The sequence below is a fragment of the Canis aureus genome, chromosome 7 (genome assembly GCF_053574225.1).
Source record: "Canis aureus isolate CA01 chromosome 7, VMU_Caureus_v.1.0, whole genome shotgun sequence".
Lineage (NCBI taxonomy): Eukaryota > Metazoa > Chordata > Mammalia > Carnivora > Canidae > Canis > Canis aureus.
The window spans coordinates 60768882-60890777 of NC_135617.1; the positions used below are offsets into that span (position 1 = coordinate 60768882).

The 121896-nt window shown below is 48.0% G+C and overlaps 4 protein-coding genes and 3 long non-coding RNA genes across 38 annotated transcripts; 3 read left to right on the forward strand and 4 right to left on the reverse strand.

Annotated features, from left to right (window-relative positions):
* Positions 1-4095: 4095 nt before the first annotated feature.
* LOC144317489 (uncharacterized) lies at positions 4096-7377 on the reverse strand. Of its 2 annotated transcripts, none has more exons than XR_013383508.1 (3): positions 7039-7377; positions 5515-5573; positions 4096-4686 (listed from the first exon to the last, which is right to left on the reverse strand). It is a non-coding gene; the product is annotated as an uncharacterized LOC144317489 (long non-coding RNA). The 2 variants fall into 2 exon arrangements; XR_013383509.1 differs by lacking the exon at positions 7039-7377 and adding an exon at positions 5828-6186.
* On the forward strand, positions 6381-36384 carry ZNF318 (zinc finger protein 318). The gene is made up of 10 exons (XM_077903919.1): positions 6381-6869; positions 9497-9648; positions 16104-16743; positions 17730-19172; positions 22077-22176; positions 24546-24850; positions 30566-30769; positions 31225-31324; positions 32332-32450; positions 32743-36384. The coding sequence occupies exons 1-10, from the start codon at positions 6414-6416 to the stop codon at positions 36073-36075; spliced, it is 6852 nt and encodes a 2283-aa protein (XP_077760045.1). The 5' UTR covers positions 6381-6413; the 3' UTR covers positions 36076-36384.
* LOC144317488 (uncharacterized) lies at positions 8557-58974 on the reverse strand. 20 transcript variants are annotated; one of them, XR_013383498.1, is made up of 11 exons: positions 58782-58926; positions 56337-56458; positions 40479-40600; positions 40304-40389; positions 36234-36300; positions 32289-32403; positions 31579-31686; positions 31070-31143; positions 14468-14555; positions 12125-12253; positions 8557-9887 (listed from the first exon to the last, which is right to left on the reverse strand). It is a non-coding gene; the product is annotated as an uncharacterized LOC144317488 (long non-coding RNA). The 20 variants fall into 20 exon arrangements; XR_013383504.1 differs by lacking the exons at positions 8557-9887; positions 12125-12253; positions 14468-14555 and adding exons at positions 23408-23475; positions 28578-28645 and having other exon boundaries at positions 36234-38350; positions 58782-58974; XR_013383490.1 differs by lacking the exons at positions 8557-9887; positions 12125-12253; positions 14468-14555 and adding exons at positions 23408-23475; positions 28578-28645 and having other exon boundaries at positions 31579-31683.
* Positions 37322-61126, forward strand: CRIP3 (cysteine rich protein 3). 7 transcript variants are annotated; one of them, XM_077903920.1, is made up of 9 exons: positions 37322-38084; positions 41573-41685; positions 58569-58663; positions 59082-59139; positions 59230-59361; positions 60120-60191; positions 60319-60413; positions 60514-60571; positions 60745-61126. In XM_077903920.1, exons 1-9 carry the CDS (start codon positions 38017-38019, stop codon positions 60804-60806), a joined length of 753 nt encoding a protein of 250 aa, XP_077760046.1. In that variant the 5' UTR covers positions 37322-38016; the 3' UTR covers positions 60807-61126. The 7 variants fall into 7 exon arrangements, with proteins under 7 accessions (XP_077760046.1, XP_077760049.1, XP_077760050.1 ...); XM_077903925.1 differs by lacking the exons at positions 37322-38084; positions 41573-41685 and adding exons at positions 51813-51933; positions 54277-58311; XM_077903923.1 differs by lacking the exon at positions 60514-60571.
* Positions 61127-61625: 499 nt separating this feature from the next.
* SLC22A7 (solute carrier family 22 member 7) lies at positions 61626-67968 on the reverse strand. Its single transcript, XM_077903929.1, is given in 16 exon segments — positions 61626-61917; positions 62337-62410; positions 62412-62465; positions 62467-62542; positions 63467-63575; positions 63706-63923; positions 64406-64515; positions 64854-64918; positions 64921-65045; positions 66201-66238; positions 66240-66319; positions 66436-66615; positions 66725-66770; positions 66772-66846; positions 67437-67627; positions 67630-67968. Coding segments are annotated over 16 exon segments (1686 nt in total). The 5' UTR covers positions 67820-67968; the 3' UTR covers positions 61626-61862.
* A 4062-nt stretch (positions 67969-72030) lies between these two features.
* On the reverse strand, positions 72031-114338 carry TTBK1 (tau tubulin kinase 1). Of its 6 annotated transcripts, none has more exons than XM_077903935.1 (16): positions 114107-114338; positions 110879-111036; positions 105589-105736; positions 105271-105344; positions 104958-105098; positions 104064-104168; positions 103573-103638; positions 103044-103136; positions 102833-102958; positions 101366-101520; positions 100204-100459; positions 99824-100002; positions 96477-97038; positions 91742-92011; positions 76097-77682; positions 72031-75424 (listed from the first exon to the last, which is right to left on the reverse strand). In XM_077903935.1, exons 2-16 carry the CDS (start codon positions 110984-110986, stop codon positions 75034-75036), a joined length of 4260 nt encoding a protein of 1419 aa, XP_077760061.1. In that variant the 5' UTR covers positions 110987-111036; positions 114107-114338; the 3' UTR covers positions 72031-75033. The 6 variants fall into 6 exon arrangements, with proteins under 6 accessions (XP_077760061.1, XP_077760060.1, XP_077760062.1 ...); XM_077903934.1 differs by having other exon boundaries at positions 110879-111040; XM_077903936.1 differs by having other exon boundaries at positions 100228-100459; positions 110879-111040; positions 114107-114336.
* On the forward strand, positions 110433-113351 carry LOC144317493 (uncharacterized). The gene is made up of 3 exons (XR_013383510.1): positions 110433-110823; positions 112034-112078; positions 113189-113351. It is a non-coding gene; the product is annotated as an uncharacterized LOC144317493 (long non-coding RNA).
* Positions 114339-121896: the final 7558 nt, after the last annotated feature.

Genomic DNA, 121896 nt, shown 5'->3' on the forward strand with positions numbered 1-121896 from the left:
CAACATCACCCATCCATCATCAGGGAACTACAAATCAAAGCTATAATAAAATATCACCTCACACCTGTCAGAATGGCTAAAATCAACAACACAAGAAACAACAGGTGTTGGCGAGGATGTGGAGGAAGGGGAACCCTCCTGCACTGTTAGTAGGAACGCAAACTGATACAGCCACTGTGGAAAACAGTATGAAGTTTCCTCAAAAAGTTAAAAATAGAACTACCCTATGATCCAGCAATTGCACTACTAGATATTTACTCAATTAATACAAAAATACTAATTCAAAGGGATATATCACCTCAATGTTTATAGCAGCATTATTTACAACAGCCAAATTATGGAAACAGCCCAAATGTCCATCGACCAATGAATGGATAAAGAAGATGTGGTATATAGATATATGGACTAACATTCAGCCATAAAAAGAATGAAATCTAGCCATTTGCAACAATGTGGATGGAGTTAGAGAATATTACTCTAAGCAAAATAACTTGGTCAAAGAAAGACAAATACCACATGATTTCACTCACATGTGGAATTTAAAAAATGAAACAGACAAGAATAGGGGAAAAAAAGAGGCAAACCAAGAAACAGTCTCTTAACTATAGAAAACAAACTGATGGTTAACCAGAGGGGAGGTGGGTGGTGTGATGCGTGAAATAAGGTGTTGGGGATTAAGGAGGGCATGTGATGAGCACCAGGTGTTGTTTGTAAAGGGTCATCACTGAATTGTACACCTGAAACTAATATTACACTGTATGTTAATAAACTGAAATTTAAATAAAACTTAAAATTGATCCATCAATCAATCCTTTCTATGATGTGTGCCAGAAAGGGACGCCAGGAGAGTGAGTTTGTTTATTTATTTATTTATTTATTTATTTATAAAGATTTTATTTATTTTACAAGGAGAGAGAGCACAAGCAGGTGGAGCAGCAGAAGGAGAGAGAGAAGCAGGCTCCCCACTAAGCAGGGAGCCCAAAGCCGGGCTCCATCCCAGGACACTGGGATCCTGACTGGAGCTGAAGGCAGACTGAACCACCCAGGTGCCAGGGAGAGTGAGTTTTATGTGGGATGAATCTCTGTAAAGCCAGGGGCTGGAGGTGGGGAGGAAGTAATAGGCAGTCAACCAGAGAAGAGGTATTACCTAGCTCTCAGCAGGAGAGTCATTAAAAAAGTCCACAAAGGTGACATAAGAGAGAAAGAGCCAACATTTGTGAATACTCCATGCCCACAGGGAACCAGCTTTCCAAGATGACAGTATCCTGCACAACCCAGGAAAGACTGCAGTTTCCCCCTAATCCCTTCTCCTGCACCAAATGCTGGGGGAGGGCAGTTCAGAAAGAGCAGCTAGTCAGGGAGAGAGGAAAAATATACACTGAGAGTAAAGGCAGGGATGTGGAAAAGCCTGGCATACCTTCCTTCATCACAGTAAGTTTCACATCTGTCTAAGGCAAGAGCTAGAGAAGGGGAGAACCTTTAGCTTGAATGAATTTTAGAGCTGTACTTGTTATCTTGGACAACATATTTTTACTACTGCAGTAAGACTACTCTTGTGACTGAAAAATACTTAACAAGGGAAGGGATCTGCAAGAGGTTTCATGCAGGGCATGGAGAGAACTATGCAGAAGGCAGATGTGAAGGGGAAGCAGAAGAGTTTTCCAATTTTATCCCATGGAGACCAAATCTCTTGGTAAAAATATTCAGTATTAGAGAAGGATTGAAGAGGAGAGTTTGATAACAGAGTATAACTAACCCTAATTTAAAATGTATTGACTCTGGGGGGCACCTGGCTGGCTCAGTTGGAAGAGCATGCAACTCTTGATCTTGGAGTTTGAGTCCCACATTGGATATAGAGATGACTAAAAAATAAATAAACTTTAAAAATTTTTTTAAAATGTAGTGACTCCAAGTATCTGGACCTATTAACAGTTCTTCAGTGTGGGTAATCAACATTCACATATTGGCTAATAAAGACAGGGCATACCCCTCTGGCAGATTTTTTATTTTTATTTTTGAGTAATCCCTATACCCAGTGTGGGACTTGAACTCACGACCCTGTAATCAAGACTTGCATGCTTTACCTGAGTCAGCCAGATGCCCCATATTTTAAATTATTTTTTCATCAAAATAATTTTATAGGGTTTTTATTGTCTGTAAATTATATAAAAACCCAAAAGTCAGAAAATGCAGATGAGAAAAAAACCCAAAACAACCAAAAAACAACTTCATAATAGTCACATTTGGGGAGGTTATACTGTGGTAGGAAATTATCCTTCAAAATCTCAGTGTTGGGGATCCCTGGGTGGCGCAGCAGTTTAGCGCCTGCCTTTGGCCCAGGGTGCAGTCCTGGAGACCCAGGATCGAATCCCACATCAGGCTCCCGGTGCATGGAGCCTGCTTCTCCCTCTGCCTGTGTCTCTGCCTCTCTCTCTCTCTCTCTGTGCGACTATCATAAAAAAAAAAAAAAAATCTCAGTGTTGGGGCACCTAGGTGGCTCAGTGGTTGAGCATCTGCCTTTGGCTCAGGTCGTGATCCTGGGGTCCTGGGATCCATTCGCACATCGGGCTCCCTGAAGGGAGCTTGCTTCTCCCTCTGCCTATGTCTCTGCCTCTCTGTGTCTCTCAGATTTATTTATTTATAAATAAATAAAATATTTTTTAAAAATCTCAGTGTTTTACACAACAAAACTTTATTTCATGCTCATGGTATATGTTCAGCTAAGGGTAGGGTGTGGTACTCTGCTCTACACAGTCAGAACCCAGGCTGACAGGCAGTACCATCTGGAATACGTATCTTCCTTGGTTGCCACAGCAAGGGAGGACAGAGCGTGGAATCTTATAACTATTCTTTCCTGATAGGGCCTGGAAGTGCTTCCATTCAGTCTGTCGTGGATAAAAATAATCACACGGCCCCCTTTCTGAAAGAGGGAAGGGAGTATCCTTTTTTGTGCCCCAAATGAGTGGAAAGACAGATACCAGTGAGCTCTGCCAAGGTCTGCCAGATTCCCAGATCTCCTAATCTCACCAAGCCAGAGATGATGAAAATCATCTTCTCTGGACTATTTTATTTTTTAGGATTTACTTTTTTGAGAGCAAGAGAGCAGGGGGAGGGGCAGAGGAAGAGGGAGAGAGTCTTCGGCAGATTCTGTGCTGAGCAGAGAGCCCCAGGCAGGGCTCCATCTCACAATCCTGAGATCGTGACCTGAGCTACAACCCAAAAGTCAGATGCTCAACTGACTGTGCCACCCAGGTGCCCCTGGACTATCTTACATGGCAGGTCAACTTACATACCTAATCAAGTTCAGTTTGCCCCAAGTGCAGCAAGCCAATCACTAAGACTTGCAGATATGTGGCAGAGAAAGGAATTTATTTGCAAGGCAGCCAAGCATGGAGATGGGAGAACAAGTCTCAAAGCTCCCTTCCTGTAAGAAGGGGTCTTGAGAATTTATGAGATTTTAGGGAGAGCACAGGTAGATGTGACTGGAAGCTAGAAAGGGTGACTAAAGTTCAAGGAATTGCTGATCTATGCAGGCGCAATCCATCATCATGTTTCTTCATATGTGGCCTATTTGAAGGTACAGTATTGACATGATCAGGGGGTGAAGAGTTCAGGCTCTTCCATGTCAAAGGTCACCTGAGGACATTTGTGCAAGCCCAGGAAGAATTTCTTGACCCATCTGAACCAGATGGCAGTGGCCTCTTAGCTCCTGGAAAACAACTGAAGCAAGTATCATGGGACTTGTACCTCAGAGAGCTTTCATCTGGAGAAGTGGTTATCTGTCCTTACAGTGTGTCATGTGGGCTGCCTGCTGTTTGGAAGTAGACAGTTAGAAAGTTTATTGTTACAAAAACGGGACTTAGGTTATAGTTTGAGGAGGAGTTTTTCCCATTTTCACTCTGACAGGCCTTTTATGCTATTTAGCTGGTATAATCCAATCTCTGAGTGGAGGTCTCTGTTGCACAGGATACATTATGAAATATGTTCTAAACTGTATAGAAACTTTATAATTCATCCGTTCTGGTTAAAAGCCGTCACTTTCCCATATTGCTTTACTTTCTTTTATTTCTTTTTTTTTTTTTTTTTTTTTTTACTTTCTTTTATTTCTATCATTAATACTGGTATTTTCTTTTCACAAAGAAATCTTATTAATAAATTCTCTTTATTGATAAATTACAGAACTAAAAGAAAACAGAATTGGAATGAGATGTAGATGATAAGCATTTGGCAAGTTTCACTCATTCCCTCACTATTGCTTCCCACTATACAGGTAATCCCAATTCATGTTTGAACAAAATTGCCTGTCCATCTGTGAAAAGTAATTTTAGATTTTAATAGATTATGTAAGGATTCACACATAAAATTCCAGATAAACTAAATATGGAAAACAAAATCATTCAAGTGTGAAAAAAATATGTGGAATATATTAATAACCTTGACATGATGAAGACCTTAAGCCATGAAACTCAAGTCAGGAATCAAAAATTCAAATGCCCAGGGGAGCAAGCAGGTAATGTTAAGAGGTGAAGTAAGTTCAGTGCAAGAAAAACCACCTACTGGGGCACCTTGGTGGCTCAGTGGTTGAGTGACTGCCTTCTGCTCAGGTCCTGATCCTGGGGTCTTGGGGTTGAGTCCTGCCTCTCCCTCTGCCTATGTCTCTGCCTCTCATGGATGAATAAATAAAATCTAAAAAAAAACAAAACAAAAAACTAAAGAAATAAACTACCTACTAAAAAAATTTATTTTTACTGAGCTATAAGTAAATGGCCTTATACAAACGCGTGGAATTAGATATATTTAAAATCTAACATGGAAACATATACATTAGAGAGTGGAAATCCTTTATGGTTAAAAAAAACTTTTTCAGGGGGGTAAATCCCTGGGTGGCTCAGGGTTTAGCTCCTGCCTTCGGCCCAGGGTGTGATCCCAGATGCTCAGGATCGAGTCCCACATCTGGCTCCCTGCATGGAGCCTGCTTCTCTCTGTGTGTGTCTATCATGAATAAATAAAATCTTTAAAAAAAAAAAAAAAGTTTTTTTGTTCTGCCTTTGCTTTGGAATCAGAAACCTGATTTCCATACCGATTTCAGGTTTTGTGTTCCTAGTTCATTTATGAAAAACCGTCAATGAATTGTTTTGTTTGGAAGAGTTCGGTTAGGGTCAACTTTTTTTCATGTTTGGACCACTGTTTTTCTCCTTTCCTGTGTTGACATTTTTCTTTAGTTTGCAGGCCGGGGCTGGGGGCCTACTGCCTGGCGTCCAGGAAAACCCCGCTCATCGACCCGGGGTTCTTTTTTTTTTTTTTTTTTTTTAATTTTTATTTATTTATGATAGTCACAGAGAGAGAAAGAGAGAGAGGCAGAGACATAGGCAGAGGGAGAAACAGGCTCCATGCACCGGGAGCCTGATGTGGGATTCGATCCCGGGTCTCCAGGATCGCGCCCTGGGCCAAAGGCAGGCGCCAAACCGCTGCGCCACCCAGGGATCCCTAGACCCGGGGTTCTGAATTGCTCACCAAATCCTCTCCAGGCCTCCTGTCAGGATATGGACCCTTGGGCCACGACCACAAGCATTCTGGTTGAGAGAGCAAACAAACTTACTCTGATGTCTGCTTTGGGTTGGACTCTCACCCGCCTCCCCTACTCCAACTCGTCCCCATTCCTCACTTTCCCACCCCCAATTGCCAGCGCCAGAGATCAGGCAAAACGGAAAGTAAAACGAAGGCCATGGCGCGGCTTCCGTGGGGGCCGGGGCGTCGGTGGTCGTTCCTGCCATACCTGGGCCAGACCTAACGTTTTGGGGTTACTTATATTCCCGTAGCTTCTCACCACTCCTTGTCCCCACGTAAATGAACAGGCCTGGGGGTCAGGGCAAGGGCGAGGACGCTCCTGCCACGTCCCAAGGCCTCGAGCATCCCCGGAGAAGCCCGCTCAGCGGCCGCGAATCCCTTCCCTTCCGCCAGGGGCTCCCCGCTCGGAGGCCCCCGGGGTCACGTGGCCGCCGGGGGAGGGGAAGTGGGCGGCTCACCCGCCGCCATCTTGCGGGCTCGGGGCGGAGCGTGCGGGGCCCAGGTCGCGCGCTCCGCTTCCCCTCCCCTCGCGGTGCCTCGCCCGGGCTGCTGCGCTCCTCCCCGCTTCGGGCTTCAGTGGCCGCTCCCTGAGTGGAGGAGCGGGGAGCCCCGGAGGGCGGGGGGTGTGTCGGACGCGTGCTCGCGCGTCCAACCGCCAGCGGCGGCCGCGCGCCAGGCCGGGCCCCAGGGGCGGCGCGGGGCCGCGGGGAGGGGGCGGCTCCGGCTGCGGGGGCGGCGCGTGGCGGCCGCGGCGGCCGGGGCTGCAGCTGCGGCGGCGCGCTGGGGCCCCGCGTCCGGGGCGCCCCCGGGTCGGAGCCGCAGCCGTGGCCGCTGCTGCCGGAGCCATGTACCGCAGCGGCGCCCGCTCCTCCGTCTCTTCGCACCGGCCTAAGGAGAGCGGCGGGGGCGGCCCGCGCGCCGGCCGCAGCTCCGGCTCCTCCTCAGGCCCGGCTCGCCGCGCCTCGCCGCCGCCCTCCGGCTCCTCCTCGTCGCGGAACCCCGCTCGCCGGCCCCGCTCGCCCTCGGGGCACCGCGGCCGCCGGGCCTCGCCGTCCCCGCCGCGGGGTCGCCGCGGCTCCCCGTCCCCGCCCCGCGGCCGCCGGGCCTCGCCGTCCCCGCCGCGGGGTCGTCGCGTTTCCCCGTCCCCGCCGCGGGCCCGTCGCGGCTCCCCGTCGCCGCCGCGGGGCCGCCGACTCTTCCCGCCGGGCTCGGCCGGTTTCCGAGGCAGCAGCCGGGGGGAGTCCCGCGCCGACTTCTCCCGGGACGGCCGCGGAGACCATCCAGGCGACAGCGGCAGCCGGGTAATCCCACCCCTCCACCGAGACCCCCTCTTCCACCCCAGCCCCCTCGCTCGGGCTTCCCGCTTCCAGGAACGCCCGCATCCCCGGCGCCCGGAGGCCTCCAGGCCGGAGTCCCGGGATCAAAGGCCCGCCAGCCACCCCCCAGGGGCTCCCTCGGCGACGCCCGAACCTGGAGGTGCCCTGTCAGCCCCGGGATCCTCTTTTGCACAGTAACGGACTCGGGACCCAGACGGGCGCCTGGTCGGGAGGCGGTGCGCCGTTTCAGCAGTAGGCTGTTCCTCTCACTGGAGGTGAAATGCGGAAAAGTTTGCCAGGGTGAGGAGAAGGTCCTCCAAAAACCCTGTGCCTGGTACTTGCTCAGTAGTCGATATTTTCTCGGAGTTGCGTGATTTGGTATCCCCTTAGACCTGAGCTGCCCCGTGCATCTTAGACAGAAGGCTGAAGTGTCTTTGTGGCCAGTTAGGGTTTGCCTACATCCCCTCAGCACAGACGCCTAGAGTGTAAACTGCTAGCAAATAGGAGCTGTGCGTGCCCGCATTGTGACAACTACCACCACTTGCTGCGTTTGGTGGCAGGATTAATGCTCAGCCCTTCACTTTACACATTCCTTTTGAACACTCAAAACCTACAGCCTTTTGAGGTGAGGCAGTGAAAATTGTTCCTTATTGAGTAGCTGAGGTATCCAGAGAGGTGACAGTGTCACACAGCTAAGAAGTGGCATAGCTGTGATTCAGTCCGGAACTGCCTGGTTCCTGACACCCATGAGTTTAACAGTTATAAAGGGACAGAGCATGAGGTTAAGAAGTTTAGTTTAGGGGCACCTGCCTGGCTCGCCTGGCTCGCTTGGTAGAGCGTGTGCCTCTTGATCTCAGGGTTGCGAGTTCAAGCCCCACGTTGGGTGGAGAGATTACTTAAAACATAAAATCTGTATGTATTTTTTTACAAGTAGGCTCCAAGCCCAGTGTGGGGTTTGAACTCGTGACCCAGAAATCAAGAGTCCCACTCTCTAGCCAGCCAGGTGCCCCACAAAACAAAATCTTAAAAATTTTAGTTGTAAAATTGACCTCTCACCAAACCATCTCTGGCCTGCGACTGGTGTTTTGGAATTTGTTTTGGTTTTCAGTTCACCATTCTTTTTTAAACCCCATGACAAAGTCTTGTTTTCTTGGGTGGTCCTCCAAAAGCATCAAAGTACATCTAGTACTCAAAGTACCAAAGTACTCTGGTCATAGATGAATGGACTTGTCACTATATTAAGATTTTCATAGTTGAGCAACTATAGTTTGAGAAAGCAAGCGGTTCTACAGAAGAAGCAAAGAAAGTTGAATACTGGTTTCCATAACCTCCCTTTTCTCCAATGCTCCAGGCTTTTCTGTCTCAGTAAATGACATCACCCATTGCCCAGCCAGAAACAGTGATCATCTCCCTTCTCCCAAGTCCATGCTGTCAGTCCCCTCATCTAACTTCTCAGCTCTACCTCCAAGATACATCCCCCAAACTGTCCTGCCACCTCCCTAGTCTAAGTCCTTTTGCCTGGATTATTGCATTAGGATCCTTTATACTCTTGTTACCACCCAGTTTATTCTGTACCCAGCAATCAAAATAATTTTTTTAAAAATCTTCCATTTTATACATTTGAGAAGTATTTATTAGACATCTACCATGTGTTAGGCACTGTTCTGGGCACTGGGGATACAGCGTGTGAAGTCAAAAACCCCTACTCTTCATAGAGCTTATATTCTCTATGGGGAGGTTAGATAATAAGAGAGAGAAGTGAAATATGTTGCCATGTTTAATGGGATTAAGTACTAAGAAAAAACAAAAACAGAGAAAGGAGTTAATATTCTTTTTTTAGTAGAGTAGCCAGGGAAGGCCTGGGAAGGTGACTTTAATAGAGACCTAAATGAGATGAGAGTATGAGCAATGCAAGCATCTGGAGGAAAAATGTAGTCAGATCATGTCACTCTTGTGCTAGAAATCTTTCTGGGGCTTCTACTACATTGATAATAAAATCCAGATTTCCTAACTCGCTGCTTCGTCTCTCCTGTCACTTCACTGCAGTCACACTGGCTACCTTTCTGTTTCCCAAAACATGCTAAGCTCACTACAGAGCTTGTTCCTTTTTGCCTGAAATATTTATTCATTTGTTTGCGAGGCTGACATCTCATCATTCAAGCATCAGGTTTAATAGTATCACCTCAGAAAAGCCTTCTTTAATGATCCTATGTAAACTAGCTCCTTTTCCCTAATCTCTTTTTTGTTACCATGTTTTAATGATTTTATAGCACTTAACCACTGTCAGAAGAACTTGAAAAACACCTGTTTTTTGCCTGCTTGCTTCGCTAGAAATGTATAGATTCTGAGAACAGACTAAATTTACTCTTGTAGTCCCATGCCCAGTACTAGTAAATGAAAGAATGAAAGTTCATTGATGGGGGGAGAGTTGGAAGTATGGTCTTTCGTCTAAGAAAAAGATTTTTTTTAATGTGCTTTTTTTTTGGAGTAGTATCTTACCATAGCCATTTCTTTCCTTGTTGAGCAACAACTTTATGACTAAGGAGGAGTGCATTTTGGGTATAAGGATGTTTTGATCCCATAGACTATTGCATTATTTTTTACTTTTGTAGAGACGCTCTCCTGGTCTGCGTTCTGACTCTTCTTTGGAACAGAGCTTAAGGATCACTGTTGGCAATGACCATTTCTGTGTTGGCATACCAGAACGGCGGCGGCTTAGTGATCGACTGGGGTCACCAGTGGATAATCTGGAGGATGTGGACAGGTAGGCTTCATTTGAGGCAGGGCACATTATAATAGTGCTGGAAGGTGGAAAAGTTGCTCTTTTCTGAATAATGTGTTTGAAAGAGTGGTGCCAGCATTGAAGTTACGCCCTGTGTCTGGTACAAAGTGTAGCATTGGAAAAGGCTTTCTGAGTGGGGAGAGTATACTGATGATTCTGTTGCTGAAAGAATGACGTAGAAGAAAAGACTTTAGAATGTTCATCCTGGTCCAACTGGAAAGCTGAGGGGACAGAGTTCTCCAGATGGAAAACAGTTGAGATGATAAGGATTCTAAAATACTGGAACTAGGATCCTTTCTACAAAGAAAAGTTCTGGACAAAATAGGAAATCTTATTTTATTTTATTTTATTTTTTTAAATTTTTATTTATTTATGATAGTCACACAGAGAGAGAGAGAGAAGCAGAGACATAGGCAGAGGGAGAAGCTATGATAGTCACACAGAGAGAGAGAGAGAAGCAGAGACATAGGCAGAGGGAGAAGCAGGCTCCATGCACCGGGAGCCCGACGTGGGATTCGATCCCAGGTCTCCAGGATCACGCCCCCGGCCAAAGGCAGGCGCTAAACCGCTGCGCCACCCAGGGATCCCGGAAATCTTATTTTAATGGTGTTATTTTAAGTTTGATCAGGTTGAAATATAGGTTCAGAAAGAGTTTAGTTAAATTTATGTCTAACATGTATCAATATTAAATATATAAGCATTGGGACACCTGGATGGCTCAGCGGTTGAGCGTCTGTCTTCAGCTCAGGGCGTGATCCCAGAATCTGGGATGGAGTCCCACATCGGGCTCCCTGCGAGGAGCCCACTTCTCTGTGTGTGTCTCTCATGAATAAATAAATAAAATCTTTAAAAAAAAAAAAAGCATTAATAGAAAGTTAAAGCTCTTTAAAAATGTTTAATTTCAGTTATTAGTTTATAGTTGTTGAGTGCTAAGGAAGGACAGATACACTCCACGGATTATTAAATATAGGTCCCCAGGCATTAGGAACTTAACTATATATGGGAAGTAATTAATCCTATTAGGTATGTCTCACCTCATAAAAGTCAGTAAATAAGAATGGGAATATAGGGAAAGCACTCAGAGCTGGGAACCATGTCTGTTATGGTCTCTGCCCAGCATACTAGGAGTTTTCGCAAATAATTAGCAGTAGCAACAAATCAATGTAACATTCCTTAAAGCTGAGACTGTCCATGCATTGGTACACTGAACATAGACAGGTGGGGGACAGCTGGGCAGGAAGTCTGAAGACTGGTGCTACCCTTTGGTAATATTAACTTCAAAGCTGCAGTGGCAATTTGATGTGGCAAAGCAAGGCAGGACAGTTCTAGGTCATATAACATAGCTTCTGAAGATAGGGCTCTAAGGTATGTGACTATATCCCTTAATTGAGGCAAAAGCCCTTGCCCTTCTGGCTGCTTCTATTTTGGGAGATGATTGAGTAGGTGGTGCATGATGTGACTTCCTTCCTTCCTTGTTAAGGTTTTGAGGTAACTTTAGAATTTCCTCTGGTTAGGTGTAGGTTGTCACCTCCCCTTTCCATAAGCTTTGTTATGCACATGTGCTTCAGAGAGCCACTTGTCTTTTTTTAAGTTGTAAAAATTAAGATTTTCCTTTTAGGGAGTTTGGGACCCAGAATCATGTGTTTCAGAGAGACAAGTCTATTTTAGAGAAAATGAGATTAAGGTTCTAAAAGGAGCTACCCATGGGGCACATGGCTGGCACAGTCCGTAGAGCATGCCACTCTTGATCTCAGGGTTGTAAGTTTGAGCCCCATGTTGGACATAGAGATTACTTAAAAAAAAAAAAAAAAAGAAAGAAAGAGGGATCCCTGGGTGGCGCAGCGGTTTAGCGCCTGCCTTTGGCTCAGGGCATGATCCTGGAGACCCTGGATCGAATCCCACATCGGGCTCCCGGTGCATGGAGCCTGCTTCTCCCTCTGCCTGTGTCTCTGCCTCTCTCTCTCTCTCTCTCTCTCTCTCTATCTCTCTATGTGTATGACTATCATAAATAAATAAAAATTTTAAAAAAAAGAAAGAAAGAAGAAAGAAAGAAAGAAAGAAAGAAAGAAAGAAAGAAAGAAAGAAAGAAAGAAAGAAAAAGAGAAAGAAAAAGAAAAGAACCAGTCCATTATTTAGATTTTTTGTTCCCTGTACTTTTGTTCAGTATGGTTTGGTGGATAATTACTGTCTACTAAAACCAGGTCATAGGACCATTGGTGTTTTCAGGATACCTTCTGACTGTGTGTCCTATCTTCAGCTAATGAAACAGGCCATTTCCATCTTTTGTATGTAGGTATTTCACACTTTTTCCTGGGGGCACCTGGCTGGCTCCCTGGGTAGGGCATTCTACAGTTCTCAAGGTTGGAAGTTCAAGCCCCATGTTAGTTGTAGACATAACTTAAAAATAAAATCTTTAAAAAAAAATAAAATCTTTAAAAATAAATAAATAAATACCTACCTGGGACCCTGGTATTCTTTCTCTGCCCTTGTTGAATATATTAAATTTGATATCCATTTTGGATTACAGCCAGATTACCAGGGTTGTCCATGTTCTCACCTTGGCAGCTCTGTGTATATTACTCTTATTCTGGAAAGGGAACATGTTGTATGAAGGCAGTCAGCTTGTGATTTGTGAATGTGAGGTCAATTTCCCCTGTTAACAGCCAAGTACTCTGCACATTGTATGTTCCATTCATGGAATTCTCAACTCTTCCTTGCCCTGACAGAGGTTGAAGGAGCAGGATTTTCCCCCTCCGATTTGCCTTAGGGAAGAGACAGAAGCACACAGTTTTCTTCTAGCATTTTGGGGAATCAGCAGAGAAAGATTGGGAAGTTTGGGCTCTGGAGGATCTTTTTTTCTTATTTTTTTTTTATCATATACATTTTTAACAGCTTTATTGAGCTATAATTCATATACCATAAAATTCACCCTTTTAAAGTGTACAGTTCAGTGACTTTTACTATATTCATAGAGTTGTGAATCCACTACTACGATCAATTTTAGAACAGTTTTATTACCTGTACTCTTAATTATTTATTAGTTAACTCTACCACCTGTTCTAGCTTATCATCAATCTACTTTCTTTATAGATTTGCCTATTCTGGATATTTCATATAAATAGAATCATACAGTATATGGTCCTATGTGACTAGCATCTTTTACTTAGCATCATGTTTTTCAAGACCCCTTCATGGTTTTTTTCTTTTTTTTTTTTTTTAGATCCCTTCATGTTGTAGCATATAATAGTACTTCATTCCTTTTTACTTTCAGTAATATTTAATTATATGTGTTTTGTTTATCCATTCATCAGTGATGAATGAATGGATAAATTTGGGTTGTTTCCACTATTTGGCTATTGTGAATAATGTTGCTATGAACAATTGGTATACAAACTTTTATGTGGATATGTTATCATATGTGTTTTTTTAACTTATTTAATATAATTCATAAATACAAAAGTACAAAGAGGGAGTTCTCCTCTACTTGCTAGATGAAATGCTACCCAATTCATGAATAGCTTAATAAAGCTAATTAAATCTTTAAAAAAACAAAAAGTAGATTAGGGACACCTGGGTGGCTCAGCAGTTGAGCGCTTGCCTTGGGCCAAGGGTGTGATCCAGGAGTCCCAGGATTGAGTCCCATATCAGGCTCCCCACAGGGAGCCTGCTTCTCTTTCTGCCTATGTCTCTGCCTCTCTCTCTCTCTGTCTCTTATGAATAAATAAAATATTTTTTTAAAAAAGTAGTTTAGTACAGTGAGCCCCCATGTACCCATCACCCACATCTAACAATTTTTTAAATAAATAGACCTTATATTAGAAAAGAGTTGGACTTAACTAAAGATTTCAAAGAGAGTGTGTCCCCAGACTGTTCTGAGCTGCAGGGTTATGGAGCCTTTTGTAGGGCTTACTTTTACTGTAGCCAGTTCTTTTTCTTATCCTTTGGGAGACTTGAGGAAGGAGGACATGAGCTTCTAATAAGCCTATGTTTACATGATAGTTCATTTTTTTTTAACTGTTGATGTGTCTTTTTTCATTTTTTTTTTCTTTTCTTTTCCTTTTTTTTTTTTTTTTGCCTCCTTTTGCTGGAGATTACAAGTCTGGACTGAGACTTTCTGGGAGTCATCTTGTTATTTCTAGCTTCTTGATATTTAGAACTGTATTAGATCTTGAGCTAGTATGTCATTTAGTGGTAATATATAATAGTTCTAGTGCAGAGCTGAACACAGAAGTATGGATGAATTTGCCACTACCTGTGGAGCCTGTTTTTTCCCCCCCTTACACTAATACAATCAGAGACTTTTTTTTTTTTTTAAGATTTTATTTTATTTATTCATGAGAGACACACAGACTGAGAGAGAGAGGCAGAGACACAGGCAGAGGGAGAAGCAGGCTCCTCAAAGAGAGCCTGATAGGGGACTGGATCCCAGATTCCAGGATCATAACCTGAGCCCAAGGCAGGCACCCGCCCACTGAGCCCCAATCAGAGGTGTCCCAATCAGAGACTTTTTTATGGTAGATGGTGGTATAGCAATGGAATAACTCACACATGTTCCTCCCTGGAAATAGGTATGTTCATGGCTAACAAACCTATAGAGTAAAATGTTTTACTCTAGTTAGGTTTGCTTTTCAGAGATCATCCTTGGTTCAATCCCATTTTTTACTATTTTATACTCTATGGAAACCTCAAAATTCCCTAGATTCTTGGGGAGGAGGTGAGTTATAAGAACCTGAATCCTCATGGGTGGCATTCTTTTAGAGGAGGTGTTAAAGTCTTTCATAAAGTTATTTGTAGGTCTTACCTGGGTCTGAAACTGAACAAAGGCAAGACTGGTGAATGAGAAAAGGCAACCCTTTGATGTTCTGCTAACTCAGTCCCAGAGAAAGCAACTAAAAAACAAAATGAAAGAAAAGTTAAGATATCTTAGAAACTTGAAAAAAAAATAAAGGCAAGTACTAGAAACTGCAGAAAACTGTGAGTGGAATGTGAGTGACGTGTAAAATTTTTTAATTCAGATTACTTAAAAGTTGTATGCTCAGAGTACTGGAGGATCTTTATTTCTCTGTGATTAAATCAGAAACTTTTTTGGGGGGCAGTAGAAGCTCTATGACCACAGTACCCAAAAAGATTAGGACTATTGTGTATGGTATAGAGCTCTGAACTGAAGGGACAGTTCTATTCTATATTTTTATCTTCATGTAACAAAGGTCCAAGACCATTTTATTTCTGTGAAATAAAAATATATTGTGAGCCAAACCATCACATGCTCTTTCCCAGATCCAGGATTAGCAGAGTGCTTGTGGGAATAGAGGCAAAGTAGAAAAGAGGGAATAAGACAGTCTGTGAAGGTATTTTATGGTTTTTAATATATGAACTAGCAAAATATAGCATTGGAGAACCTTCTAAAACATGTGAGAAAATCATGCCAATTGTATAGCTCAGTAGTTAAAAAAAAAATGTTTCCCAGAGTGAAATACTTCTTTTCCAAATGATATATAGAACTTTACCTCATAAACAGATAAAATTGTGGCTAGTACAGTTTCACTGCTGTGGAAGGCTCAGAGCTATGCAGACTGTGCTTGCTTGCTTCCTTTCTGGATTTTATTTATTTATTAAGAGCATGAGTGGAGGGAAGGGAAGAAGGCCAGAAGCAGACTCCCTGCTGAGCAAGAAGCCCAACATAGGGCCCAATACCAGGACCCTGAGCCAAAGTCAGATGTTTAACTGACTAAGCCACCCAGGTGTCCCCTGCTTTCTTAGCATGTCCTTCCTTTAGCAGCTCCTGAACAGTCTTCAGAATCTCTGTAGAACATAGCTTGAAAATCATTGATCTGGCCTGGTGTTTCTCAAATTTTAAAGTATATACAAATCCCCTGAAGAGCCTATTAAAATGCATATTCTGATTCAGTAGGCCTGAATGGAGCCTGAGAATCGACATTTCCAAAAAGTTCCCAGGTAATACTGATGGTGCTAACTCAGATCACACTCTTGGTAACGAAGAGCTAGAATTTAAGCTAGTGCAGAGTTGTGTTGTGTTGCTTTTTGTAGTCTGGTAGTGGTATTTTCACATCTCCCAAACTCGTGTGATATTTTTCATCCCCAAAGCCTAGTCAAAGAGCTCTAGGCTAAGAGCTCTGTCTAGACAGACTAGTAATATCTCCCGTTGGTTAGAGGCTGATGCTACTTGTGCCCTGGGGAAAGGGAGAAGAAATGTGCCATAGGTTTGTTCTTAGACTTCATGATTATCGTGTTTTGTCCTAAGTATTCTGTAGCCCTCTGCGGAATGTCAGGCTCTTAATGTCTGGTCTTGCTCTTTCCAAGTCTACTGTATTCAGTGATGCTTGTCTCTTTCTTCAGGGATGAATGTCAGGCTCTTAATGTCTGGTCTTGCTCTTTCCAAGTCTACTGTATTCAGTGATGCTTGTCTCTTTCTTCAGGGATGACCTGACTGATGATTCTGTCTTCACTCGAAGTTCCCAATGCTCTCGAGGTCTTGAAAGATATATTTCCCGGGAGGAGGGACCTCTTAGTCCCTTCTTAGGACAACTTGATGAGGACTACCGGACAAGAGAAACTTTCCTGCATCGTTCTGATTATAGTCCCCATGTCAGTTGTCATGATGAGCTGTTGCGGGGAACAGAACGGAATAGAGATAAACTCAAAGGCTCCTACGCCATACGACCAGAGGAAAGGAGCCGGGAAGCCAAACGACCCCGTTATGATGACACAGAGAAGATACATAGCATGGGAGGTGATCACACAACTTTTACATCAGGGACCCGCAACTATCGACAACGTAGAAGAAGCCCAAGCCCTAGGTTTCTAGATCCGGAGTTTCGAGAGCTGGACCTTGCCAGGCGAAAACGAGAGGAAGAGGAGGAACGGAGTAGGAGCCTGAGTCAGGAGCTGGTTGGAGTTGATGGTGGTGACACTACCTGTCCCATTCCTGGACTGTCAGGGGTTCTAACAGCATCGGAGCCAGGGTATTCTTTACATCGGCCTGAGGAAGTATCTGTGATGCCCAAGAAGTCAATTCTGAAGAAACGGATTGAGGTGGACATGGAGCCTTCTATTCAGGTCTCTGCTGCCTTTCTTCTAGGGTCTCTTGCTAGTCCCCCTAATATCTTAAAACTTGGTTACTTTCCTGGGGTGGGGGGGTGCCCGTAATGGAATCTTTGTGATATATTCTGGACCAACTTTGTTATGCCTATGAGCTATATCTTCCAGGATTCTCCAAAGGAAACTGTAGGCCTTGTAAATACATCAGTAGACGGCTTCTATTGTCATATATTAGGCTTTCTAAATAAACATTTTTGAGTATTTATTATAAGTTTTTTTCTTTAAATTGGATAGTCCTGTAGGAATCTGAATATGGATGTCTTGGAAATGACGTTTGAAGGGCAAAAGGAGGAGATTATCTGAATTTTCCTAATTTCTCTTTAGAGAAAAGATCTATGAGTGGCAAGATACTAGATCAGAAATCATGTGATTCTGATTCTGGTCCCACTGCCACCAACTTGCTGTGCGATTTTTAGGCAAGTCACCTGACCATTTCGGGCTTTGATATTTTTTTCCTTGTCTATGAAAAGATGAGCATGATCACTAGTTTTTAGCTATTCTCTTAGGAGCCAAAGGTTTCTGAAGGCACATAAGGAAGCAAGGGGAGGCCTGATCAAGGGTTTCACAGTTTCTGATCCTACTTCTGCCAGAGCAGCTTCAATTTTATATGTTGTTTTTTTTCCCTCCTTTGAGGGACCCATGGAAAAGAAACTAGCTAGAGCATTCTAAAGTCCTTTTGAATTCATATTTCTTGGTAAAGTTTACAACAGATGGGCAAAAGTGAGGATTCATGCCAATCTGCCTTATTTCCTGTTCTCCTTGCTTATCTGAAGCATTTGGAGAGGTGGAGACCTGAATCTTCAACCTGACTAAGGGTACTGTACCTCCCTTTCATTCATACTTATCATTCCTCTATTAGTTCAAGAAGAACCAAATATTTACCTCAATTACTAGTTTTCTGAGATTCTGCATAAAGGCTAAATCAGTTGTGCTTGTCTTTGCAGCTTGAGAGTTTTTCCAGCAGTACCAGCTCCAGCCAGGATCACCCTGTGTACTCTGGTCACCCATCTCTTCCACTAAGTGGTGCTATTGCTGCTTTTGCCTCAGAGATTGAAAATAAGGGGACTATGGTAGAGACTACCCTGAAGGAACCTCAGGGCAACCTCTACCAATGGGGTCCCCTCCCTGGGATGCCCAAAGACAACAGTCCTCTCAGAGAGAAGTTTGGAAATTTTCTGTGCCACAAGGAGAAATTGAATATGAAGGCTGAGGGGCCTGAGCGACACACAGACTTCTTGCTGCCCCATGAGAGGGCTAGCCAGGATGGCAGTGGTTTTTCCCGCATTTTGAGCATGTTGGCAGACTCTACCAGTACACAGGAAAAAAGGCGCCGTAGTTTCCCTGACATTGAGGATGAGGAGAAATTTCTCTATGGGGATGAAGAAGAGGATTTAAAGGCAGAATCGCCACCAAAGCCCCTTGGGGGTTCTGATGGTGAAGTCTTGAGACAGAAGGCAAGCCCCTTGCCCTCTTCAGCTCCAGCTGTAAAACTAGAATCAATAGAAGAGACCAATCCAGAATATGCCAAGATTCATGACTTGCTCAAGACCATAGGGCTGGATATTGGGGTAGCAGAGATTAGTAAACTGGCCGCCCGTACCCAGGAACGACTTCATGGCAAAAAACCATCACGTTCCTCTGCTGACCACCGTTCATCAGTTGACCGGCACTTTTCAGCAGACCGCTGTTCCTCAGTTGACCATCGTTTCTCAGCTGATCGGCACTCCTCAGATTCTCACAGACTGGAGAGCAGAGAAGCACACCATAGCAATACACACTCCCCAGAGGTGTCCCATCCACATCCAGTCTCCCCTGTAGATCCTTACCTGCTCACAAAAAACAGCCCCCCATTCCTGAAGTCTGACCAATCAGTGGGTCATATTGCAGGGCCAGAGGTAGTTGGCAGTGGGTTTCAGTCATCTGTGGCTGTCAGATGCATGTTACCATCAGCGCCATCTGCCCCCATCAGACTTCCACATCCTGCTTCATTATCTCAGTTTCACATGCCGAGGGCCTCTCAGTTTGCTGCAGCTCGGATACCTCCAAACTACCAGGGACCTGCCATTCCCCCTGCTTCCTTTGATGCCTATAGACACTATATGGCATATGCAGCCTCGAGGTGGCCCATGTACCCTGCTTCTCAACCATCAAACCACTCTCTACCTGAACCACACAGGGTAATGCCCGTTACCAAACAAGCTACTCGTAGCCGTCCCAATCTCCGTGTGATCCCCACAGTGACTCCTGATGAGCCCAAGCAGGAGGAGTCATTGCTAGGCTCAATTCCTACTGCTCAGGTGCCTGTCCAGGTGTCTATCCCATCACTCATAAGATACAATCCGGAGAAGATCTCTGATGAGAAAAACCGTGCTTCCCAGAAGCAAAAGGTGAATATTAGTTTTGGGCATTGTGTGCCTGAGCCTTCCTATTTTGACATAAATTGATATTTGTCTTTTATAGGGACTAAGGCTCTTTTACTTAAAGTTTTTGGAGGCTGCTGTCCTCACTCTTAAGTAATGTACATATCTTCTCTTTTTTTTCATGTTTTTTCATTAGTACTAAACTAAATCCAGGCCCTGGGTCCCACTGCGATTTCTTTTTTCTTTCTTTTCTTTTCTTTTCTTTTTTTTTCTTTTCTTTCTTTTCTTTTTCTTTCTTTCAGATTTTATTGATTGATTGATTGATTGATTTATGAGAGACACAGAGAAAGGCAGAGACACAGGTCAAGGGAGAAGCAGGCTCCCCACGGGGAGCCTGATACGGGGCTTCATCCAGGACCCCAGGATCACACCCTGAGCTCAACGACTGAGCCAACCAGGCATCCCCCACTGTGATTTATTGACTTTTTTTAACTTTCTGGACTTAAACACTATGGGTAGGAGTTGAAAACTCTGAAGTTTTCAATATGACCTTGTTAGGGAGTGAGGAACCAAAATTGGATTGGCTGAAGGAGAATCCGTAAATCTGTTCTCTCAGTGAATTTCAGATCTTTTTCCTATAGTGATTATGTGGGTTGAAAGCTAATACCTGGTTGTTGCTTGGAATTTAACCCAAGAAATAAGCTTTGCTTGTTCTGGCTTATTAGAGTCTAGGAATAACAACATTTTTTTATGACATTTAAAAAAATAGTTTTTTTTTTATTTTTTTATTTTTTTTATTTTTTTTATTTATGATAGGCACACAGTGAGAGAGACAGAGGCAGAGACACAGGCAGAGGGAGAAGCAGGCTCCATGCACCGGGAGCCCGATGTGGGATTCGATCCCGGGTCTCCAGGATCGCGCCCTGGGCCAAAGGCAGGCGCCAAACTGCTGCGCCACCCAGGGATCCCAAAAAAATAGTTTTTATGCTACAAAGCTCATTGTGTTCTCAGGTATAGAAAGGGAGCAGTGACTGGGGTAAAGATAGAATAATTCTAGATGTTTTAAAACAGCAGGTAGGGGCGCCTGGGTGGCTCAGTCAGTTGAGCGTCTACTTTCAGCTCAGGTCATGATCCGGAGAAGGTCATGATCAAGTGCTGTGTTGGGCTCCCTGCTCAGGTGGAAGCCTGCTTCTCGCTCTCCCTCTGCCCCCTCCCCCCCCCCCATTTTGTGCTTTCTCCCTCTCTCTCAAATAAATAAAAAATTTAAAGAAAAACCAACAGATAAAAATTATGTAGGTATGAGAATACAGAATAGATTTCAAATAGAAAAACTAATGCAGGGGATCCCTGGGTGGCGCAGCGGTTTGGCGCCTGCTTTTGCCCCAGGGCGTGATCCTGGAGACCCGGGATCGAATCCCACATCGGGCTCCCGGTGCATGGAGCCTGCTTCTCCCTCTGCCTGTGTCTCTGCCTCTCTCTCTCTCTGTATCTGTCATAAATAAATAAAATATTAAAAAAAAAAAAAAAAGAAAAAAAAAAGAAAATATCTTTAAAAAAAAAAAAAAGAAAAAGAAAAAAAAGAAAAACTAATGCATACTCTTAATTTTAAAGGTCCTTAGTAACAACTCACTTTGTTTAGGAACAAAAAAATAATATGTATAAATTTGGTTTACTAATAAAATAAGGAAAACCTAAGGAGAAAAAAAAGGAAAAATTGAAGGGCCAATCATTTTTTTCAGTTTAAAAGAAATTTAGCTAATTCTTGAGAAGATAAAAATCATTTCTTCTTAATGTTTCATTGTACTTGGACACTCTGAACTTCAGTCTTTTGGGAAGGAGGAGGACTGTTTCAATACAGACAAAACCAAAACCCGAGACTGCACAGACACCGTTTGGAGACTGAGTACTTTCCTTTTACTTCCTCTTCAAGAACCTAGCAGTTAATTCAGGGTTGATAATAAACAGGTTTTCCACACTAGTCCATTATAGACAAGCTATATATTTTTTTTCCATCAAATAGTAGTAATACAGTTGAAACTGTGGGCTTTTGGCTATATGTGACCTGGATTTTATTTTATTTTATTTATATATCTGGATTTTAAATTTTCTTAATAGTATGACCTTGGATATGTTACTTGATCTTTCACAACTTCTGTTTTCTTACTATAAAATTGTCATGAGAATTAAATAAGATGATACATGTAATGCAACTAACACAGTGTGTCCCCTATAACACTTACTAGTTTCCTTCTTGTTGGCTCCCTTTGAGCTCAGAATCACTGTCTAATAGTTGCTGTCAGTAACTTTAGGTTAATATTAATAGTGTAATGCTTCCTGGGGCTCTTGGAGGGTTCAGTCGGTTAAGCATCTGATGCTTAATGTTGGCTCAGATCATGATCTCAGGGTCATGGGATTGAGCCTCACATTGGGCTCCATGTTGGGTGTGGATCCTGCTTGAGATTCTCTATCTCTCTCTGCCCCTCCTAGCCCCCCACCCTGAAAAAAATAGTATAGTGTTTCCCTACATAAAAATAATGCTTTCTGAGCAATGTAGCTCAGAAAAAGATAATTTTATTCTGGATAATTTTATTCAGAATGAAATACCACCTTTGCTATAAAGTCAGAACTTTTGTGTGCAGACATTGGGATCCTTGGGTTCTGAAATCATCTACCATAAAGGCTTATGGAAGAGAGCAATAGAAAAGGGAGGATGGGGGATCCCTGGGTGGCTCAGCAGTTTAGCGCCTGCCTTTGGCCCAGGGCGTGATCCTGGAGTCCCGGGATTGAATCCTACATCGGGCTCCCTGCATGGAGCCTGCTTCTCTGCCTTTCTCTCTGTGTCTCTCATGAATAAATAAAAAAAATCTTTAAAAAAAAAAAAAAAAAAGAAAAGGGAGGATGTTGGAGGCTGAAGGATGTTGTATTTTGCAGGTTATTGAAGAGAGGGAAAAGCTAAAGAGTGACCGGGAAGCTCGCCAGAAGAAGATGTACTACCTCAGGACCGAATTGGAGAGGCTTCACAAACAACAAGGTATCAGACACTCCTGTGCATGACTGCCTTTTTGCAGTAACTTGAGTAGGAGATCCAAATGGAGAGCTGTGAGGACTCTTAGACAGGTTCAGTGACCTAAAGCCTTATACTTTAAAAAAATTTTTGACTTAATTAGACAGAAAAAAGTTACAATAAAAAGTTACAATAATAGTGTAAAGAATTCTCAGATGTTCTCTATGATTATTAGCATTTTATCGTATTCTATCCTTTTTCTCCCCTCTCAGTCTTTGTGTGTGTGTGTGTTTCCTGAATTCTTTGTTTTAGATATTATTATAGAATTCTATAAGTTTTAGATATTTATTTATTTATTTTACTCCTAAAAACTTAATTGTGAAGGTGAACATTCTCCTAACAACAAAGAATTCACTTGCATAACCATAGTACACTTACCAAAATTAGGAAGTTAACCATAATGTAATGGTAATCTACTGGTCTTATTTCTATTTCATTGATTGTCCTAATCCCTAAAGCAAAAGAGAATGCAAGATTATGCATTGCATTCAGTTGTCATGTTCTTTTACTCTCCTTTTTCTGTAACGGTTCCTGAATCTTTGTATTTCATGACATTGACATTTTAGAAGAAAAGTCACATATTTGTAGAATGTCCTTTAATTTTGGTTGGTGTGATGCTTCCTTATAATTATATTTAGGTTATACATTTTTGACAGGAACATCACAGAAGTGATGCTGAGTTCTTATCAGATGTTGATTTCAGTCCTGTTACTGGTGATGTCAACTTTGATCATTTGGTTAAGGTGCTGTCTTCAATGGTTTCTTCACTGGAAAGTTATTATTTTATCCTTTATAATTAGTAAATAACTTATAGGAAAGATGCTTATAGGAATAAATATTCAGTTACTCCTCATATTTCCTCTCACTAGTTTTAGCATTCATTGGTGATTCTTGACTGAATCAGTTATTAAAGTGGTCGTTAAATAGTGATTTTTTTAATCTCATCATTTCTTCTGCCTTTATTAGTTGGCTTTCTACTGTGATAAAGAGCTTCCTGTCCATCCCTCTTCTTCCATTCATTAATCCATTTTTGTCAGTATGAACTCATGGACTCTTCATTTAACAAGTTACAATAATTTACTGTCATTTATTTTCATGGCCGAAGTATCCCAGATTTGGCCAGGGGAGTCCCTTTTAAGTTGATTACTGTGTCCTTTAATATGTTCCCATCATTTTTGGAGTACTTCTTTTTGGCACAAAAAGATGTTCCATAATGCGTCTCTGATTCCATTTCTTCATCTGTGCTTTTAGGAATTAACATCCACACTGAGGAAAGAACATAACAAGGCTTCTAAATATTACAGCTTGATGAGAGTCTGGAAGAACAGAGTGGGAGGAGATACAATTTCTTCTGTTTGGGTTTAGATTGTTTAGGGATGAAAAATTTAGATATTAATCCTGAGAGGATTATTTCATCAGGACCATGAGTTTGGAATAGGAGGTAACATTAGGTGAACCTGAGGCAAAACCTTACACTCAATGTAGGTACTGGTGAAGGGTCCTTAAATCAGATAAAGTCAAATATGTGGCTGAATGTTTTTTGCCCCATGAACAATACTGTGGTTTTCTGAAGAAGACTACCACAGAATTCATTGTTTGATTTTTAAAGATTTATTTATATGAGAGAGAGAGCGAGAGAGAAAGCAAGGGCATGGCAGGGTGGGAGAGGGAGAGAGAAATGTAAGCAGACTTCAGGCTGAGCATGGAGCCCAGTGTGGGGCTCGATCCCAGGACCTTGAGATTATGACCTGGCCAAAACCAAGAGCTGGATGCTTAACTGACTGAGCCACCCAGGTGTACCTGGATTCATAGTTAACAACACAAGGACAAACGCATACAAACATATATACCATTTTGGGGATTCATGGAGTTCCTGAAGCTGCCTGTAACTCCTTAGCTAGTAACTCCTCCATAAGAGATAATGTTATCACTCATCCTTTATCCTCCATAGAAACTTTACCTAGGGGGTGCCTGAGTTGGTTAAGCATCTGCCTTCAGCTCAGGTCATGATCCTGGAGTCCCGGAGCAAAGCCCTGTATCAGGCTTCCGGCTCAGTGGAGAGTCTGCTTCTCCCTCTCCCTCTGCCTCTTCCCCTTATCCACCCCCCCCCCCCACTTTTATAAATAAAAACAAAATCTTTAAAAAAAAAAAAGGAAAGAAACTTCACCTAAACTAGCCCAGGTGGAAGGAGAGTCTGTCTTGCTTTTAGGAAGAAATGTTTTAAGGGAAAAGATTTTGTGACCATAAACTTGGGAGATTACTACTTATGACAGAAAAATGGCTTGTCTTAACCTATTTTCCTTGTGTTTCTTCTTTTTTGACATTTGACTACTCAGGAGAAATGCTACGCAAGAAACGAAGGGAGAAGGATGGCCACAAAGACCCACTCCTGGTGGAAGTGAGTCGGCTTCAGGATAACATTATGAAGGACATTGCAGAACTTCGACAAGAGGCAGAAGAGGCAGAAAAGAAGCAGTCTGAACTGGACAAAGTGGCTCAGATTTTGGGAATTAACATTTTGGATAAATCCCAAAAGTCTTCACATGACAGTAAAGAGACCATAGAGAAGCCTGGGAAAGCAGACAAATCTAAGAGCCCAGAAAAAGTATCATCATCCTCAAACTCCTCTTCTAACAGCAAGGTAACAACTCAGCTTTTCCATTTCTATTCCGTCTTTTATTTCATGGACTCCTAAAGAAGCCTTCTAACTGAGCATTTCTTAGTTTCCTTTTACAGCCTGTTCTTACTCTTATTAGAGTTATTTTTGTTTTTTTTTTTATTTTTTTTATTTTCTTTTTATTTTTTTTTAAAATTTTTTTATTTATTTATGATAGTCACACAGGGAGAGAGAGAGAGAGGCAGAGACACAGGCAGAGGGAGAAGCAGGCTCCATGCACCGGGAGCCCGACGTGGGATTCGATCCTGGGTCCCCAGGATCACGCCCTGGGCCAAAGGAAGGCGCCAAACCGCTGCGCCACCCAGGGATCCCTAGAGTTATTTTTGTAAAGCACAGTTAGATCATGGGACTCTACTTCAGAATTTTAATAGTTGTCATTGCCCACAGAGTAGAATCCAAATCCTTAGCATTCAAGGCCCTTCATGTTTCTGTTCTAGCCTTTACTCCTTAACCCACTCAAGCCTTGTCTCTAATCTTCTTGTAATTTACACATACACCATTTTGTGCGTTCACAGTTAGCAACAGGGTCATCACCATGCTGCATGGCCAGTGAGTATATTTCAGTTCTCAAATCAATATTTGATACAGGGAGCCACTGTCTCCTAAAAATGCTTTCTTCCCTTGGCTTCTCTCACATTTCTTTTCCTCCTAGTATGCTGGCTGCTGCTCCTTATTAGTGTCTTTTGCTGCCTGTTGTCTTAATACCTGATCTTTAAATATTTTAGTTCTACAGGACTCCGTTGTAGCTTAGTTCTCCAGAGTTCTGCTCTCTCCCTGGGTCATTTCATCCAGGTCTATGCTAAAATACCATGCTGTCAACATCTGGTTTTGTATTCTAGCTCAAATGAGTCTGATGCGGCCCAAATCTGAGTGTCCAACAGCCTTAGTCACCATTTCCGCTTCATTGTTTCATAGACACTTTGAAATCAACATATCCTAAACTAATGATGTGTTTATCCTTCCTCTTTTCTGCCTTCAGTGTTACCCATCTCAGTGGCCCTACTGTCCAACAAGGTTTTTTTGGTTTGTTTTTCGTTTGTTTTTAAAGATTTTTAATAATTTGAGAGAGAATATGGGAGAGAGCACAAGCGGGGGAGCAGCAGAGGGAGAGGGAGAAGCAGGCTCCTTACCTAGCAGAGAGTCCCATGTGGGGCTCTATCCCAGGACCCCAGGATCATGACCTGAGCCAAAGGCAGATATTTAACCGACTGAGCCACCCAGGCACCCCTGTCCTACAGTTTTCATGCCAACAACCTACAAAGCTTTCTGTGTTTCCCTCTCCCTAACTGCTGCATGCTGAGTCAATGACAGATTCTTCCAATTCTCCCTCCAAAGTAAATCTCAATTTCATCCATTTCACTATCTTTATTGCCTCCAAGTTCAAGCCACCTGTAAAATTTGCTTCTTTGACTACACTCTTAATCCTTTCTCCACATACAGCCAGTGATTGCAATACTCTTTTGCCTACCTCTTCAGCTTTGTTTCATGCTCCTTTTCCCCCTTGCTCATTATAATTTCATTACTGGCCTTTTCTTCTTCTTCTTCCTTTTCTTCCTCTCCTCCTCCTCCTCCCCCTCCTCCTCCTCCCCCTCCCCCTCCTCCTCCCATTTTTCTTCTCTTTTTCTCCTAGTTTTTTTTTTTTTTTTTTTTTTAAAGTAAACTCTAACCCCACCTTGGGCTCTACTTCACAACTCTGAGATTAAGAGTCACATGTTCTACCAACTAAGTCAGCCAGGTGCCCCTCATTACGGGCCTTTTCATTTCCTTAAATACATCATCCCCTGTAATGTCTTTGCATTTTCTCTTCTTTCTGGTTACCGTGTAGATTTCAATCTTTCCATATCACCTAGATAACTCATATTCATCCTTTTTTTTTTAAGATTTTATTTGTTTATTCATGAGAGACAGAGAGAGAGAGGCAGATACATAAGCAGAGGGAGAAGCAGGCTCCCTGTGGGGAGCCTGATACAGACTCGATTCCAGGACCCTGGGATCACAACCTGAGCCAAAGGCAGATGTTCAGCCACTGAGCCACCCAGGTGCCCCACTCATATTCATCTTTCAGAGCAAAGCTTAGATTATTACCCTCTCTTCCTTAATTTCCCAGCCTCTTATATTTGCCTGATAGACACTCTTATAATACCATGTCATTTTCCTTCTTAGCATTTCTGACAGTTGTAATTATATAATTACATGGGTTCCCTCATTTGGATTTTAAGGTTCAAGGGATTAAGGACAATTATGTCTCATTCTCCAGTATAGTCCCCAATTCATAGTTCAGTGCCTAACACATAGTAAATGAGTAATGCCTAAGAAATATTACACTACGTCTTACACTCCTTCCACCTCAAAACGCACTTTTCCAGATGTGCAATATGATGTTATACCTCTCTAATTTTGCATTAATAATCCTCTTAACCTAGAATTACCTTTCTTCCACTAAGGCCCAATTTGATTTTTTTAAATTAACATATAATGTATTACTGGTTTCAGAGGTAGAGTTCAGTGATTCAGCAGTCTTATATAATACCCATTGCTCATTACATCATGAGTCCTCCTTAATGTCCATCACCCAATTACCCCCCTCTCCCCTCTAAGGCCCAATTTGAATATTACCTACTCCACGAAAAATTCCTGAATTCTACCCCAATTTAGTCTACCCTAATTTAACCAGTCCTTTTTTATTTTTATTTATTTATTTTTTAATTTAATTTGTTTATGATAGTCACAGAGAGAGAGAGAGAGAGAGGGGGGCAGAGACACAGGCAGAGGGAGAAGCAGGCTCCATGCACCGGGAGCCCGACATGGGATTCGATCCCGGGTCTCCAGGATCGCGCCCTGGGCCAAAGGCAGGCGCCAAACCGCTGCGCCACCCAGGGATCCCTAACCAGTCCTTTTTTAGTATATTAAATAATATATTAATATATAGTCAGCTCTCCCATAATATATTTTCTTTGTAAGGTTTATTTCATTTTTTATTATCTAGAACTTGATTAAGATCATGTCTGTTCTCATGCCTGTCTCCTCCACTAAGTAAGAACTCCCTGAGAATAAATATCTTTGTGTTTCCTATGGCATCCACTTTGTCTAGTATATTACACATGCTCAATTCATGTTAGGGAAGTAGAGAAGAGGATATTCTGTATCCTGTATCAACCAATCTGTAATTTTTCCATGTTGGGGATCCCTGGGTGGTGCAGTGGTTTAGCATCTGCCTTTGGCCCAGGGCGTGATCCTGGAGACCCAGGATTGAATCCCACATCGGGCTCCCTGTATGGAGCCTGCTTCTCCCTCTGCCTGTGTCTCTGCTTCCTCTCTCTGTGTCTCTCATGAATAAATAAATAAAATTAAAAAAAAAAAAGTTTTCATTTTTCCATGTCTTCCTGGGAGAGTTCTCATTTTTAACCAGGTAGAACTATACTCTTTTTATACCAGGGTCATTGAGTTCAGGGCTTTTGATGGGAGAAGGGTTTGAAAGTTCTGGCCATTCATTCATTTATTTATTTATTAAGTTCTGAGCCTTTATAGTTGAAATATATATTGTTTGGGGTCCATTTGTACACTAGCCCCATAATGACCTATCTTCTTGATTTGAATGAGGCTTCATGTTCTCTGAGGCCAGTATGGATATGTTATAATTCAGTATTCATTTCAGTAGAAAGGAATGTTGATTCTACAACCTCTTTCCTACCTGGTTGGTATTCTTTCTATGCCTCTCTTTAAAATGCAGAGTTGGTTTGAAATTTTCTTTCTCTTTCTCTTCATTTCATGAAAATAAACACATATACATACAATTACACAATTCATTTACCTAGAGACAGCCATCAGTAATATCTTGGTATATATTATTTCAACTGTTCATCTTCTGTTTATTAATTCATTAAACAAATATTTACCAATCTCTAAGAAAGCGACAGGTACTATTTTAGATAGGGGGAAGTATAGCAGGGAACTATACAGACAAGGTTCTAATTTTCATGAAATAGGAGAAGATAATAAATAAACAAGTATGGGTTAGGTAATGACAAGTGCCTAAAAAAAGAAAACAGGATAAGGGATATAGAGTAGTTATAGAAAATTATTCGTATAAAATGACACTTGACAGTCTATGTCTATTTACATATTTTATTGATTATTCAAATGTATTTAGTTTCTTGCTTCTTTCAGTATATCATGAACATCTTTTCCACATTAATAAAAGATTTCTATGGTATAATTTTTTTTTGGTATAGTTTTTAATGACTTTATTTTTTCATTGTTGCACAAAAATACCAACATTTATTTAACCAATCAGATCACCTTCCATTTGACTTAATAATTTACTTTGGATAAATGTCAAGGAGTGGAATTGCTAGGTCAAAGGGTATAAAGAATTTTGAAGTGTATAATATATATTCTTAGATTATCTTTCAGAAAGATGATGCCATTTAATATTTACCAGCAATGTATACACGTTCCCATCCCTTACCTGCTGGATATGATTTATTGAGTGACTTTTGAATAAGACTCTAGTAGTAATTCAAAGATTACTCTTTGAAGTCTGTTTCCCTTTCTCTAGCCTGTCTTCCTCTTCTCACCAGCCTTAGTTCCTTGATCTTCTCTCCTCATTCATACTTCCTCCCTCCTCCTCCCTCCCTCCCTCCCTCCTCCTTCTTCCAAATTATTTTTTTCTGTGCCTCTTTCCCCAACATTAATCAAAATTCTCATTTCCTGAGTACCTTGTTCTTAGCTTGCTGACACATGAATTCATATTAAGGTATTTATTATTGACAATCTGGGGAGTCTATGTGTTTCAAAAAGGATTCATGTTAACTCAGAGGTGTTAAATTCTAATAATGGTGTTTTAGGCAGTTTGAAATATTTTATCCAGATTCTTTTAAGTCATCCCATGTAGATGACTGTCTGCTTTATCTGTGCACAACATCAGCCCTACTCTCCAGTTTTGCATACCAGGGTGTGTCTGTGATAAGTGGGTTCACTATTATGTGTTTTCTGCATTTTCTTTTTTGTTTTTTGTTTTTTTAATTTTTTTTAATTTATGATAGTCACACACAGAGAGAGAGAGAGAGGCAGAGACACAGGCAGAGGGAAAAGCAGGCTCCATGCACCGGGAGCCCGACGTGGGATTTGATCCCGGGTCTCCAGAATCGCGCCCTGGGCCAAAGGCAGGCGCCAAACCGCTGTGCCACCCAGGGATCCCTTTTCTGCATTTTCTTAACCTGTTAGTTACCTCTTCCATGTTGCTTTTTCTTTTCTTTTTAGTTATCATTATGATTTTTAAATTTAACTAATGTATTTTATTGCATAGGGAACAGATTCAATATCTATCGAAGGTTATATAGTAAAAAGACTCCTGTCCATCCTTGTCCTGTACTTCCCCTCTCCAGAGGCAGCCAGTGTTTCCATAATCTTGAGTATTTTCCTAAATATCTTAGGATGTATAAGTAAACATATTGCCATTACGATATATTCTCCATGATAAGGTAGTACTATGGAATCTAGTTCTGTTTGAGCCTTGTAGACAGATTTCTCATGAGATTTTCTCCCATATTATTTATAGCTTTAGGCACTAGAAATATGTCATATGGCCCTATATCTGCTATTGCAGTAAGCTACCTGCTTTTTCTGAGAGAAGACAGATCTAGAATTCCTTCTGAGTGCAGGTGTTTTCCCCTCTAGGAATCAAAGGTAAACAGTGAGAATTCCCATACTAAGAGCCCCAAGCCTGCTGAGAGTCCCCAGCCAGCTGCTAAGCAGTCTGATCAGCCTATTGCTGCCTATGAGTATTACGATGCTGGCAATCACTGGTGCAAAGACTGCAACACCATCTGTGGGACCATGTTTGACTTCTTCACTCATATGCACAATAAGAAGCACACACAGGTAGGTATCTTGCCCACTGTTATTTCCATTCTTGCCCTCCTTCTCCTCAAACTTCTACACCCCTATCTGCATTACAAAGCTGGAAAATGAAACATTCTCCAATGGGCAGGAGCCCCAATCTGAAGAACCAAGAGATACCAACAAAGGAGACACCATCCCCAGGGCTCAGTCCAGGGGACCTGCCTGTAACTAAACACCATGACAAGTGTAAGTGAGGCTTCTGCCTCTTTTGATTCCTTGAGTACCTGATTATTTCTTTAATTTTATCCATTGCTAGTACTTGCTCTAACATTTGTTTACCTTTTCCACAGGTGATTTCCGTTTAACAGTTGGCAGAGAGGGTGGGGGTGGGTAGCTGGGGGCTTCTGGTCCTCCTGGTGTGGGGGAAAAAAAGAAAAAAGTGGGTCATTGAATTTTAGTGCTGTTGTGTGAGCGCCTCTGCCTCTCGCAAATAGACACTGGATCCTTACAACAGACCTTGGGCTTCAAAGACCCAGAGTGAGGCCAAGCAAGATGCTGTAAAGCGTACTGACAAGATAACTGTTCCTGCAAAAGGTATGTCCATCCCCCCATCCCCCACCTCCTTTGTAGTTTCCTTACATTTAGCCAAAGAAGAGGTGCCCTTGAACTAAGGTGCTAGGAAGTAGCATAGGGCGAGATATAACCATTTTGTTAACAAAGGTGTAAGAATGCCTTCTATGTGGAAAAATAGTGTATTAGATCCTGAAGAAATAAAGCGAGATCTATAAAACAAAAATGATCTTTACCTATATGGCCAAAATTCTGACAGATGTTAAACTTATACATACCTACTTTAAAAATAGAACTGAGGGATAGCTGGCTGGCCCAGCCAGTAGAATATTCAACTCTTGATCTTGAGGTCATGAGTTCAAGCCCCAAATTGGGTGTGGAGCCTACTTTATCAACAAAAGAAAATTTAAATACACCAAAATCTTATTCATTTGAAATCCAGGTTAAAAAAGAACAGTAAAAAAAAAAAAAAAAGAACAGTAAAAGATACAGAAATTTAACTACCTTTTCAACTAAGAACTCTAAAACATTTTTGAACAGTTGTTATTGGGGGTGAGTTGAGAAGTAGGAAGTTTCTTTGTCTTTATACTTCTCAATTTCTTACCTTCGTAAGTCATCAGTGCTGCTCCTTTAGATCTATAGAAGGTAGATTCCTGAGTAAGTAGTACCAACACAATAGATCCTCATACAAATGGTACTGAGCTAGCTATTTGGGAGTATAGTTTTTAAATTTCTTATGCTTAGTGGTAGTTGGAGTTTGAGGAGTATCAACAACAGAAATGAGTCTGGCACAGGAAATTCCTGAATTAACTAGTTAGTGTTCCCAAGAGGGAGAAGGGCCAGAGGTCCTAAGTACAAGCTTTAAATTAGAAGACTATGCCATTTGGATTCATCTAAATGCTACTTCTGACTTGACAGTGTGAGTAAGGTCCTATATACCATTAACTTTTTTACTGCAAAGGGGAAGTGGGATTTCCTTTACTTATACCTGGGTGGAAATGACTTATTTTCTTGACTTCTGCTGCTTTCAGGTTCTGAGTTTCTGATTCCCATCACTGGATATTACTGCCAGCTCTGTGAGGAGTTTTTGGGGGATCCAATCTCTGGAGAGCAACATGTGAAGGGTCACCAGCACAATGAGAAATATAAGGTTGGTCTTTGTAGTAGTTGTAGAGTTTTCCACTTTCTATAGTAATCCTTTTGACTTTGTCAAACAACTTCAGAGTCAGAAAAAGTCACTCATACTTTAAATTCCATGTAATCACTAGGAAGGTGTCTTCAATCCTATTAAAAGATGCTGACCTGGTAGAACCATCTGTATCTTTGAAGATGACTCTACGTTAGGGGTTTCTACCAATTGAATTCTAACAGTAACAGGGCCAAGATTTTCTTTCTTATTGTATTCTGACCAGTTGTTGAGCCTGTATCTTTTCTCTTCCCAGAAATATGTGGTTGAAAACCCATTGTATGAGGAGCGGCGGAATCTGGACCGCCAAGCTGGCTTGGCTGTGGTCCTAGAGACAGAACGGCGACGGCAGAGTGAGCTAAAGCGCAAACTTAGTGAGAAACCAAAGGAAGAGAAGAAAGAAAAAAAGGCAAAGGTCATGAAGGAAATAAAAGAGGATGACAAAGTCTCTGAGGAATTAGAGGACCAACTCTCTGAGGGTGGGCACTCCCCTGAAAAGACTGAAAATAAAAGGAAGGCTAGCATCAAACTCCAGTTAAAGGAAGAGGTAAAGAAAGAATCACCAACATCTTCCTCTTTTGGGAAATTCAGCTGGAAGAAGCCAGAGAAAGAGGAGGAAAAAAGTTCAATGGCCCCAAGTATTTCTAAGGAAGAGGTTGTAGAAAACAGTAAGGACAAAGAGGATGGCAGAGCTGAGGCTGGGAAGGCAAAGCCCATAAAAATCAAGCTCTCTGGGAAGACAGTTGTTGCACATACGAGCCCTTGGATGCCTGTTGTCACAACTTCAACCCAGACAAAGATCCGACCCAACCTGCCTATCCCATCCACGGTACTCCGCAAGTCCGGTTCAGCCACGGTGAGCAAGCCAGCTCCTCTTAACACCTTTCTATCCATCAAGTCTTCTGGAACTACTGCTAAGCCTCTGCCAGTGGTTAAAGAGTCTTCAGCTGATCTCCTCTTGCCTCCCGACATTATTTCCAAAGCATTTGGAGGGGAAGAGGTGATTCTGAAAGGGTCTCCAGAGGAAAAAATGGTACTGGCTGAAAAGAATGAGCCATCCCATATACCTGAGCAAATGCTGCCACCTCCTCCACCGCCCCCTCCACCACCCCCTCCACCACCCCCCGTCATACCCCATCTAGCTTCCCCATCTCCTGCTCAAGCAAATGCTGTCTTAGCGCCGGTCAAATCAAACCCAGCAGTATCTCCCACTCTCAGCCCTGGCTTCCTGGGTCCTAACATTTTGAATCCTGTGTTGCCAGTAGCCATCATGGCCTCAGCACAACCAGCTGTCATTCCTTCGGATGAGACGGCTCCTGGGGTGAGTGAGAGTGACAGGGACCAGACCCTTTTCTCTGTGTTAGTGCGCCCTCCACCTCCCCTCTCAAGTGTGTTCAGTGAACAAGCCAAAAAATTGGAAAAGCGAAATTCATGCTTAGCTACAGCCAATGCTAAGGACCTATATGATATATTCTACAGTAGTGGTGGAAAGGGGGCCCCTGAGACTAAGCTGAGTGGTGGTCTTTTGGCCAATGGGGAAAATAGCACTGTTTCTAGAGTCGAAAGTTCAGACACCTCTTCCACTTCTACATTGAACAACAGTGCATCCCAAGAGGAGTTGCCTCCAGATAGAAATTTGATCTCTGCTCCTTTAGTCAGCAACCCTGAAAAGCCCATTGCAAAAACTGTGGTGTCTCTAGGGAAATGGTCAGTTGTGGAATGCACAGACTCAAAAAGCAGAGGCAGTAGCTATGGCTTCCTACAGCCTCTGACAAGGTTGTGCCAAAGCAGGCCTTATGAAACTGTTACCCCAAAGACAGACACTTTGGCCATGTGGACTTGTAGCTCCTTACAAAGTGATGCTAATAGGGATATATCTCCAGGAGGAAAAATTGAACTTGACCTGGGAGAGCCAGGGCCACCAGGTGTAGATCCAGACCCTCTGCTGTCAGATATACATGGCCATATCATGGAATCTCAGAATTTGGTAGAAGCCCACCTTATGGAAGCTGGTAATCAGGATGAGGAAAACCAAGAGCTCCACAAATCAAAGGATTGTGGGGAAAGTATGGCAGAGGCAAATATTGAACTAAAAGAAAAGAGACCAAAGCTTTCTGAGGAGATTGTAGGAGAGAGGACAGGTATCAGTGTTGAGCCCAATAGCATAGAGGATTCTAAATTGAACAGTGGGAACAGATGTGCATGGGAGGAAGAAATAGAACAGCCCAAGTTGCAGATGACTGACAAAAAGGCTGAACAGTCCAAGAAATTGATGACAGGAAGTGAAACTCAAAGTAAAGTAGTGATTGACTTGAGTGCACAGGCTCTCTCTTCCACTAAGGCAAAAATAGACTCATTTCCTTCAGAAGCTAGATCTTTACTCCAGAACCCACAAGATGTACCTGTGAAAATTTCTGCCCCAGAATTGCTTCTCCAGTCCCCAGCCAGATCAGATACATGTTTAACAGATAGTGCAGAGGAGCAAGGAGTCTCAACTGGTAATGAAGAGTGGCTAGAAAATTCAGCTCCAGAATCAGCTTCCAGAACTAGTTACAGAAGGCTCAAACTCAAGAGAGAAAGATCAAAAGACGTTCAGGGTAAAATGATTTATGAACTGGCTGTTTGGGAAGAGAATAAGAAGTCAGAGACCTGGGAGAGCCCAGAGAAACCAGAAGCAGAAGCCTTGGAGCTACGAGATGTCCATCCAGAATTAACTGTGACAATAGAAAGCAAGGCCTTGGAAGACTTTGAAGTTACAGACTTAAAAGTAGAAGAGCTTGCTGCCCTCAGGAACCTGGGGGATATGAGTGTTGATTTCTGCAACACTCGAGTAGACCAAGCACATAGATCTCCAACTGCCCTGTCTCAGAACGTATGTGAAGAAAATTCTATGTCACCTGTAGGATGTAATCCCTCCACTCTCACTGACTTGGAATCAATCCCATCCTTTTCTGAGTTTCCATTAGATTCTCCCAAAACCCTGGTGCTTAACTTTGAAGCAGAGGGTGAACAAAACTCATCTAATCCCAGAAGTGGAAGGATCACTCCTAACATATTGAAAAGTAGACTTCCTATAGAAAATGTTGACTTTGGTTTGGGGAGCCTAGAAGGAACACACCAAGCACTTGACCTATTAGCAGGAGGAGGAATGATGCCTGAGGAAGTAGAAGAAACTTCTCAATTAGAGAAACAAGATTCACTCAGATTAGAATCAGAAACAATTAACCCTGCTGGCGTCGGGCCATCTCCTTGCCTTCCAGACCTTGTTGAATTTGTTACTCGGACATCTGGAGTTCAAAAAGAGAAGTTATGTTCTCCTCTCTCTGAGCAAGGTGACCCTCCTGGGTGTAGTTCCCTGGAGATGGGACCACTACAGCTAGAAATACCGAAAGTATCCATTACACAGGTAGCAATTCCTCAAGTAGATGAGGATAGTGACCACCCTTTGAATTTGGTAAAATCTCTGGCCTCAGGGTCCCCTACAAGGGAGCAAGTAGTTGGAGGCAATATGGTCCCTCAGGAAATACCTGTACAAGAAGCACCAGTTGCTGCCACCCAGGACCACACAGCATCCTGTGTTCATGACTAAGAATACACATCCAGAGCTACTTATGGATGAATCAGATTGGCTTCTAGAAATCAGGTGCCCAGATGATCCAGGACTAGTTGGCTATCTCATCTGGAACCTACACCAAGCGATGTCGTCAGCATCTTACAGTAAATGTTCGTGGAAGCCAAAAAATTTACCTCTTTTCCTTTTTTCCCTCTTTTTCCGTAAGATACCAGACAAATCAATCATAACTTCTATACATATCTGTAAAAAAAAGTATTTTCTGTTAATTTTTTTTTTCCAATTTACTTTCTCTTTGTCATTAAAATCAAATGTCTGTCTGGCTCACCACATAGTGTGCTTTGATTGTATTTTGGCTTTGACTCTGCCATTTCTGGAATGTGGGGGAGGAGGGAGACAAAGCTGACTTCTCCAATTGCTGTGTTGTATTCCAACCCAATTTCCTGGGCAGCTGATGGATCTCTAGGAGAAACACCAGAAAGCCTGCTCAAGTGTGAAATAGAAAACTACTAATGAAGGAAGGATTGTTCATCTCTTAGGCTTCCATTTGGATGGGCCTGCCTTAACATTGTTTGAAATGCAGCGTGAGTAGCTCTTTTGTTTACTGTTTACTTCCTTGTGCCATGTCAATCCCATACTTCCTTTATTCTGTTGCCTTTGCTTGAGATGGTCCTGCTAACTCACAAACCTGTTTGGAAATGGCCTCAATAAACGTGGAAGAAAATCTAGCAGGTTCACTTTTGGAAGACGACAAATCGGTAAGGCTAATTCATGGCTGAATGCTAGGAGCAGATATGCTTTTTGGGTCACTTTTATTTTTGAAATGGCCTTTGTTCATTGTATTGTGATCCAGTAATACTTTGTTATATTGTTTAGCAGCCATTTCTGTTCTGAAGAGATAGAAGAGCTGAAACTTGTTTTGGGATTGGACTCATTCTCTGTTCCACAATCCATATGTATTCCTTCCTCTACCTCTCCCTTTCCCAAGTTATTATCTCCACCATAGTGTGATGTTTTGGGTTGTACATTTTGTTTAAAAGATTAAAGAATTTTTGAGTTGGCTTGGACAAGTTTAATTTTATTTTTAATGTGTTAATTAATTGGAATAAATGCATTAACCTCATGTTTCTTTCCGGATTTTTGTTTTGAAACCACACACATTTGAACTCCACAGGAAAACTAGAAATATGAACTCCTGCTGTCCTGTTGTCTATCTCCTCCCTCCTAGTTGTTTTCTCCCAACTTGTTAGGGCTACTTCTTTCATGTCAGATTCTGAAGTTATGTAGTCTATGCCTCAGTGCTGCCTGGTTGGGTACTGAGTAGGTGACAGTGGTCTGGTTTTGGCATCTTCCTATTGGGAAGCTTTTCATATATCCTTATGTTGGCTCTCCTTATGTTACTCTGGAAGCTGAGCTCCCCCTAGAACATTCATATTCTTGCTGAGGGCACTCTTAGGGATCAGAGAGCTTAGTCCTCAGATTCCCTAATCTCTGTTCCGGTTTCCTTTTGACATCCTTGTTAGAAATTTGTAACCTGGCTGAACAGAGGCGTCAGAGTCTTGTCTTCTACCCACTCAAAAACAATGCAAAGCTGACCTATTTTCCTAAGAATTCATTTTTCACGGTTAACTTGTGTGCAGAGCTGCAGAATCCTATGTTGAATTTGGGGAGGCTATTTAGTTTTTCTAGAGCCTTGGTAATGTCTATTTAGAAGATGTCCTGACCAGTTTTTCATTGTGTTGTGGAAAGAATATATATTTGGGAGTTAGGTCCGTGAGTGTTCTTCAGCCATTTGCCTTGCTGTGATTTTGGACAAGTTCATTTCACTGTGCCACGGATATTTTTTTTTCCTTCTTTAAGATGATAATCATTGTCTCCACCTCAGCCCAGATGTGTCCAGGGTCATGCCATCCAGAGTAGCCCTCCTAGGTCTGCTTTTTAGGCTGAAGCCTGAGTTTAATGCACCTTTCTGGCCTGGAAACCATAGACTGCCTCAGAAGGTGTCCTTTAGATGAACATAAACCCAGGTGAGCATCAGAAATATATTTGTTTTTCCAGAGAACCACTCCTTCCCTATTCTAGCAGCCTATCTGCAGGAATTCAGAGAACCTACAAGTTTAAAATGCCAGTTAATAGGGATCCCTGGGTGGCGCAGCGGTTTGGCGCCTGCCTTTGGCCCAGGGCGCGATCCTGGAGACCCGGGATCGAATCCCACGTCGGGCTCCCGGTGCATGGAGCCTGCTTCTCCCTCTGCCTGTGTCTCTGCCTCTCTCTCTCTCTCTCTGTGACTATCCTAAATAAATAAATAAAATATTTAAAAAAAATAAATAAATAAAATGCCAGTTAATATTTTCAGGCCTATTCACTTAGTAAATCCACCTCCCTTTGGGGAGATATGAATGGGTTTAGAGTAGGGAGGGGTTAATCTTATCCAGATCTCACTCATACCTTTACTCCTTCACCGAGGGAGTCAGAATCTTTCTTTAGGTTAGGAGGGGGACTCTTGGGAAGGGTAGGGAAAGGAAGAGAGACAAAATCTAGGAAGTACAGAAATAATTCAAGTATTCGGGGCTGGAGTGCTTTGAGCTGTTTCTCTATTTCTTGAAAACTTCAGGCTTTTTCTAAAATAATGCCTACTTGTAAGAAGCAATGGCATTCTTCATATCTGCCTTGAACTAGCAGAGGGAGAGCCTGGGCAGGAAGTGTGATCCCTTTTTGATCAGTGGGATCTAGCTCTGGAGCCTATCCAGAGAAGCCCTGTGAAAGGAAAGGCAGAATTCTAACCCAGATGCCAGCGCCTAAAGATAGGCCCTATTTCTTTTTATTAAATACTCTCAGCACTGAATAAATGTTCACCTTTGGAGACAAAGGCACATGCAAGGAGGGGGCTCTAATCTTTACAGGTCACTTATGATATTATATATAACTACTTTAAAATTCTGCAAACATCCGAAAAGTTTTTATTGGACTCCCTTAACTATGAGAATGCATTATCCGTAGTTAGGTTTAAATTTGGGCAAACATCTAATTTTACCTAAATTGTGTAAATAACCCCCCAAAATTCCCATTGGCTTTGTGAATGGAGACCTCTTACTTCCTAAGCCATCTTTCTCCTATTCACAGCTAGCTTCAGGGCATATAAGACTCTTAACCTTTCTCGTAAGTATTCCCATTGTACCTAATACAGCTCCATCTCTCTAAAAAAAATTTAAAAAGTCAAAAAGTTAGCTAATGCTTTGGTATCAAAGCATGTCAGGATATATATTCATTTTTCAGGCTGCCAGGTTCAGGAACTGAAGAAGAATGGTAAGGTGTTGGGTGGGGGTTGCAGGGAGGGTTGGACCTACAGATACAGGCATCCAACAGGGACATTAAGTGTATATTTAGAAAAGAAAAAAAGTGGAGGCAGGTTCAGAGAGGAGACTGCCTATAAAGAAAGTGAGATGGTTTTGAAAAATATATTCCTGGGACACCTGGCTGGCTCAGTTGGTAGAGCATGTGACTCTTGATATTGAGGTCATGAGTTCAAGGTTCATGATGGGCCTTACTTAAAAAAATATATTCCTAAACCTTGGTTCTCACATTAACAAAACATACCTACCAAGCCTGGGATAAGAGAGAACCTAAGCAAGGTCTACATTTATTAACAATTTTGTGAGAACATGGACCAATGAAAATAGTTTGTAATTGTGAACACATTTCTTTAGAATTTTATTTTATAATAATATGTCATTTTTAACCAGAAAAATTATGTATATGCTAACAGTATTCATTGGGAAGCCAAGCAGTTGAACGGATAATGAACCTCTACCATTATAAAAACATTGCCATGCTCATTTGCCCTCAACCCTTACACTTTCAAAGGACCATGTATGTTTTCACTGCACAGTGTGGTTCTACATTTATATGTTTATTTGATCAATCTATCCCTCTCCACACAACTAGATCATAAACTCTCCAAAGCAGGAAGGCTGTCTTTGCTTATGGTTTTTTATCATTGTATCCCCAATGCACAGATGCCAGACACGCATAAATTGCTCAATAAAAATTTGTTAAAAGAATCAACGTGGTAATAGTAGCCTTTTTTTTTTTAACTGATTGTGAATACTCAGCGATTTGTAAGTGAGTAAAAGATACAAATTGCTGACTGTATTTGTTGGGTACTTAGCACTCCAGAAACCAACTATCCCTGCTTCTGTCCTGGATCTTTGTATACAAAGCACTGTCTATGGCAATGAATGCATACCGAGGCTGCCAGTAACCTCTTCAGTTCAACAGCATTCTGGAATAATGGTGTCAGGCCAGGAAGGGGACACATTGCCCCTGAAGCTCCTGAAAGAAAAACAGGTTGGGAATGGGGATAAACTGACCTTAGAGTTAGCAATCAAAAGCTTTGGGAACTTTGATATTCAGATGGTTACCTTTTTCCTTCAAGCCAGATTTCATAGGCATGTTGAAATCAGTCAAACCCCAAATCTCTGATCTGGCCCAACATCCTCTTGTCACCTCATCAGAAACCTAAGTCAAGTTGCCAGTTTGATTTCTGAAAGGAAACAAAAAGCAAAAACAGTTTCTGTTGATGGAAGGAAGAGGAATGCTTTCACTTTTTATTCTGTATTTTTTGTTTCAACATCCTGACCATAAAATGTATTTTACATAAAATATAAATATTTCATGCACATATAAAATATGTACACACATGTAAAATATGTAATTTTATGTCAGTAACGATTATCATGTTGTGGAATTATAGACCAGGTTTTTTTTTTTCCTTTTGCATACTTTTACGTATTAAAAAAATAGTGGTTTTTTTTTTAAAGTGTGTCTCCCACTCAGTGCATCCCTGTCTTCATTCCTCTCATCAATTTTCTGTCATTACAAATAGATCCTGCTTCTATTTCCTCAAGACTAAATTCCTCTACTCCCATCAGTGCTGGGCAATATTCATTCTTCAATCTCCATTCTTGAAGAATTTTATTCTTTTGGTTTTTTTTTTCTCTCTTCCTCTTCCCTTTCTCTTGCCGCTATCTCTTTAGCTCGTTATGCACTTCCACGTGTACAAGCATTTGGACATGAAATTCTATAAATCAAGCTGCCTGTCTTCACAGAGCTTACTTTAATGCAGGTACACAAAAGATATCACAAAGTCTTTGTTGCATGCAAGAGAATAGAAGGTAATTTGTATCTAGATGTATAGAATAAAGGCTTTACAGGCTTTTGTTATTTCCACTTGTGGAGGATCAGGAGAGAAAGGTATTTTGTAGAAAGCAATGGAAATGAGCATGTTTAAGGGAAGTAAATAAGGGTGAAAACAGAGGCAGAGTTACATGATACGAGGGTACAGAGAAAGATTGCAAAGAGGTAAAATCAACCATTTGGAGGTATCCTTTTCTTTCATTTCTCTGATGCTCCATCCCTGATAAACTTCTGCCCAGCTCTCCTATAGCCTACCTACACAAGGATGCCTATGAAGACATTTACTGATTCTTGCCTACCTCTCTTCCTTTCTTTTCAGGAGCAGTTGCCAAAGTCCAAAATTCCAGAAGGAAGGACTACAAAAGACATCTCTGCCTCAGGGAGGCAGGGATAGAAGCCACAGAGACCAGAGAAATGATGAGCACCTTGGAGGTCAGTAGGCAGTCACTTCTAGCGTCTGACTTCCAGAAGGTAGGTATGGCTGCTGGGTCAGGGATGGGTTGTGGAAAAGTCCCTGTGTTTTTAACCGCCAGGAAATGGCAAGTTGGGTGAGCAAATATGTTGTGTATTTATGTCTGTATCTTTGTAGCAGTAGAAGAGGAACAAAATTAAGATAGACATAGAGATGTATATTTTAAACTTGTCTCTCCTCATCTCAATTTATCTCCTAACATCCATCTCTCATTCTGTGCCATGATATTTATGTTAAAGCTGTGCCTTTCAGGTATTCTCATCTTTGACCCTGGGCCCCCATGTTCCCAGCAAGTAGAACATCTTCTATCTCAGTTTCATTATTGGTCCATTTAAGAATGAAGGTAAAAATTGGATATGTCCATAGAGGAGCAGAGTGAGTAGACAAAAGAGGTGAAGGGAAGGGAAGACAATCACAAATGTGGTTGAAAAATTCTGGGATTTTAGACTTCAGGACTGCTGTCTATCAGTTTCCACTAAGTCTTACTATCTCTCCTGTACACACATTGAAACATCTGGCACACAGAATTAGGCAGGAACCATTTCAGACTACCAAGGAAACCCTTTACTGTCTATCTAAAATGCTAGTAGGTGCTTCATTTACTCCTTTTTGCACTTGGGACCGTGGAGGATGAGAACCAAAATAAAATTTAGCTGACCTTTAAGTCCTTGAAACTCTGAGATCCATTTAAATCTGAGCTGCTCTTGATCCAGATTTACCCTTAAAACTGTTAGCCTACTTTTGTTCCTGATTTGTAAACCCAGGCATTTTTAGAGTCCCAGAGGTCTACCCAAATAAATGTATGGTTTGGGTAGGCTTTGGGAATACTCCTAACATTACAAGTACCAAGAACTGCATAATATCCAACCAAAGTCATCAAAAGAGTAGGGAGTACTCTTACTCCTTACTAAGGGGTAAGAAGTATCTCAGGACCTTTGGCTATTGAGCTTAAATCAGTTAGAGACTATTCATTCCTAAGGCATGACCCTGTAGATGAAGCAATGGAAAGCATTCTGGTGCCAGAGCTGCCAGCACTTTGTCTCTACCACTTTTAACTTTCTCTCCCTTGCTCCAGCCCAAGATCTGTTTCTCATCAGCTGCCACATTCCTCTGCTCAGGCAGGGACAATCAGGGCTATTGGTCACAGTTTTCATTCCTAACTATGACTCACCTACCTCCATTCTCCAGTGGTATCTGAGGTACACCTCCAAAATGTGCTCATCTGGGGGATCCCTGGGTGGCTCAGCGGTTTAGCACCTGCTTTCGGCCCAGGGCGCAATCCTGGAGTCCCTGGATTGAGTCCCACGTCAGGCTCCCTGGATGGAGCCTGCTTCTCCCTCTGCCTGTGTCTCTGCCTCTCTCTCTCTCTCTCTCTCTCTGTGTCTCTCATAGATAGATAGGTAGGTAGGTAGGTAGATAGATAGATAGATAAATAGATAGATAGATAGATAAAAAAAAAATGTGCTCATCTGAAGGATGGACAGGAGGAAAGAGAACATTTCCAAAGTAATATTTTCCCTTTGAACTTCTTATATTTGATATGCTAGAGTTCATATATATTATAAAAATATTTAAAATCCTTTTTATTGTAATATATTTCATATAACAGTAAATTTCTTGTAACTTAAGATTCACCATTTTAAAGTGTAAAATCCAGTGGTTTTTAATATCTTCAAGGTTGTGCAGCTATCACCACTATCTAATTCCAGAACATTTCTACCACCCCCCCAAAGAAACACATACCCATTAGAAGACACTCCCAATTATTCCCTACCCCAAAGTTGCTGGCAGTCACCAATCTGTTTTCCACCTCTGTGGATTTACCTATTCTGGGCAATTCGTATAAATAGAGTCATACAACGTGTAGTCTTTTGTGTCTGGCTTCTTTTGTTTAACATATTTTCAAGGTTCATTCATCATGTTGCACTGTGTGTCAATACTTTACTGTATTTTGTGGTTGAATAATCTACTGCATGAATATACTACATTTTGTGTATCTACTAGTTGGTGGGATTTAAAAAAAATATTTATTCATGAGAGACAGAGAGAGGCAGAGACATAGGCAGAGGGAGAAGCAGGCTCCAATGCAGGGAACCCTATGTGGGACTCGATCCCAGGACTCCAGGATCATGCCCTGGGCCGGAGGCAGGCACTAAACTGCTAAGCCACCCAGGCGTCCCATTGATGGGATTTTGAGTTATTTCCAGTTTTCGGCTATTATGAATAGCGCTGCCGTGAACATTTGTATACAAGTGTTTATGTGAACGTAAGTTTTTCAGTTCTTTTTTGGTATATCTTGAGTCACAAGGTAACTCTTTAAAAATAAAGTTTTATGTTAAAGTATAGGGTGCATATAAAAAACTAAAGTACAAAAAAAAAAAAAAACTAAAGTACACACATCACAAGTGTTAAGCCCCCAAATTTTAATGGAGTGACCACAGCTAGGTAACCAATACCCAAATAAAAAAAATTAAATATGACCAACACCCCTGAAGCTCCTCTCATGTCCTCTTCCAGTCACTACTTTCCCAAAATATAACCATTTTTCTGACTGTATCTCAGGTATTGTGTTTTTATTTTTTATTTTTTAATGGAAATAAAATTCACATAACAACCACTTTAAAATGAACAAGCGAGGGATGCCTGGGTGGCTCAGCAGTTGGGCATCTGCCTTTGGCACAGGGCGTGATCCCAGTTCAGGAATCGAGTCCTGCATTGGGATCCCTGTGGGGAGCCTGCTTCTCCCTCTGCCTGTGTCTCTGCCTCTCCCTGTGTCTCTCATAAATAGGTAAATAAAATCTTTTTTAAAAAAATGAACAAGTGACATTTAGTACATTCACAATGTTGTGTAACCATCACCTCTGTCTGGTTCCAAAATCTTTTCATTACCCCAAAATAAAACCTTGTGTCTATTAAGCAGTTAGTTCTCATTCCTATCTCTCTGTACCCCTGGCAGTTACCAATTTGCTTTCTGTTTCTATGGTTTTACATATTCTGGTTAATTTCACATAAATGGAGTCATAGGATATGTGACCTTTTCTGTCTGGCTTGTTTCACTTAGCATAATGTTTTTTTTTTTAATTTTTATTTATTTACTTATGATAGTCACAGAGAGAGAGAGAGAGAGAGAGGCAGAGACACAGGCAGAGGGAGAAGCAGGCTCCATGCATCGGGAGCCTGATATGGGATTCGATCCCGGGTCTCCAGGATCGCGCCCTGGGCCAAAGGCAGGCGCCAAACCGCTGTGCCACCCAGGGATCCCCACTTAGCATAATGTTTTTGAGGCTAATCCATGTTATAGCATGCATCAGTAGTGCATTACTTTTTATGGCTGAATAATATTCCATTGTATATGTATACCACAATTTGTTTATCCATTCATTTGTTGATAGACATTTGGGTTATTTCCACCTTTTAGCTACTGTGAATAGTACTGCTGTGAACATTCATGAATAAGTATGTGTTCAAATACCTGTTTCCACTTCTTTAAAATATATGACTAAAAGTGGAATTGCTGAGTCATATGATTATTTTATGTTTAACTTTTTGAGGAACTGCCATACTTTTCCACAGCACCTGAATCATTTTACATCCCTTTCAGCAATGTATAATGGTTCCAATTTCTCCATATTCATAACACTTGTTAATTTCTTTTTTTAATATAGCCATCCTAGTGTTTCATTGTGCTTTTGATTTACCTTTCCTTGATTACTAATGATATTGAGCATCTTTTCATGTACTTTTTGGTCATTTATGTATCTTCTTTACAGAAATCTCTATTCAAGTCATTTGCCCATTTTTTAACTGGATTGTTTGTCTCTTCTAAAATTGTAAGGATTCTTATATATTCTGGATACTAGACCTTTATCAGATTTATGATTTGCAGGTATTTTCTCCCATGCCTCATGTTGTCCTTTCACTTTCTTCATAATATCTCTTGATGTATAAAATTTTTTTATTGAATGCAATGTATCCATTTTTTCTTTTACTACTTGTGGTTTTGGCATAATATTTAAGAATCCATTGCCAAATACAAGACTATGAAGACTTAGCCCTGTGTTTTCTTCTAATAATTTTTTAGTTTTAGCTCTGATGTTTAGGTTGTTGATCTATTTTGAGTTAATTTTTGTATATAGTGTGAGGTAGGGGTCCAACTGCATCTTTTGTATGTGGATATTACAGTTGTGTCAGCACCATTTGTTAAAAAGAGACTGTTTTTTCAACATTGAATTGTCTTGGCATCTTAGAAATTGATTGGCTGTATATGTATGGATTTATTTGTGGACTCTCAATTCTATTCCATTGGTTTATAACCCATCCTATTGCCAGTACTACTCTATTTTGAACACTGTAGTTTTTTTTTTTTAAGATTTTATTTATTTATTCATGAGAGACACAGAGAGAGAGAGGCAGAGACACAGGCAGAGGGAGAAGCAGGCTCCATGCAGGGAGCCTGATGTGGGACTCGATCCCGAGTCTCCAGGATCACACCCCGGGCTGCAGGTGGCGCCAAACCGCTGCGCCACCGGGGCTGCCCTGAACACTGTAGGTTTTTTTTTTTTTTTTTTTTTAACACTGTAGTTTTTTGTAGTAAGTTTTGAAATTAAGAAGTATGAGAAAAAAAAAAAAAAAAGAAGTATGAGATATTCAACTTTGTTCTCTCAAAATCATTTTGCTGTTTGGTCCCCCTTGTAGTTTCATATGAATTTGCAGAATGGCTTTTCATTTTTGCAAAAAGGGTCATTGGAATTTTGATAGGGATTGTTTAAAATCTGTAGATCACTTTGGATAGCGTTACCATTTAAAAATATATTTTTTATTTATTTGAGGAAGAGAGAGAGATAGCATGAATAGGGAGAGAGGAAGAGGAAGAAGCAGACTACCTGCTAAGCAGGGAGCCCAATGTAGGGTTCTATCCCAGGACTCTGGGATCAGGAGCTGAGTCAAAGACATATGCTTAACTGATTGAGCTACTCAGGCGCCCCTAGCATTACCATTTTGACACTATTAGATCTTCCAATCCCTGAACATAGATGGGATGCCTTTTTGTTTGTTAAGTCTTCTTTAATATCTTTCAGCAGTATTTTGTACTTCTTGTGTATGTCTTTTACATCCTTGGCTAAATTTATTCCTATATATTTTACTCTTTTGTATGCTATACTGAATGGAATTGTCTCGTAATTTCCTTTTGGATTATTTATTCAGATGTATAGAAACACAGTTTACCTTAATGTGTTGATCTTATCCCCTGAAACTTTGCTGAACTTAATTTCTTCTAGTTTTGTAGTTGTGGATTCATAATATATAATATAATATAATATAATATAACATATAAATAATATACATGTGTATAGGATCATGTCATTTGAGAATATATTTTTATTTCTTCCTTTCCAATTTGGTTACCTTTTATTTATTTTTCTTGCCTTATTGCTCTAGATAGAACTTCCAGTACAATGTTTAAAAAGCAGTGATAAAAGTGACGTCCTTGTCTGGTTCCTACTTAATTATACAGTTGTTCACAGTATTATCTTATTATAATGCTTTCTTACTTCTGGAAAGTCCCACTTTCATTTCTGATTTTAGTTATTTGCATCTTTTTTTTTTTCCTAAGTAAATTTAGCTAAAGTTTTGCCAATTTCGTCAGTGTTTTCAAAGTACCAACTCTTGGTTGCATTGATTCTCTCTGTTGTTCTTTGTTCCCTGTTTCATTTATCTCTGCTGTAACCTTTATTTCTTTCTTCCTACTGTCTTTTAGCTTGGTTGGCTCTTTTTTTTTTCTAGTTCCTTAGGGTATAAAGTTAAGTTATTGATTTGAGGTCTTCTTTTTAAAAATGTTCATAGTTAAATTTCCCTCTTAGCACTGTTTTCACTGCATCCCATGTGTTTTGATATTTTTTTTATTTTCATTCATCTCAAAGTATTTTATCATTTTCTTGTGAGTTCTTCTTTGACCCATTAGTTACTTAAGAGTATGTTTTGTGAATTTTCCAGTTTTCTGTTACTAATTTTTAGCTTTTTATATTGGAGAAGATATTTTGTATGATTTCAGTCTTTTAAAATATATTGTTTTGTGGACTAACATATGATCTATTCTGGAGACTGTTTTATGTGCACCTGAGAAGAATGTGTATTCTGTTTTTGTTTTTAAGATTTTATGTATTTATTCATGAGAGACACAGAGAGAGGCAAAGATATAGGCAGAGAGAGAAGCAGGCTCCATGTGAGGAGGCTGATGCAGGACTCGATCCCAGGACCCCGGGATCATGACCTGAGCCAAAGGCAGGCACCCAACCCAACTGAGCCATCCAGGTGCCCCTGTATTCTGTTTTTGGTTGAAGTATTTTATATATGTCTGTTAGGTCTACTTAGTTCAATGTTGTTCAAATCCTCTATTTCCTTATTGAACTTCTGTCTAGACGCTCTATTCTTTATTGAAGTGAAGTATTGGAATCTCCAACATTATTATAGAACTATCTATCTCTCCTTTCAGTTCAGTTCATCTCCATCCTTATGTTGTTTTATCACAAATTCCTTTTTTTACGTTGTGTGCTGATTAACATAGATTTATAATTATTTTGTGCATTTGCCCTTTAAATCATATGGGAAACTAATGGGGAGTTACAAATCAAATATACAATAATACTGGCTTTATATTTACGAACATGGTTACTTTTACTGGATTTCTTTCTTTAAATGGTTTTGAGTTATTGTCTAGTGTCTTTTCATTTCAGCCTAAAGGACTCCCTTTAGCATTTCATGTAGGACAGGTCTACTAGTGATGAACTCCCTCAGCTTTTGTTTCTCTAGAACTAAGGTCTTAATTTCCACTTTTTTTTTTAAAGATTTTATTTATTTATTCATGAGAGACACAGAGAGAGACAGAGACACAGGCAGAGAGAGAAGCAGGCTCCATGCAGGGAGCCCGATGTGGGACTTTGTCCCGGGATTCCAGGGTCATGCCCTGAGCCAAAGGCAGGCACTAAACCACTGAGCCACCCAGGAAACCCCCAAAAATGTTCAGTTTTTTTTTAAATGTTCAGTTTTAAACAAAAAAAAATCACAAGGGATTAAAAGAATAAAGTACAGTTCATTCACAGAAAAGAAAGAGAAGCTTACAGAAACTGTCACCAAGGAAGCCCAAACATTGGACTTAATAGGCAAATATTTTATTGTTTTTAAAGATTTTTTAAGTAATCTCTACACCCAATGTGGGGCTCAAACTCACAACTCCAAGATCAAGAGTTGCATGCCCTAACAACTAAGCCAGCCAGGCATTCCATTAGGCAAATATTTTAAATCAAATGTCTTAAATACACTCAAAGAGCTAAAGAAAATAATAGATGAAAAAACTAAAGGAAACTAGGAGAATGAAGAAATGAATAAAGAATATCTATAGATATACATTACTTGTATTTATATTATATTAATATACATTTATTATTATATAAGAGCTAAATAAAAATTCTAGAGCTAAACAGCACAGTAGCTGAAATGGAAAACTCATTACAGGAATTCAACAGCAGATTCAAGCTGGCAGAAGAAAAAATGAGTGAACTTGGAGATAAGACTACTGAAATTATTCTGAATAGGAGAAAGAAAAAAAAAAGACTCAACTCTCTCTTCATGTCTCTCAGGAATAAATAAATAAAATCTTTAAAAAATAAAAAACTCAAAAAATAAAACAACATTTTGAATATTACAGTGTGTCAATCTGGGAATCAGATCCCCCTCCCAGGGTTTGCTGTTGTTGATTATTGAAGGCTGTTGTCATCCATTTGTTTATTGACTTTTCCAAACTGTTTTTGCAAGACTGCATTTCTTGTTCTGTGTAATTACCGAAACTCTGTTCCATTATCTCAGCAATCAGTCAGTGACCTGACAGAGATTTCCTTAAATGACTAGGGTAAAAACACCACCACCACCTCTCCACATTTTTGTAGCTTGGCTCTGAGCTGGTGTACTACTTCAGTGCTAAACCAATTTGCCTGAAACTCTGCCTTAGTCTTCACCTCTGGATTGCATGGAGTCTGAAGATCAGCCAAAGCTGCAAGCCTAGGGTCCTCTCAGGTCTTCTCTGAACATACAGCTATCCCTGGGCATGTACTCTATATGCTGTATTTCCCCAATCACACAGTAACTCTTCAGAGTCCTTATTTCCCCATGTAAGCTTCCTTCTCAGTCTCCTACTTGTCAGGCTTTTAGATCCATCTGCTGCTTGTTCCATTCTCTGTCTCTTGCCCTAGGCAGCCACCAGTAATCTAAGTTTTTAAATACTTTCAACAGATGCTGCTTGGAAAGCTGCTCTAGGCTGAGGGGGCAAAACAAAGGTCAGATTCAGCATGGGTCCCTCAGGGAACCACCAGACAGGGCAGAGTGACAGCCAGTCTTTTGAGAATAAGGGTGCATCTATCCTCCCCTGGTACTAGCAAGCCACACCAGGAATGTGGACTGATGTCCCACAGCCACCACCTAACCGAGGAATGGGGGATGGTAGACAGGTAAACAAAAATGCTACAACGTTTTGTTACTGAAATTTAACAGCTGCTTTTTTTCATTAAGCACAGCACTGGTTGGACTCCACTCTAAATTTTTTTAGATTCCAGAATTCTAAAAAAGTTGCTTCTGTCAGTTTTTGCCAGCAAAATGCTAGCTTCAGTGGAGGACTGGTTCTTGTAACTCTCTACTCTGCCATTTCTATGATATCACAATATTGTTTAACTTTTTGAGGACCCATCAAACTGTTTTCCATAGCAACTGCACCATTTTACCCTCCCACCAGAAATGTGAGTTCCATTTTCTCCACATCTTTTCCAACATTTGTTATTTTTGGTTTTTCTTTTTTGATGATCACCATCCTAGTGGATGTAAAATGGTATGTCCTTACAGTTTTGATTTACACTTCCTTAATAACTAATGATGTCAAGCATTTTTTTCATGTGATTATTGCCCATTTGTATATCTTCTTTGGAAAAGCATCCAAAATTTATGCCCACTATTTTTTATGCCCACTATTTAATTGGATAACTTATCTAAGATCCATTTTTTTATACATGTCATTTTCTACTTTTTTTTTCTTACACGGTTATCCTAAAAGTCATGCATTAAGAAAATAAATACAGGGCAGCCCCGGTGGCTCAGCGGTTTAACGCCCCCTGCAGCCCAGGGCGTGATCCTGGAGACCCGGGATTGAGTCCTCCGACCGGCTCCCTGCATGGAGCCTGCTTCTCCCTCTGCCTGTCTCTCTGTGTCTCTCATGAATAAATAAATTAATTAATTAAAAAAAAGAAACTAAATATATACCTATTTACAGTGTCAGAACTTTACACAACATGATGTGATTCTTACATACAAGAAGCAGCACAAGAACTGTATAAAGATGCATGTTGTATTAATTAGGACTCTTGGTTGTAACAGAAACCTAACTCAATCAAACTTAATAAACAATGGATAGGGGATAATTTATTACTTGATAGTGGGAAACTGGGGCAGAGTTGGATCCAGGAGGTCAGAGATGTCATTAGGACCCTTCTTTTCCTTTTCTCTCAGTTTTTAGTTGGCCTGGTTTTCTCTTTACTAAGAGGCAAGATAACCTCTGCAGTCTCAAGCTGCTGTGGTCCTTACAAGGTTTCTGTCTAGAAAATGAAAGTATATTTTTCCTAATAACACCAAGAAGTCTCATGGAAAAGCCTCAGGGAAGATGAAGAGTGTGACTTGGGCCACACTCCTCCCCCTGTACAATTACTATGGCCAGCTGGATGAAGTACTCAGACCAGGCACTGGTCAGAAGCTCACCATGGAAGGCAGGGTCTACCCTTACTGAACAATATAGACTAAGTTGAACTAATGTGGAATGGGGGAGATGAGGTTCTTCAGAGGAAATCCTTCTAAATAGAAAATAAAATTTCTCCTATTGAGCTGCAAAGATTCAGTGCCACTTTGGTTTTTGTAGCCCTTCTCTTTGTCACTTTTTATCACAAGATGTATGCTCAAGTTCTTTACCCACAAGATGCTGCCCTGTTTTTGGTGGGGAGGGTGATAATAAGAGATTATGAATAAAAATGTTATAGCTCTGCCTGTTCCAAAGCTTCAGAGTAGAAGAAGAGAAAAAGCCCAGTTATTTTGGAGTTGGGAAGATCCTGGAACTTGACTATTGATTCTGTGACTTTGAGTTTCATAGAGGAACTGAGAAACTTCTCTATAAAAAGGTAAGCTTTCGCATTTTTCTGAATTCATAAGAAACTGTTTTAGTTTCCTTAACATAGTCTCATGACCTGGAAGAACTATTCTTATATATTGTAAAAAAGTGAGATGAGGAAGTTGCCAATAGTTCACATCACAGAGCATTGTCACCATCTGTCAGATCTATAAACAAGCTGACCACCATGTTTCACTCCTCTTATTTTTTCTCAGTTTCCAGCATGTGGATACATTTTTCATGCTGCAGATTATTTGGATATAGTTATTTTTATATATTTTTAGATGAAATACACATTTCCAAGTGATATTTGAGAAACCAAACCCATATATCTTTGTATGGAAAACCACCACTTAAAGCTGTTGTTGATTTCTTCATGAGCATAAGTTGAGGGTAATCATGGTGAAGGATCAGAGGGTCATTTCTTACAGTCTTGATTGTGAATTTGCCCAGCTGATGCCACTGAATCCTAAAATGTAGCCCAATCAATAACCTCAAGCAGGTAACCATAAGTAGCTATGTACAGAATGTTATATACAGAATGCTCTCAACAGGTGCATGTAATGGTAGCAAGTAGATACTAGAAAACAAGGGAGAAGGTCAGACTTGCTAGTGTGTTTGAGAAAACATTTCAATCTGTTTTTGTTTTGTGTGCATGTTTCTATTTTTATTTTTTTAAGTAACATAACTGGCAGAAAGTAGAGCTTTCTAGTTAGAGGGGATATTCAGAAGATGGAATGAGAAAGCACACACGTTATGTGTAATAAAGGTTAAATAACACAGTGATCAAGAGGTAAGACTAATTTTTCATTAACATACCAGAACTGAGTGAAACTTCTCAAGAATCATCTTTAGAAACAAATTTTTTGATAATGGCTTAAAAGTCATAAGCATATGCCCATAGGCTTGAATAAGTCTACAAAGATATAAAGTAAGTGGACTTTATAGTTGTAATCAAAACTCACTGCAGTGCTAATTTGACACATTATAGCAGTCATATTTGTAAGGTGCTTTACAGTTTATATAACACTTTCCCACATTGTCTCATTTGCCATATATTTAATGATAGACATAATTGTGCTACAAGCTAATTAAGCTTAATTAGTAAGTTCTTGTGAATGACTGCAATTAGTGGGAATGGTTTGCTGCCAAAGCAGATTTTCAGTTCTTTTTATTAGTTATCTAGCATTTATAATCAGGATTGGTTTAAATCATATTCCAGTTTGCCTTATATACAGTGATCTTCATGGATATGAAGAAACAAACTCCTGAGTTCTTAGGCACCTAAGCTTCCCTTGCTCTAGGGCTTTTGTTGTAACAAAACTTTCAACTCCTACCCAGTCCCCTCCTAACTCCACATCTCCTGAGTAGCCCTCATCTCCTCACATTTGAGGGAGACTTGTATATAACATTTAACATTCTTTCACCAATAAATATGTATCGAGCACTGTATCAGAGATTAAGCAAGGCATTGGAAACATACACAGTGTTTGGCAAAGCATTCCTGGTCCCTGGCCTCATGGAGCTCACAGACTAATGGGATAGGCAAAGCCTAGATTCAGTGGGTGGTGGGGATAGTGGGGTGGGCAGGAAGTTGACCTATTTTACTCTCCCACTAAGCTACAATGTAGCTTTTATCATGAGTCTCCATTTGCCTTTTTCCCCCCTCATTTTGAGCTCTCAAGTAGGGAAAACACAGTTGTCATTGATTATACCCCGTTGGCCCTCCAGCACAGGATGCTATAGGAGAGAGTGACTGAGTCCAGTACCCTGGGACTGAGTAGGGGAGAGGGATGTGAAGTTAGGCAGGAATTAGTGAGATGAAGATATTGAGGAAGTAAGTTCCCAGAAAGGGTATCGATAGCATTTGCAAAGGTCCTGAGGCAGGAAAGGATTTGGCAGGTTTAAGCAGCTCATTTAGTGTGGTTGGAGGGAGAAACAGAAGAAATGGCTAGAACTGGAAAGGTGGAGGGCCTTAAGGTCAAGTTAAAAACTTGACCCTGAGGGCACTAAGAAGCCATGGAAAAGTTTTAATGACATTCCCCTGTTTCTTGCCACCCATTATTTACCTGTAGAGGTCCTCTTACCTTTAGGTACAGAGGTGCTGTGCAGACAAGTATAGTATGGTTTCAGACTGAAACACATGGGCAGCTTAGCAGAAACTATACTTAGGAGCAGGGAGTGGAAAGAGTATGAGCTTGAGAGACTTGGATCTGTATGATTTGAACAAATCTCTTAACCTCTCCAAGCCACTTTCCTATTATGCACAATTGTTAATGTAGCATTTAAACACCTCCAGATTGTTGTAGGATCAGAAATAACAAGTTCTGTGCCTCTGACTGGTACTCCATAGGTGGTTGCTGTCACTATTGTAACAGTGTTCTCTTGCTAACACAAATTTGAAACTCTTCTTTGGGAATGGAATCGCAGAATCACATACTGCCAAACTGTGAGGAAACCTCAAAGATCTGTCTGTGTATGATGATTGCATCCCTTCTGCAACACTGCTGATCAGTTGGTTTGTTGTCCAGTGTAATTTATCATATCCAAAGATAGGAATCTCACTACTATCTGAAGCAGCCCACGTTTGGGCTCTGTAAAAAGGTTCCTTTCTTGAACAATCCCAGTCTGCTTCTCTGTGACCTCTATTCAGGGGTCTCAGTAGTGCCCCCCAATGCCTCATCTATGTGAGAGCCCTCAAGTGTTTGCTGCCATTATCTTCACCACCACTCACCTCAAGTTGAAAAGCTTGTTTCTTTGGCTTCAACAATAAAAGGGTCAATTCATCAGAAACTACAACAGTCCAAAAACATAAATGTACCTAACAACAGAACTTAAAAACATGAAGTAAAAAGTGTTAGTGACAGATGTTAATAAAAATAGGGGCACCTGGCTGGCTCAGTCAGTGGAGCATGCGACTCTTGATCTCACGGTTGTGAGTTTGAGCCCCACGTTGGGCATAGAGATTACCTAAAAATAAAAGTCTTTAAGAATAATAATAATAACTATCATTCACTGTGCACCCACACTATACTTGGTGCTATTATACACGGATACATCTCAATCAGTCCTGTCGGTTGAAAAAAAGCCTACAGGTAAATAAGCATAACACAATTATACAGATACTGTGACAGGTCTGTGCAGGAAAAAGGGGGTATTGGTGGGGCACCAACGGAACAATCATCTTTTTATGAAAGAGGGACCTGCCTCTTAGATGACACAAACTCTACCCTGACAACTGGTCAGGTAATACCTGCACTCAACTGGACTTAGCCATTTGTGGTATTTGTTAAAATATCACTGTAGAGGCTTTAGTCACACAAAATATTCAAAACAGCCACTGTCAGTAACTACAAGTGCATTCCTACAAGAAGTGTTCATTTTCTCTGTTAGCATTCATTACAAAGCTTTTTTTTAGAGACAGAATAAAAGAAGCCAGGCAAGGAAGAAGAGTAGAATACTGTGATTTGCTGTACTTGGAAATGGATGGCCAATATTTGGAAAGGAGGAGGCTTAACTAGTCTTTTTTAAGCACTGAAATAGAAGAGACAAGGCATACTGTGTTTGTCATGGCCATACAATACAGGAAGGCCACAGAAAACGGGAGCAGTAAAGCACTTGCCCCATTGACTTAAAGCATCATGATGCTCACACTCCAATGCATGTTTCTTTGTGTGGGGCTCTGTGCTGGATGCAACGGTAAAAATGACCTCTCTAGGAGGCTGAGGTATGTGTCCAAGGTGATCCAACACAGAAAGCTACAGAGCCTTGGGAAAGGATTGATGTGCTCCAGAAAATTCTAAGGATAGTTCCTTGGGCAAATGAAGCTAACCTTCCTAAAGGAGAATAAATACAATACCTATGAATAACTACAATGAAGTCTTCCCAACCTCCTGAAATGGGACCTTCTCCATAAGAACCATAGAGAGCAAAAAACCGTGAACCTCAAGCTGTCTGATTTAAGAAACAAATGAGAGAGGCAGGAACACGAGTAAAATATCAGGGGAGACTAAGACTAATATTTTTCAAGTTTGTTAAAGAAGAAGCCCATCAAGAAACAGTTATAAAACTAAGGATCTTGAAATAGTTCCCAAAACAAGAAATGAATAATAAGAAAGTATAGAAAAGTTTATTTCATGGTGTGCAGCCTTCCACCTTTAGAAGTCAACAAGGAGGATAAAACAAGTGTTATAAGGAAAAAGTACTGGTGGAGACAAGTGAGGAAACAGGAATGTTGAGTGGAAATTCATAGACACCAGTCCTATCCCATTACCCACTGAGGGAACTGAAGTCTGAGAGGGTCTCAGACTCCTGCGACACAAATAGGACTCCTTTCACTGAGCAGAACACAGCACCACAGATGAAGGCTAAGTTAGCACACCTACCCCTTGAGCTGTTTCTGAGCTGACTTACCAAAGGGGAACTTACTCCAGAAAACTCTTCATTTCACCACCTAATATTTAGAGGGATTGTTTTCTCCACTGGGGCACTGGCACACAGTAATCAGCTCTCTCTCCTGCCCCTCATTTCCTGAGCTACCTTTAAAAAAAAAAAAAAAAGTTCTCTTCAGGCATTATTACTATTACTATTATTCTTATTATTGAGAAATTATTCATATATAAAGTTCACCCTTCTAAGTTATACAATTCATTGATTTGTAGTATATTGGTGTGGTTGTACAACTATCACCACTATCTAATTCCAGACCATCTTTATCTCCCCATAAAGAGACCTCATACCCCATTAGCAGATATGCCTAATTGCCCCTCCTTCAAACCCTCAGAAACCACTAATCCACTTTTCTGTCTTTATGGATTTCCCTATTCTGGACATTTCATGTAAATGGAATCATACAATATGTGGTATGTGTCTGGCTTCTTTCATTTAGCATGCTTTTTTGGCTCATCTATGTTGTAGCGTGCATCAGTACTTCATTGTTTTTATGACTGAATTCTGTTCTACCACAGATAGGCCACACTGTTCATCCGTTTATCAATTGGAGTTTTCGCTGGAGTGAATACCAGTACTATGAACGTTCACATACAAGTTTTTGTGTGGACATATGTTTTCATTTCTCTTGGGTATATGCCTAGGAATGTGATTGCTAGATCATATGGTAACTCTCTTTAATATTTCGAGGAATTACCAGAATGTTTTTGCAGATGGCTGCACTATTTTACATTCTGATCAACAACACATCCTCCCTAACACTTGTTATTACTCATTTTTTAAAATTATAGCCATTCTAATAGGTCTAAGATGTATCTCATTGTGATCCTGATTTTCCTTTCTCTAATGACAAATGTTGAGCATCTTTTCATATGATTATCGGCCATTTGTATATCTTCTTTAGAAAAATGTCTATTCAAATTCTTTGCCTGTTTTTAAATTGGGGTGTCTTTTTATTGTTGAGCTGTCACTCCTTTATATATTTTGATTATTAGGTCCTTATCAAATACTATGTTTGCAAATATTTTCTCCCATTCTCTGTGGGTTTTCTTGAAGTGTCCTTTGAAGCACTGCTGAGCTACTTTTGACAAATATTAAAACACCTTAAAACTAAATTAGGAATATGTAATTGGTGTCTGAATTATGCGTTTAAATTTATTTTTTATGCGTTTAAATTTAATAAGCATTGTAATTTAATAAGAAAACCATTGTATCCAGCCCACCTTTTGAGGCTTCCAAAGAGTCTTGAGTTCATTATGGGATCCGTCATAATAATAGGTATCACCTTTATAGCAGTTATGTGCCAAGCACTGTTTGGGCACTTTGCATTTATTACTCAGTTCCCACAACAATCCTATGAGGTAGAGATTAATCATCATACTCACTGTACAAATGGGTGCAGAGGGAGGTTAAGTAATTCGCCTGAAGCCAGAGAGTAAGTGGCAGAGATGCTCTCCAGATTCCTTTGCTCTTAACCACCTGTGAGACTGTCAAGGCGGAATTAAGCCATTTCAAAAAATGCCTGACCCCTTGCTTTGAGGGAATTACAAGTGTTTCTTGACGTCTGCACTCTGGACACTTTTCCTCTCCGTACCAAGCCAGAATCTAGTGCCATCCTTACAGGTGTCTTCATTGCTCTCTTCCTTTCCCGTCTGGCTTTAAGTTCCTCTCTCATCTACACGGGTCAGAGGCTTTAGATTTTGGAAAGAACTGCGAAGTCGCCTTCCTCCCCCAGGAGTTCTAAATTTCTGACAGCCAATAGGCGCGGAGGAGCTGCAGAATTCAGCCCAATGAGGCTCACAGCGGAGCTATGGGTGGAGCCAGCGAAGGGGGCGGGAACCGAGCCCACCTCGGTGCTGCCTACTGTGTGTGGCGCCGGCTGCCCTGTGCAGAGCCATGAGCTGGACCTGCCCGCGTTGCCAGCAACCCGTTTTCTTCGGTGAGGCCCGGGCTGAGGAGGGGGAGATGGGACGAGTGTGAGCCGGGGAGCTCCCTGAGGACGCGAGAAACTGGCGACGGTGTGATCTCAGACCCCCTTTCCGCTTCTGGGGCCCAGGGCGCTGGGGCCGGTTGGAGTTGACCTCTCGGGGATACTCCCCATAGTCTCTAGGAGGCAGGCGGGGCTGAGGAGGGAAAAGGGGGCGCCCACTGCTTGGCCTGGCTTCCCACAGCCCGGTTCCACCTTGTTCCCCACAGCGGAGAAGGTGAGCTCCCTGGGCAAGAACTGGCACCGCTTCTGCCTGAAATGTGAGCGCTGCCACAGCATCCTGTCCCCAGGAGGGCATGCAGAGGTGAGGCCTGGCCAGGGCACACAGCCCTATGTCTGTCATTATTCCCTAAGTACTAGCCCTCAGTTTCTGCTCAGGAGGCTCACCAAAGACAACCTCAGCAGTTAAATATCGAAATCACCTACCTGGAGAGCCCCACACCAGCCAGGATTTGGGATGCCAGAGTTGTGCTGGTGGACCCCATGCTTTTTGTTGGGGAGGGGAGGGAAGCGGTGCCGTTTTCTGACCTGCTCTTGCCCTTTCTCCTGACCCCAGTGGCAATTGTGACATGCCAGCTCACCCTCCACCCCTCCCAGCCCCACCAGCCCAAGCCAATGGACAGACACATCTGGTAGTCTGTCCTGAGGGAAGGCCTGTGGGACATAGGAGAGCCTCCCCTCCTTTAGCCCTGAGCAGCCCTCTTTCCTCTGCTTGTGCCTAGCACAACGGGAGGCCGTATTGCCACAAGCCATGCTATGGGGCTCTCTTCGGACCCAGGGGTAAGTACCACCCTAGAAGAGGCCAGAGGACAGCAGAACCCTTGTGACTGGGAGCTGGAGACAGGCTGACCACCCCTGTTTTCTCTGCAGGGGTGAACATTGGTGGTGTGGGTTCCTACCTCTACAACTCTCCCACTCTCACCCCGGCCAGTACCACTCCCCTCAGCCCCAGCAGTTTCAGCCCCCCCAGGCCCAGGACTGGCCTCCCCCAGGGCAAGAAAAGTAAGTGAAGTTGGGCCCCAGCTACTCCTCATCCTCAGGCTGGAACAGGGTAGGACCAGGTGGCAGTCTCCCACCTAGTCCTCTGCCTCACATTCCTACAACTTTGTGGCAAAGTCTTCCCTTTTTCATGGCCCTTTTTGAGGGTTCCCTCCTGTCAACTGCTGAGTTAAGAGGTAAATTGGGTAGGTGACATCACCCCTGTTTTACAGGTGAGGAAACCAAGGTTTGGAGAGAGCCAGTGGCCTTGTGTAGACACAGCTAGTCAGAGGCAAAACTGGCCTGGAATTCAGGCCTCTCCCAGGCTAAGGCCATGGAAAGAATGACCCAAGTGAGAAGTCATTGAGACAGGGCCAGCTCCTCATATTCTTCCACTTCTCCCCTCTCCCTGTTCCTTCCTCCCATCTCCTAGAGTGGGCAGTGACACCATGCTCCCCAACACCTGACACCCATGCCCCGACCAGCTCATGTATCAGCTCAGGTTTCCTGAGGATTGAGTTGCTGACAGGGTTGAGCAGGTGGGCACCTGAGCCCCTGGTAGGAGAAGGAAGCAGGGGGTCCCTTCTGTAGATAGGGAGGGGCAGGAAGTGGGGTCATAGAAGACTCAGCTCTGTCCATGAAAGCAGACTCAAGGCCACCTGGGTGGGGGGCTCTGGGGTGAGCATGGCTTTTGGAAGAAGCCATGTGCAGGCTGGTGCTGGTGGGCGCTGCTTAGGCCTGGCCCCCACCTTAGCCCTAGCCAGGGTCTCTTCCCCTTAAAGGCCCTCTCCACATGAAGACATTCACTGGGGAGACTTCACTGTGCCCTGGCTGTGAGGAACCTGTCTATTTTGGTAAGTGACAATGGAAAGCTTGGGGAGGGGGCAAAGGATGGCCGTGGAAGTGTAGATAGAGAGATGGTACAAAGCAGGTAGGTCTCCTTGCACTGCCCCTAGAATTACCAATTCTCTCCACCACCAGCTGAGAAGGTGATGTCTTTGGGCAGAAATTGGCACCGACCCTGTCTGAGGTGCCAGCGCTGCCGGAAGACCCTGACTGCTGGGAGTCATGCTGAGGTGAACAGGGCAGGGATGGGTGCTTATGTTGGGAGGAGGGAGGTTGGAGATGGGAAGAGAGAGCCAAGCTGAGATGGCTCTCTTTCTCTCTATGTCTCAGCATGACGGCGTCCCCTACTGCCACATCCCCTGCTACGGCTACCTCTTTGGCCCCAAAGGTGGGCAGCCCCACCCCAGACAGTGGGCCTAAAGTATGGAATGTGGGTCTATGGGGATGTGTGGACAACTTCCCCTGTGGTCAAACATACCCCAGACCCCTCCCAATTCCCTTCATCCCTACCCCAATACCCCCCAGCCACAAGGCCCTTGGTGATGGGGCTCTCTCCCTCAGGTGTGAACATTGGTGATGTGGGCTGCTACATCTATGACCCCGTGGAGATAAAATCCAAATGAGATGCTTACAGGAGAGGTCACTCTTAACTCAGGCCTCATATCATCCCCTCCATGGTCCAGTGGGAGCTACAGAATTCTTCAGTCCCACAGGGGAAGGTGGGCTTCGGGTGGCCTGGGCCTAGGCTCCATGGTAGACCAGGGAGTCTAGACTATGCTGATTCCTCCCTTTCCCATTCCTATCTGGCCGGGGGACACAGGCCACCACCTTTTAAAGAGTAGCCTCCTTGCCTTCCCAGTCCCTTTCCATAGCAAATTCTATAACTTCAAGGTATTTAAAAAACATGTTTATTCTGGTTTCTCTAATAAAATGTTGGCTCCCATGCCTTCAACTCTTCCTTGGGCATGAGGCCTAAACAATGGTTTGGAGGATGGGAGGTATGGGGTGGGGGATGCATTACCCTGCAAAGTGCCTGGAAGGTAGAGAGCCAGCCCTGGGAACAAAGAGCTCTTGTTATCCTGGTACCCTGGTCCTGGGCAGCACGCAGCATCACAGTGGACAGCATGCCCACCAGCCTGTTGGTGTCAGAAGTCATCATAAAGCAGTCCCTTCTTTAACATCATCTCTAGAAGAAACATATTATTCAGCATCTTGTTTGAGCATGACAACAGATAGATCCTGTGGTGAGGTCTGCTAAGAGGCTTCATTATCCATTTGAGAGATGAACAGACTGAAGCCCAGAGAGGGAAAGCCACATGCCCAAAGTCACACAGCAAATTAGTGGAAAAGTTGGGATCAAATCCCAGGGTCAGACTGGCTTCCTATCCAGGGCTCGTCCCACAACTCACTGCTGCCCCAAATCCATGGAGCACCTTCATTTACAGAATTTTCCCAACCATGAAAATGGTACCAGAATTATTCAGCAGCCCACTGCATTCTAGGAAATCACCTAGTTGCTGGAGACCAGATAGTCAAGGCTGAATAAGCACAGAGAGAGGGCATTGGTGGCAACCCCAGCCCTGGGGATGGGGCTTGATGCCCCTAGCCCCAGGCACAGGGCCTGCCATTTTGGTCTTCCAGCCCCTGCTGCAGAACTTCTGTGGAATCCCTGATACCACTCAATCCTGGACCTGCTTCATGGGCATCTTTTCCTTCTGAAGGCTGGACAGGGCACTAGGGAGGAAGGAGTCCTGAGCAATGGTGGGTTTTAGCCCATGGTCCTACTACCCGGGCCTGCCCTAACAGGGCTGGCCTACACCTCTTCCCAATTGCTGGTGTACAAACATGTACTCCCATGAGTGACTCCCACACATGCTTGTATACATCTCTGATTTATAGGCATACCTGAGTGTGCACACATCCACCTCTTCTGGACAACCTTGGATATCCACGTACACACACACATGGACTCATGTATACTTTTACACATGCAGTTTACCTACCTCAGTCATACACCCATGCACATGTGCACATAAGCACCAGATACACGATGTGCAGACACATCTCTAAATCCTACCTAAGGCATCAGGTACTTGAGCATTCATTTTCACATGCATGTGCTCACACAGACACAAGCAGTTCTGTGCACATACCTCCTCTCCACGTCCTGGATGGTCTCTGGCAGCTGTACTTGCTTCGTCTCTGGTAGCAGGAGGGCAGTGCAGGTAAGCCAGCAGGGCAATCCCCCCATAAGTGAGCTTGAGCAGTGACAGCCATACTCCCATCTACTAAGGCCACCAGTGGGACCAAAGAGCCCCACAGCTGGCACACCAGTGCAGTCAGCCCCATCCCTGTCTGTTCAGAGAGAGGATGGGGGGAAAGGTTGGTGTTCACATCTACTTAGGGTCATGCCTCACAGGGCTCCCATCCTGGGATGGCAAGTCCTGGTACCCTTTTCTCCCCAGATGACTTCTTTCAGGTTGTCCTCTCATCTGTCCAGCGACCCCCAAGCCAGCATTCACCAGAGGAGGGGACCCCCATTCTGACAGTACCAATCAGGTACTGCTGAAGGAAAAGAAATATCATCAGAAGGGGGCTGGGGAAAGGGTAATGTGGAAGGAGGAGGGCCAGCAGCAGCTCCTAGGACCCTGCTGTGTTGGTAGAGGAGGAGCAAGGCTTTCTAAACACACCCAGCTGCCTACAAGTCTTCTCCACACCTGCCAATAGCTAGCTGAAAGGGCACCAGGAAGCGCCTGGGTGGCTAAGTTGGTTGAGTGTGGTCACTGGATTTTGTCTCAGGTCATGATCTGGGAGTGGTGGGATGAAGCCCCACCTCAGCGATGTGGGAGTCTGCTTGAGATTTTCTCCCCTTCCCTCTCCCTCCCCATCTGCCCCTTCTCCCCCACTCGAGTACTCAGACTCTCTTGCGCGCACACGCTCTCTCTCTCTCTTACTAAAATGCATAAAATCTCTAGAAGCCCCAGGCCTTAAGTCCAGAAACAACCCCTGGGCTTTGGTGAATGGGAAGGAAAGGGCGGATGGCGCTTTTTGTATTAAAAGAGGTCCAGAAAAGAGTGACCTTGCTCAGGGTCACTTAGTAAAGATAAAATGCTCTTCCTTGTCCCAGACTTAAGCACAGATGGCTCTGATTTGCTCTGTATTCGAGATGTATAAGGAATGGGTGGGAGGAACTGGGCTTCAGTGTGTGTGTAGGGTGTTGGTAAAAAGATGTGACTACAAGCCCTCCCCCAGGTGGATTGCCTGGGACGCAGGCTCCCCTCACCTGAGCACAGTAGGGTACAACTCCGACGTGAACAGGTAGGCAGTGGTGAAGGCAGCTTCAGAAAAACTCTTCCCTATCACCACTAAAGTGGTGCACCAGGCCCACATCTCTGGAGGAAAAAGGGGTTCAGGTAGTGAGCAGGCCTTGTGCGAGACCCAGAACTCCCAGAATGGGAGGTTCCCCTAGTGGAATGGAGGGGCTGTGCTCTTGGCACAGGAGGCGGGGCCTCTGAGTGAGGCTCCCAGTGGTCACCAGTAGACTACTGCCCAAGGCAAGGGTGGTGCCCAGCAGCATTCCTGCTTGCACTAGACAGTGTCCCACATGGCGCACCAACAGGTCGACCAACAGCTTGGAGGGCACCTCCACAGCCCCGAACAGCAGCTGCATTTGGTACATGTCCAGCCCCAGCCTTGACACATCCAGGCTCAGGCCATAATAGGAGAAATTCACTCCAAACCTGAAGGGGGTCGCAATGCCACTCAGGGTCCCTCCTTTTCACCCCCCACTCCTTGTCCTCTCTTCTTAGCTTTGACCTTTTAGGGGGACCACCTCACCCACCTCCAGAGCCCATTGCCCACCATCTTCCCTGTCCCCATAACCACCACCACCCCCCCGTGCAGCACGTGCCAATGGCCAAAGCATCTTTACCTAATCTTCACAGCAACCCTATTTTCCAAAAGAGGCTCTGGGGCTCAATATTAAGTGACCTATCCAAAGTCTCACAGTAAGAAAGCAGAGCCTAAATCTGAGCCCTGCTTCTGATGCCCATTCCATCTTGTGACCTTCCGGAATCCCATGCCCCTAAAGGCTGGTGGTCCTGCCCTGTACAGTTATAGTTCACTTGTCTCTCCTCCTCTCACACTCAGCACCATCCTGAAGTCTGCCCCTCTGTCTCCCCAGTATCCATCCCACCAAGCCCAGGCCAGCCCCGCTCCTCACCACATCACTATGCAGCATAGTGAGATGTGTTGGAGCCTTGGGGTCCGGAACAAGTCTAGGTACAACAGTCTTTGTACCACTCGCTCTCAAGTAACCACTTTGCTCAGGGTCTGGTGGGATAGAAGGAGAGTTTGTGACGTCAGAGTTGACTGTGGGCCTTAGCTAGGCACACTGATCTCTCTGGGTCTCTACTCCTTCAACAGCAGGGGTTGCGGATGCACTTGCAAACTGAGTAGGGTGGGCCCTGAGTTAAGGATGTGACCCACCAAAGCCAGGTAGGACATCCTGAAGAGTTCATAACTCTACTGGGGACCAGGAGCTTTTCCTACACACATAGTGGGTCCCAGGAAGAGGGTGCTTGACATAGGCCACACACACTCACATGCATACACACATGCACCCCCCCACACACATGCACTTGCATGCACTCACATACATTCATCCTCACCTCCTGGCTCAGGCTGTCCACACCCATGGGCCACCCATTCAGCCTGGAACAGTGGAGCAGGTACTGTGGGCCTCCTCCACATGGCCCTGGGTCAGAAGCCAGTGTGCAGACTCTGGCACCCACCTGGGGGACAACAGGAGGCCCTTCAGGCAGAGCCCCACAGCCACATCCCTCTCCTGGGCATTCCACAGCCTATCAGCCTCCAGGCTCTTGCTCATGCAATCCCTCAACATGGAATGTACTTTCCTTCCCAAACCCTCACCTGATGAACCTTTATTCATCCTTTAAGCCCCAACTTATTTTTTTTTTTTTGAATTTTTTTTTCCTTTAAGCCCCAACTTAAAAGTCACCTCCTACACATCCTTGCCCAGGCCTTGGTTCACCACAGCCTAGGATTGCCTTCTCTATTCAACCATATTGGTATCATTCCCAATACCTCAGGCCCCAGCATCAGCCACCCACCTCTCCCACAGGTGATGGGGGCATAGGATGAAGGAGAGACATACATACAGAAATCCCCAAGGGGCATCAAAAGTCAGTTTATTTCGGGGAAGCAATGAAATGCCTACCCTGCCTGGCTTCCTACCCTCTTGCTTGGGCTCCCTACCCCAATGCTAGTCCTGCCTCTCTGTCCTTGTCTCTCTTGTCATTCCTTCGACCATCTCCATCCCTCTGAATCTACCTTTCAGTCCTGGTCTCTGTCACTTTCCCTATCTTTTTTTTTAAGGTTTTATTTATTTATTTATTTATTTATTTTTTTTTTTTTTTAAATTTTTATTTATTCATGATAGTCACACACAGAGAGAGAGAGGCAGAGACATAGGCAGAGGGAGAAACAGGCTCCACGCACCGGGAGCCCGACATGGGATTCGATCCCGGGTCTCCAGGATCGCGCCCTGGGCCAAAGGCAAGCGCCAAACCGCTGCGCCACCCAGGGATCCCAGGTTTTATTTATTTATTAATAAGAGATACAGAGAGAGACACAGAGAGAGAGAGAGAGAGAGGCCAGAGACACAGGAAGAGGGAGAAGCAGGCTCCATGCAGGAAGCCCGACGTGGGACTCCATTCCAGGTCTCCAGGATCAGGCCCTGGGCTGAAGGAGGCGCTAAACCGCTGAACCACCCGGGCTGCCCCTACCTCTCTGTCTGATTCTGTCTTTGTCTCCCTACTGTTTCTATGTTCTCTATTTCTCTGCTTCTCATGTCCAATGTCATCTTCTTTGGTCGTTCACTCTCTCTTTTCCCATTTCTCAGTCACTGACTTTCTTTTCATCTCTCAAATATGAGGACATTTCTGTATTCAAACCTCAGCCTCTGATTAATTCTGTGTCTGGCTCCCTCCATCTACCAGTCCCGTATCAGGTACCTGACCAGTGCCAACAGCATCATGCATCACATCCCTTGTCCAGAAGATGCTGTCCAGGACACCTGCCTCAGTGCAGTGTCCCACGTCCAGCCATTCCATTTCTGGGCCCAGGGCGGGGGCCAGAGATAGTTAGCAAGGATCAGATGGGTTCAGTCTCACCCCTGACAACTGCCTCCCTCCAGGCTTCTAGGCCCTGCCCGTCCTTTACCTGTCTCACCCAGTAGCATCACTATGATGGTGAAGCCAGCCAGAGCCATGCCAGTGATGCTGCAGGTGATGACAAACATGATGTAGCTGACCAAGGCTGTAGATGCCAGGCCTAGCACCAGGGAACTCACGTAGGCCACCAGCAACAGACAGTGCTGCCCAAACCTGTACAAGGGTCATGCAGGGTCAGCTCCCTATAGAAGGGAGTCCCACAACAGAGGTAAATGAAGCCCAGAACCCAACTAGTGGGAGAGGGTTCCCCATCCCTCTCCCTTGTTGGCACCCCCACTGTACCCCACCCATCAGGCCAAAGGCCACGGCCCCCACCAGCACACAAGCAAAAAAAGAAAGTGGAAGTGGCTTTGTTCAGGTCTTTCTGCTTGCACACGAGGTCCCACTGCAGGAATAAACAGAGAGGGGCCTCCCATCAGCACAGGCCCTTTCCAGCTAGCAGCAACCATTCCTCTGCAGACTCTGGGGCCTTCTGAAGTCAACGGTCCCATCCTGGTACCTCCATGTCAGACCCTCATCTATTCATCCCAACTTGGGTAAGACACTTTGCCCCTCCCCAATCCTGCAGCTTCAGCTTCTTCCTTGACTTTGACAATGGGTCTGCTCCTCTCCAGATTCTGCCCCCATCTGCATTCACTTCTAGATGGATTATATAAATCCCAGACCTAGGGCCAAAAAGAAGAGAAAGAAGGAGACCTATATTGTTTCTCCTCCTACTAGAAGCACCCTTCACTACTCTCTCCCCAGCTCTCTCGAACTGTCTTGGCTCTTATCTGCCTTAATCACCTCCCAATTGATAATAGCAGCTCCCATGTATGGGCTCCTTACTACAAGCCAGGAACTAGGCTCAGTGCTTTAAATTCATAGATCTCATCTACAGATAGGTAAACTGAGACTTGGGAAAGTAAGGTAATATGTGTCTAATGCCCACATAGTAATCACCCAAGGCAGTGGCAGGCTCATTCCACTCACGTGTTCCCTAGCCTCCCCCTCGGGCACCTCGGTTGCAATGGTGGAGAACTCCAAGCAGTCATACTCCTAGACCTGAGGGCAGGGCCCTGTGGAAGGCTCACCCTCCAGCTGCCCAGGGCTCTGACCCACTCCCCAAAACATGGTGTTGGGGAGGGCCTGTGACTGGGTGAAGCAGAGGCAGGAGCTGAGGGTGCCATCAGGCTCCTAGGGCAGGTGGGCCATGCATCCTGGTGGCTGAAGTTGGCAGGGGCACCAGGCAGGGCACAGTGGTGGGCAGGTACAGCAGCCAGGAAGATAGGCAGGAGGAAGTGCATGGGCAGCAGCACTCGGGGCAAGGCCATCAGGGCCACGTTCCGCAGTTGGAAGGGCCCAAAGCCGTCCACCTGGTCCAGTAGCTCCTCAAATCTCATGCCGCCCACCCACCAACAATTCTCAGTGTCGGTTTCCTCTGTAGTGCTCAATGCAGCACAGCCAATCCATTGCTTGGACCCTTGGACTCTGGAGGTAGGAGCAGTTAACTGAGGAGCAGAGAGCCTGCAGTCAGAATCCAGCCCTCAGGCTTAACTAAGCCAGGACTGGGCCCTCCCTGGCCATCAGGTCTTCAGGGATCCCTGCCTGTTTGGCTCAGAGCCTGGGGATAGGGCTGCCATCTATTCAGAGGTCATGACTCTGTGGCTCTGGGACTTACAGTGCTCAGGGACCAAGTGGGGTAGCCTTGGGTTGCCATGATGGGGTAGCTGGGTGTGCAGGAAGTGCTCCCCTAGCCCCTTGATCAACAAAGCTCCAGGAGTCCCTAAGAGGAGGAGCCCTCTGGGGCATGAGACAACTCTTCCTGGCATGCCCTTTGTCTTATCAAGATTTAGGTCAGCCTTTCCTAATGAAGCCACAGCTTGGCTGGGCCCTCAGGATTCAAGGCTGAGGGCCGGGGGCTCCTGGGTAGCTCAGTTGGTTAAGCATCCAACTGATAATTTTGGCTTAGGTCCTGATCTCATGGGTATGCAGCAGGGAGTCTGCTTCTCTCCCTCTACCCCTCCCCTCACTTGCTCTCTCTATCGCAAATAAATCTTTAAAAAAAAAAGAGGAAAAAAAAAACAAGACTGAGGGCCAGGTCCTTACCAGGTGAAGAGTTCTTTCTGCTCAGGCACAAAGCTTCTGTCTACCCCTAGGCGCCCACCTGAAGCTTATGCCCTGCCCTAAGACACACCTGGAGCAGTACTGGGCAGACTGGTCAATCTGGGGGATCCCAGACCCATCACTATCCCATTTTCCATGCACATAGTCCCTCCTGCTGGCCCCCTGCCCCTATTTTCAGAGCTTCCCCTTGGGGGATTGGTGAGTAGGGAAAGAGGTTTTGCCAAGGTCCTGCCATAGGTAGCTGCAATGCCTAAGACTCAGGGTTTGTCTGACCTTCACATTGAATTCTCATTCATGGCCTCTGCCACAAAAGCACAGCAGAGGCTGGCAATATCAGGTTAATTCTGATCTGCTTCTCCAAACTCTGGATTGGCAGAGCTGGGAGATTGTCAAATTTTTTTTCCAAGGACCCCAGATGTCTAAGGAAATAGACTTGTTAATCTAAAAAAAAGTTTGAAAACCACTAATTTAATCTAGCTCTCACTTTGAACAACTAAGGAAATGGGGGTGGGGAGGGAGTGCTTGCTGGGGGCACACAGTGGCTCAGCAGCCCAGTGGAAGAGAGGACCAGGACCCCTGCCTCTGGCCCAGGTCTTTTTTTTGTTTGTTTGTTTGTTTGTTTTGTTTTGTTTTGTTTTTAAGATTTATTTATTTATTCAGAGCGAGAGAGAGAGAGAGAGAGAGAGAGAGAGAGGCAGAGACACAGGCAGAGGGAGAAGCAGGCTCCATGCAGGGAGCCTAATGTGGGACTTGATCCTGGGACCCTGGGATCATGACTGAGCTGAAGGCAGATGCTCAACCACTGAGCCACCCAGGCATCCCTCTTGTTTTCTCTTATATGCTGTTAACATTTGCCTTTATACTGTAAATGTGATCTGCTTTTGACTTTTTAAAAAATTAATTGAGAAAGAGCACATGTAGGGTGGGGTGGGGTGGGTAGGAGGGGCAGAGGGAGAGAGAGAGTCTTAAGCAGACTCCCCTCTGAGCACAGAGTCCAGCTTGGTGCTTGAGCTCGAGACCCTAGGATCAGGGCCCTGAGATCATGACCTGAGTGGAAACCAAGAGTCAGCCACTTAATCGACTACACCACTCAGACACCCCTGCTTTTTACTTTTTTTTTTTTTTTTGCTTTTTACATTTTTAAACAAGAAGGAAGGTGAAAGCATGTGGAGGCCACACTGAAGTCTGGTCAGTTAGGACCTAGAGCCCCCAGAAATGCAAGTCAGAAGAAAGGGGATCCCGGGAGGCAAGGATGGGGACAGAAGACAGTTACACAGGCTCTGGGATGTCAAAGCTGCACCTGTGGTATTCTCAGAGGGAAAGCAGAACTTAGAGCCATGACCCTTTGACCTTTGATCCCAGGCACAGCCAGGAGCATGTCCTGGGACGGAAATTGTTTATGTGTTGCCTTGGTGAAAATTTTGCACTTGGTGGACAAGGGTCCAAACTGCAAAAGGTACAGCAAGTGTCCTGAAGGAAAGCCTCCCTTCCCCCTCAGCCTTCCTCTCTGAAGCAACCAGAGACCTCTCACTCATCTAAATAGCTGCCCATTATATCCATGGCTCTTTTATGTATTCTTAGTCTTGGAGACCAGTCCTTAAGTGTATACAAAGTATATATACCTCCTTCACCCTGGAGCCTCACAGTACCCACTGATAGGGTCCCCATTGTATGGGGGGCCATACGGTACTAGTCAGCCCCAATTAGTGGGCATTTAGATTCCTTCTGAACTTTTTAAAAAGTAGGCTCCATGCCCAACATCGAGGCCTGAACTCAAGACCCCAAGATCAGAAGTCGCATGTTCTACTGACTGAGCCAGCCCAGTGCTCCTGAACTTTTGCTTTTATAGGTCCACTGTCTCTTATCCAATCATTGGGATTAGATTTCTTTTGGAATTCAGATTTTTAAAAAAAATTTTTAATTACATATATATATATAATTACATAATTATACTTAATACACATTCCACAATGTTAGAAACAAAAGCAAAAGAAAAATTAAATTTCCCTTCTACTTTACAGCCCACTCACAAGTCCTTAAAAAGGCAGAATGACATTCCTCTACTGCCTCAATGTTAATACCTTGCTAAGGGCAAAAGCAATCTTAGCTTGGCACCAGGATCCTATAAGGCTCCTTTAACATAAAACAATTCCTTTGAAAACTTTCTCTATATCTACCACCCCAGATACATGTTGGCAATCATCCCCCAAGCATATGACCTGCCAATATACATCTAAAAGGTCTCAGGACTCAGATTTTATTAGATGGTAATAAATGACCTTTTCCTAACAACAACTAGCCCCCTCAAGGTCCTGGAAACCTTGCTTCCAAAATTCTTTAGAGACTTATGCTCTCCCTAACCCCCTCCCAATTTGAAAGTATATAATGGGTCACTCTTCACGACCCTGGTGCAGCTCCTTCTGCCCATGGGTGCTGTCCCTGTGCTTTAATAAAACCACCACCTTTTTGTACCAAAGACATCTCAAGAATTCTTTCTTGGCTGTCAGCTTCGAACACCAATATCTTTCCAATATCATTCCATATATTATGGAATACTCTAATAGGGATCCCTGGGTGGCTCAGCAGTTTAGCGCCTGCTTTAGGCCCAGGGCATGATCCTGGAGATCCGGGATCAAGTCCCTTGTCGGGCTTCTTGCATGGAGCCTGCTTCTCCCTCTGCCTGTGTCTCTGCCTCTCTCTCTCTCTCTCTTTCTGTGTCTCTCATGAATAAATGAATAAAATCTTTTAAAAAAATACTCTAATAGGATCTAAGGCAATACCCCATTATCAAAAACATAGATATTGCCATTGTAAACATAAATGATAAGTGGAATTAATAATGACTTTAAATGGTATTGTTAAGTCTTGATACCAGATGAACTTGTGCCAATCTAATAAAAAAGCTCTCATTTCCAGACGTTTTGAGTGTGAGATCGCAGCTGAGGTTTTGTGGGGTTTCGTGCAGAATACCGCAATGAGTAACTTTGAATACATGGAATTTGGCAAGTTTACATGGCCATCTATCTATAGGCTATGTTTCTAGAAGCGGAGGTGGTAGGTCATAGGCTACATTCATTTATAATTTCTGTAGATGTGGCTAGAATAATGACCATTGTTTCTCTTTGCCTGTGAGCTGCTTAGCTTTATGATTTACCAAACACTTGTGTCTGTTAACTTTGAGGCAATGAAACTCCTTCCTCTCTCCCTCGGCATAAAGCTAGACTCAAGTATCCTGGATCTTGGAGAGACAGCCTGGGAAGCTGACAGGATGCACGCTTTGCTGTTGGAGACAGAGGGTAGCCCTCTTCACTCAGTTTGAGCCTGTATCTGTCCTGTAAGCTTCAGTTTCCATCTCTGTAGAGACAATCTGCCTCTATGACAGTCAATCCCCACTTGCCCACCAACTTGCACTCTTCTCCCCTGCCCACCCCCAGACCTGGGCTTTGCCCTCTTCCCCAAAGGAAGAAGAGTCCAGGCCAACAGAACGAAAGGTCCACAGGCTTTTTAATGGTGTGATGGCTACTTCCCTTCCAAGACCCGATCTAATCATGACAGCGGCTTCCAGGGTGTTGGGGGTGGGGGTGGACAGGTGCAGGGTGGACAGAGGCCATGCAGTGACTGGGAAGAGGTGGGGAGGGTGTTACATTCTGTTTGGCATGTAAACATTCTTCAGTGGCTTCCCTGGGGGAGGGGGAGGGCACCTCCCTGCCACCCACTCCATACCCACCAAGGCTGATCCCCGGAGCTGAGAAGACTGAGCCAGGCCCCTGTGAGGGGCTGGGAAAGGGGGAGCCCATGTGCCTGGGGCACAGCCCTTCTCCTGCACCTGCTTCGTGCACAGTGTGGCTTGGAAGGGGGCACATGTTCTGGGGTAAGCAGATCTGCATCTGAGCCAGTGACACAGGTTGTCTCGATGGGGAAGTGCTAGGAGGATGGGGTGGTGGTGGTGGTGGTTATGGCGGTGGACACTCCTATATAGGGAAGGGGTTCAGAACTAGTAGGGCGTGGTGGAGGGGATGGGTGCTTGAGGGGGAAGAGGCTACAGCTGGGGTTGGGGACACTGGGAGGTGTGTTTTCCTCTGCCCTAGATCCTTCCTGGGGAGAGGAGCAGAGTCAGTCGCCTAGTCCCCTCCCATACTTACCCCTTCCCTGCCTCCCCCACCTCGGTGACATTCAATGACGCAGAGGCCTGAGGTCAGATGGGAGCCCTAGGGAGGTCTGGAATCCCAAGAGCAGACAGGGTTTTGCGTCTCTGCCCAGCTCCAGTGCTGGGTGAAGCTGGGAGTGGAATGGGCCTGGGGCTTTCTCAGGCTGCCCCCTTTTCCTCCCAACACCAAACCAGGGTGTTATTGGTCCTGGGGCAGGGGTGAAGCTGGGGGCCCTACATTCACGGTTCGGTTGGTGGCAAGGAGCAGGCCCAGGACCTGGGCACCAGGGGTCATGCCCTGGTCCCCACCTGGCTCGAGCTGATTGTCATTCGGAGAAGCTCTAGGTGGGAGGGAGTGGACCCTCTTCCACCCCCTCTGCTGGACCCAGAGGGCAGTAGAGGTCTTGGGAGGGTCTCGGGTTGACAAAGAGGGCTCTGTCCGGAGAGGTTTCCTGAGTGTTCTGGGAGCTTCTGCGTCAGCATGAGATGGACCTCGAAGGCTGTCCACCCTGGAGTCCTCCCCTGGGCTGGTTTGCAGAGAAGCCACCACCTTGGTGTGGAAACAGCTGCCCACGCCTGCTGACTCTCCAAGAGGGGCTTCAGCTGGCACCACCAGGCTGCTCTCAGGGCCAACTTCCTCACGGGCATCCTTCGGAACAATGGTGGTTGGATGCTGCCAGACCACTGGGACATGTTGGGGCCTTTCTTCCTCTTCCCCTGGTTGCCTTGCTCTCTGTGACCCAGAGAAGAACAGAGGGACCAGGCCAGGGGACAGAGGCTGAGGCTGCTGAGGATGGAGAAGGCCTGCAGGGGACCTGTCCTGGATAGACAGAGCTGGCTGTCCCTTCTGCAGCCTGTGTGCTGCGTGGCCCAGACGTAGGCAGTTGAGGCTCATGATGAGGTGGGATGAGCTATGCAGGAGCCAGACCCAGGAGGAAGCCCCATATCCATTCATGGAGCAGCACAGCCCTCACCCTCTACAGGGACAGCTCAGCTGCATGGGTTGGGGTTAGTACAAGAGGGGACAGGCTGAAGGGTTAGCTGGGGGAGAAGGGGGCTTAGGCTGGACCCATCACACAAGCACACAATCTGGAAGTTAGCAGGGCCTTTCTGCCTTGAGTCCAGGGGCCAGCTGTCTGTCTGCCTATTTCTGCTGTCTCTGCCCACTGGGGGAGATGATGGTCTGATCCAGCCCACTCCTCCCACCCCAGGAGAACAGAAAGGGTGACCCGGCCAGAACTGAATCCCTGAATCTCTAAAGGGTCAGTGCAGAGAAGATGAAAACCAGCCATTCTTCACCTCCAGTGAACTCAAGAGAGAGGGAAGTCGGCTGAAACTGCAGCAGGCAGGACTGAGGTTAGATGGCAAGAAGGAATTCCTGATGGTGAGGGGTCCTGAGCACTAGATCAGGAGGCCAAGGGAGGGGTTGAAAACTTTTTTTAAAGCCCCCTCCAACTTCCCATTGGGAAACACCTGCCCAGGAAGGCAGCCCACACATACTCGATGGTTCCCACTGAGGACCCACACAAATTTATGGGGAGGAGGACTCTGCACCCTAGGGGTGCAGGAGAGCAGCCCCCCAATTACTTGCCCACTGCTCCCCACACGGGTGTCAAGGATGGAGCTGACTTTGGGGCTGGTCAGACTTGCCTCCTCACACCTGAGTAGACCAATGGCCCTTAGGTCCCAGCTCCTCGCGCACACACACACATCCCCGCCCCCAGTCTGGTAGCTGAGAAGAGGCCTTTTGGACCACCACTGGCTCCCAGGAGATTGCGGGGTTGGCCCCGGGACCGGGAGGAGCCTGGAACTTCCACTTCCGAAATCTGAGGCTGCCTTTCTCAAAGGGGGAGGGGGTGGGTGCACTTGGGCTAGAAGAAGGCCGGGAGGAGGGAAAGGCGCCGCAGGTGGTGTAAGCAGAGGTCCCTGGGGGAGCACGGAGAGCAGCAGAGGCCTGGCGGGTGAGGGGGGCGTCCCCATTGGTGAAGTCCTCGGTGAAAAAGTGGCTGAGCCTTCCCCGGGGCGGAGGGTGAGCCTGCCCCACCCGAAGAGCGGCAGGGGGAGGGCAGGGGTCACGGAGAGGGGGCGGAGGACGGGGAGGCGGGCCCTGCCCCCGCGGCGCCGAGTGCCCCTCGGGCCGGGCCGGCAGGGGGCGCGACGAGTGCTGGCGCGCGGCCTCGCGGGTGCGGGCGGGAAGCTGGGGCCGCGGGTGGCGCGCGTCAGGCGCGTAAGGCTGTGCTGGGAGCTGTTTCAGTGTGGCCGGCTGCGGGTGGGGGGCCGGGGCCGGGGCCGGGGCCGGGGCCGGGGTCAGGGTGGGGGGCCCGCGGAGAGCCGCGCGCGTCATTATCTGGCCCCGGCCCGGCCCTCCGCGACCCCCGCCCGGCCTTTGGTTGCTGCGCGCTGAGTCTGGAGTTTCCCTCTGGGTCCTTTCTTGGGGCCCCCCGGGGAGGGGGTGCCATCGGGCTGGGCCCGGGCCTGCGGGGCGCCCCGGGGCGGGGGCCCCGCAGGCCGGGCCTGGGGCGAGGGGGAGGAGCTCTCCTTGCGGGACAGGGACTGGCTCCGGGGGGACGCGCTGGGATGGCGGGGCGCGGCGGAGGCGGGCGGGCCGGGACTGCGCGGGGCGGGGGCCCTGGTGCCGGCTGGGGCTCGCCCGGGGCCCGGGCCGCGGCCCGGGGGCTGTTTGGGGCGGAGGTCAGCGGTGGCGGCCGACCCCGGAGGCTTCTGCAGCTGGAGCCTGCGGGAGGAGGGGAGGGGGGAAGGCAAGAGAAAATAGGAGGGCAAAGAAACAAAAAAGAAGAGACATTTTCAGAATCTGAGCACTGAGCCCTGGAGCCCTGCGTCCTCCACTGGCCGAGGCTGCGGAGACAGGGCACAGGTGGGTAAGCTAGGGCTGGGGCTGCATCCTCCAGGACAGGACCTCTAGGGCCACACACTCCGGGGCTGCTACCTGAGGGCTTGCTGCCGGCTCTCTTCGACGGTTCTATTTCATCTTTCAATGTCCATATGGATTTTACATTCTACGCTATAACCTACCGCTGTTTACATTGATATGAATAGTGTTTTCTCCCAACTACTCTGGTCTCAATCCTCCGGCTTCAAATGCCTCGGGGCACACCAGAGGCTATGTGTGAGCCCCAATGACCCCCATGAACCTTTCCCAAGCTTGGCCTCCCTGGCCCCCCCTCCTCTAGACATGTTCACTGTAGCCACCCACCTGAGCCCAGGGACCGGGCTGGGACCTGAGTCAGAAGGGACAGTTAGTTGGGGAGGTGGTGAACAGGAGATGTAGCTGAGGGTCCATCCTGCATCCTCACGGGGCCCTGACCTTGGCTCTGGGGAAGCTCCTGCCGGTGGAGGCCTTCTGGGGTCACCATGGGCCCACCTCAGGCTGGCAGCAGTTTCTCACCTGCTGGTGATGGCTGTGTCCGATGCGGGGGCAGCGCCGTGGGGTCTGCCGGGGGACTGCTGGGCTGCAGCAGGCGTGGGCATGCGGATGCTGATGGGGCGGGGAATGCGGCTCCGCGTGGCGGCTGCCCGCCCCGCTTTCCTGGGGGCCGCGGGCTCTGAGGCAGGCGTGTCCTCCTCCGAGCCCGTGCCTGAGAGCGTCTCCGAGGCCCGGCGCTGCTCCTCACTGGAGGAGGACGAGGCCCCGGAGGCCAGCCGCAGCAGCAGGCGGCCCTGCCTCTTCTCCATCACCAGCCGCGCCAGGTCCTGCTGTGGTCGGGCCCTCTTGCCCCACCGCTCTTTGGCCGACAGGGAGCCCGAGGGCTCTGAGCCCGTGTCCTCCTCAGACAGCAGGACAGGGATCCGGCTCCTGGGGCGAGAGCCGGGCATGGCGTGGCGGCTGGGGGAGACGGTGACCAGTTTCTCGGGGCCTGGCTCCGGTGGGGACGCTGGAGCTGGCCCGTTGGCAAGGGCTGGGCCATTGGGCAGTGAGTCTGTGGCCACCTCCGAGGGGGTGTCCCCGGGAGGGGCAGACAGAGCACAGCTCTCCAGCCCTGACGGGGCGATGCCGTTCTCCAGGGGCACGGAGGCCCCCTCCTCCACAGCCTTCCCGTCAGAGGGTGCCTCCAGACCCAGCTCACCCCCAGCACCCAGCTCCTCGGGCCGGGAGGCTTGTCCACCGGAAGACATAACGTTGAGGTGGGTTTTCTCTGCAATGTGCACAAAGGTCCTCTCAACTTTGGTGAAGGGTGAGGAGGTGACTGCCACTCCTCCTGCCCCTGTGGTCACTGCCCCGGCCCCTGGCCCTGTCCCAGGTCCAGGGGGCTTGGGCTCAGACTTGAGGACAGAGGACAGGGTGCCTGGCTCAGACACGTCCAGCTGGCTGCCAGTGGGCTGGGGCCGCTCTTGCTGAGGAGTAAGGGCAGCCAGAGTGCCCAGGTCAGGGTCAGGGGCCAGGTCGGCAGTGACGGGCGACTTCTTCATGTCGCCAGGGGAGACGAGCACCAGCGTTTTGGAGCCCTCCTCAGGCTCCAGGTCCCCGTCGGCCATGGAGGCCCGGCCCCTGGACTCCTTCTGGTCATCTGCCAAGAGTGTGGATGGGGCACCCTCTTGGCTCCGATCAGTGCTCCTTTCACTCCCATCACTGCTGGAGCCACTGCGAGGCCCCAGCACCTCCCCTAGAGCCACTGCCTCCTCCTCCTCCTCCTCCTCCTCCTCCTCCTCCTCCTCCTCCTCTTCTTCCTCTTCCTCCTCCTCCTCCTCCTCTTCCTCTTCCTCTTCCTCTTCCTCCTCCTCCTCTTCCTCCTCCTCTTCTTCCTCCTCCTCTTCTTCTTCCTCCTTCCCGTTAGCTTGAGGCTGAACAGGAGCCAGTGGGACCTGGGGGGTGGTGAGCAGCACGTGGGAGAAGCCCACCCTCCGGACCCTGTTGAGCAACCGAGCCCGTTCTCGGTAATCAGAGAGGTCTTTCTTGAAGTCCTGGTAGGGCAGGCTCAGAGGCACAGCTCGTGGGAGACCATTGACCTCGAACGGGGGCGCCACAGAGAACACCTGCAAAGGGCACACACAGGGACTCTCTGAGGTCACCTGCCTAGCTGGGCCCAAGGAGCCCTGGACTTCACCCACAAGCTGGGAGGCCCACTTGCCTAGGCGTGTGCACCACAGTGTGTGCTCCATGAGGGGGGACATTGGATCTGTTCTGTTCATTGCTCTATCCCCCAAGGCCTAGAATGGTCCCCAGCACCTAGTGAGTGCTCATCTCTCATGAAGGATTGTGTGCATGCTCCTATTCCCGTGAGGCCCCTGGCCCTGATCCTGGCAATCTCTCTGTCTCCTGTCTCCCATCTCCCTCACTCATCTCTTTTCCTCCAAAACCCAGAACCAGCTCTAGTCCAGTTAATAGGAGACAATGACAGCTGTAAGACATCATAGACACCATGTAGATCAACTCTCCCTTTGACAGAGGAGGAAACTAGGTCCAGGAAGAAGCAGCAGGTGTCTGGGTCAGCCCTCATTGCCTCCTCATAGAACACAGTTTCTCTGCAGCCAGGGAGTTGGCCACCAGGGCCATCAGGGCCTGTGTAGGACCAGGGCAGAGTTCACCTGTCCTCTGCACCCCAACATGCAGGCTGGGCCCCTGGAGCCCCAGCACCCCCTACCCTCCTCCCCTGTCCTGGCCTGTCAGTCAGGAACTGTCCAGCCCTCTACAGGTGTGTTTTGAGTCCACACTTCCTCCAGGAACTCACAGCTAGCTTATGAAGGGCAGTTTCTTTCCACTGAGTAAGTTTTCCCTTTTGAAGCTTTGGGCAGAGCCCTTGGCAATATAATGGCCTGTTCTTGGTTATCTAGACTCCTGCCACATCTCCCCTTAGCCTCCTTCCTTCCAGACTAGAAAGGCCTGCCCACTGTGTTCAGGACCTCAGTGCTCACATCTTGTCTAGCTCTGCCCTAGTGAACACACTCATGCACACACACGTGCGAGTGCACACGCAAATACATGCACATCTCCAGGCACCCCTAGTGCACCAGGCCCCATCAACGCTGACACGTTTTTGTTTCAGGTGGGGATGGTGGTGAAGGTGGCCAGTGCTTTGTTGGCCTTTTTGAACAGCTGGGCCTTATCTTCCAAAACACAGCCCATCCAGCCCAGAGATCTGACACCTCCAACACTTTCAGGTGCCATCTAGACTTGCAGGGAGTCCTGCCAAGTATTCTTCCTAAACTTCTGTGTCAGCTGCCTCAACCCCAGGGGCACAGCCCTAACCTGCCCGGGGGTTCCCCAGCCATTGGCCTGTGTTCTTTTGCCAGCTCTGCCCATCTCTCCTCCCTACAGCTGCTAGAGTGATCTTCCTGAAACTTAAATCTGATCCTATCTCTGCTTCAAACATACAGAAACCCAGAGTAGCCCCACAGTCCTCAGGGGACAGTTCCAGTTCTTGGCTTGGCACATAACAACGCTGCCCCACCCCCATGGGCTGGCTCCTACCTCCTCCTCTAACCTCACTTCTAACAACTCCCTTGGATCCCTGCCTTGTGTTCTAGCCGTGCTGATGCTACCACCAGTAGTTCCCTAAATGTATTATGCTTCTCACACTCCTGTCTTTCCCTCTGGCAGTTTCCTCCGCCTGGGGTCCCTGTCATTCACTCTACTCACATAACACATACCTATCCTTCCTCTAAGACTGAGCTCCTTCCTGTCTAACCAGCCTTCCTTTTTTTTTTTTTTTTTAAGATTTTATTTATTTATTCATGAGAGACACAGAGAAAGAGAGGCAGAGACACAGGCAGAGGGAGAAGCAGACTCCAGGGAGGGAGCCCGACGTGGGATTCGATCCCGGGACTCCAGGATCAGGCCCTGGGCCAAAGGCAGACGCTAAACCACTGAGCCACCCAGGGATCCCTCAACCAACCTTCCAAAAAAACCTTCCTGTTCATCTGCCAAGCAGGTGTCATCACCCTCCTTTCTACTTGTTCCCCCACATCTGTCCCTTAGAGACACTTCACTGAGCCCCTTGAGGATCTTCCTTCCTTCCTTCCTTCCTTCCTTCCTTCCTTCCTTCCTTCCTTCCTTCCTTCCTTTCTTTCTTTCTTTCTTTCTTTCTTTCTTTCTTTCTTTCTTTCTTCTTTCCTTCTTTCTTTCTTTCTTCTTTCTTTTCTTCTTCTTTCTTCTTTCTTTCTTCCCTCCCTCCCTGAAGAAGTCCTGGAATGTCTATTGTCCTGGCCACCGTGGGGGAGGCTGTGAATCTGTGGATTATGTATTGACTAAGACAGATATGGTCCTTGTTTTCACAAAGTGTGCAATCTCTCTATTAGGAAGTGAAATTGGTTGGCAACGATTCAGCTGGAACTAGAGGATACCATGCTGAGCGAAATAAATCAGAGAAAGGCAATAATCATATGATCTCCTATGTGGAATTTAAGAAACAACACTGGATCATAGAGGAAGGGAAGGAAAAAGAAAATAAGACAAAATCAGAAAGGGAGACAAACCATGAGAGACTCTTAACTCTAGGAAACAAGGGACACCTGGGTGGCTCAGCAGTTCGGCATCTGTTTTTGGCTCAGGGTATGATCTGGGTCGGGGATCTAGTCCCACATTGGGCTTCCTGTGGGGAACCTGCTTCTCCCTCTGTCTTTGTCTCTGCTTCTCTCTGTGTCTCTCAGGAATAAAGAAATAAAATCTTAAAAAAAAAAAAAACTCTAGGAAACAAACTGAGGGAATATAGTGGGGGATGGGATAACTGGGTGATGGACACTGGCACGTGATGGGACAAGCATTAGATGTTATATACAACTGATGAATTGCTGAACTGTACCTCTAAAACTAATAATGCACGATGTGTTAATTAATTGCATTTAAATTAAAAAAAAAACAAAACAAAACTGGGACACCTGGGTGGCTCAGTGGTTTGGGGCCTGCCTTTGGCCCAGGGCATGATCCTGGAGTCCCGGGATCGAGTCCCGCATCGGGTTCCCTGCATGGAGCCTGTTTCTCCCTCTGCCTGTGTCTCTGCCTCTCTCTCTCTCTCTCTCTCTCTCTCATAAATAAAATATTTTTAAAAATTTAAAAATTTAAAAAACCTACATTTGACCAAAAAGGAAATGAAATTGGGATAATGCATACTCCACAGAGGTTGTGATCATAAATGAGGTCAGATAAGCAATGGGTCTAGCATAGAGCAGTTGCTCAATACACATCAGCTCCCTCCCACCCCTGCCTCCTGCCACCTTCCCTGCTCCTCTGGTTTGGACATCACTGCCTCCCTCCAACCCCAGCTATGCCTGGGTGCCACACCTATGGGAGATAGGGTAGCAAGAAGATAAAGGGCTCTCCCAGTTGAGGTGCCTGTGCAAAATAGCCCAAAGGCTGGTAGAGGCAAAGGCAGGAATCCCCGAAGCTGAGGATCTGCCCAAGGCTGTGACTTCTCCCCTCCTCAACTGCCATAACCTTTCTCATGATCAGACCATCCATGAGGACGTGATAAGGGGGGGTGCAAGATGGGATAGCATGAGACCCCAGACAGGACCCTTGCCCACCCTGTCTGAGCCAGGCAGGGGACTTCTTAGAACATTGTCTTCTTCACATCTAGGCCAGAAGTCCCTAGCAATTGTTTTCTTTTTCTACACCATTCTCATTCTTCATGGATTCATTCATTTAGCAAACATTAAGCCCTGGTTCTATGCCAGACCTTGTGCTGGGGCCCTCTGCCGTGCTTAGTTACCAACAGTAAGGCAAAAGATGACTGGGCAGAGGTGGAGGGGGTGCTGTGAGATCCCGAGGTGTGCCCATGGCATAGATGCTGGGGACCCTACAGACAGACACAGAGCTCTGATCATGTCCCCCTCCTGTCCAGCTCAGAACTCGTTCACCCATCACCAGATGCATCCCACCCAGCAGCACCTCTGCCTATTTGCCCTGGCCTATCTCTAACACTTTAAGCATCCCTAGCAGAACTTCCTTTTCCTCTGGCCAGGCCCTGGATCTCTTTAGAAAAGCCCCATCCGGGCAGCCTGGGTGGCTCAGTGGTTTAGCGCCACCTTCAGCCCAGGGCATGATCCTGGAGGCCTGGGATCCAGTCCCACGTCAGGCTCCCTGCATGGAACCTGCTTCTCCCTCTGCCTGTGTCTCTGCCTCTGTGTGTGTGTGTCTCTCATGAATAAATAAATAGAATCTTTAAAAAAAAGAAAAGAAAAGAAAAGAGAGAAAAGGAAAGGAAAGGAAAGAAAAGAAAAGAAAAGAAAGAAAAGAAAAGAAAAAGAAAGAAAAGAAAAGAAAAGAAGAAAAGGAAAGGAAAGGAAAGGAAAGGAAAGAAAGGAAAGGAAAAGAAAAAAAAGAAAAGAAAAGAAAAGAAAAGAAAAGAAAAGAAAAGCCCCATCCATAGGACAGACCCTCCACTCACAGTGTACATGTTAGATGATCATATCTGGAACCCTCTCTCCTTCCATCTCAAAGCCCTCCCTTCTGTTGTGTTTTGTTTCTTTTGTTTTGTTTTGTTTTTGTTTCTTTTAAGACTTTATTTATTCGAGAGAGGCAGAGACATAGGCAGAGGGAGAAGCAGGCTCCCCACAGGGAACCCAGTGTAGGACTCTATCCCAGGACCCTGGGATCTGAAGGCAGACAATCAACCGCTGAGCCACCCAGGCATCCTGCTCTCACCTTCCGTTACATGGGAGGGACGGACACTGAGAACTGAAATCAGGCATCAGTGACAATGTCAGATTAGGAAACAGGCCTGGAGAGGGGCACCGGCACACCCACTTCACAAAGCATATCGACCAGGTGGCCCAGAGCCCCAAACTCTTTCCATCGCCTCACTGGCCTCCCACCCTCCCATGCAGGGAAAGCTGAGACCCTCTGCCCTATAGCAGGAGAGCCACGAACCTCAGAGTGGGGACAGCTTTGCCCCAAGGATCACTGACCAGCCCATGGGCATCTGGACATGCTGTTTTGTTTTGTTTTTTTTTTTCCATGCTGGGTTTTCCATTTCAGAATACCTCCACCACTCCCCATCTGGCTTCTTGCTGGGGAGGGCAGGCCTGGGCTCAAGTTTCTCCCTCCTCAGAGAATGGCAAGTCCTTCACACTCTTCCAGCCTCTCCTGAATGCCTGAGCTCAGTGAATATTCACCCATTTGCCCATGCCTTCCTGTGCTTGTTCATTCCACCAGTGATCATTAGACCTTAGGCCGCCTCTGCATGCTTGGCCCTGTAGGCTTGCAGACCCCATGGGAGGAGGACAGCAGTGACACTCTCCCATTTCAGCTCAGAGGGCAACAAGTGTACTGGGTGTCAACAAGGGAAAATCAGGGCCTGGAGATCTCACACCTTCCTACTCCCTTCCCAAGACAAGCGACCCTTTATGATTCTAATTTGCTTATTGTGGTTCTCCAGTTGGCTTGGCACAGTTTTACCTGGGTGTGTTTTTTAAACCTACAGAACCCTGAGTCCTTCCAGATTCTGTAGGTCATGTCTCCCTCCTGTCCTGCTGGCCCAGCCACATCTCTCTGTTTTAAAGCTCCCCGGTGATTCTGATGGAGTTTCATGAAAGGCGGATGTGGTAAGGGTGAATCATGGAGGAGGGGAGGCAGGCCACTGGAGCTGAGAACCTCAGAGAGAATGAAAGCCCTTGCCGTCCCCTGGCCTCCAATGAGCCCAGACCCAAAGGCTTCAGAGCCCCGCCAAGTCCATGTTTACTCCAGTGAACAGGAAAAGTGGAAGGAGGTGGATGGAGCAGCCTCTGATCCCTCCCTGTCATCAAAACTGGGCTCTCTTCAGCCTTGACTTGTCTGATACCAGCGACACGGGACACCAGGGACAGGTTACCCCACTCTCCAGACAGAGTACAGAGAGCAGCTCTCCTGCTTGGACCCTGGCCAAGCCCAGACCCTGCACACTGCACTTCAGCCCACAGTCCCAAGGCCGGAGAAGGGGGGCTGCTGAGTGATCAAAGCCAGAGGCTGGGCCGTGACACCTTCTCGCTCCCCAGCAATCCTCTCACAGCAGTGCCCCCCCTCCCTTAGCAGCCACCCCAGGCACACTTCCCATCTCTCCTCCTCCTCAGGGGAACCCGATTGCCATAACTGCCCCCCCTGAAAACTGGATATGAGAAGGAAGCAGTGCAGCCCCTTCTGCCCACCACTGCCTTTCCCAGTTTCTCACCTGTCTATCTGTCTGGGTCTCTGCTCTCAAACCATATCTGCCAAGCCAGGAGCCCTCCCTTGGCTCCTCCACCCCACACCCCAAAGTGCCACCTGCCTGAGCACACTGGCTGTGGACATTCATCTGGGTGGAAGGGGTAAGATGACCTGAGGTGGTTGCCTACCCTACATCTATACATATCTTCACACTCTTGACTCTCAGATCTGTGTCCCCAGCCCATCCTTGCCTGTCCCAGGGCTAGGAGCTGACAGTATGGGGACGTTCTAAATGCTCCTGGGTGTGTGTGTGTGTGTGTGTGTGAAGAAATGCATCCATAGCTTGCCCTCTAGCGGCCCCCATACTTGCTCTAGGCTCCAAGGAGTGAAGTGTGGCTCCATGGGCTAGGGTCCGGGACCCAGAGAAGGAGGGAGAGCCTCCTCCCCTCTTATACCTTCTCTCTCTGCAGGACCCAAAGTCTCTGTAATCCTCCCCTTCCTGTCCCACTCCTCTCATGGACCTCAATCCATATTCTCTCCCCACCCATCACCACCCCCAGGCTTTGTACAATCCACTCTCTCGCTATCCCCCAGGCCAGAGCTATCTGAGATCCCCCATCAGAGCAGAGGGGCAGGGAAAGGCTCCGAGGTCCTTTCACAGGGCTCTCTGCCTTACACACACACACACACACACACACACACAGAATTGGCTTCCATCAACTGATTCACAGAGAACAGATCTAACTGCTCACCCTCCTACTTCCCATCCCTCCTCCTGCAAGTTGACAATGTGGAGTGGGTCCCCAGAGACCAGGGTCCATCCCCAAAACCTTCTTCTGGGTTAAAGGAGACAGCCAGCAGGGTGAGGGTTACTGGAGTCTAACCAGGAGGAAACCTCCTAGGGTTCCCCTCCCAGGCACCACTCATCCCTGTCTTAGGGAAGGTAGGGTTGGATCCATTAACCTGGAATCCACCCCCTACCCCACCCCCATTCCAGAATCAGCAAATCTAGGCCCTGCCTTTTGCCCAGCCTGGCACCCCAGAGTTGGGGTCTGCATCCAGTGGTGGGTTAGGAAGGATGATGAAAAGAAAGCAGGCGAGGCGCAGGTTCCTGGAAGGCGTCTTTAATCAGGATTTGGTAGTACACAAGCTCTCCGGATTGTCTGCATTAACATACAGGGACTTAAAAAGGCACAAGATCCCTCGCACAGCGACGCGTGACGGCGGGGCGCCCCCCACCCCCACCCGTGCGCGGCCGTGTGCGCGTGAGTGCGTGTCCGTGTCCCACCCCCGTGGCGGCGCCGCGCGTGTGCGTGTCGGCTTCAAGTGTTGGATTTGTACAGTACTCGCAGTCTAGGGGCGGGGGCTCAGTGCCTGCTTTTCCACCCGGGCCCAGAGCCCCCCGACGCCGCTATGTACACTGAGGACGCACCCCGGAGAGAGAAAGGAAAAAAAAGCGTCCCATCGTCCTGTGTGTGTGTGTGTGTGTGTGTGGTTTTGAGTTTTTCGTGCATGCTTATGCTGGCCGGGGTCGGGGAATAGTGCAAGCTTATAATACAGTATTATTGCAGTACAAAAGGGGGGGGGTATAATTAATGGGAGGGGGAGGCTTAGGAATAAACTGGCTGGAATTCGGGACTTCCGGAAGGGTCCTCTCCCCAACCCCCTTCCCATCCCTCGCTCCTCTCCCCACCGCGATTAGGAGGCGTCGTCTCCCGACGCTGGGAGGGGATCCTCGGGTCCCTGGAAGGAAGGGGCTCAGCTGGGCCCGGGGCTGAGCTTCCCCCTCCCACCAGTCCCACTCTCAGGGGGCAGGGGCCACCCTCTCCTTGCTAAATACTGTCAAACGTAAGGGCCCCCCACCCCGTCTGCTCCCCCGCGGAAGCCTCTCCAATGGGGGGGGTCGACGGAGCAAGTGCAAAGGAAGCAGATGTTGGTCCCTGAGATTTATTTTCGGGGTGGGGAGGGAGAACAGCTGGAAGTGGGGGCATGTGTGGGACCCCCCAGGGCCCTCAGTCGTGGAGCGGGGTGGGGCACAGGAGACACGGGCGTGGAGGCGCGGGCAAAAAGGGGGTGTCGGGTGGCTCTGAGAGACCGAGGCTCAAAGCTTGGCTCCCCCCTCAACTCTGGGCTCTTTGGCATCCAATTGCAAGGCCAATTTTGAGGGGCAGGGGAGGCTGTGGGCGGCGAGGTAACAGGGATCGGGGGTGGAGCGACGGGGGCCCTTGGAGCTGGAGAACCCAGCTCCCCCTCCCAGCCCCTCGTCTGCACCCCAGCCCTGGAAGCACTGAGGGGCGAGCCCCCCGCCCCGGGGCCGGGGGCCAGCGGCCGCGAGCCGGCGGGGGAAGCAAACCGAGTGGGCGCGAGTGCGGGGCGGCGGGGAGGGCTCCCCGGGGGCGGGGGTACTTTAGCAGCAGGCAGCTCCGCGAGGGGGTGGGGCTCAGGTCCCCGGGGGCGCGCGGGGGCGGGCGGGGGCGGGGCCGGCCGGTGCTCCGGTCGCGCGCGTAGCAGCTAGTGAAAAAGACGGACCGTACATTCGAGGCGCGCGGGCCGCGGGTGCCGGCGGGGGGGGCGGGGCGGGGCGGGAGCGGCGCTCGGGGTCCTGCTGCAGTGGAGCTCTGAACCTGCGGGAGGTGCCCGGGAGCGCGGCCCGGGTGCTCTCCGGCGGGGGCTGCTAGTGTGCTGTCCCGACAGTGGATGAAATGGGCGCGCAGCGATGGGGCGTGCGTGTGCATGTGTGTGTGCGTGTGAGGGCCAGTGAGTCGTGGCAAGGTGAACCCCACCTCACCACCCCCGCACCCGCAAAGCCTGTGCAGGTAGAAGGGAGGGTAAGTGGTGGGACTGTGGGCGGCGGAGCCAAGTGGAAGGCGCGGTCTAGGGGGGGTTCCCAGAGTCCTTTGGCTTCATTGCCCCTCCCCCCCACTGTTTCTCAACTCTGCTTGGGGGAAGGGGTCCACTCAGGCTCCGGGGTGTCCTGAGCTGGGAAGCCCATTGGGTGGTATGGGGAACCACTGGGGATATTTGAGGGATGTGGTCCTCAGGCTGGGAGCCTCTCCCTTAGGGAGAAGGATGCTTTAAAATTTTCGGAGGCTGACCCACAAGTCCCAGGGGACACCTCTGTCCTTAATGAGAATAATGCCAACTTTGGGGACATGCCCCCCAACTTAAGGAGAATGATTTGCCACACTCCTTGTTACCAAGGACTGCCTATGGGGGTGGGCTGAGTCCTGCCCTTGGGCTGGAACCTCAGTGGAGTTTGGGGTAGGTGGGGTGATGGGCAGGCCCTCCTTAGGGTCTATGCGTCCATCCTCAGGTACCAAATCAACCCAAAGACGGCAGAGGATATTCGGTTCTGCCACAGCCAGGGGCCCACACAGTCTCCCCCGGCCACTCCATATAGATACATTTGCTGCAGCTCCTCTGCCATCCAGTGGCCCAAGCTCCCTCCACCACTGCCTGAACAGACAGCACCACCCCTCCCCAGAAAAAGGGACCGAGGCAGGGCAGAGGAGAGAAAAGGAGAGTCCTGGGACCCTCTACAGAAAGGGCCCCTAACTTTTCCTGGGATTGAAGGGGTCTGCTCACCCCTCTTGGCTAGGGAAGCAAAAGTTAACATACCAGCATGGCTCAGAGGTGCCATCATTCCCCCTCATGCTGGGCAAGGCTCAGCCCATTTTCCCCAAAACTGGAAACCCGGAGGGAGATTGATGGGTTTAGGATGCTAGTGGTTGGGGTGAGTGTTGAGTGGTTATTGCTGTGACACAAGCTGCCTCGAATGCGTGGGGATGTCTATTCATTGCTGAGAATTCACTAGAGGGTTTTTTTCACTGACCCAGGGTCCTGCGCCATCAGAAAAAGTACTGAGGGGGACCCTACTTACCACAAACAAGTCCACTGGCCCACACACACATTCAGGCACACAAACCATGAGGTCACCGACATGTACACACAACACACAGTGCCACTGGCCGTGAGCCGCCTCCTCTAAGAAGCCCACCTGATTTGAGTTCCTAGAAAGAACACCACCCCCCCTTAAAGTGCTGCAGCCTTGGACTAAAGGGGGTGGGGAGTCCTCAGGCTCACAGAGGTTGCAAACTAAGTTCAAGTCTCTGCCCTTAAACCAGTTTTGTTTGGCTCACAGTGATTTTTTTCTTTAAACAAATTGTTTTTTAAAATTTGATGCCAATAATTAAAAATTGGATGATTTCACAGAAAAATTGGAAGATTGTGGCAACAGTTAGCTGAGCTGAGGATGGGAGGAGTGTGTCTCCCATTTTCCACAGTCCCAAAACCTGGCCACTCTTTGACACAGCTTGGCCCCTGTTGAGGTGTGAGTTGTTGACACTCAAATCCCCATGGCCAGTGCTCACCAATGCCCGTGCCTGCCCCATCTGTGAGCCTGAAGCCTAGGACTCCCCCACTACCTCAAGGTCATGATTCTGAGCACCTGCCTTCTCACTGTAGCTCTTACTCCACTTGCTGAATCTCCAGAGCTGCTTTGGGATGCTTGGATTTGTGGGACGGAGAGGGTGGTGTCTCTGGAGAGAGAGAGTAGGCCACCCCAACCAACTCTGGAGTGACCCCACACACACACACACCATCCCCCACCGAGGTGGGAATGGAGAAGGAGGGGAAGTCTGGCTCACAGACAACTCCCTTCCTCTTGGAGAGAGGAGGGGCCAAGCAGAAAGGACAGTAAATACATCACTATGCAGACTAAAATGCTCTAAAACTCCCATCAAAAACAAGACCTCAGTTATTCGGCATTGGCGGGTGTTTTTGTTTTTGTAAATTAAACATTCTGATTAATCCATTAAATGCAGATAATACTGGGATCGACCTCCTAGGCTATTATGAGGATTAAATGAGTTAATTTTGTAAAGTGCTTAGATCACTGCCTGGCACATACTCTGCACTGTGTGCCAGTGACCGTTTAATAAAATAAAAAGATTAATAATTGGAAGCCATCACTATATGCAGGGTGTGACTATAAAGTACAAAAACACCATTTTCAAAGTACAGCAAGGAGTGCTGCCTCTTTTCAAAGCTGACCCTGGGGAGGCTGGGCACTTTCCCCCAGCAGGGAATTATTTCTTGAAACATTCTGACTTCCTCTTTGGGAAACCTCCAGAGAAAGAGCTCGACAACACTGCAGACTCACAACTTTCCTATGAAGCCTGGGACCTAGAGACAAGGAACTCAACTCCAAACCAGACATGGCTCTGCCGAGCTGCACGTGAACTTGACCCAACACACATGGCTTCAAGTGGCCTTCACTATTTCCGGAAATCAGAGCCACCATCAAAAGATAATCATGTTATCAAGATCACTTCTGTTGGCTCTGAGCTTTATAGCTCACAAGATGCTCTCCCTGCCACCAGAGAGGGTATGCAAGAGGATATCCCTCAAAGGACAAAATGTTTGAGTTATGATCATACTTTAGAGGTCACATCCTCTCCCACAGGTATCAGTTTTGGGGTGTGTGTGTGTGTCTGTGAAAATTCAGCTACCTTTGGAATGCTTAATAGGATTCCCTACCTCCAAAGGCTTTGGAAACAGAAACATGTATTTAATGCTAAAATGAGGCTGAAGCTAGTGCCATCATCTTTGATAAGTCACAAGGCACTTTGGGATCTTAGAGTACCTCAGGGTTCTGGTCACTGAGTTGGGAGCTGTGCTCAGGTAATGGAACCCTCTGGAAGGGAATGCCGGATAACAGAGTGCTTGGTTTCATCTAACCCCGGATAGTATGGGCCTTCCCCCACGGCTGCTGACTTTTGGAGCTGCTGGTGGACAGACTCCCTTTCACTTCACCCTCTGCCACTAGCTGGGGAGGATGGGGAAGAGGGCTGGAGGGTAGAGGGGGAGGGCAGGGGGCAGTGCCGGAAGGCGGGAGTGGGGCTACTGTTCATCCCACCCCCTAACCTTTGTGCTTTGTGTTTTCTGTCCTTTCTTTTCAAGGGTTCTACCCTGGCCCCTCCTCTACCCTCTGCCATAGCAGGGTACAGAGCCACCCCAAAACAGACTGGAGGGCAACAGAGACTTGGACTTGGGGAGGTTCAAAAGTGAGCAGCTAGGATGCGGTGCATGAGGGTGAGGCACAAGTCCTAGGGCATGAGTCTGGCTTTCATTCCTAGATGAGGAAGGGGCTGTTGGCCCAGACATCTTCAACAAAGAACAGATTTTGAGAAAATAATATAGTGGGTGTGGGCATAGCTGAGGTGAATGAGCTATACACAGTGCCAGCCGTCCCTGAGGACACTTCAGCCAAACAGCACTGCCCACTCACTTAGGACATCCCCAAGCTGGGGTAAGGACCCTGAGGCCTCTACTCCAGCCAGAGATAGCTGGGGAGTTGAGGGAGTTGAGTTGGGAAGGAAGAAGTCAAGGGGGCAAAGAGGGTAGAGAGAGGAGCCAGGATGAGACTAGGTACATAGGAAACTACCAAGGACTGCACAAATATTTTTCTGACTCCCTGACACACACACTGCACCTTCACACACGCCTCCACACATAGGACTGCAACACTGCAGATTCAGTGGTGTCATTCACACTAGGGTCCATGTAAATGGTACTCTCTGGATTTGTGCAGTGCACAGCCTGAGCATCTATCCATGGGCACCCTGCCACATGCACAAGTGCTCATATATAAGCACACTCGTACTCACAAGCATACTTGCATGCACACAAGCATATACACAGATGCAGCCTCAATGCAATAAATATTTTGCAAACCTTCGGGTCTCATCCCTTCCTTCCCTTTCTGTATAGGCACTACCCTTCCTGGCACCCTCTTCACCTCTTCACCACTACTCCATTGCCCAGGGAAACAGGTGCTGGCTGTCAAGGGCAGGAATGAGGAAAGGGAACCTTGGAGGTCCCTGTGGTGACAGGTTGGGGGCTAAGAAATGAGCAGAAAGGACATAGCAATCTGGCATCCTGACCCTCCAGACAGCTCCATGTCCCTGGCTGATGCACCTACCCTGTGCTCTGTCTTCACCATGGCACCTGGAGGCCAACTGGCTTGGCTGAGCACCTACAGGAAGGAGTCCGCCTCTAAGAGGGGGCACCTGTGGGGCTGCTGCTGTCTGGGATTTGTCCTGAGCTCACAGATGCTACCTTGTCCTTAACAACCACCCTCTCTGCCACTGCTTCTAGACCAGGTCCCTCCACTCCTCGGCTCCAGCTTCTTCCGAGGGGCAGATGCCAGGCCCCCCGCTCATCTAGCCTCAGCTCCTAAGGAGCTAGGCCGCAGGTGACCGAACCCAGCAGGGGGTGATGGCACATGCCTTGGGTGAAGAGCAGCCTCCAGACTGGGTCCGATGTGGGAGGTGGGGGCTCTGTCCTCTGACAATGGCATGGGGAAGGCTCACTGAGTCACAGGACTGCTTCCCCCCCCCACCCCGTCACTGAGTATGGAGGCACCCGGCACCAAACCCCAAGCCCCGCTGGCCAGGCCCACGTCTCAGACACAGGGCCCCATGCCTTGCCCCGAGCCTTGCCCCGAGCCTTGAGCCTTGCCCGGTGCAGACAGACTGCCCCAGGCAGTCTCCAGTGCCCTGCCCCCGCCCTGCCAAGGAATCGCAGACTAAACAGAATCAACTCGGGGCTAGACGGACCTGACGCAGCCTGGTCTCCGACGCCCTGCTTTCCACTGGACTCCGGACGCACTGGTGGCTCCAGCCCAGTGTCTGCGCCCTGTCCCTGCCGCTGCACCAACGGCCCCACCGCTCCCTGCACCATGGGGCTGGCACCGAGCCGAGCCCAGGGAGCCGCGGGGCGGGGTGGGGGCGTTACAGTACGGTGGGCCGACGTCAGAGGGGCTGTATTGCGAGATGGGCGGGATGGGTGTGTGTGTGTGGTTATTGCGTCCTGGGAAGGAACCGTGGTCTCTGCCTGCGCCCCGCCCCCCCCACCTGCCCCCTCCAGGAGGGGGGGGAGCCCAGCCTAGGTCTTGTGGGTGAAGCGGGCCCACACCTGCTGCAGCTGGGACCGCGAGATGCGGAGCACCGAGGGCACGAGTCTGTGGTTGCCGGCGGCCAGGGGCGCGTGGCGCCGGTGGGGCGCCCGCACGGGGCTGCTCTCCGCCGAGCGGCTGCGCTGAATGAGCGAACCGGAGGAGCCGCCGCCGCCGGGGTGAGGGTAATGCTCGGTCTCCAGCGTGGAGGAGGAGAACACGGAGGACGCCAGTCGTCGCAGAGGGCTGTACCGCGGGAGGGAGTGCCCCGAGAGTCTGTCCTCCTCCAACTGAAAGAGACCAAGAGAGTGGAGGGAAAAGAGGCGTCAGGCACAGACTCGACAGCTCCGTCTCGGGGGCCACCCACCGCTCACAGCCCCTGCGGCGCTGGCGTCCCGGCCGGGCCCGAGGGGTGCGCGCACCGCCCCGACCGCCCCAGCACCTCGGCGCGGGCCGCCAGCTCCCTTCCCGCCGCTCCTCCTCCTCGCCGGCCCTCCGCACGCGCGGCCTCCTTGCAGAGACCTCGGCCGCTCAGCTCCCCGCGCAGCCTTGCTGCCCGAGCCCGGCCCGGCCCGGCCGGAGTTCCCTGCGGCGGAGGAATCCGCCCCTCAGGGAGGCCCTTCTGCAGCTGCTCCTGCCACCCGTCCCCCCAGCTGTTCTCCGTACTCCTCACTCCCTGCGCGCCCTCTGCCCCCACGGCAGCCGGCGGGGTGGCGAGGTCTCGGACAGGCCTCTGGAGCCCAGCTTCTCCTGTTCGCATCGCCCCACTTCCGACCTGGGTGGGACCTCAAGCAAGTGACTTCACTCCTCGCGCCTCAGCTTCCTCCCCTGTAAGATGCGGATGGCGATGCTTCCCACTTCCTAAGGCTGTCGTCATTCGGCTTAGGCGTTAGGACGCGCACAGCCCTTTGGACGGCGGTGGAGTAAACGCTGTGTTATGTGAGCTTTCTGATTATTCTTTAAGTCACTCTTCAGAGTGAGGAGAGGAACAGGGCACTGGTAGGAGGAGGGGCAGACTGCCACCATTTCTCCAAAGTGGCTTTTGCCCTGTCTCTTCCCCAGCTGCTGGCTGAGCCACAGCTCAGTGCCCTCCTGCACTCCTACCCTTGGAGGGGAAAAGGGAACGTGGGCCTGTGTGTCCCAGGCCTGTGGGGATGGAAATGCTGGCTTGGGTGTCACCAGACCTTTTCCACCTTGACCCCTAGCTCTTCCTGTGACTGAAACTAGTTTAAATAGCTTTTGGTGGGGCCTGAGGATGGGCTGGGCCAGCTGCCAGAGAGCTGAAGGAGGAGCAGGCCCAGGACACTCAGCTCCAGTGTCCTCCTTGTAGATGTCAGATGGGGGCAGAGGAATCCAACGTGGAACCTCCACCAGAGAGAGGAGGAGAGAGAACATTCTGATGGGAGTGTCTTTGCCCCCACCCTGCTTTCCCTTCTGCTTCTCTTTGGCCAAGTCTAGGATCCTTCTGAGCTGCTCCCAGCTGCCCTGAGGATTAGGGGTATAAGGCCCTCCATCCAAAAGACAGGCGTCTCAGTAGCTGCACACAGCTCCTCTCACAGCACTTGTGTGTAGCTTGAGTTTAAGACTCCAGCCAGAGTTTGATCACCTTCCAGGGGGACCTAATCCCAGCATGCTCCTGCCCCTTCAATCACCTTCCACGCCCAGCTGAAGTACTACCTTAGCGAGATCACCCAGCTTCCCGGGCAGGCTCCCTATTCTAGCAAAGAAGAGTTCTCCGTTATCTACCTTATGGCCCTTGGCAATAAACATCCATGTCCACACCTTGGCATCCCCGCCCCACCTCTCTAGAGTATGAGCTCCAAAAGGGGCAGGACCATGAAGCCTTGTTCATCTCTGGCCTCCCAGGCCCCAGCACGCTGCCCGGCACATGGCAGAGAAATGCTCTAGCGGCTGCCAAGCAAAGGTCCATGTACTCAGAGAATGCTGACCTGCTGTGTTATCAGCCAGAGACAACCGGCAAAGGATGGCAAACATCCTTCCCCCAAATCACACACTCTGCTGTTTTCCCCTCTGCCTTAGCTTTCTAGCCACTTCAAATTTGCACCTTAAATTCCTTGGAGAAGAAAGTGAGGTGTATGTAAAGAAAAAGTTTAAAGTATCACGGCATTCACACCAAGGAACAATAAATGCTCTAAAATTGCGCCTGGTTCCACATTATCCCTGTCCCTGCTCCCCACGGTGGGCAGGTGACAGCATTGTGGGTGCTCATATCTTTAAGGATCACTGTTAGGAGGAAGCTGACACATCAGACGCTGAGCAGGGCAAGCTAGATCTAGGAGGGAATTCCCCACAGGCAGGTGGCAGGGTGGGGAGTCCACAAACTGATTCCATGTGCGGCCGGGTTTCGGAGCCCCCACACAGGCTGGATCAGGACTCCCTCCAGATCAAAGAAAGAAGGAACAAGTGAGCCAGTCCACTCTCCGTCTTCCTCTGCCCTTGACAAGGAGGGTCTCTGCTTCACCTATACCGTGCTGTACTGAGATATTTGGTAAAATGTGTCACCCCCCCCCATGTGCTCACACACACACATACACATGCACACACACATGTGCACGCACATACACACGCAGAGGCCACTGTGCACACTGCTGTGCCCAAGGCACACCTGCTGACATGGCTCAGCCAGTGGGTGCACACACGTGTGCACGGCCCACATACATTGTACTCAGGCTCTCTCTGGCCTGTGTTTGCTCCTCTCCTAACCACACAGGCCTCAGACAGCACTCACCTGGCTTTACCTCTTGAACCCTGGTGACCCTGGGCTAAAGGATTAGCTCTTCCCAGCCTCAGTTTCCTTATCTTTTAAGGGACGGGGTGGGGGGTTGCTTTATTTATGTTACTGTTTTAAGGAAGACACGCGTGAAATACGTGAGGTGCTGAGAGCAGTGCAGCTCTGGTCGCTGTCACTGGGATCATTGCTCTGATTATTATCAGCCCTCCAGCTTTGCCATCCCAGCTTCTGGGGTTCTCTGTGCTCCCGCAGACCTACTGCATGCCCAGTAGACATGCTACTGTGTGCACAACCTGCCCCAAAGTGCACTCCTGAGCTAAGCAGACACGGCAACACACACACACAGCTGAAGAATGCTAACCAACTTCGCTGCTAGGGCTGTGGGGGAACCAAGGCCTGCAAACACCTAACACCCCCTCCAGATACATATAGCTCATCACCTGCCCTCGGCACAAGCAGAACCTGACCCCAAAACACTGAGACTCTCCAAGAGGATCATGCCCACCTCCCCAATTCTCTCTCCCTACCTCCTTGGCGGGACTCCCCCAGCGGAAGGACATTTTCCAGGACCTGGAAGGAATCTGAAGGTAAGGAAAACCTCCCAGATAGCTCAGCTCCCTCTCTGAGACCCAAGTGGCCCGCAGTCACCAGAAGGCGACCAGCAGAAAGCCCAGGTCCAGAGCCTCAGCCTCCTGACTTGGATTTTGGGTTGTCTCTCTACCCTGTGCCACCAATGGTCAGTCTCCCTCTGCAACTCTGCATTTCTGGTGGGACCACATGACCTTTGAGGCGTCTGGTGCCCAGCAGAGGCTAGAAGCTCAGGAAGTGTAGAAGGACTAGCTACTGAGCAAATGAATGAGTGCAGGAAAAAATCAGAGGGGAGCCGGGCAGATGTGCTGCCCCGGTGGGAAGAATGTCCCCAACACGGTCAGTCTGCTGGCCCCACACCCTGCCCTGGCTGAGCCTCCAGCTCAGGTTGGCTAGGACCTCTCCGGTTGGGGGCTCAGAGTTCCCACTTTCTGAGCCCTCAATTTTCCAGAGTCCAGGGCACAGCTAGGATGCACACCCCCAAGGACCTCAGCTCAGAGGCTCTCTCCAAGAGACGAGGGGGTGGGGCCTGAACACAGCCCTGCCTGGAGCTGCCCTTCTTGGAGGCACCCGCATGCTCCCAGGCTAGGCTTCCCAATCCGAGCACGCAGCAGAACTGCCCCTGCCCCTGCCCCCTGGCATTTTGCAGAGCCACCTAACGTGCGGTGACTGAGTGGAACGCGGCACAGCCCTGGAGCCCTCCAGCATCACCTCCTTGTCTCTCCACAGCCCATCAAAAGTGCTCAGTGACGGCACTGCTGTCATCGGCCGAGAACCCCCTGCTCACAGCCTCCACCCTTTCCCGGACACCTCTTGCTCCTGTCCACCCTGCCCCGCATCCAGAGCCCCCTGCCTTGGTCCAAGCCATCAGGGCACTCTCCTGCAGGCGCCTGCCGCGTGGCCTTCCTGCTCGTAGTTCTGTGCCCTTTCATCCGTTTTCATACAGCAGCCAGAGGGATCAGTTAAGAGTACCAATGTGATCACCTCACACCCCTCTTTAAAAGCCTTGGGTGGTTTACCGAGCCTTCAGAATCAAACCCTAATCTTTTAGCTTCACCCCAAGGCCCTCTGGGATGGGGCCAGAGACCTCCTTGGCAACCTCCCCTGCTTTGCAACATGTAATCAGCACACGGTCCCCTTGGCCTGGGAGGCCTTTCTCCTGCTTTGTCACCTGACTGCACTGCTCATAATGCAAGACTCAACTCAGAACGTGGAGGGCGCTTCCCCTGGGAAGCTTCGACTGTCCCCCAAGTATGGTTTTGTACCCTTACACCTGTCTACTTTCATCACAGCCTACAACTGTTGGGTGCTTCGTCAGTAGCCCTTGTGGAGCACACAGGGAGTACGTGGGGAGCACTCCAGGCAAAAGCTACGGGCATCCAGGGGTAGGGAATGGGGTGCAAGCCCAGCCTTACCTGTCTCTGCGGGCCGGTGGGATCCGACTCTCTCCGACGAGGGCGGGGTCCAGAGTGCAGGGGCGAGTGGGAAGGGCTGCCAGGCGTGGGGGGCTGTGACATCTCTGACCGGCCTTCCGCCTGGCTCAGCTGGGGTGGGAGGGGCTGGAAGGGAGTCAGGCGAGGGTCCTCCTCAGCCAGCGTCTGCATGCCTCGGCCCCGGGGCCTGACGGCAGCCTCTGCCCCCGGCCTCCGCCGCTCCTCGCCCTCCTCCGGCAGTGGCCGCAGCTCCTCGGGCTCCTCGTCCGTGGTGCCCGACGTGCTGGGCTCGGCGCCCGGGGGGAAGTCCTTGAGCTCTGTCTCCTTGTCAATGATAACCCACTCCTTGCTGTCAAAGTCCTCCTCCTCGGCCAGCGGCACCGAGCGGAAGGCGTTGCTAAGGGCCTCCTGTTCCACGGAGGCTGACACGTCCATGCGGCCGCTGGCCTGCCGGTCCGGGTGACCCGTGTCCACTGACAGCATCTGGGCCGGCTGTGAGGAGCAGGCCTGGCGGGACGGAGAGCCGGGCAGATCCATTCGTGACCTGCGAAGCCAGCCCAAGTGAGGCTCAGTGCCCGGCCCCTCTGAATCTCCAAGGAGCCCAAGTAGGCGGCCGGGTAAGGCCTGGAAACTACTGACCACAGCATGTCTCCCACCCTGGGCCAGGCCTGCTTACTTCCTGGGTTACCGTCCCTCTCCCCCCACCTCACTCTCCCTAAAGATCCCATTCGTTCATTCATTCATTCATTCGTTCATTCATACATTCACTCAACACACGTAAATGAATGTTTACTGCATTCCAGAAATACAAACATGCAGAAAAGAAAACCTGGTTCCTGTGCCCGAAGAACGCTCTCTTCTGGACCACCCTGGAAACTCTTAATCTCCCTAAAGCCAACTTCATGCTCCCAGTCCAGTGCTCACACTCCATCCGAGGCTCCCTCCTGCTGCCATCAGGGCACACACACCCACCTGGCCCTTGAGTTGGTAGTTGGTTTTTCTAGCTTCTTCTACCACCACCCTCCAGGCCTGCCTGGCTGGTTTCACCACCCCCAACAAAGTCCAGTGGCTCCCAGTCCCAAGGAAAGTCCATATTCCTTAGTCTGGCACTGAGGTGGCCAGGCTAAGGCCCAGGTTCACCATGCTCCTAACCAGACCCATCTCAGATTCACTGGCTTTTCCCCAAACTGCCTGTGTGCTCACACTTCTGTGCGGTTATGTACGCCACTGTCTCCACACGGCTGGACTTTCCCCTCTTTGCTGCCTCACCTGGCTCGGCTGTCACCTCCTATGGGGAGTTTCCCCATTCTGCTTGGTGGGCTAGTTTGCCTTCCCAGCGCTGTCTGTGTACCCCTCTCAGCCCAGAGCAGAGCACGTGTGTTTACATATCTGCCTCCCCAGGAGGCCAAGAGCTCTGTCAGGCAAGGACTGGGCCCCATCTGACTTTTCACTCTGGGGCAGTGACCCTACCTTGGGGCATCTCTTGCTATCACCTGACACTGTGCTGTGAACCTCAGATTACTTCCAGAGATTCTCATCTTGAGGTAGGGTAGGTACTTGCCCCAAGGTCAAAGTTTTGCTGGTTGTAGGAAGCTACACAAATACCAGGGTGTCCCCACTGGGAACCATGGAGGTTTAGCTCCCTTGGGGTTGTGCACACGCTCACACTCAGGCTGTGGGCAGAGGGCTGGCTTTTATTCTCCCCCAGCCTCAAGCCTGGGAGAGAAAGGGGTACAGCTCAGAGCCACTGTGGGGCTTTTTCAACATCCTCCCATCCTGGTCTGCGGGACCTATCTCCTCCCTCTCCACAAGCTTTTTATTGATTTAATAAGGCTTAAAATACATACATTCCTGAGGGAGGCCACCCAGGGTCTCCCATGTAAATGGCTGATGTGGCTATTTTTCCTCAGAGCGTGGTTTGTTTTGACAGACATAAAGGAGAGAGTGTGCCAATGGAAGAGAGGGGCGAGGGTTGGGGGGAGGTTGGAGAAATGGGGGGAATGTAGGCAGCCAATCTCATCTGCTTCATGCCTTTTCCTGCTCCCAAGAGCCCCAGAGCCCACCCAAACCAAACCCTCTGCCCTGTCTACAAGATCCTGAACCTTCCCTTCCAGAAAAATCTCTCTTCAGCCCATCCATCCCTGAAACAAGGGTTCGCTCGGAGTTAAACCAATTTGCTCTTTAGGACTGTCTGTTCAGGGCATTCCCACCTCTCTTCTTCACTGACATCCCTTCCACACTGCTGTTCCTCAGCTCTGCTTGTTTCCTGAACCCTCTGGGCTACCATGGACACAAACTCGGTCTTCAGTCCCAGGGAGGCCAACCTGCATGAGTGTGAGTGCATGTGTGAGGGCTGTTGGCCACCTGAGCACAGAGCCCATATGGGTGCAGGGACTGTGGTGGCTGCGGGGACTGGCACAAGTTTCTCCTGTCTTGAGCATTGCCACACACCAAAGGGGCACTGTGTCCCATCCCAGAGGCAGGGTGCAGCTGGGAGGAGGATCCAGAGGAGGAGCTGTGGGTGAGGCACGGCTGAGAAGGCACGCTGAGTGGTTGGGAAAGAGGACCCCCATCCTCCTGAGCTGGGCCTTGGGAAAAGACCCCTTTAGTGGTGCAAAGGAGACAGCAGCCCTGCTGAGTGGTGAAGCCCCATCCAGAGCCAAAAGAGAATGGGGACATCTCTCAGAGGCCCTTCCTACCCAAAGTTGTCCCACCCACCGGATCTCAGGTGGGTTCAGACTCTGGTCTCTGATGGCCATGGGCCACCCTCACCTCCCTCCATTCTGTAGGTTCCTTTTGGTTCTAAATTCTCTGTCCCACCAACCAGGCCCTCCTGTGATATTCAGACCCCTGAGCCCTGACCCCAAAAACTTGATTCCCTCCCTCTTGGAGCAGAGCACTCCCTGGGCTCTCCTCCCAGGCCCCTCCCTCAAAGTTGAAGGATGCTTAGTCAGCTGCTTTGAGGCATCTGTAATTAGTCTCCAGGGTGAGGTTCTAGAAGCACACCCACCGAGCAACTCGTCCCTCACCTCCTCCCAGGGCCTACCCCTCCTGCAGCCTGCCTCCACCTCACATCCCTCCATGGCACAAGATGCTCCTACTCTGGTTCCTGGCCCGTGGACCCCCACCCCCATCCCTCCCCAGGCCCTCCCATGCCTCAGTCACTCACTAACCAAGTCTGACCCCAGGCCCACATGGAGCCGCCTGAACACTCCCAGGGTCCCTGCCCATCTCCCCCTCATGTCCGATCTTTCCCACTGACCGAGACCAGCTGCGTGAAGGCTGAAGGGACCAGGGCGCCCTTGGGTGACTCCTGGCCGCACACCTACCTCCTCTCATGCAGCTCCACCCGCCCATCGGCTGTGGAGAGCCTCTCGGACTCAGGGCTGTTGACCCTCCGGTAGCGAAGAGAACGGACTGGGGTTGTTGGTGAGTCCGGAGGGGCGCGCACCGGAGAGCTAGGGACCCCCACACCTCGGCTCTGCTCCTCTTCCACCACACAAGGGGTCTGCAGGAGAGGGGAGTCCCATGAACCAGGGCCGATAGGGTGGTTTTCCCAGGGTGAAGGAGATGTAGGGAGGTCGACGCCGGTGATCCTGGCAGGGGGCGAGGCCGCGGATGCAGGGTGGCTAGGGAGTGGGCACACATGAGGGGTGGGACGGGGGCCACGGGCCGGGAACCAGGGTGGGAGCAGGGGGAGGCCACCCACGTCCTTCTCTCTGGCTGCAGTTACTTTGCTGATGTTGATTCGGAGTTTGTTCCGGTTGACATCCGTCTCCTCCCAGACTTCAGCCTCGGGACCCCCAGGATGGGGGGCCAGGTGGGGGCCGGGACCCAGCCCCTCAGGGGGCCGCCCAGGCAAGATGGGGGGTGCGTTCTCCTGGTCACTCAGGTGCTCGCCCTGCAGCACGTCCTCGGTGTTCTCCCGGAGCAGGTCCCCGGGCACCGGCGTCACGTTGACCACCCTGGAGAGGCCGGGAGGGGCCGTGGGCAAGGCTGGCAGGGGTGCTCTCTCCTACCAGCACAGGCCCTGCAGATCACTGCCACCCCTGGGAGTGGGCACAGGAGGGGCCTCGGCCGGGATGGGGGCATCCCCAGGCCCTCTCAGGCCTGCACAGGACTACAAAGGTGGCTGCCCAGCATGAGCTCAGCACCACTTCACCCTCTCACTCCAGGAGACCCATTACTTTGCAGGCGCTGCCAGATTTCCATGGTAGTTCACTGGCTGACCTCATTTAGGCCAGGAGTGGGTCTAAAGAGAAGAAGCACTTTGGAATTCCTTGAGTGGTCCATGCACCTCGATGTGCTGAGTCTCTTTCCTGGAGCCCCTGCCCATGTCTCCCCCTGGCTCTTCCCCCCCCCCCCCCCCGGGGGTGGGGGTGGGGCCCTTCCTCACTCTGGCCCCTCCCTGGTGCCTCTGTCTTTGTGCGTGTCACATGGTTCTGGTATCACTGACACCTGTCCATTACAAGTATCCCAGACCCAACTGAGAGCACTCTGAAGGCAGGGGCTGCAAGTTTTTTCTCTGACACCCACAGGCCCTGGTGCCAGGGCTCAAGACATGTCCACTAAATGAATACCTGTGAGCAACAGAAACAAACTGTGGGGCTCAGGTCATTTCACTCAGGGCTCCCCACTCCCCAGTAAGGTCAAAAATCCAAAGGAGGATGACCACTCTGTCCCCAGATTGAAGGTGGAGATGTGGCACCACTGCCTGGGGTTCGAGAACCCCACTGTTGAGCACCAAGAATAGGAAAGACAGCCAGGTGTGTCCAGGTAGAAAGAGAAGGAGAGGGCTGGCTTTTGAGGTGACAGTACAAGGCAGGGGTCACCTCGCCCCCCTCCAGGCCATCGTCCCTCCCAAGACTCACCCAAACATGGCTGCCGTCTGCCGGGTGTTCTGCTGGGGTGGAGTGGAGGTGCTTGTCGACAGGAGGGCATCGGTGCCTGCCTTCTCCCAGTCAAAAGCCTCATTCTCAGCGATGCCCCGCTCCTTCATGCTGTTCTCAAACACCGACATGATCAACTGCAGGGGTGGGGGTGGCGGGAGGACAGAGAGGTGACCCTGGGGCTAGCCAGGAGGAGGGGGCAGTGGCCGGGACTGCAGGGGGAAGAGAGGGACCTTCCAGGACAGGGATGGGCCAAGAGGGAGCACTGGAAGGAGAAGGGCACATTGATTTTAAATGAAAACATGCACACGATATGCAAATCAGCATGCAAATTACCATCTTGGTTTGAGCCCCCCCTGGCTGGACACAAGCCCTATGAGATCTGTCCCCTGCTCCCCATCCCTGGCCTGATCTGCCATTCCCACCATCTCAGGGGGAGCCTCAGCAGCCCGAAAGCTCCAGTAGTTTCCCAGAGCCACCACCTGGGGTCATGCTTCTGCACGAGCTGCTTCCTCTACCTGCACTGCCTTAACCACCAGTCCTCTCCTCTAGGACACCTTCCCTGATTCCCCCACCCACACACTCCCCGATCTGCCGCTCTACATTCCTAGCAGTCAGCACACCCTGTGCTCTCCTGTGCTCGCTTAGCAGCTGTCTGGGCTGGGGAACCCCAGGAGGATAACTGGGGGAGGGGGAGGCAGGACCTTCTGTTGTCCAAGTGAGCCATCTCTGCCAACAGCCAGGGCTCTAGGCTCAGGACGTGGTGGGCACCTACAGGCCCCCAGCCCACTCCGCTTCTGACTTAGCTCTCTCCAGAATGCAGGGTGGGTTTTTTCTGCTGGCAGGCCCCATTTCACTGGGGGCCCACCGTGTGCCTGTTGCTGTGTTCCCTGTGGCATGGAGATTTGTGCCTGACACATAGTGGGTCCTGGGCAGAACATTGCTGATGTATCCCCCTTCTCCTGTCAGGCTCGGTGAGTCCCCTAGGGATGTGATGGTGGCACCCTGGAAAAAGCACTGGGCTTGGGAGTCAGAAGATGTGCCCGAGCCCACCCCTGTTCCCAGCCATGCTATCAGGCTTTAGTTTCCTCATCTATGAATTGGGGACAACGCAGAGTTTTGGTGTAAAATACATGAAAGCTTTGGCTTTATTAACTGTTAAGTGTTGGGATAATAACATAAGGGACACACATTATCACCAAAGACTTGTTTTGAAGTTTAAGTGAGTGAATGCATGAGAAGCACTGAGAACAGGGTCAGCTGTTGATAAATCTTAGCTATGAATGCCATTTACAGGAGCACAAAACAGTTTCATGCAGTTTGAGGACCAGGGAGAGATGCACAGGCTAAGCTGGCAGGGGAGTGGGGCCTCGGCAGTATGGGTGCTGCTGGGGACAGTCACCCCCAGAGAGGTGTCCAGGGATACAGAGGCCAGGTGGCAGCTCCCACCTGGTAATCAGGCTTGGTGAAGTAGTCAAGGCTGGCGATGTGGTCCAGGAAGAGGTGGAACTCGGAAGGCATGTGCTTCAGCAGCATCCGATGCTCATACTTCTCCTTGATCATCCCTACCTGCTCCTGGAGGCAAGACGGCACGGGGTGATGGAGCCCCAGTGCCCCCACTCCCCCTCCGCCTCCTCAGACCCAGCTGCACAGGGCTCACCTTGTCCTTGATCTTCCTCCAAGGCAGCTGGCCCACTGCAAACTCCACCAGCATGTAGAAGAGGGACCACAGGTCATCGTGGCGGCCCATCTCCTGGGGGTAGGGGGGTGAGGGGAGTCATCCACAGCTATCAGGCCCTTCCCTGGGACTGAGGAGGGGGCACCTAACACCCAAATCCCCCTGGGCAGACCTGAGTCTCCCTGAAACCACGGCTCTATCCCTGACCCTCCAAGACACGTAGAATCCCAGTGTTAAAACTTCTGTCTGTGCCTTGTCAGCCCACACAGACTAATGGTACAAACAGAGAGGAGGGAATCCCAAAAAATAAGGAAGAAGGGGAAGTCATGGGGAGATGGCAGCAGAACCTTCCTCAGCCCTGGTCTCTGGTGGGGCAGCTTCCAGCTCCTGCCCCATACTTCTCTCCCCACCCCACCCCGTGCCTGCCCTACCCTCTTCCTCTGCTGCACACTCTGCCTCCGACCCCGGGCCCCAATGCCCCTGCATCCTCAGGCCCAGCTCTGCCACTCACCCGGTTCTTGTGGGCATTGACTGAGGCATAACGAACAGTCCCTCGAAACCCGGCCACATTCCGGGGCTGTGAAAAGAGAACACAGCAGGACCCTCACCCACTGCCCCTGACTTGGACCACATCTCAACCCTGCTTACTGAGCCTAACTCCACCTACTTTAACGCTGACTGCCTCCAATCCAGCCCCCACGTTGGCCCGATCAGCAGCAGGCCTGCCACACCAAGCCCAGCTGTACACCTGCCTCCTGCCCCTGTTCACGGTCCCTTATCCATTCCCAACTGGGGTAGGCAGCCAGGTCACACGGTGTGGATATGACATCCACCAAGAGCTCAGAGCCAGGGGACAGGCCAAGTATAGACTGAGCTGGGTGCTGCTCATACTGAACCCAGGCGGGGCCTGTCTAGGCAGCTGCAAGGAGAAGTTGGTGGAGGGTTTCCAGGTCAGGGAGTCAAGCAAGGAGGCCAGAGGTTCCCGTGAGCGGCAGTACTCACAGGCCGAACGTCCCCTGTGGTGTTGGTATACTGCCGGGCCAGCCCGAAGTCCAACATGTAGCACTTTCTGTAGGTAGAAGGCAGCCTGCCCATGGCAAAGTTTGACTGGGGAAGATAGGAGCTGTGACCGTGGGGTTCCAGACCCAAATGGCCCACCTCATGGGGCCCCCAGACATGTGTTTAGGAGTAAACACCATCATGTACTATCGAAGGTCATGGCATCGCATCCAAGAAGCAGGTGGGATCGCCCTCTATCACAGTGAGATGAGAACTTGAGAGATTTTAGAGATGAGGAGGCCGAGGGTCAAAGAGCTTCCAGGGGTTCTCCAAGATCACACAGCAAGTGATGACCCAGCTGGGGGTTGAACTGAGGTGTGTGTGTCCAGCCCTCAATCCTTGAGGCTCCCCAGCAGGGTAGTGTGGCTTAGTGTCACTGTCTTGCTCTAAAGCAGCAGAAGACCTGCGTTGTTCTTGCCATGTGACCTTGGGCCATTCAACCAATCTTTCTGGACCTCAGTTTTTACCCCTTACTTAAATTGGAGGTTTTTACAACACCAAGATCCAAGATGCCACAGAATCGGCTACTTGGAATTTCTTACTAAGCCCAGCCCTTTGGTCCCTTTCACTCAATTCTCCAACCCCTGCACCTTTCAAAGTTCAAGGACTAATCAGGGAAGGGTTAAGAGAGAAGAGAGGAACAGAGGGCCAGGCAGGGGCGTGTGCTCTTGGCAGGCCAAGGAGAGGAGGAGAAGGGGCTCCGGGCAGAGAGCAGGAGGAAGGGACAGGTATTAGAAGAGACTATTCCTGCCCCAACCACTGCTCTGGAGGAGAAACCGCGGGACCTGGGTGGGGGGGGGGGGGCGGGGGGAGGGGGTCATGTAGCGCCACCCTCACCGGTTTGATGTCCCGGTGCAGGAAGCCCACGGAGTGGATGGCCTCAATGGACTCCAAGATCTGCTTGCCCAGCCGCAGCGTGGTACTCAGGGTGAAGGTGCCTCGCGGCTGGCTGCGGCGCAGGTCGGCCAGGTTCCGGCCCTGGGGGTGGTGGCGGGGCCAGGCTAGACTCAGCTGCCCTGCCCCCTCCACCCTGCACCACTGTGACACTGGGCCCAGCCTCATCCCCAAAGCTTTGTGCCCGCTCCCCACCCCAGTGGTCACGACCCCAGCTTTTGGGGGAGAGTGGAGGGAGGATCCCACAGGGACTCACCTGGAGCTGCATCACTACGTAATTAAACTTCTCATTCCGGCCACAGCCAATGAACCTGCACACGTGGCTTTTCCCTGTGGGGCACAGACAGGGGGTCTCCCAACTCCCACTCCTTCTCCCTCACTTCCAATCTTAAGGCATCTCCAGTGCACTCCTGATTCCTGGTTGCATGATGACTTCTCCCACCACGTCCCTTTGGCCCTTTCCCATCACCGCCCTTAGACTCTGGCCCCATCTCACCATCCCCATCTGTTCTCTCACAGCCCCTAACTCCAACCATCACCTCTCCCCTCGCATCCTCCTGCCCTTGGCCCGCACCTTGCAGCTTTTTGAGCACAGCCACCTCCATCTTGAGGACCTGCTTGGGCTGCTGGGCTGACTCCACCTTGAGGGCCACGTTCTCCCTGGTCAGCAGGTCCATGGCCTCATAGATCTCACCAAAGCCTCCGCCCCCGATCTTTTTCAGCTACAAGATGGAAGAGGGGGATAGGAAACACAGGGGTCAGACTCAGCAGCTCCTCATCCCATCCATTGCTGGGTCATACCCTTCCTGGGTGGGGGGCTAAGGCTAGCCTTGAAGGGGAGGACTCCCTGTCTCCCTTCCTTGCCCCAACCACCACTGCTCCTACTTCCTCTCCTAGTGCCAAGCCCTAGTGGGTTTCACGCGCGCACACACACATGCACACACACGCATGGTTAGATGTCAGAGTGCAAGGTGGGAGAGGGTATGAGACCTCTGACTCCATACAGACATGGAGACGAGCCCGTGTAGGATCTGAAGAGACCATGGGCCATATTGAAACTTTTCTTCCCTGGAAGGACAAGAAATACCACACTGCCCCCCACCCTCCCTCCCACGACTACATTGAACAACCACCATCCATAAGGAAAACTAATTTCTAGAACCTTTCAGCTTCAGAGTGGATCCTCCAGAGAAGCTGGCCCTTCCTCGGGTTAGCAGTATCCTGACAGGTGTCAAATGGAGAGAGTACTGGGGGAGGGGTGCATATTTGGGGAGGAGACTCAGCAAAGGGTATTCACTGCCTAGGCCTGCTGCTAAAGCTCACAGCACTCCCTAGAGCCCTGGTCAGATGCCCCAAACCAGGATGAGCCTCCCCTGGGGGCAGGGGCCACTGCGAGACCATGGTGGAAATGGCAGTTTGGACAGTCCATCTATCCCCCCAGGGGGCAAGGCAGTACAGACCTGACCCTCTAGGCCCTCCTCCTCCAGCATCCCAGGACAGGCAGTGAGAAAAGGCAGAGGGGAGAGTTGTGTCGGAGGAAGAGTTGGCAAGGGCAGATAGTCAAAGCTGAGTTACGGGGAGGGATTAAAATAATTTCAAGTTAGGGCAGCCCTGGTGGCGCAGTGGTTTACCGCCACTGCCTGCAGCCCAGTGCGTGATCCTAGGGACCCTGGATTGAGTCCCACGTCAGGCTCTCTATATGATGCCTGCTTCTCTCTCTGCCTGTGTCTCTGCCTTTCTCTCTGTCTCTATGAATAAATAAATAAAATCTTTACAAAAATAATAATAATTTCAAGTTAGAGGCACCAGGGTTCCTGGAGAGGCTGTGTGCTACTGGCAATGATGAGGGACAAGGAGAAGGTGCTGGGTTCTAAGTTGGGATTCATTTGATTAAAAAAAGATGTACAGGGCAGCCCGGGTGGCTCAGCGGTTTAGCACCGCTGTCAGCCCAGGGCCTGATCCTAGAGACCCAGGATCGAGTCCCATGTCAGGCTCCCTGCATGGAGCCTGCTTCTCTCTCTGCCTGTGTCTCTGCCTCTCTCTGTGTGTCTTTCATGAATAAATAAATGAAATCTTAAAAAAAAAAAAAAAAGATGTACAACTCACCTCATGGGTGGCCTGTCCTCTCTGAACATCTTCCAGAATGCTCACTCGCCTCCTGTTGGCTTGTTAACTCACCAGCACAGCTGGGCTTGCTAGTGATTGGGCAGAGGCCGCTCTCATCAGCCAGCCTGTAAACTGACTCTGAGCCTCCCGTGTCTCCAAGCCCTCCCCTTAGCATTTATCCAGTGCTCTGATCCCATTAAATCTTTAATGGTGGCTGAAGCAGGGGGTGAGGGTGGAAGGGGGGCAGGGCAGAGCCCAGGACTGGGAGTTCCCAGCAGGTTACAGTTGAAACCACTCCAGGAAGAGACAGGAGGATGAAGGGAGGATTTAGAAGAGAAGTGGAAGTCTGGCTGCATCTGGAAGGCTCTGGTGCCCAGGAAGGAGACAGGGAAAGGAGGAAGAACAGTCTGAAACCAGAGTCTCTCTCTCCTTGAGACAAAAGTCATACTCCTAGAAGAATCTCAGAGTCAGGAGGGGATAGATGCAGACTCAAGGAAGGCAGTGGCATATCTCCCTCTGGAGAACTTTAAACTCAGGGGAGATTCTAGTATCTTCTAGAATCCTTTATGGCTTGTTATAGGTGAGCATGGAAGGAAAGGGGGAGGAGGAGGGACCAACAATCACATCTCGGGTTCTGTGATCTAGACTCAAAGACATCATCTCAGCTCCTTCCCTAAGGTTCTTGACAACACAAGGGCAGAAGGTCATAAGAGTCACCATTTTACACAGAAGGAAAACTATGGCACAGAGAGTTCCATTCTCTGCCCCAGGTCACACCACTAGTAAGCGGCAAAGTCAGGTTTCATTTAAACCCGGGCAATCCCATGCAGAACTCACACTCTTAACTGTGATATCACAAGAAATGGTGATAGCACAGGGCTTAAAAGTCTGGAGTTTGGGACACGTGGGTGGCTCAGCGGTTGAGCATCTGCCTTTGGCTCAGGTCATTATCTCAGGATCCTGGGATCGAGTCCCACATCCGGCTCCCCGCAGGGAGCCTGCTTCTCCTGCTGCCTAGGTCTCTGCTTCTCTCTGTCTCTTATGAATAAATAAATAAAATCTTAAAAAAAAGGGACACCTGGGTGGCTCAGCAGTTTCGTGCCTGCCTTTGGCCCAGGGCGTGTTCCTGGGGACTCGGGATCCAGTCCCACGTCCATGGAGCTTGCTTTTCCCTCTGCCTGTGTCTCTGCCTCTCTTTCTGTGTCTCTCATGAATAAATAAATAAAATCTTAAAAAAAAAAAAAAAGTGTGAGTGCTTGAGAGTCAAGCTTAGATCTGCCAGCCTCCAAAATCCTCACCAGAGGTGTAAGGAGTGCTCCTGGCAGCCAAGACATTTCCCATACCTGCTCCCCAATTTCCGAGGGTGGCCAATGGTATTTCTCTACCATCTTCACTTCCAGACAGAGGCTGTTTCTCTTCCCTTTGACCCTATTCCTCCCCTCCTATTTTTTTCACGACCCCCTCCCCTGTCAAAGGAACTACCTAAACTGGAGGGCTAATCTGACACAAGAGGACCAGCATTCACTTAGGAAAAGGGAAACCTGGTTTCCTGGCTCAGCTCTGGGTCACCTGGAGTTAGTTTCTTTCTTTTTTTTTTTTTTTTTTAAGATTTAGTTATTTATACATGAGAGACACACACACACACACACAGAGAGAGAGAGAGAGAGAGAGAGAGAGAGAGGCAGAAACACAGGCAGGGGAAGAAGCAGGCTCTCCGCAGGGAGCCCGATGCTGGACTCAACTCTATCTGGACCCCAGGATCACGCCCTGAGCCAAAGGCAGATGCTCAACCCCTGAGCCACCCAGGCGTCCCTGGAGTTAGTTTCTTAAAGTCTTTGCCTCCACATTTCCTCCTCTGTAAAATGAAAGAGTTGTTCTAGAACTAGTCACAGAGACTCCTTCATCTCCATCTTGGGAAGCAGTATGGCTTAGGGACCACTGACCCAGCAGTCGTGAGAACTTGGCAGGCTAGCTAGTCTCTGTACCTGTTTCCACACCTGTGAAAAGGGGGTAATAACATCTACTCCATTGTTTGGGGAGGTAACACACACAAGACATTTTGCACAGTCTGGCCACAGCAAGTGCTCCAAACAAATGCTGTTTTACTTAGTAGTATCATTTGCTCTTCTGATCCTGAGAAGCACCCCTCAAGAAAAGTAAAACATTCATATTTGTAAATACTCCACCTGGTACCACTGCCCCTCCCTTCCTCCCCAGCCAGCTCATTTTCTCTTTGGGCAATTTGTTCTTGGTTTCCGAGCTCTGCCTCAAGTCTCTGTCCCACCCCTCATGGGGAGATGGCTGAGGGGAGGCATCCAGCAGCCCCCTCTCTCAACCTCTCCAGGAGCCAGGGACGGAGATCAGCCTAGTGAAGACTGCACAATCGCCCCTTCCCCCGATGACCCCCTGCCATTTCTCTCCCCACTCATCTTCCACCTGCTCCCTCAAAAAGCAGCGAAAAGTTCTGACTCAAACTCAGTATGATGTGAACACCATCTTTTTCTCACCTCTTCAGTGCAAAAGACCTTCTGCCTCCAATCTGTCAGAAACCAAGCTCTCATGACAGGAGACCCAGAGGGTTCTTGGAGGAACACTCATTTTGCCAGACTCTTATTCCCTTGATTATGGCCCTGGTTCCTCCTCCCCCAATTTCTGACCTGTTGCTCTCCCTCTCAGGAGTTCCTCTGGGATTTAGATGGCCCCTTCCCTCAGCTCTCTGAGGTACCACCACCTCCCCCAATCCCAGAGACATCTCAGACAACGCTTTGGCCCCATCCCTGGTCCTCTCAAATTGGCAGAAAGAGTGGTTGTTGCCATGGAGACCAGATAGCACCCAGCCCCACTCTCAACACTGCAGCCCAGGTGAGCTGAGCTTCCCCCCTCAACTCCCACACACCCCGACACAGACGCTCAGTGTAGACCTGTGCTGCTCTCCCTCCTTCCCTCCAGGCTCCCCACTCCGCGGTGCAGACCCACAGGCTCACACACCATCACCCTGCAATCAGCCCTACACCATCCTGCCCACACAATGATAAGAGGCCACCCAGAGCGCTAGCGACGGAAGGAGAGGTGGGGAGGGGGGTTAGGGGAGGGAGACAAGGATTGATTTACAATAGGACCCGCTCCCCAGACACTGCCTTTTCCCCCAACCCCTCATAGGTCCTCCACCCATCCAGGCCCAAACCCCGATGAGGCTCAGACTACAACTCCCAGCAGGCCGAACAGCCTGAAGTCCTGGGCTGGAGGAGCAAGGCACGCTGGGACATGGAGTCTCGGCGTGTTGCACCTGCCGCAGGAACCAGTGAGGGGAGGAGGGTGGAAGGAGAAGATGGAGTGCGGCTGCGGTGGGAGCAGCCCGCAGGGCCTCTTTCCCCGAAGCCAGGCCTTTCTGTCCTCTGCGGAAGCGGAGGGACACATGCACACTCACTGCCCTTCTCCAAGGTCCAGAGGGGAAAGAGCCCCCTCCCCCACGCCGCCCGCCTCCCCCACGGAGCTCTGCAGCTCCTGCCCCGACGTCCAACCAGGAGTTGTTTCAGGCTGGGCCCGAGCAACGTGACCCAGCAGGGAAAGGGATGAGAGGGGGCGCTGGGAGAAGGCGATTGTCCACAAGTGTACGCCAGAATAGTGACCGCCAGCAGTATGCAGATGAGCTCAGGGGCACCTCCCTCTTCGGGTAGAGGAGTTGGGGCAGCTGTTTGAACAGGTCTCCAGGCCTCTCCCCACCCCCAACCCGTCCCCACCCCCGCCGGGTCACTCACCACCTTCCAGCGGTCCTTGACCACGTAGTTGGCCGGCAGTATGTCGGCCTGCTCCCCTCCCCCACTCATGTTGGTTTCGTCCTTAAGAGCGGCCGCTAGGCACTGCATCCGCCAGCCGGAGGGAGGGGTGTCCGCAGGGCCTGCCCTGGGGGGGCCATCTACCTGGGGGAGTGGGGAGGGGCCATGAGTGGGGCAGGCGACGACCCTGGACCCTCTCGTCCATAGGGAGGAGGGGAGCGCCATTCTCCAGGCAGGCCTCCTTCCCTGGGCCCACTGGGCAGATGCTCCAGGGGTTACTGGGGGAAGCGCTGTGTAAATACCCAGGTGGAGGTCAGGGGAGAAGACAGAAATACTATCCATGGGAAGGGAGATACAAACTACAAACCGGGGATGTGAAAACCAGCAACAGGACGCACATGTTGAAAAAAGGAGAGGAAAATGCTGTGTGAACAGGCTATGGGGACAGGGAGAGATATGCTAACTAAGGTGGAAAAAACTTGCTAAACGCCCCTCCCCTCTGCCCCACGCCCCGGGGTGCGGTGGGGGGAGGGAACATACTAATCTAGGACCCATGTTTGTGTAGAGGACTCCTGGGCCAAGAAGGACCCATCTGAATGACTTGATCCAAGGCCCCCGGCACCCACACATTCCCATGCAGAGGTGCCACCAAATGCCCATAGAGCTGTGCATCTGAGGCTTACTAAAAGGGGAGACCTGCTGACCAAGGCGTAACCCATGGGAAACCCACACCAGAGTGATGGAGACCCACTGATCAATCGTAGGAGATGGGATACTCAAGAAATCAAGATACACAGCAGCCCCTTGGGGATGGTGCTAAGTGAGGAGGATGCAGGTGTGTGAGGCACACACCGTTCTCAGGGGTGAGTCCAACCCGCTGACAGCCGTGGTGTTCAGAAGCCAGGATGTGAGCCATGGGGTGAACGTAAAGCGATGGACCCAGCACAAAGATTTTAGAGGGACTGCAGCCCTGCGGCCACTCCAAGGGAGAGAGACAGGCTGAACTAGAGGGGAGGAGGACTTGGAGACAACTGGGAAGGGGTAGGTCTCACAGGAGGCAAGAAGAATGATGGGGAGCAGCAGGTTGGGGTGGGCGTGTGCTGAGAGAGCTCTGACCACACCTTTCTCTCGGCTCAGGAGCAGCAAGAAGGAAGGAGGCTGGCTCTGGTTGCACTGGCACAGGTAGGAATTGAATGTCAAGGAGAGGGTCCTAACTGTGAGGGTTGGGGAGGCCAGCTGATGTCATCCAGGGAAATTTAAGCATGTGCACATGTATGTGTCTGAGTGTGTATCTGCGCATATGTCCTTCTGTGAGCATGTATATGTCTTTGTGTGTTTTTCTGTGTCTGTGTGTCTCTGTGTCCATGCCTGTCCATCCGTCTGCTTGTGTTTATACTCGTTTTTTGCGTCTGTCTGTGATGTGCACGTGCATAGGCAGGGGGCCACTTTGTGAGATTGCTGTGAATCCTGTACAGAATGGGAACCAAGATCTTCTCTTCTCTTCCTTCCCCCCACACTTCATACAAGCACAATGCTCTGCCCTCACCATGACCCTGGAGAGTCTCAACTGGAAGGCAGTTACTCAGGCTGGGCTGGGGGACCAGGTTGGGTGGAGGGGAGACGGGGCGGAGGAAAGTGACTAAGGCATCTGTGGATGGGGCGGAAACTCCACAAGCCTGTCTTTCCTTGGGATGGGGATAGCTCCCCAAGGCTCCCGTGTTTAGCCGTCCTGATACAGGAAGCAGTGTGGGATAGTAAAGGCATAGAGACAGCCTTCAACAGGTCATGGTATGCCGTGAGGGACATGTGGAGAAGAGGTCTTCATGCAGAGGGACACTGTCACTCTTCTCCTGTCTTTCTTCAAGTGACTCAGCTGACTCTTTCCTCCAATCCACCCAACTTCAGAGCATTAGAGCTGTGGGGATGTCAAATAGGCCTCTGCCCACCTTCTGCCAATCTGGCATATGGGCCATCAGGAATTCAGAGGGCAAAATAAAGGGAGAGGTAGACGGTGGGGGGTTCTGGAATAAAGGTGGAAACAAGAGGGAAGAAGCAATTGAGCTAGTAGGGAGGGAGCCTTGAGCAGTTGAACTTGTCATCTCTGATGGGCCTTCCAGCCCTGTGATGGTGGATTCTATACCTTAATGAGAAGAATTTGGGTGCTCCAACCAGTTTAGAGGTGGGCAAGGCTAGAAGGAACAAGCGAGGTGGGAAAAGGAAGAGTGGTAGCAAGAGGATAAGTAGGGGTTCCCTGCCTCTTCCTGTCCACCGTCCTCACTCTCTGTCTCTCAGGACTGCACTCAGCTTAGTCTGGTTGGATGACAGGCCACGAAGAACTTGGCTGCCCCATTACTGCCCCCTCAGGACCCTTTGGGTATGTGGAGGCATGGGTATGTCATGCGAAGGGGCTTGTGGATTTATGATTATCTGTCAGACAGGGTGGGCCAATCGTGTGTGTTGGGGGTTGGGGAGACAGAGAGGGAGAGACAGCAAGAGAAGGAGGGAGGGAACTCATCATGGTGTGTGGGTTGATGTGTTGATGTGTAACTCTGCAAGGTGTGAACCAGGTGTCCGTGGGAACCTGGGAGCTCAGGTAAGGAGAGGGAAAGGAGCCCAGTGAGGGTAGTGGGAACAGGTGAGAAGAGGTATGGAAGGAGGCAGAGGAGAAGGGATGGGATGGGGGGTGACAGGAGCAGAGGAGGGGGTTGGGTAAGACAGAAGCAGGGGGCGAGCCATCGGGATGACAGGTGAGGAAGCGGTAGTTCCCCGGGAGGGGCTTGTGGGCGCTGCCGAAGAGGCGAGGAAGTAGGTAAGGGGCCGGCCAGAGGGAGGAAGGGCCTGAGGGTAAGGGAGCGAGGTTGCGGAGGCAGCCGGCAGCCGGCAGCCGGGAAGGGCTGGTCAGGGTGACAGCAGGGTGAGGCCGCGGGGCCGGGGGCAGAGGGGGAGGCGAGGGGCAGAGGCCGTGGGGGCCGGCCGGTGAGGGCGGGCGTGTGCGCTGGGGGCCGCGGGGGCAGGGAGCCAGTCCAGGCCTCGGGACGCGGCCCAGGCTGTGTAGGCCGGCGGCGGGCGCCCGGCGCGGCGGACACGACCCGGGGAGGGGGAGCTGGGGAAGGCTGCGCTGGGCGGCGAGCCGGGCCGAGGCCCGCGGAGCCCGCAGGGGAGCCCCCGCCCCGACCCCGCCGGCCCGCCGCCGGCCCCGCCCCGCCTCACCTGCTCTGTGCCCGCTGCGGCTGCGGCTGCGGCGGCGGAGGCAGCGGCTCGGGGCGGCGCATCCCCCGGGGCCGGGGCGGGGCGGGGGCGGGGGCGGCTCAGTGCGGCGCGGGGCGGCCCGCTCCCTCCGGCGGCGGCGGTGGCGGCGGCGGCCTCCTGCCCGGGATCATCCCCGCCCGGCCCGGCCCGGCCCCGATCCTCCTCGGGCGACGGCGGAGGCAGCGGCGGAGCGGGGAGCTGCCCACAATGCACTGCGCCGCCAGCATCAGCACCAGCCCTGACATCACCGCCCCACCGCCCGGCTCTTACATCACCGCCCTTTCTCTGACATCACATTCCACTCTGCTCCTCTCTCCACGCCTGCAGCCTTAGGGCTCTCCTTCGGATGGTCCCGCTCCGGCTCTTCGGTTCCCCTCACTGGTTTCACTTGACCCCCACCCCCACCCTGGCAGGGCCCCATCACTCCTTACCTGTCCCCACAAACTCCTCTGTTTAGATCATCCTTTATCTTCCCCCCTCTCAGCAGGTCCCTGTCAACCTCAAATGACTGCCTCACTGCGCCTCCCATGTGTTCATACTACTTTCCTCTAAACTCCTTTCCCCTCACCTATACCCATCCTCCCATAGTCCCTGTCTCTCATTTCTTCTCACACATTCCTCGCCTAGAACTCACCTCCCCACACGTATGCCTTACCTCCTGGCTCAACCTGTCCCTCTCTGTCTTTGGCCCTTTTTCCCATCTGTTGACAAATTCTCTCATTGTTTCTTACTGCTTACAAATAAGATGCACTTTTTTTTTGAGATTTTATTTATTTATTCATGAGAGACACACAGAGAGAGGCAGACACACAGGCAGAAGGAGAAGCAGACTCTCTCAGGGAGCCCAATATGGGATTCAATCCCTGGACCAGGGATCACACCCTAAGCCAAAGGCTGACACTCAACCACTGAACCACCCAGGCATCCCTCTTTTTTTATTTTTTTTTTATTTTTTTTTTAGATTTTATTTATTTGAGAGAGAGAGAGCAGAGAGCTCTCTGGGAGTGGGAGAGAGGGGCAGAAGGAGAGGGGGAAGCAGACTCCTGTGGAGCAGGGAGCTGGATGCGGGGCTCAATCCCAGGACCCCAAGACCATGAGCTGAGCCTAAGGCAGACGCTTAACTGACTGAGCCACCCAGGTGCCCCAAGAGGCACACTCTTTATTGTGACATTGAAGATTCTCCCTAACATGGTAATAACGCCATATAGAGGCTATTACCACCTTTCTGACAAATTTGATTATTCAACATTCCCTGAACATATTTTGTACGGTCTCTCTCAGATCTTCCATACTTCATACCTTCAATAAGTGCATAGTGAGGCCTCCAATGACAATGACAAATAGCAACTATTTACTCTTCCCAGACACCATTCTAACTTTACACATGTTAATTCATTTAATCCTCATAACAACCCTATGACACAGCAGTACTAATGTTACACCCATTTTAGAGGAGGAAACTGAGATAGAGAGGTTGAATAATTTGCCTTACGTTAGACAGCTAACGAGTGGCAGAGCTGGGATTCAAACTCTGGCTTTGGAGACCATGCTCCTAACCATGATGCTAGGAGGAAGGACCACTGAATCAGCAAGAGGAGACACATTCTGCTGTAATTTGAAGGATTAGGAGTTTTCCAACAGACAAGTGGAGCCAGGGCAGAGGGTCGGAGAGAATTCTAGGCTGAGAAGACTGCATGAGGTGAGCTGGGGGTGGGCATGTACAAGATTATGAAGCACCCTGTGTGCCATGCTAAGAAGATTGGATTTTCTCCACTTAGTTTTTGGAAGTGTAGTGGCTAGTGTCCTGAGCCATCCAGATCCCCCTTCGGAATCCAGGTACTCATCCCTTCAGCTGCCTGGGGTGCTGAAGTCTGAGTGCTCTCAGCAGAGTCCCCCTGGCCAAGGATGCTGCCTCACTCACAATCACATATCCATTCTGGTGCAACCCATATCCAATTGATGATCAGCCTGTGTGGACAAAGGCCTGGCCCCTTCACCTCAACTCAAGACATTTCTGAAGGGACATCCATTTTCAAACCTCCTTATCTGGTCAGCTGAGGCTTCTATTGAGGCTGTGTCAAAGCTCTGCCCAATCCTGCTTTTTTGGCTCCTCTGCAGAAGTTGATCCGCACAGTACTTCCGGATCAACTTCCTGCATGATCCTCTCCATCTCAAGAGTCAACATCAGGGGAATTGGACCTTCAGAGAGGAAATCACTGAAGAATACAGTCTGACCCAAGTATTGAGTTAGGATTCTAGGTTGACAGTTTTGTCCCCAGTACTATAAAAATGTCACTCTACTGACCTCTTGTTTGCATTGTTTCTGATGAAAAATATGCAATTATCCTTATCCTTGTTTCTCTGTATGTAGTATCTATTCCTCTGGCTGTTTTTAAGATTTTCTTTTTATTACAGTTTTAAAGCTATTTGGTTATGATGTGGTTTGACTTTTTTTTTCATGTTTCTTGTGCTTGGGATTTGTTGAGTTCTTGTATCTGTGAAATTATAGTTGTCATCAAGTTTGGAAAAATCTCAGACATTATTTTCTCAAATATTTTTTCTCTCTTCCCTTTTCTTCAGAGACTCCAATTACCCATGTGAAGTTTTCCACAGCTGACTGATGCTTTGTTCCTCCCACCCCCCGAGTCTTTTTATCTCACTGTGTTTTGTTTTGCATACTTTGTACTGCTAAGTATTCAACTTTATTAATCTTATCTGGGGATCCTGGGATCGAGTCCCACATTGGGCTCCCTGAAGGGAGCCTGCTTGTCCCTCTGCCTATGTCTCTGCCTCTCTTTCTGTGTCTCTCATGAATAAATAAAATCTTTAAAAAAAAGATTTATTTATTTGTGAGAGAGTGGGATCCCTGGGTGGCGCAGCGGTTTAGCGCCTGCCTTTGGCCCAGGGCGCGATCCTGGAGACCCGGGATCGAATCCCACGTCGGGCTCCCGGTGCATGGAGCCTGCTTCTCCCCCTGCCTGTGTCTCTGCCTCTCTCTCTCTCTCTGTGTGTGACTATCATAAATAAATAAAAATTTTTAAAAAAAGTTTATTTGTGAGAGAGAGAGATAGTGTGTGCATAAGCAGGGGGAGGGGCAGGGGAAGAGAGAGGGTCACAAGCAGACTCCACACTGAGCCTGGAGCTCCACACGAAGCTCAGTCTCACAACCCTGAGATCATGACCTGAGCCAAAACCAAGAGTCAGTCAGATAGATGCTTAAAATGGGACCACCCAAATACCTCAGTCTGGGTCTTTCAAAAATCTTTCATGTACCATTTTTTTCTTCTAATTTCTTAAGCATATGGAATATTTATAATAACTTTTATTTTAAATTTTTTATTTTAAATATTTTATTTATTCATGAGAGACACAGGGGTGGGGAGAGCAGAGACAGAGGTAGAGGGAGAAGCAGGCTCCATGCAGGGAGCCTGATGTGGAACTCGATCCTGGGACTCCAGGATCACACCCTGGGCCAAAGGCAGGCACTGAACCACTGAGCCACCCAGGCATCCCTATTTTTACTTTTTAAAGGTTTTACTTATTTATTCATGAGACACACACAGAGAGGCAAAGACATAGGCAGAGAGAGAGGCAGGCTCCCTTGGGGAGCCCGATGCAGGACTTGATCCCAGGACCTGCAAATCACGCCCTGAGTGGAAGGCAGATGCTCAACCACTGAGCAACCCAGGCGTTCCTATAATAACTATTTTAATATACTTACTTATGAATTTTATTACTTGAATAATTTCTTTTAAAAAACATTTTATTTATTTATTTGAGAGAAAGAAAAAAAGTGAGAGACAGCATGAGTGGATGGGAGGGGCAGAGTGAGGGAGAAGCAGACTCCCTGCTGAGCAAGGAGCTCAATGTGCACCAGGACTCTATTCCAGCAGGACTCTATCCCAGGACCCCCAGATCATGACCTGAGCTGAAGGAAGACACTTAATCAACTGAGCCACTCAGGCGCCCCTAACTGAATAGTTTCTAGACCACTTGCAACTGATTTTTCTTCTCACTCTGTCATATTTTTCCACTTCTTTCCATACCATAGTTTTTTATTGGATGGCAAATAGTGTGAATGTTACTTTGTTGGGTTTATTTTTGTTTGTATGCAATATTTTTGTATTTTAGGAAATATTCTTAAGCTTTGTTCTATAATGCAACTAATTTACTCAGAAACAGTTTGATCTATTAAGGCTTACTTTGTATGCTTTATTAGACGGGACCTAAGTAGCTTCTAGCCTAGGGATAATTTTCCCCATGACTGAGGCAAAAGGCTTCAGCATATTTTACCTCATGCCCAATGAATTATGAAGTTTTCCACATCGGCTGGAGGAACAGGCACTTTTTCCAATGCTGTGTGAGTTTTGGAGATCATTCACGTTGCTACTTTCATGTTGTTCTTTTCCGGCTTCAGCAAGTTTCCTCACACACATATGCTGACCAGTCCTATGTCGACTGTCACAGAGATCACTATGAAGATTCCAAAGCGCTCTCTCCTATCCTGTGCTCTGTTCCAGACCAGCTGCCTTGGCCTCCATGGACTCCCCCTTCTGCCTCCTCAGCTCCAGGAGACAGCTGGGATCGGCCTGGTTTCCTCCTGCCTGGAGCCCAGAAAACCTGCAGGCAATATGCTGGGGCAAACACAAAGCTCACCTGGTTGTTTTCAGTCTTTGGGGGATCCTGTCCTCCGCTGCCTGACAGCCAGTGTTCAAACATCATTGTTTCACAGATTCTGCCCAGTTTTTTTTTTTTTTTTTTTGCCTGTTAAATACGGGAGGCTATACAGCAAGGGAAACCATCAACAAAATGAAAAAGCAGTTTATGGAATGGGAGAATATGCTTGCAAATCATATATTTGAAAAGGGTTAATATCTGAAATACATATAAAGGACTCATACAATACAATAGGAAAAAACAAAACAAAACAGTCCATTTAAAAAATGGGCAAAGGGGCTACCCCGGGTGGCTCAGCGGTTTAGCGCCGCCTTCAGCCCAGGGCGTGATCCTGGAGACCCAGGATTGAGTCCCACATCAGGCTCCCTCCATGGAGCCTGCTTCTCCCTCTGCCTGTGTCTCTGTCTCTCATGAATAAATAAATAAAATCTTAAAAAAAAAAAAGGAAAATACAAATCAAAACCAAATCAAATGAGATACCACCTTATACCCCTGAATTGCTAGTGTTAAAAAGACAAAAAATAATAAGTGTTGGCTAGGATGTGGAGAAAAGGGAACCCTTGTGCTCTATTGGTAGGAATGCAAATTAGTGCCATCACTGTGGAAAACAGTATGGAGGTTCCTCAAAAAACTAAAGATAGGAACCTGGGTCCCTCAGTCCATAGCATGCAGAATCTTGACCTCAGGGTTGTAAGTTCGAGCCTCTCACTGGGTGTAGAGATTACTTAAAAATAAAATGTTTAAAAAAATAAAATGTTTAAAAAGAATGAAATCTTGCCATTTGCAATAATGTGGATGGAGCTAGAGAGTATTATGCTAAGAGAAATAAGTCAGTCAGAGGTGCCTAGGTGGCTCAGTCAGTTAAGTGTCTGACTCCTTGATTTCAGCTCAGGTCATGATCTCAGGGTTGTGGGATCCATCCCAGTATCTAGCTCCGTGCTCAATGAGGAGCTTGCCTAAGATTTTCTCTCTCCCTCTGCCGCTCCCTACTCTCCCCCACCATCAAAAAAAAACAAAAAACAAAAAAACAAAAAAAAACAAAAAACAGAGAAATGCCATATAATTTCACTCATATGTGGAATTTAAGAAACAAAACAAATAAACAAAGCAAGAAAAAAAAGAGGCAAACCAAGAAACTGATGGTTACCAGAGGGAAGGGAGGTGGAGGGATGGGTGGGATAGGTGATGGGGAGTAAGGAGTGCACTTTGATGAGCATCAGGTGATGCATGGAGGTGCTGAATCACTAAACTGTACACCTGAAACTAATATTGCACTGTATGCTAACTAATTGTAATTTTAATAAAAACTTGGGGAGAAAATCTTTAAAAAAAAAAACAAAAAACCCTAGGGCAGCCCCAGTGGCTTAGCGGTTTAGCGCCGTCTTCAGCCCGGGGCATGATCCTGGAGACCTGGGATCCAGTCCCACATCAGGCTCCCTGCATGGAGCCTGCTTCTCCCTCTGCCTGTGTCTCTGCCTCTCTCTCCTTCTGTGTCTCTCATGAATAAATAAAATCTTAAAAAAAAAAAAAACAACTCTAAAGGGGCGTCTGGGTGGCTCAGTCAGTTAAGTGTCTGACTTGGTTTCAGCTCAGGTTGTGAGCTCTGGGTTGTGAGATAGAGTCCCACATCTGGCTCCTCGTTAAGCTTGGAGTCCACTTGAGATTCTTCCCCCCCTCACTCCCATCTCCTCTGCTCCTCCCTCTGCTTGTGCACTTCCTCTCTCTCTCTCTCAAATAAATAAATAAATAAATAAATAAATAAATAAATAAATAAAATCTTAAAAAAACCCACAAACCCTAAAAATAGAAGTACAATATGATTCAGTAGTCGCCTTCTGGATATTTACATGAAGAAAATGAAAACACCATTTTAAAAAGATAGAAGTACCCCTGTAGTTCACTGCAGCATTATTCACAATAGCTATGATACAGAAGCAACCCAAGTGTCCACTGATACATGAATAGATAAAGATGTGGTATATATGGACAGTAAAATATTACTCAGCCATAAAGAATGAGATCTTGCCACTTGTGACAACATGGATGGACCTAGAGGGCATTATGCTAAGTGGAATAAGTCAGACAGAAAAAGACAAATGCTGTATGATTTTGTTCATATGTGGAATCTAAAAGAAATTTAAAAAACAATAAAAGAGAAACACTCCTTAAATATAAAGAACGAACACGGTTGCTGAGGGGAAGATTGTAGGAGGATGAAGATAATGGGTGAGGGGAGTAGGAGATATATAGGCTTCTAGTTATGGAATAAATTGTGGGGATGAAAGGAACAGCACAGGCGATATAGTCAATGGTATTATAATTGCATTGAATGTGGCAGAGGGGAGCTACACTTGTGGTGAATATACATCTTGACTTGTCAAATCACTATGTTGTATGCCTGAAACTAATATAACAATGTGTGTCAGCTATACGTCAATAAAAACATTTTTGAAAAGACAGTCTCTTCAATATATGGTGTTGGGAAAACTGGATATTCACATAAAACTAAACTAAACCCCTGTTTTATACCACTCACAAAAATGAACTCAAATTGGGCTAAACTTTTTAAGATTTATTTATTTGAGAGATAGAGAAAGTGCATGTGTAAGCAGGAGGAAGGAGAGGGAGAGAGAGAACCTCAAACAGATTCTGTGACAAGCATGGAGCCTGACGTGGGCTCAATTCTGCAACCCTGAGATCATGACCTGAGCTGAAACCAAGAGTTGGATGCTTAACCAACTGAGCCACTTAGGCACCCCTTGAATTGGATTAAAGACTTAAATGTCAGACCTGAAACAATGAAACTCCTAGAAGAAAACATAGAGAATAAGTTCCTTTGAATGGTTATTGGCAATGATTTTTTAAATATGACACATAAAGTACAGGCAACAAGAATAAATAAACAAGTGGGACTACATTAAACTAAAAAGCTTCTGCACAGCAAAAAACCCACTCCCAATCAGAAAAATAAAAAGACAACCTATGGAATGGGGAAAAAAAAAAAAACTTGTAAACCATGTATCTGATAAGGGGTTAATATCCAAAATATATAAAGAATTCATATAACTCAATAG

Excerpts from the sequence above, each read along its gene's own strand:
- ZNF318 (XM_077903919.1), top strand. The coding sequence starts at position 6,414 with ATGTACCGCAGCGGCGCCCGCTCCTCCGTCTCTTCGCACCGGCCTAAG. Across the intron at positions 19,173-22,076 it reads GTGCTTCCCAGAAGCAAAAG|GTTATTGAAGAGAGGGAAAA; the intron begins GTGAATATTAGT and ends TGTATTTTGCAG. Across the intron at positions 30,770-31,224 it reads ACAATAAGAAGCACACACAG|ACACTGGATCCTTACAACAG; the intron begins GTAGGTATCTTG and ends TCTCGCAAATAG.
- TTBK1 (XM_077903935.1), bottom strand. The coding sequence starts at position 110,986 with ATGCAGTGCCTAGCGGCCGCTCTTAAGGACGAAACCAACATGAGTGGG. Across the intron at positions 105,099-105,270 it reads ACGTAGTGATGCAGCTCCAG|GGCCGGAACCTGGCCGACCT; the intron begins GTGAGTCCCTGT and ends CACCACCCCCAG. Across the intron at positions 101,521-102,832 it reads TCACCAAGCCTGATTACCAG|TTGATCATGTCGGTGTTTGA; the intron begins GTGGGAGCTGCC and ends CCACCCCTGCAG.
- CRIP3 (XM_077903920.1), top strand. The coding sequence starts at position 38,017 with ATGCACCTTTCTGGCCTGGAAACCATAGACTGCCTCAGAAGGTGTCCT. Across the intron at positions 60,192-60,318 it reads TGAGGAACCTGTCTATTTTG|CTGAGAAGGTGATGTCTTTG; the intron begins GTAAGTGACAAT and ends CTCCACCACCAG. Across the intron at positions 60,414-60,513 it reads CTGCTGGGAGTCATGCTGAG|CATGACGGCGTCCCCTACTG; the intron begins GTGAACAGGGCA and ends TCTATGTCTCAG.